This window comes from Ceratotherium simum, chromosome 6 (assembly GCF_057802395.1).
Source record: "Ceratotherium simum simum isolate JZ-2026a chromosome 6, ASM5780239v1, whole genome shotgun sequence".
Lineage (NCBI taxonomy): Eukaryota > Metazoa > Chordata > Mammalia > Perissodactyla > Rhinocerotidae > Ceratotherium > Ceratotherium simum.
In genome coordinates, this window is record NC_141905.1 from 4,275,215 (window position 1) to 4,419,393 (window position 144,179).

Genomic DNA, 144,179 nt, shown 5'->3' on the forward strand with positions numbered 1-144,179 from the left:
ATGTTCTCTGAATGAGTCTATTTTAGCTATCAATAGATCATATCAACTATAAGTTTGTGCAATGAATAATCTAAGCAACTGGAAAAATAACCCCCAACAAAATAGACATTTTGAAAAATGATATTATTAATAAATTTTAAAGATCAGAGTATTATAACAAAATCTCAGAACAAGAAAAAAATATCCCATAGATTAAAAAAAAAAGATCATTAAACAAAAATTTCAGGAGAGGTAGGGAGAATTGCATAACAAAACACAATAAGCAAAGAAACAAAAACATAAATTAGAGAGCTGCAAGTCTAATGTGATATCTTATTGCTATTCTGTCAAATATTCCCATTCCCCTCTCTGTGGGGCCTCCTCTAGATTATGTTTCCTGCAACTAGATTATACTTCACTCCTCTGTCTTCAGGCTTGGACTTTTGATTGACTTTGGGTAGTGAAATGTTAGTGGATTTGTCACATCTGAACCAGAGCTTTAAAAGCCTAGTACGGCCCACCATCCTCTCTTCCCCTCTGCCTCAAGGTGGAGATGTCTTAGGCGGGGGCTGCTCCTTCAGCCCCGGTCCTTTTCTAAAAATAATGTGGAGCAGAGTCTCAGCCTAACAGTGATGCCCTCGTAACATGAGAAGAAATAATCCTTCTTTGTTACAAGCACTGAAATGTTGGGATTGTTATCTTGAAATAATGGAGCCTAACCAGACTGATTGATCAAGCTTGATAATTATTCTAGAATTCAGAGAAAAAGGTAGAAATTTAAAGATAAAGGATGTAAGATGTCAAATAGATCTAGGAAATCCAAAATACGTATGAAAGGAATTCAGATCTATATTTTGATTGGATTGGAAATACAGAAAAGGTACAGATTAATCAGGAGGGAATTGCATTCTTTACAATAGTAAATGTTTCCACTGAGGAATGTGTCACTATTTATTTGTCCTCTGACTTTTCCTTCAGTGCAGTTTTGCAGATTTCTTCCTACAGTTTCTGAACACTTTTCCTTTATTAAAACTGAAAGTGATATTAATTTTAAACATTTATGTGTTTAAAATTCACCTAAGTCAGTCTGCAATTTGTAAATTAAGGTTTAACCTACTTTCAGTGCAATGTGCCTTCCAAGTTTCACATTTGAAAATTCTCAAACTTTAGTGTGATGATATACTCATTGATGAGCTTGTTAAGAGTGGAAATTCCTGGCCTCTACCTCCCTGAGATTCTAATTTAGTTGACCTGGATGGGACCTAGAAATCTACAATTTTAAAAAAATTTCAGAAAATTTTGATTAAAAATAGATGATTGTCCACATTAGAAAAATTCTGCTTTTAAGTGGTTTCCAAAGGTTTTAGCTGGTGATTTCTTTGTTTATGCTTTCAAATGGAAAAAAGTTCCTCAACAACATTAGAATCAGAAATTCCTTCTCCTTCTAATCCTTCTTAAAGGCAACCACCTTTTAAATCACAAAAATTTAAGCTTTACAAGGGCAGGAACCCTATTTCTTGTTTACCTCTGGTCTTCCCTGTTTAGAACAATGTGTGGTACAACCCAATTCCTGCTGAATGAATGCATATATGCCTTAATAAATGAAAATTATTATTTTCCAGGATAATTTTGGAAAGTTGTGGCTTGAGATAATGCATTTCCTTTCTCCCTTAATGGTCCCCTGCTCCTCGATATTCAGAAAACACAGCCCCTCCTTTTCTCAATTTGAAAAATGCATGGCATGACAGCTTCAGAGCCTTGACCTTCTCCATAGAGATAAGTGAGAGTTTTTCACTCCTTGCTTCTAAGTAAGAAAAGCAAAAACTCATATAATTAATCATGATTGAAAATTCAGCTCTTTTAGGTTCTGTAGGTGCATTATAATAAATGTTAAAAAAATTGGTTATTCAAAGATGAAAGCCAATTCATACCGCAATTTGTGAGGACAATATCTCTATCGCTCTTATTTCTATTATTTGAAAATTTATTACACCTCATCATCTTTCAGCTGAGAAGGAAAAAAATGAAACACTTGATTTTTAAAAATAAAAACACCATGTTCCCAACTAGCTAGCATATTGCAGAAAAAGAAATTAAAAACTTAACCTCATGTATCCATTCAAAATTAATATCTACCACAGGCACATACCTTTCAGAATAATCTTTATCATAACTTTGCAATTTGATCCATTGTTCAATTTCTTAAATGAACTTCTAGGTTCTTTTCCCAAAGAACAAAAATCCTTATCATGTATTTTAGCAACATCACTAACAAAATATAGAATAATATATAGTAAATAGCTAAATTCTATAATGTAGATCATATTTAATGAACAACAAAGTACTCAGATAATAGACTTGACACCAAATAATTCACTAGTATTTTTTCTACAGACTTTTTACATAGTTGAGATCATACTGTGTGTATAATTTCACATCTTGCTGTTTGCTTGATAGCTTAATTTAAGAATAACTCATATTAATAAATAACTTGATAAACATAATTTAAGGAATAATAATTATACTGATTAAAATTAAAGTGAGTGGTTTTGATGTTATATTTTTCATCCATTTATTAATTAAAAATCAAATATTAGGCTCAATTGCTTTTTGAAGCTACTCTTGGTTTATAATAACTAAAAAATAATCAGTGGCCCTGTTTATTTACCATTGCTATAAAAAGCTGTGTAACCATATACTCAGTAGCTTGTAACAACAAGCATTTAAAAGCTTAAACTCAGAACTGATACACTGTCCCTTCTACCCATATCCACACTGGAAACAGACCACATGGTTAAGTTCAACATCAATGGGTATAAAGACTTTCTCCATAGAGGCTGGGCTGGGGAGAGTAAGAGAGAATGTTAATGTTATCTGAAGAATAATCTTGTCTCTACAGTGCTAAATGTGGCAATTGTATCCTTTTATTCATTATATCAGGAATATGCTCTGAGTTCATATAAAACTGGCTTAAAGTTGTTAAAGAATAAATTTAAAAGAAGTGGTGCTAAACACCCCAAGTTTATAATATTTGAAATTATTTGCCTGGCCAAGAGGACTTTGCTGTATTCCCAGAGTCCTTCAGAAAACATATAGCACAGATTTTGTAAAAATGGTAAAATGTAAGAAATTATGGTGTGTCTGCAGAATTGAAGGTTAATAATAGTTGTAAATATTCTTATAGTTCACATCTCTCTATGCACTGCTTGAAATCAGACTCTTCTTTGATAAGATGTTGAATAGAGGAACCTATGTCCGAGAAGAAAACTGAGTGTTTGAGAAAATATCTAGCAAACTAATACTTTTTCAAGGGAAAAGCTTTCCTTTGTGAAAATGAGGTGGACTGTCATTTGAGTAGATCCAGCATGGATGGTGTGGTAGGCTGAATAATATCCCCCAAACATATCCGGGTCCTAATCCCTGGAACCTGTGAATGTTATCTTATATGGCAAAAGGGAGTTCCCAGACAGGATTAAATTAAGGATTTTGAGATGGGAATGAGATAGGCAGGAAGCTAGACATGAGCTGGGGGCAAGGTCACTCCACCAGGTGCAGCATCCCAATTATCCAGCAGCAGCTCTTCAGACATGCAGCGCTCCCTCAGACCCTGACCCAGAGTAGCCCCAAGTCTCCTTATACCCTCATTTGCACTGTGGTTTTGACTCCCCTTGAGGGGGATCACCGCAATGACAGTTCCGGAGATGCCTATGTAAGGAAAACATCTCTCCCCAATGCCCCGATTGGTCCACACTCCAAGACCCTCACCCACCTCCAGAAACCCACATTCCCAAGCCACTGACCACCACAACTTCGGTGCAGTTGCTCCCCTGGAGCCTGCCTGCCCCTCCCCTTGGGGGTGTACTTTCGCTTTGCTAATAAATCCTCCTCTGTTAAAACTTCTGCTGTGTGTCCGCTCTCAAATTCCTTTGTGTCTGTGGACCAAGAACCTGGGACCCCACTGCACCCATCTGACCAGTGCTGGTGACAGGAAGATTGTCCTGGATTATCTGGGTGTGCACTAAATGTAATCCCAAGTGCCCTCATAAAAGGGAGGCAGAAGTGGATACATATAATTACTTTCTGCAGAAGAGAAGAAGGCAATGTGATGATGGAAGCAGAGAATGGAGCAATACACTTTGAAGGGGGAAAGGGGTCAAAAGCCAAGGAATACTAGCAGCCACTAGAAGCTGTAAAAGGCAAGGAAACAGATTCTCCCCTAGAGCCTCTAGAGAGAATGTAACCCTGCCAGTACCCCAATTTCAGCCCAGTGAAACCCAGTTCAGATTTCTGGTCTCCAGGACTGTAAGAGAATACATTTATGTTGTTTTAAGCCACTAAGTTTGTGGCGATTTGTACAGCAGCCATAGGAAACAGATACAGACTATACCTGAGAAAGATTGTAAAGATTCTAAATTGATTGGAAGACTGCTCTGCAAAAAAATCGTCACAAAATTTTGTTCAATATGCAATATTTGATTAAATGAGTTCCTGTAGGAACTAAGTGTGTCTTAGCTCTACTCATTTGAGGAAGTTGTTTGTGTTGAAAACTAGGAATGGAAGCCTTCAGCTTATTATGGGTTGAATTGTGTCCACTAGAAAGATGTTGAAGTCCTAAACCCCAGTAACTATGAATGTGACCTCATTGGGAAATAGAATTGTTGCTGATGATCAAGTTAACATGAAGTCATTAAGATGGGTTCTAATCCAATATGAGTAGTGTCCTTATAAGAAGGGGAACTTGGGACACAGAAACAAGCACACAGGGAGAATGCAAGTGAAGTTGGAGGAAGAGCTTGGGGTGATGCCACAGAAACCAGGAAACACCAAAGACTGCCAGCAAACCACTAGAAGGTAGGCGAGAGGCATCGACAGATTCTCCCTCACAGCACTTGAAGGAATCAGCTCTGCTAATGTCACTGACTAGGCACCTCGAGAAACTCAAGGGTGGGTTTGGAAGCATTTAACTGTTTTTCCAAGCTGTTTTTTACCTTTCATATGTTAAGGAGATGTAACCACCAACCACCTTGAAACTGACCAAGCCTCACCACAAGAGCTACGCCCATGACCTTTGCCTTATTTTTAGTGCTAAGATCTCTCCAGGAGGAGCTTAGGCCTCATTGCCACAACCTGCTGTGTATGTGGAAGCATGTTCTCCAACTGAGCCTGTGCAAGTGAATACCCGCCTCTCCCTTTTGAATATTCATTCCCCAACAGAAATAAAAGTTCTCACTTCCCTTTGTTCTGGGACGCCATGACTTTGGAAATGATTCCTCATGGCCTCCTATTGGCTGCAAATACACTTTACTTTGTGAGACAGCTTCCTCTGGTGTAGAGTCTCATTTAACTCACCAGGAGGCGAGCCCACTTGGTTCAGTAACACTAACACTTTGGTCTTGGATTTCTAGCCTCCAGAACTTTGAGACAATACATTTATACTGTTTAGGCCACCCAGTGTGTGCTTTTGTTGCAGCAGCCCTAGGAAATAAAGGCACAGATATTGACGAGAATTTGTGCATCACGGCTTTTTCACTAACTGTGTCAGGGCAGCTGCCCTCTCAGGTCCTCCTCGTTATTAGTCCTAAAGGCTAATGCCAAGACTTCCCTCTGGAATTAGTTTTAATCAAGTTTTGTTTTGTCTTGATTTTTTGTTTATGTTCAAATTTTAAGTGCATGAATTCCTAAGTAGCTAATTCTATATTTAATTTGGCGAGCTGGCCAAATTAAGTTTCTCCGCCTCTCTGTCTCTCTCTATGGCTGTCTTTCTGTCTGTCTGTCTCTGTCTGTCTCTGTTTATCTTTATCTCCGACATTCTCTCTCTCTCCCACTCTTTCTCTCTCTAAGAGAGCTATAACAGTCAAGTCCAGATTTCATGGAACACGGCATAGACAGGATTGCTTTTTTTTTTTGTGAGGAAGACTAGTCCTGAGCTAACATCTGTTGCCAGTCCTCCTCTTTTTGCTGGGGAAGATTGGCCCTGGACTAACATCCGTGCCCATTTTCCTCTACTTTATATGTGGGATGCCTGCCACAGCATGGCTTGATAAGCAGTGCGTAAGTCCATGCCCGGGAATCGAACCTGTGAACCCTAGGCTGTGGAGCACGTGAACTTAACCACTATGCCACCTGGCCAGCCCCTACAGGATTGCTTTTAATAAAAAAAATCAATTAGATTGGGCTACCAGGGAAACTTCTCATGAGACCCAATTAGAGCAGAGCTCATCGGGCAATCAGTGGGTCACTAAAGGTTACTTATAGAGGTAGGAGGCTCTTATTCCATCTCTCATGGATTTCCCATCCATCTATATGTTTCCCAAAGCCAGAACTCAAGTATCTGTGTCCTCTACAAGTGGCTGGGCAGGCCCTTTTGATTTTGGTTGAGTCTGGTGGTCTGCTGAGTGTTATTTCTGTTTCCAGGAAAACAAGAGAACAGAAACTACAGGTACCACCCATGAGGGATCTTGAATACAGCTGCTTCCACAGGGGCTGAGGGACATGCACCCTCGAGCATTAATATTAGGCAGTTCTGGGGGCTGTGCGTCTTACCTGCATCTATCTGTTCACATCCCTCTTTCTTTTCAGAGGCCCACCCTTCCAGCCTAAGGTTTGGAGGCTGCCTTCTAAGGAGCTTCTGAGGCCTGAGGGATGCAGTCTGAGAGGACAGCGCTCAGAGCAGCTTTCTCGTGGTGCTACGTGGAATGGCATCCGGTCCCAAGCCCCCTCACTCCTTCGGTGGGACTGCAAAGGAGGCAGCCGCAAGGGCTGGCTTTTCTTTTTGTCTTACTCCTGGAGAGTTTATTTCTGAAACAGGAGCTGGTGAGGTGATGCTGGGTGGAGTGGAGGTGGGCTTGTGAGTGAGGGAGAGAGGTTTATTGGTTTGGTTTCTCTTATGTGGAGAATTGTAGACAGGAAATGTGTAAAGTTATTGTCACCGGTGTTAGTCGCACCTACTGCTGAGAAATGACGTTTTTTGGAGGATGTAAAAAAAATTTGATGGGATTGAGAGTGGAGAAAAGTTCATGTCATCTAGTTCACTCTACCGCTGTTCAAAAGTCGGGTAACCGCAACACCTAACGGTTTTAAGAGTTCCCATGTGCCAGACACGCTTCTCCCCATTTTTCCTGAAATAATTCACTTAATCCTCATAGTAACCTTAAGAGGTAGATGTTATTATTATGCTTGCTTTTATAGGTGAGGAAACAGAGTGTGAGAGGGTTTGAGCAACCACTAGGCCAGCAAATCAGAGGCAAATGTGGCTTAACAAGTTAGCAAAAAGGAAAATGGTTTTAACATGGTTTTTAGATGCTGGAAACTTGTTTACAACTGCTGACAATAAGCTGAAAAAGAAGGATGCAGAGCAGCAATATCCGTGTCAGACTGCAACCATCTTGCCTAAACCCTTCTTCAGTCTCTGGAATGTTGCTGTGTTTCCTGCACTGGGAACTGGTGCATGTGTGCCCGTGGCAGGGTGGGTTGTTGTTTGTTTAAATCTATTAATGATTAACCTTGTAAGAACTAGTTTGTTTTGCCATTATAAACATATATTTTTTTTTGTATTAAAACTGTGTATTTCCCTAGGACTTATTTATTTATTCATTTACTTATTCAGCACATATTGATTAAATGCCTGCTACATGCAGGCCTTGTGCTGGGCACTTGAGGACACATCAGAAACAAGACATGCACATTCCTGCCATCACAATCTTTGTAGTCTAGCTTTGTTCTGACTCTACCTGTTGTAGTATTAGGACATAATTCAGCATTGAAGCACCAGGGAAAGAATAAGAGAGAAAGGCAACGATGAAGGAGAAACGCAGTCCTGTGGGGAGCCACCCCCAGTGCCCCAGAAATCAGGACAGGGGCTGTGCTGAGGCCAATGCTTGTCTAAGCTGTTCTCTCTCCTATTTCCTTCTCTTTCTTGTTAAGCCGGCTGAACACACACAGCGAGCCCCCAATTAGCCCAGCCAAAGGGATTCCCTGAAAGCTGCGTGCTGTGGGGAGCGGAGGTCAGGCGTCTGCCGGGCTCTAAGGTCACTGGCTTGTCTCGGCAGCTAGTGGAGCGTCCCGCCCCTTTTCTGATCACAGACTTTGTCCCTAGCTGGAGCCGTTTGCTTGTACGAATGCAGATGTGAGTCTTTTTATTTTTTCTCTCCATCCTCCGCTGAAATACAATTAAAAGGTCAACCAAGGATCCTGAACAAATTGTGCTGGGGTTGAGGGCAGAGGAAGCAGAGGGAGCTCTTTGTCCGTGGATTAGCTTGTTTATGACAGAGCTAAAAAACATTTTGTTTCAAGCAGAGTTTTATGCATTTGTCAATAGGACCAGGCTTGGAAAGGGCAAAAACCAGCCTGTTTGTCACAGAGGCCCCACATACTTAAGGATCCAGACCCAGCAGAGGGGCTTGCAAATGTCGGTCCTCATCCTATCCACACTCATGCTCTGGCCGCTCCACAAGGGGGAGTGTGTGATGCTTTGTCTCGGGAGACCCTGGGACAAGGACTTGAGTGCTAGTAATTATTCCAGGATACACCAGTAAGGGAATGAGAAAATGAGATAAGAAAGGGAAGGAAGTCCTTGTAGGGTAGGTTACTACTGTGGGCAGTTGGGGCTCAGTCTGGCTGGAGATCTCTGAGAGATGGTATGGAACATGCCCCCGAGTTGTCCTACCCAAGAAGCGATGAAGCTGCAGTGTATATGCACCAACTCCCTTTGTCACTGGCGGAGTGCTGTTCTCAGGGGTTCAGATTCTGCAGCCTTCTAGCTGAGTACTCTTTTGCATGCTGAGGAATCTTTGCAACAAAAAAGTACAGTGCTTACAGTAAGAGGTGGTGTGTGCAAAGGGTATATAAGACTAGCAACCTTGTTGCTACAATCTCTCATCTTGATGGTATGGGAAGAGCAAAGATCTGGTGATCTCATCGGACCCTGGGCCATACCATCTCATCAGAGTTGTAAAGACCATGGCACAGGAATGGGCCAACAGTTTCTCCTCTGAAGGTGACTGATGGAAAAAGAAAGGCAAGGAAAAGCAGGATACCCTAAGGGGGACTGAGAAGACTGGCTTCAGGACTGGAAGTCAGAATCCGATCTCCTGGAAAGCAGGGAATGCACCGCATCTGTATCAGAGGTTGGAACTAGCAGCCCAAGGGCATCTTCTTCAAGTTGCATTTTGTTTTGCCCACAGTGTGTGTGTGTGTGTGTGTGTGTGTGTGTGTGTGTGGGTTTAATAAATTGCTTGCCAAATTATACAAATCTAGAGAGTTCGTGTAAAAATCCAGATTTCTAGCTTCCATTTTTTAAAAAAACCTAGAAGATCTGATGATGCTGGGACAGCTTTTGTACATGGCCACAATACCTGGGAAGTACATAGTGACTAACCCCATGGGTGGGGCATGGACTTCTTTGGTCATAGTCTCAATCACTGCCTGACCTGTTGCCTGGCCGTGGAGACCAAGAGTCAGTTGCATTTACCAGAGAAATTGTGCTTTCATTTTCTGATATCCTGCTTCACTCATTTATATTCCCTGCCTGGTTGCTGCAGGCTGTTGAGTGGGTAGCCTCTAATTTTTATAATCTGCTCCCTTCACAACCACACTCTAGGAGCCACTAGTGGACAACTGTTTTCTGAGAATTTTACTGGCTGTCTATGACACCATCCCTATAGTCAGAAAAGTATTTGAACTCTTGACTCTGTTATTTAAGATATTCAAGAAGATACCATTATCTTGACCCAAATTCCCTCAACTTACATCCCATCACTTTCATTCCTATAACACATTTTCCAGGCAAATTGACCAGACTGTGATATCCAGACTGCATCATAAGAGTTACGCTTTTCTGTCCTGAAACCAACTCCTCATCTTCTCACCAAATCTGATTGTCCCTTCTTATCAGTGGCAAATTAAGAAACAATAGATTCATTCTCCCTCCTCTCTTTATGTCACAGAGCACATCCAATCCATCAGCAAATTCTTTCAGTATTACCAGCACGGTTCACCTTAGTTCCAAGTTCAAATCACCTCCATAGCTACAGATAACACAGGCCACTGTCACTTCTCCTTTAGGTTAGCTAATGGTGTCCTTGTGGGGCTCTCTGCTAACACCATCGCTCCCCAATAGTCTGTGCTCAATACAGCAGCTGGTGTGATTCCTCTGAAACCTAGTCAGATATGCCGTCCTTTGCTCAAAGCACCTCTCTCTTCTCATCTTCTACTGCCCTCCGTCCCCTACCCCTGATCAACCTGCTCCAGTTACACCTGCTTCCTTGCTTCTCTCTGAACACCTAGACCTGCTCATTCCTTGGGGCCCGTGCACTGGCTGTTTCCTCCGCCTGGGATGCTATTTCCCTGTTTATCTGCAAAACTTACAATCTCATCTCCTTTAGGACACAGATCAAACCTCCTCTTCTGGATGATGCCTTCTCTGACCACCTTATTTAACACTGTAACCCACTCCTCAACCCCCAGAAATCCCACTCTTTACTTTTCTCCAGATCTTACCACCATCTGACAATATTTCACTTATTCACTCATTACCTGTCCCCTTGCAGGACTCCTGTCTGTTTTGTTCACGGATTTATCTACATTTCCTTGATTGGGGCCTGACCCTGAGTAGCTGTTCAATCATATTTGTTGGATGAATCAATCAGTGCCTTTCTCTGCCCGATTCCCCTCGCCTAGACAGGAAATTTCCTCTGAATATCTAACGAAGTCTAACCCATTTTCAGAACTTAGGTACTTTTCCACATCCTCCAAGAAGACTTTCTGATTATTCTTGTTCAGCCTGACATTATATTTCCTGAAGTTAAATTATAGATGAAAAAACCATTAGAAATGATCATGTTTATCCAAAAAATTGAGGAGGGGATTGTGTGGTCTTCATGACAACTTCAACAAGTATTTGGAGGCAGAGAGAGTGACCAAAAAAAAAAAAAAAAAAAATCTGTGTTATAGTACCATCTGTGCTGCAAAGCTGTTCTCTCTGACTTGCCGAGTGATTCTCTCAGACTCCACCAGGCTGGAGTTAACACACTCATGAATTCTCTGAATAATTGAGGCAGACAGAAATGCAGGAGGAAAGAAGAAATGAAATAACCATAGGTTTTGGTGTATTGGTTATCTGTTGCTGTATAACAAACCATCCTAGCACTTAATGGCTTAAAACAATGTGTTTATTATTGATCATAGATCTACACAAGCAGTTCTGTTAATCTGAGCTGGGCTGCCTTGATGTCTGCTGGGTTTTCTTAGGTGTCTTCATCAGCTGGTGGACCCGCAGAGCTTTGGCTGGTCTAGGGTGGCCTCACTCTCGTTTCTGTTGATTCCCTGGCTGTTGAATGGAGTGTGGGGATGATGGGGTCACATGTCTATTGTTTTCCAGCGTGCTGGCCTGGGATTGTCCACTTGGGGGTGCCAGAGTTCCCAGAGAGTGCATGGAAACACATACAGTTTGTTGGGGGTGGGGGAAGCTTACAATTGTGCAGGGTTATCATATATCCTGCCCTAGGGGTTTGCATTTTAATATTTTAATTCTCATAGAAAAGTTGGGGACAGAAGATAAATTGTAAGATCAGCCTTTGCATTTATACAGACGTATTAGGTGAAACCTTCAAATATAGAACACAAAATCATTAAAAAACAATACCCTGCTTTGCTTAGGAGCAGCTTGGAATGTCTTTAGCCTCATGCAGCATAAACACGGGCCTTCAAGCTTGAGGAGAGAAACCAAGAGCATCAAAAGCAGTGTGACTGACTTCAGCAGTCAGTACCAAACTGGGGTCTCCAGATTCTCTAAGCTCCAGGCTTGGGGTAAAGAAAAGGCTATGTCTTGTACCTTGTGTAATGAGGCAAAAGGAAAGGACTGGAATGAACACAGAAGAGACAGAGGACTGCTAATGGATGTAAGGACATTTTGGAAGGAAGATATTCAGTGTAGGTCAGCCGAGTGAGGGAAGAATTAGGGTTGACCCAGTATGTTCAGAGCCCTTTGGCTTCGGAGCTGCTTGGTCTTGCTACATGAAGACATTGATTAAACACTGCTTATTCTACGGGGTACAGTCTAGCACCCCAGATTGTCAAATGGAGACAAATTCTAGATGGTGGGGTAGAATCCCAACAGGATAAATTTGGGAAACTATTTTCCCTCTCTTTCCCACACTTTAATATATTACTAAATTGCTTACTGTTGGTCATGTCGTAATTTAATTTTCTTCAAAATTAGCATGTTTCACTTTGTTTTCTTAATCACTATTTTGAAGACAGCCTGGTTAAAACCTTCCCACTCACGAAATTGCTAGTCAAAATATTTTAGGAAGGAAGCTCAAACATTCATTGTTTGCCTTATTAAAAATTAACTCAGGCAGTTGGAGAAGAATACAATGCATGTTCTCCCTACCTTCACCTTCACTCCAGGTCTCACACAATCTCACCGGATGAGGGCCATGGGGCCAGGCACAGGAGCGCTCCTAGCTGCATTTCACAGGAATAAGGCTGAAGTCAAAATATCTTGCTCATGCTGACACAGTGTAGAGGAATGGAATCAGAGCCAGAACTGAGGTTATTTGGGCAAGCCAAGTGTGGCTCCCCAGGTACCACGGAAGGGCAAGGATAAGGCCTCAGCGTTTCCTTGTGCAGAAAACACTGAGAAAACTTGTCTGCTCTAAAGTCTAACCAGGTCCCTGGAAACTTGGAGGAAAGATATCAGAAACTGTAGCTTGCTTTTCTAGTTACTCTGACCTCCATCTGTTTCTGAGTCCCCAGCATGTGGACTCTGTCTCTTGGACCATGTGCTTTAACTCAGTCTTGCATTCATTTCTGCAAGGGTTCACTGAGCCCCTATGTCACGCCAGGCTTTCTCCTAAGAGGTGTGATAGGGAAAACAACATGCCCCGTGCCCTCATGGAGGTCACAGTCTTGCAGGGATGTGGATCATAAGAGTGTGTTGCAGCAAAACAAGTCCTGTGATGAGGAAAGTACAAGGTGTTGTGGGAGCAGATAGAAAGGCACCTGACAGCCAGATTAAGACACCTACGTTAGGAACATAGCTCCCATCCTTACCTTTAGCAATTTTTAACTCCAGAAATAGGTAGCACCTGGAAGGGTGAAAGACTGGAAAAGAGCCCATCACCCTTCAGCTAGAGTTGGGTGACCTTGCATGGGGCACCTTGGACAACACAGTCTCTAAAGTGGGTCACGGCCCAGAGTCTTGAAGCTGAGTATTTTGCAGGGAGATCAATCTTGAAAAGAGAAAAATAGCCCCCATATTTTCCACTCTCACCCACACGTTCTGATCCCCTCCCCCAGAAGTGCCATTCGCCATTCTATCCCTCATTATCGGAGGACAGCCAGTGTATGTCAGCCATTGTGTTCAACAGTTTCGTGGACTTGATATTATTTAATCCTCCCAATGGTGCTCTGAAGGAATTACAATTTATACCAACTTTACAAATAAAGAACCTGAGACAGAGAGCAGTTCGTTAACCTACCCAAGGTCACACTGCCTCCAAATGACTTTAACTCGTGTGGGGGAGCGGGACTCTGCAAGATCTAATGCAGCCAAGAGCCAAGATACTGAAACCCTAAGGTAGACCAAGACCCAATGGGAAAGACTATAGCCTCAAATACATTGTTTAAAAAAGCTTAGGAACCACTGGGCTAGCATGGTTGGTGTTGGTGAACAAGGGGTATGACCTAGTAGCTATGGGCAAAATCTCAGGATCCCTACAGTATGGAGGTAATAAGCAGGAAGGTGTAGTGACATGGCTGCACTAAATCTGCTTTTATCAGGGGCAAATGGACCCAGACCTGCCCTTCTCGTGGTTGGAGGGAAGTGGAGGGCAGTGAAAGCTAACACGACAAGGGGACTTGGGCAAATGTTCATGGCAAGAGACCACACTCAGCCAATATCTGGGCACAAACCAGGCTTGGACACACCTGGAGTGTTTGGTTTGAAGGCTGCCGTTCTATCTCTAGGGGACAACTGAAGACCCATTCCTGGCCTGTCTGCTAGTGGTGATGAGTCTCTGAACAGACAATCAGGCCTGCCTAGAAATTTATTAAAACCAGATAGATCTGAAAGTCAACTTGAACTTCTCATCCTGACATTGGAAAGTGCTGGGGTAGACTATAAGTGCCAGTACCGAGACCTTTGTGAAGCAGAGCCCAGTGTCTCCTTGCAGGTTATGCCCCTAGTTGGCCACTACCCCTATGGTTGGATTCCACTTCTGAAAAATACATCCCATGGTCAGAACTCTCTCTTTAGGATTCTGAGGAAGAGAAGAATCAGCCCCCTTTGCTTTGCCAGAGCCACTGCCTTTGGCACCCCCTGTTGGTTCCTCACCGTGACCCAGAAGACGTAGAGACTTCTTAGTACAAATGGATATTTTAAACTCTGACATATTCCCCAATAGTCTTGCCCTAAATGTTTAATCTGCGTGCTTAGCAAAAGCATCACCTTCCAACTGTGGATCACTGCTTGTAAAAAGCACACACTATGGCTTTGGCTCTGTGTCTCATATAGTGGCAGAAGGACACAGAGATCAGTGCAAGACAATGAGAAACAGACTCATCTTCTCACTCTTAAATAACTGAACACTACTGCCTGAACTCCCAGGCTCTGATTTTCCACCAGCTCTGTTCACCCTCTACATGGACACCAAGGAAGTTTCCTCAAGTTCCCTTTTCAGTAAACTTCTGGGACTCCCTATTATGAAAGAATATAGTCCTAAGGAAATAATTTACTCCGAGACTACTTGGACTGTAAGCCTCTCTATTATCAGCTAATATTGTTTTCAAATTCGGAGCTATTTTTCTAGCCTCAGCTCTTCTCCAATTTCCTTCTTTTTCCTCTGCTACAGTGACCCCAAAATACTTGCTTATACTTGAATATGTCCTTCAGGCTTCCAGCTCTTTGTCATTGTTCATACTGTTCTCACTGCTTGAAAGGTCCAACATATTGCCACTTTTTGAAACTGCCCTTCTTCAGAGACCAGCTTTCATGATAAAACTTTCTTTTATGCCTCCCAGGAGAATATAAACTTAATGTCTTTCACGCTCATAAATCTCTGCAATAAGCTTTTATTATACCCCTTCTCATGGTTTGCTTTTTACTCTAGTGAGTCTTCCCTACTAGATCAGGAGTTTCTGGAGGGCAGGGGCAATACTTAATTTTGTATCCTGAAAGGCAAATCACAATGTCAGCCCTGAACATAATGATTCCATTCATGTCTTGGTGTCGTAACGATAACCTACTGCCAGGTCCTTCTCAACTTCCTGGACTGAAGCCAAAAGCGTGGAGAGAAAGATAATGGATTTTAGATTCAGACACACTTGGTACAATCCTGGTGCAATCACTTACTGGTTTCATGTTACTGATCTCCCAGAACCCTCAATTTCGTCCTGTGTAAAGCAGGATTATAGATACGTGATGAGAGATAATGCCAGAATCTAGATGTCTGAATACTTGATGCCTGCCCTGACACTTTCCACCACTTGGAGGAAGGGTGTATGTATACAGCAATACCCTAGACATGGTCCTAATTACCAGCAGGAGCTCTAGTTCCAAATGCCCACATGGCTTCTACTCTTGTGACCTGATTGGCCCTCATGTGGACTAAGCAGGGTAGCTGTTCTTTCTGTTCAAGATCTACACCTGAAGGCATGCTTCAGAGACTTGCTGCATAGACATCCTTTCTCTCAAGCTCCTTCTTGACTCCCCTTTGACTACACTAAGACAAAGGCAGAAAGTAGTCATGAGTCGTATCTTACTTACTGGGTGCAGAAGACAAGACCCTCTGCCCACAAAAAAAAGTACAGTTTTCTGCAGTCTGGTTCTGTATAGGATCGATCTTTTTGTTTTTCCCACAAAACTTTCTACCTACTGGACCAGCCTGTTGGACAAACTCTGTGTTCCTGAGGATGCCATTTTGTCTTCTACCAATTTCGAAGCTCTCCCTTGGTAGTGACATAGCAGGCATGCATGTGTTTGGGAGACGTCTTCTTTTTATAAACCAGTTATTTGAACAATAACATGATGGCCTAGATTAGGCAGATGTAGAGTGAAAAAAAAGAATATAGTGATGCTGGTGTCAGGTTTTGCCTCTTACCAACTGTAACACATTGGGAAGGTTTCTTTACGCCTCAGAGCTTCACTTGTAAAATAGAGATGATCATATCTACCACCTCGAGCTGTTGTGAGCATCAAGTAAGGTAACATGTTGGAGAGCCTATCATAGTAATTGGCATGAAATAGGTGTTTGATACATGTTGGCACCTTTTTTTTTCCTCTCGAAAGTTAATCCAACAGTACTCTTCTCCCATTTGGCTACAAGTTGCCAGTTTCTTATAAGGGAAGTCTAGGAATTCCAGACCAGAGGCTAATGCTAATTTTATTATTTCATCACTTTCTGTAATGAAAAGGAAGAGCAGTACCAAAGGCTAATTCCAAACTTTCTGCAGAAGTGAATTTATCATAATTCCATGGTGCTCTTGGAGGCTTCCTTGCCTACTTAGTACCTGTCTATTTGGCAAGCTCAAGACTCTCAGATTAAACCTGGTCGTACCTGTTCCAAGTTGCTCAGATCATAACAGCTGATTTTTGCCCCATGGAAAGTCATGGACACTGTTGACCCAGAAGGAATGAGCTTCTGGGATTTTTTTGGTTAAAATGGAGTCATTGTCATTAATTGTCATGACCCATCCTAGCTACCAGGGGACTCAACACACTGTTATTTGGGGTCCTCGAGCCCAGAGGCCAGCTCCCAGTTGCTCTTTCCTGGACCCCTCCCAGACATTGCTCCTGGAGCAAAGTATCCTCCTCCTTCCCTGGCAGTGGGCTTGAAGCAGAATTGAGAGAACCATTCAGACTAAGGAGACTACCTCTCCTTACTTCCAGGTGTTTGTATTAGGTGGCCACAGTTTTTCTCAAAAAGCTTTTGGGAAACAGGAATGATGGTGTGTGGCCAGAAGACTTTTCACCAGCCCCAGGGAACCAAACTAAAGTCCTTCCCTGTCCACATTCTGACCCCAAGCAGACAGAGATGATAAAAAGGCAGCTTGGGCAGTCCTCTTCCTAAGAGAACCAGTGCAGTGCAGTTATTGAAAGCATGGGTTTTGGGGTCAATTCACTACATCTGTGATTCTGAAATCTGCACAGATGTGTGACCACAGCCCAGGATCTGAACTTCTCCATGTCCCACTTGCCTCCTCTGTGCAATGGGCATAATAATACTACCTAATTCAGCTGTTAAGAAGATTAAATAAGACAACGTATGTAAAATGCAAATGCAGTGTTTGATACTACTCAGTATGTGCTGCAGACTACTTAGAGTGAGGACCTCCAAGATGTGGTATAAATTCTGGCGTTTAAAAATTACTGAATGACAGGAATCCAAATGAGTTTGGATTGGATTGATTTATCAAAAAACAAAGAGTTTTCCTGGGGCAAATATTAATTAAGTAGTGAGAATATCGAGGAATTTTCTGTAAAATTATAAACCATAATTAAAGCTATAAAAAGTATAAACTATAAACAAAGCTTTATTTATTATGGTTCTCGACTTTCTATCTCAAATGAGACCTCGGGCCAGTTATAGCCAGGAATCCAGCATTTGATTGAATTTGCTGATGTGACTCCCTTTTTGATTCAGCTCCATTTGCTGTCTCCATGATCTTCCTTACCATGATGGAGGATGAATTCACCAAGACAGGAACCATTTCACTCGCCCCCCAGACAAAGGCAAAACTTCCCCTCAGTGGAGCCACTTAAGTTGTGTACTGACCTTGTGAAAGTGCTGTGCCATGATGGCGCCTTTCTCTTCCCTCTGGCTATGGTTTATTCCTGTCAGCTTGTATTGTGTCCTCCCGGTGCACAGAGAAGCACGGATCATTATTGGTCACATACTATCTCAGTCATATGTATGTACACACATATTTGCCTCCACACACAAAACTACATGAATATATAAAGAAAATACATATAAAGACATCCACACAAACATACATACACTAGGTCAGAAACACTTTGATAAACATAAATACATAAAGAGAGGCCACATTTAATCAATATGAAAAATAATACTTACAAACACATTTACCCGTGCCTCCTCTCACACAAGTAGACACAAAAGCATCACACACACACACTTTGATCATGTGACTAGTCTGTGAGAGTATGGAGCATATGGAGTGCAGTTCTTCTTGTTCTAATCACATTCTTTTTATGAAGAGCTTTCTATAGATCCCTAGATCAGCAGGACAATTCCATATCCTATTACAGTCTGCCAGGAAAAAATAGATAAATCTATTAGCCTGCTCTTTGCTTGTTTCATCATTGTGACAGCCTCTCATGGGTCTACATCCATCAGGCTCCCACACCACCTGACAGCCAAGTCTGCACCACCAAGCTGCACGTTAATAGCTCTTTAATCTCTATTTAATTGCTCATTAATAATTCCAATACTGCTTTCTTCCTTTAATTGATTAAAAAGCGGTTTCACTGGAAGTGAATAATGAAATTTGGTAGCAACAAACGATGGAATGAGTTTTCTTGTCATCAGGGTGATCAAGAAGAAACAGTGACCAAAACACTCCTTGCTCCATTTGCAGCTTTTTAAAAGAATGCGGGGACTTTGGAATTCAACTACGTCAGCATTTCCCAAACTGTGATCCACAAGTGATTAAACAGTTTCCTAGGGAAAACAATATTCCGTGATTATATAAGTCTGGCAGACACACATACAACTCTCTCTCTCATTTTGGAGTTTTTAATCAATGTTAGCATATTAAAAGCTCTGACATTACACAATTTAAGAAACCTATTTACATTGTTCAGCCGATTTTCACTCAAACTTATTTGATAATAAAATCACGTTTCTTATTGAAAACCATTTGAGTTATCTGTTTCTGCATAATGAATCACCTCCAAATTTAGTGGCTTAAAACAACAATGATGGATTATCTTTCACAATTCTGTGGATTTCTTGCGCTGGAAGGTGCAAGATGGTCCAGCAGTTGGTGCTATCTGAGGTGCCTCACTTTTTCTCCACATGGTTTCTCATCCTCCTAAAGGCATCATTGCGCTCAGGGCAATGTTTCAATAGGGTAAACAACGGAAACTATAGGGCTTCTAGAGGCCTAGCCTTGAATGTAAAACAGCACCATTTCTGCTGTATAATATTAGACAAAACAAGTCACAAGGCCAGGCTACATTCAAGCGGCATAGAAATTAACATCCACTGTCCAAGGAAGAACAGACAGTCACACTGAAAAGGGGCAAATGGAACGGAAGAAGGAATTATTGTGGCCACCTTTGAGTATAATCTACTACAAGCCAGGCAACAGTTTTTGGAACACTGTTTAGGAAATGCTAAGGTCGAACAAACTCCACATTTTCCAGATTAAGATGCTGAGACTCATGGACATGGAATGATTTGGCCAAGGGCACATACCTGGTAATCAACAGAGATGAGATTAGAATCTAGACCCTAGACTCCAAGTCTTTTGTCATCACCATTGTGCTTCCAGAAGATGCTCAACTGACCATGAATGACTTAAATGATATCCAAATGCTTACTCCTCGGATTTTGGGTTTCCTGAACTCTGATCTTAGTCTTCTAAGATAGTCCAACTGGGCATGCCAAATCAGGAATAACTCAATAAACCAGAGACTCAGCTTCATAACTTTTGATTCCATGAATGATAGGCTCTGGAAATACACAAACCTGGAGAATCTGAAGAGCATGAGCTAGTTGAGCTATGTCTCAAAAGTTTCTTGTGAGATAAAATAACCTGAGTTTTTTTCTGCCCAAATTTTCAGCCATATTGTCTGGATATCCATTGAGTCCTGCCCATTTATGATCCATAATCAGATCTTCACGTAATCCCCCATGTGTCTTAAGTCACAATTCAGCCCAACCCTTTGACATCTCATAAACAAATTTACGTAATGCTCTCTGACTTGGTGACTTATCCCAAACATGCTTTCCATGCTATTGCAATGCTTACCAGCAAGTCCTGAATAATAACTCTCACACATTTCTTGCTGAACTTGTCAAGATAAGCATGAAAACTTACCCCTGTTTTCATGTGTGCAAATTCAGCTCTAGCCCTCTCTACTTATTTATCAGTATAGCCCTTTACTTTGCATACTTTGCAAGATTTTGTTGAGTCTACTGACGATATATTTGTTACTTGACTGTATTCTACCCAAATACAGTTTATCTGTCTATCTATCTATCTATCTATCTATCTATCTATCTATCTATCTATCTATCTATCTATACATCTTATCTATCTATGTATCTATCTATCACTCCCTACCTTTTATTTATTTGTAACATGTTTGAATTTACTCTATTTTATTTTATTATAATTCCAGTACTGAAACTCATGGAAGGTATCCAATGGAAAGGGCCACATCTGAAGTGCTTTTTGCGGGTATCCAAGGTCAAATGTGCTGCCTTGGTGCCTGGCAGATACTTGGTGGTGATGACTTGATCAATATCTCCAGGACACTGGCTCCTAGCCACATTGCTTAAACACTTTGCATTAACTTGGCTTTAAGTGTTTCAGCTTTCTTTGCTCGGGAAAGGCTAATGAAAGAGAAACATTAAAATGAAGGCTAATGATTGTGGAGAAAAGTTATGAAGTACACTTCACAAACAACATGTGAGACTGTAGCTTCATCTTCTTTCTGTAACACATTTATTATGATCAGAATACAACCTTTTTCTGGAAGTCATTTTCAGCTGATGTGTCACAGCATGAAAGAGTCTGAAGATTACACCTACTTCCCATTCTTAGCTTGTTACAAGGCAGGAAGAACAGAATGACGAAGGATCTCATGGCTATGATTTATACATGAAGAACAGGAGTGGTGTTAAGTCCCTAGGCCAACACTTAAATCTAAGATTACCTGGAAACTAAACAAGAGAAGGAAAAAAAACAGGCTATATTATAAACAGCCAGTATCAAATAAACTCTGAAAGATTTCTCTGGAAATGCTGTTGAAATTCAGCTCAAACCTTTATTTATTTATCTGTTTGATTTCACAGAGGCTAAGGCTAGAAGAAGCAGAAAGGCAAATATCCCACCTGGTGTCTGCATTTGAGAACTATGGAGAGGCAGGTTAAGTGATGGCGTTCATCCATCGAGGAGAAAATCCCCTTTGAGACACTTCATATCTTGGGAGGTGCCAATCTTCTTGGGCCCTGATATTAAAGTCCTCTGAGTGTCATACTAGGTCCAGTTGGCAGGATAGAGCAGCAAATGACATTTTGGAGACTGGCCTAATCTGATGAACAATTAAATCATATTCCCCTGAAATTTGCCTTTCCAAATATTGTCTTTGCTCAAGTCAAGATGCAAAGTCAAATGGTGAAAATATACTAGTTTAGAAATGAAATGACCTCTAACATGAGTTGAAGCAATTCCTCTGTTCATTGAGTCACCTTTTTAGGATTCTCCACATGTCACCTGCAACCTTTCTTTTCCCATTAAACCGTCTGCCCTCACATTCACCCACTCCACTTCCTACCTCTCTTTCTATTTATTGACTAACTAGAATTAGTCACAGACTTTGGTGCTATTTATGCTCCAGGGTTACCCAGGTTAATATGTATGTAACTGTGGCTTACTTGTAGTTCTTTGGAGTTAGATAAGTCAGAGGCAAATGCAGAAGCAATGAGGTGAAGGGAATCCCAAGGAGACAGCAAGTTTACTGCAACCTCAATACAAGATTTTCATTTCACTGGGGATTGGGACAAGTTTCCTGTGAAAATATCAAGTTTTTCATGAATCAGATTCATGAAGGGACTAAGATAAAAATGCTTTAAATTGCACTTTAAAAAAAATAGAACACCAAGGGGAGAGATGTGTCCAATTCTGCGTAGGAAGTGTTGTTCAAGGATGTGTGTGAGGGAGTGAGTAGAAGGTCTATCACAGACTAGGTATAAACTCCAGTGACAAGATCTGTTGACCCAGCACAACAGAAGGCACCCCGGAAGAAGATTGGATGGTTAGAACTTGGGTTCAATAATCACTGATTCAAAGATGAAAAAAAATAGAACTAAAAAACAAAAATACCAGCTTTATCCCCTAAAAAAAGCTGAAATGGAGCAATACAACCTTCTCAGTAGGGTAGGTAGTCTCTTGAAGGCAAATTATCCTCAGAGGCTACGTACTGGGAAGTTGCTATAACTCTGTCTGTAGCTATAACATGCACATCTGCTCCTATCCAAGCAAAGTGGAGTGAACTTCCAAACAAGTAGTATAAATTTTATTGAAAATGACTTCTGATTCTGGAATATGGGATAGACATACTTTTCTCTGTTCCTCCCACCATGTACAACTGAAAAATTTGGACATTATATATAAAACAAACATAGCAGATTATGAAAGGTGAAGAGAAGAAGGAAGACCAACTAGGGACTTCAGGATCCAGAAAATGACATAGTGATGGATTCCTTGGTTTTCTTTTGGCCTTGTATATTCCAGACTTGGAGCTAAAGAAGCCAGAAACTCAGAAATGCCAACAAGTGCAGACAAAATAAGCCCCCCAAAAAGCCTGCTCTCTCTAGCCAAAAGATCAGGAAAGATATAGCCTAGCAAGACAGAAATCTTTTAGAAGATAACTGCTCTCTTCAAACCAAACATCACAGAAACAACTGTGGCCTCATGCTCACTCATACAAGCAAAGGCCAAGTGGGGAGCCTAGACTTCCATCCTCATGATACTGTAATATGGCACCACAGCACTTCTACCAGTGTAGTGTCAGAGAAGGCCAAGTAGGGAGCTGGGACTTACATCTCTACTAGACTCTAAAGGGCCCCCCCATGGTGTCCACATGAGGGCCACATAGGGTTCCTGAATGTCCACCTTCAACCATAGCAACTCATTGTGGTAATGAGACACCCTTGTCCCTATCTACTGGGGTACTGTCAGAAGAGACCTAGTAGAGCATCGGGACTTTCATTATTGCCCATTGATAACAAGGCCACCCTCCTCACAGTGTCAATGAATATCATGTGAGGAGCCGTACAAGCAGTATGAGAAGAACCCCCTACCTCTGAAGCCAAGTGAGGAACCTGAACATTTGCTCTCTCTTCCCTTGGAGGCTAAGACAGAAGGATAAAATAACATCAAGAATCTCAAAAGAAAAAAATGAAAATGTCCAAGTTTCAATGAAAAGTCAATTGTCATACCAAGAACCAGGTAGGTCTCAAACTGAATACAAAAATATAATCAATAGATGCCAACACTTAGATGACAGAGACATTAGAATTATCTGAAAAAGATTTTAAAGCAGCCAAAATAAAAATTCTCCTACTAGCAATTATGAACTTGCTTGAAAAAATTAAAAAAAAAGTTTCTCAAAGAAATAGAAGAACCAAATGAAAATTTTTAGAACTGAAAATTACAATAACTGAAAAAATAATTTGGTGGATGGGATCAACAGCGTAATGCAGAGGAGAGAAGACAGAATCAGTGGACTTGAAGATAGAGCAATAGAAAGTGCTAAATATGAAAGACAAAAAGAAAATAGACTGAAAAAGTAAATGAATAGAATGCATGGACCTGTGGGACTGTAACAAAATGTCTCTACTATTTGTGTCATTGAAGCCTCGGAAGGAGAGGAGTAAGAGGCAGGGTTGAAAAAAATACTAGAAGAAACAATGGCTGGAAACTTCCCAAATTTGGCAAGAAACACAAATCAACTGACATAAGGAGTTTTGCAAACCCCAAATAGGATTAACTCCCATAATCCATAACAAACACACCGTAGTCAAACTTTTTAAAACTAAAGACAAAGAAAAAATCTTGAAAGCAGTCAGAAAAAAACAAACCCTTACATACAGAGGGAAAAACACTTCAGATAACAGTGAATTTCTCATAAAAAACTATGGAGACCAGAGAGAAGTGGCAAGATATTTTTAATGTGCTAAGAGTAAAGAACCATCAACTCAGAATCTTATACCCAGCAAAAATATTCTTTAGGAATTAAGAACAAATAAAGACACTCTCAAATGAAAGAAAACTAAGAGAATCTGCCACTAGTAGACTTAATTTAAAAGAAAGGCTAAATGTTCTCCAACAAGAAAGCAAATATTAAAAAAAGAATCTTAGAACATAAGGGAGGAATAAAAAACACATCAAACAAAAACACTGGTAAATAAAATAGGCTTTCCTACTGCACTAGAGATTTCTTTTTTTATTTTTATATTTTTATTTCGGTAACATTGGTTTATAACATTATACGAATTTTAGGTGTACATAATTATATTTCAATTTCTGTGTAGATTACATCATGTTCACCACCCAAAGACTAATTACAATCCATCACCACCCACATGCCTAATCATCCTTTTCGCCCTCCTCCCTCCCCACTTCCCCTCTGGTAACCACCAATCCAATCTCTGTCTCCATGTGATTATTTGTTGTTGTTTTTATCTTCTACTTATGAGTGCGATCATATGGTGTTTGACTTCCTCTCTCTGACTTATTTTGCTTAGCATAATACTCTCGATGTCCATACATGTTGTCACAAATGGCTGGATTTCATCGTTTATTATGGCTGAGTAGTATTTCATTGTGTATATATACCACATCTTCTTCATCCATTCGTCCCTTGATGGGCACCTAGGTTGCTTCCAAGTCTTGGCTATTGTGAATAATGCTGCAATGAACATAAGGGTGCATGTATCTTTACGAATTTGTGTTTTCATGTTCTTTGGATAAATATCCAGCAGTGGAATAGCTGGATCGTATAGTAGTTCTATTCTTAATTTTTGGAGGAATCTTCATACTGTTTTCCATAGTGGCTGCACCAGTTTGCACTCCCACCAGCAGTGTATGAGAGTTCCCTTCTCTCCACACCCTCTCCAACACTTGTTGTTTCCTATCTTGTTAATTATAACCATTCAGATGGGCATGAAGTGATAGCTCATTGTTGGTTTGATTTGCAATTCCCTGATAGTTAATGATGTTGAACATCTTTTCATGTGCCTGTTGGCCATCTGTATATTTTCTTCGGATAAATGTCTGCTCAGGTCTTTTGCCCATTTATTAATTGGGTTGTTAGTTTTTTGTTGTTGAGATGTATAAGTTCTTTATCTATTTTGGAGATTAACTCCTTATCAGATATATGGTTTGTATATATCTTCTCCCAATTGTTAGGTTGTCTTGTTGTTTTGTTGATGATTTATTTTGCTGTGTAGTTTGATGTAGTCCCATTTGTTTATTTTTTCTGTTGCTTTCCTTGCCTGGTCAGACATGGTACTTGAAAATATGTTGCTAGGACCAATGTCAAAGAGCATACTGCCTATATTTTCTTGTAGAAGTTTCATGGTTTCAGGTCTTACATTCAAATTTTTAATCCATTTTGAGTTAATTTTTGTGTCTGGTGTAAGGTAATGGTCTACTTTCATTCTTTTGCATTTGGCTGTCCAGTTTTCCCAGCACAATTTATTGAAGAGACTTTCCTTTCGCCATTGTATGTTCTTGCTTCCTTTGTCGAAAATTAGCTGTCCATAGATGTACAAGGCTCTTGATTCTGTTCCATTGATCTATGTGTCTGTTTTTGTGCCAGTACCATGCTGTTTTGGTTACTATTTCTTTGTAGTATATTTTGAATTCAGGGAGTGTGTTACCTCCAGCTTTGTTCTTTTTTCTCAAGATTCCTTTGGATATTCAGGGTCTTTTGTTTGTTTCAGGTGTTTTGTTTGTTTGTATATATTTGAGGGGTCTTTGTTCTATTTCTGTGAAAAATGTTGTTGGGACTCTGGTAGGGGTTGCATTGAATCTATAGATTGCTTTAGCACATATGGACCTTTTAACTATGTTAATTCTTCCAATCCAAGAGCCCAGAATATCTTTCCATTTCTCTGTGTCTTCTTCAATTTCTTTCAAAAATGTTTTACTGTTTTCAGTGTACAGATCTTTCACCTCTTTTGTTAAGTTTGTTCCTAGGTATTTTATTCTTTTTAGTGCAATTGTAAATGAGATTGTGTTCTTAATTTCTCTTTCTGCTACTTTATTGTTAGTGTATGGAAACATGACTGATTTTTGTATGTTGATTTTCTATCCTGCAACCTTGCTGTATTCATTTATTTTTTCTAAAAGTCTTTTGGTGGATTCTTTAGGGTTTTCTACATATAAAGTCATGTCATCTGCAAATAGTGACAGTTTCACTTCTTTCTTTCCAATTTGGATCCCTTTTATTTCTTTTTCTTGCCGGATTGCTCTGGCTGGGACTTCCAATACTATGTTAAATAGGAGTGGCGAGAGTGGGCATCCTTGTCTGGTTCCTGTTCTTAGAGGGATAGCTTTCAGTTTTTCACCATTGAGAATGATATTAGCTGTGAGTTTGTCATATATGGCCTTTATTATGTTGAGGTACTTTCCTTGTATCCCCATTTTATTCAGAGTTTTTATCATAAATGGATGCTGTATCTTGTCAAATGTTTTCTCTACATCTATTGAGATAATCATGTGATTTTTATTCTTCATTTTATTAATGAGGTGTATTACATTCATTGATTTGTGGATGTTGAACCATCCCTGAATACTTGGAATAAATCCCACTTGATCATGGTGTATGATCTTTTTAATGTATTGTATTTAATTTGCTAGTATTTTGTTGAGGATTTTTGCATTGATGTTCATCAGTGATATTGGTCTATAATTTTCTTTTTTTGTGTTGTCCTTGTCTGGTTTTGGTATCAGAGTTGTGTTGGCTTCACAGAATGAGTTAGGAAGCTTCCCCTCCTCTTCAATTTTTTGGAAGAGTTTGAGAAGGATTGGCACTAAGTCTTCTTTGAATGTTCGGTAGAATTCACCAGAAAAGCCATCTGGTCCTGGACTTTTAATTTTTTGTGAGGCTTTTGATTACTGTTTTGATCTCCTTACTGATGATTGGTCTATTCAAATTCTTTATTTCTTCTTGATTCAGTTTTGGAATGTATGATTCTAAGAATTTACTCACTTCTTTTAGATTATCCAATAAGTTGGCATATAGTATTTTTGTAGTATTCTCTTATAATCTTTTGTATTTCTGAGGTGTCCATTTTAATTTCTCCTCTTTCAGTTCTGATTTTACTTATTTGAGCCTTCTCTCTTTCTTTGCTTGGTGAATCTAGCTAAGGTTTGTTAATTTTGTTTATTTTTTCAAAGAACCAGCTCTTGGTTTCATGATTTTTTTCTATTTTTTTTTTTAGTCTCTGTTTCATTTACTTCTGCTCTGATTTTTATTATTTCCCTTTTCTACTTATTTTGGGCTTCATTTGTTCTTCTTTTTCCGGTTCCTTTAGGTGGACTGTTAGATTATTTATTTGAGACTTTTCTTGTTTGTTTAGGTAGGCCTGTATTGCTATAAACTTCCATCTTAGAACCACTTCTGCTGTATCCCAGAAATTCTGGCATGTCATATTTTCATTTTCATCTGCCTCCAGGTATTTTTTGATTTCTTCTTTGACCCAATCATTGTTCAGTAACATTTTGTTTAATCTCCACATATTTGTGGCTTTTCTGATTTTCTTCATATAGTTGATTTCTCATTTCATACACGTGTGGTCAGAAAAGGTGCTTGGTATTATTTCAATCTTCTTAAATTGATGGAGACTTGTTTTATGGCCTAATACATGATCAATCCTGGAGAATGTTCCATGTGCATTTGAAAAGAATGTATAGTCTTTGGTTTTTGGATGGAATGTTCTGTTTATATCTACTAAGTCCATCTGGTCTAGTGTGTTGTTTAAGGCCACTGTTTCCTTCTTGATCTTCTGTTTGGATGATCTATCCATTGGCGTAATTAGAGTGTTAAATTTCCCTACTACTATTATGTTACTGTCTATTTCTCCTTTTATGTCTGTCAATAATTGCTTTTTATATTTAGATGCTCCTATGTTTTTGCATAGATATTTACAAGTGTTATATCGTCTTGTTGGATTGTTCCCTTGATCATTATGTAATGCCCTTCTTTGTCTCTTGTTACAGTTTTTGTTTTAAAGTCTATTTTTCTGATATAAGTATTGCTACCCCAGCTTTCTTTTCATTGCCACCTGCATGGAGTATTTTTTCCATCTCTTCACTTTCAGTTTATGAGTGTCTTTAAGTCTGAAGTGTGTCTCTTGTATGCAGCATATATATGGGTCTTGCCCATATATCCCATCAGCCACCCTATGCCTTTTGATTGGAGCATTTAGTCCATTGACATTTAAAGTAGCTATTGGTAGGAATGTACTTACTGCCATTTTTTTTTTTTTTTAATTTTTTTCTCGGTGTTTTAGTAGTCCTTCTCTGTTCTTTTCTTCTTCTCTTGCTCTCTTCCCTTGTGGTTTGATGGCTTTCTTTAGTGTTATGTTTGGGTTCCTTTCTCTTAGTTTTTTTGTGTATTTATTATAGGTTTCTGGTTCTCATGAGGTTCATATATAACAATGTATATAGTAATCTATATTAAGTTGATGGTCTCTTTAGTTTGACCTCTTTCTAAAAGCTCTACTCTTTTACTCCCCTCCTCCCACATTTAATGTTTTTGATATCATTTCTAACCTCTTGTTTGTGCATTTGTGTCCATTACCCTTTATCATGGAAATATATAACTTTTTCCTATTTGTGGTCTTCTCTTTCCCCCTTAAATAAATCCCTTTATCATTTCTTGTAGGTCTGGTTTCTTTGTGATAAACTCTTTTACTTTTTGCTTGTCTGGGAAATTCTCTATCTCTCTTTCCATTCTGAATGATAACCTTGTCAGGTAGAGTAGTCTTGACTGTGGTTTTTTCCTTTAGCACTTTAAATATATTGTGCCAATCTCTTCTAGCCTGTAAATTTTCTGCTGAGAAGTCAGTTGACAGAGTTATGGGGTTTCCATTGTATGTAACTTTTTGCCTTTCTCTTGCAACTTTTAGGATTCTCTCTTTATCTTTAATTCTGGACATTTTAATTATGATGTGTCTTGGTGTGGGCCTCTCTGGGTTTATCCTTTTTGGTGCTCTCTGTGCTTCCTGTACCTGGATGTCTCTTCCCATCCTTAGGTTAGGAAAGTTCTCAGCTATTTTTTCTTAAAATGGATTCTCTGCCCCTTTCTCTCTCTTTTTCCTACTGGGACACCTATAACACATATGTTAGTGCACTTGATGTTGTCCCAGAGGTCCCTGAGACTGTCTTCATTCTTTTTTGTTTTATCTGTTCAGCTTGGGTGATTTCCTCTAGTCTTTTGTCCAGCTCTCTGATCTGTTCTTCTGTATCATCTAATCTGCTATTGAGTCCCTCTAGTGAATTTTTCATTTCCATTATTTTATTCTTCATTTCTGATTGGTTCTTTTTTATATTTTCCAATTCTTTGTTGACATTCTCACTGAGGTCATCCATTCTCCCAAGATCAGTGAGTATCCTTATGACTCTTTGTTTGAACTTTTTTTCAGGTAGATTGTTTATTTCTGTTTCATTTAGTTCTCTTTCTGGGGTTTTCTCCTGTTCTCTTACTTGGAACGTATTCCTTTGCCTCCTCATTTTGCCTCTTTCTCTGTGCTTGTATCTATATATTAGGTAGGCCAGCTACGTCTCCTGATCTTGGAGAGGTGGCCTTATGTAAGATATGCCTTATGAGGCCCAGCAGTGTGCTTCTGTCTCATTACCAGTTCCAAATGTTGCAGGAGTGACCCCCATGTGGGCTACATGTGTCCTTTGGTTGTGGCAGGGTTGCTCTTGCTATAGGTGCCCAGGGAGGCTGAGCTGTCCCCCTTGCAAACTGGTTGTAATGATCAGCTGCTTGTGTCTGCTATGGACCCTTCAGCCTCTTTACCATGTGTGGGGAGCCCCAGCACAGTTGGCTGCAAGGTCTAATAGCATATTCCTGTTGCAGTTTTTCTGTTAAATGAGTAGGGCCCCAGCATGGCTGGTTGTTAGCCTTAGGGGCTTACAATTGCTGGAGGCCTCTGGCCTACAAGGCTCTTGTCAGCTCTCTCAGGATTTCAGCTGGAAGGGGCTGGCCCCAGGCATGGGAGCACCCAATTGTTTCAGGCTTTGGAAGACAGGGCCAAAACCTATGTGGCTGTTGGAGAAGCTTTCCTGCAGATGACAAGCCCCACTGCCCACAGGGCCACACACCGTCAGCATGGTGTTGCCCCGTGCATGCACCCTGACCCCCCAAGGCAGACCCAGTCTCACCTTTGCAGAGGCCCCACACACTCCATCAATACCGCACACACTCCACCCACTCCTCATTCATGCCCTGGCCCACAGACATGGACCCATTCACACAGCTGCAGAGAATCCAGTCACCCAGCCTATGCAGGCCCACAAGTTTCCTGAGGGCTTGCTGTTGGATGGGGCCAGTCCCTAGTGTATGCTACCTGTCCTGGCCTAGCTGCATTAAATCAGTGCTCTAGTGAGTGGGGCAGACCCTGGGCTGAAAGGCAAGGGGGAGAACTCCAATGGGGTCTGCCAGCATCTATGTCAGCATGCCCACACCAGGTCACAACAGTGGCTGCCGCCCATATCTCAGTCCCAGGAGAGGTCTCACCTCTCACGGAGATGCACCCAGAGCCATTAAGGTGAGTCTCTTTTCACCAAATTACTGTGCACCTTTCTTTCTGGTGATTTTAGGTTGCTTTCCAAAAATGGGTGAATTTGTGCATGGGCCCTTTATGAGTTTGCTTTTTTCCCCCTCCCTTATGTCCCAGCTTTTCTGGGGGTATTCCCTGTTGTTCTTAGTAGCCAGCAAGGCCAGATATTACGACACTTGTCTTGGTCTTGGTTGTGCTGGGTCCAAAAAACGCTTATAGTTTCAACAGTCCCCCTGTTGAGGTCCTCCACTCCTCCAGGGAAGGCTACATACCTTCGGATTGCTCCCGTGAAGCACTGTGGCTTGTGAAGGTGGCTTTTTTCTCTCCATAAGGGAATTTCTGCCTTTTCCACCTCAGTCAGGACTGTTGCTTGTTGTACGGGTTCCTCTTATCCAGTTTTGAGTTCTCTCTCAGGAGCAGTTGTTCCAAGAGTAGTTGTAAATCTGTTGTGTCCATGGGAGGAGGTGAGTTCAGAGTCTGCCTACACCACCATCTTGACACCAACCTCAAGTTTTCTAAATAAGTTTGAGAGATGAAGCAAAGATTATAACACTGTATGATGTGGCTTTAAATGTATTTAGAGAAAATATGTAAGACAATTATATTAAAAACAGTGGAGATTAAAGGGACATAAAGTGAGGTATGGTTTCTATTCTTCACTTAAACTAATAAAGTTATGCCATCAGTAGACTGTGATAATTTATCTTGTTTAGAGTTTTAGTGATACTCTAGGTAACTGTTGTTGTTAGTGCCATCAAGTCGATTCTGACTCCTAGTGACCCTGTGTACAGCAGAGCAGAACCCTGCTGTCTTTTGCGCCATCCACTCACCTTCCAGTGCTATATCAGACAATGCCCCACTGCTATTCATAAGGCTTTCATGGCCAATATTTTTTTGGGAGTGGGTGGCCAGGTCCTTCTTCCTATTCTGACTAGTCTGGAAGCTCCATTGAAACCTGTCCACTATGGGTGACCCTGCTGGTATTTGAAATACTGGTGGCATAGCTTACAACGTCACAGCAACATGCAGCTGCCACAGTATGACAACCGACAGATGGGTGTGGTATGGTTCTGACTGGGAAATGAACCTGAGAGCACTGAATCTTAACCACTAGACCACCAGGGATGACTACTTCAGGTAATTATATATATATATATATATATATATAATTATATAAATAATATGTTTTATATATAGCATAATACAAAACATATATAATACAAAGTATATTATATATAGTATATATACTATATATATGGTATTACCTAGATAATCACTGAAAAATCTAAACAAGATATGTACTCAAATACACTACAGATAAATAAAAATAGAATTCTAAAAATGTCCAAGTGATCCACAGAAAGCTGTGAAAAAGAAAACAGAGAAACAAAAAGCAGAGAGAACAAACAAAAAATAAAATGGCAGACTTAAATCTCAGCATATCAATAATTACATTAAATGCAAATGAGTTAAATTCACCAATTAAAACACAAAATTTGGCACAGTGGGTTAAAAACATGACCTAACTATATACTGTCTACAAGAAACTCATTTCATATATAATGATTTAAGCAGGATGAAGATTGGAGGATGGAAAAGGATATATCATGTAAACATAAATCTAAAGAAAGCAGGAGTGACTATATCAGATAAGGTAGACTTCAAAGCAAAGAAAATTGCCAGAGACAGTGAGGGACAATATAAAATGATGTGTCGATACACCAAGAGACATAGCAGTCCTAATATGCATGCACCAAGTAACAGAGCTGCAAATTCTGTGAAACAAAATTGATAGAACTGAAAGGAGAAACAGACAAATCCACAATTATAGTTGGAGACTTCAATACTCCTCTCTCAACAATTGATAAAATAACTAGACAGAAAATCAACAAGGGCTTAGAACTCAACAACACTATTAATAATAGGATTGAATTGAGATTCATTGAACAATACACCCAATAACAAAAGAATACACATTCTTTTCAAGTGTTCTCAGAACACATACCAAGGTAAAACATATCATGAGCCATAAAACCAACCTCAACAAATTGGAAAGAATTGAAATAATGCAGCATGTGTTCCCTAACCACAATAGAATCAAACTAGAAATCAATAACAAAAATATCAAAGGAATATCTCCAAGTACTTGGAAAGTAAACAACATACTTCTAAATAATCTGTGATCAAAGAGGAAGTCTCAAGGAATATCAAAAAGTATATTGAACTATGAAAACAAAAATACAATATGACAAAATTTGTGGGATACAAATAAAGCAGTCATGAGAGGGAAATTTATAACACCAAATGCATGCATTAGAAAATAGTAAATTTCTCAAATCAGTAATTGAAGCTCCCATCTCAAGAACCTAGAAAAAGAAGAGCTAAACAAACCTAAAGCAAGCATTTGGAAGGAAAAAATAATAATAAGAGGATAAATCAATATAATTGGAAACAATTGAGAAAATCAATGAAAGAAAGAGCTGGCTCTTTGAAAAGACAAATACAACTGACAAACATCTACAAGACTGACAAAAAAGAGAGAGACTACAAATTACCAACATCAGGGATAAAACAAGGAGTATTATTACAGGTCTTGCAGACACCAAAGAATAATAGGTGCAGTGGGCTGAATGGTGGCTTCAAAGTTATCATATTCTAATTCCTAGGACCTGTACATGTTACTTTGTTTGGAAAAAGGTCTTTGCAGATGTGATTAAATTAATGATCTTGAGATAGAAAGATTATCCTGGATCATCCAGATGGGCCCTAAATGCCATCACACGTACATTTTGGGGGAAGCAGAAGGAGATTGGATACCCAGATGAGGAGTAGACAATGTGACCCTAGAGGCAGAGAGTGGAGTGTTTTGGCCACAAATCAAGGAATGTCACCAGAAGCTGGAAGAAGACAAGAAATGGATTCTTCCCTAGAGTTGCCAGAGACAGCATGGCCCTGCTGACAGCTTGTTTTAGCCACGTAAAACTGATGATAAACTAATATCCTCTAGAAATTTGTAACATAAATTTCTGTTGTTTTAAGCCACCAAGTTTGAGGTAACTTGTCACAGCAGCCATTAAATGCTGACACATAAGGGCATACTCTGAACAACTCTACACACACAAATGTGACAACTTAAGTGAAATGGACCAATTCCTAGGGAAACTTCCGCACCACACCCAATATGAAATAGATAATTTGAATAAACCTATAACTACTAAGGAAATTGAATCCCTAACTCTAAAGTTTCCCAAATAGAAATCTTTAGGGCCAGATGGTTTCACTGGAGAATTCTACCAAATATTTAAAAGATAATGAACACCAATTCTACATAATCTCTTCCATAAAATAGAAAAAGAGAGAACACTTTCCAATACATTTTATGAAGCTAATGTTACCCTGATACCAAAGTAAGGACAGTACAAAAGAAGAAAAGTGAAAACCAATATCCCTCATTTATATAGATGTAAACATCATAGCAACATATTAGCAGATAGAATTCAGCAATATATAAAAAAGAATCACATATGACCAAATGAGATTTATTTGTGGAGGCAAAGGTTTTCAACATTAAAAAAAAAAAATCAAACAATGTAATCTACCATTTCAATAAGCTAAAGAAGAATAGTTATATGATCCCATCAATTGATGCATATAAAAGCATTTTACAAAATTCAACACTTATTCATCATAAAAAAAAATCAGCAAGTTAAGAATAGGGTGGAATTAACAAAAATCTACAAAACTCTATAGCAAACATTATATTAAATGTTTTCCCTCTAATCTTTGGAGCAAGGCAGGGATACCACTCTCACCATTCTCATTCATCACAATGCTGGAAGTACTAGATTGTGCAATAAAGTAAGAAAAGGAAACAAAGGTGTATGGAAAGAAAAGAAGGAAATAAAACTGTCTCTATTTAAAGATGACATGATTGTTTACATAGGAAATCCCAAGGAACATACAAAAAAATTTCTAGAACTAATAAGTGAGTTCAGTAAGGTCACAGAATACAAGAAAAACTCACAAATGTCAATTATATTTTTATATGCTAACCATGGACACATGGACATCAAAATTAAAAATTAGATACTGTTTACTATTACTCCATAAAATCAAATACTTAGGTATAAGCCTAACAAAACATGTTCATGACTTATATACTAAAAACTACACAAGGTTGATGGAAGTAATGAAATAAGATCTAAATTAATGAACAGACACACCATGCTCATGGATTGGAAGACTCAACATAATAAAGATGTCAATTTCCCCAAGTTGATATACAAGTTTAACATAATTTCTATTAAAATCCCACCAAGGTTTTTGTAGATATACACAAGATTATTCTAAAATTTATATGGAATGGCAAAGGAACTAGAGTAGCTAAAACAATTTTGAAAAAGAAGGCATAGTGGGAGGAATCAGTCTATCCAATTTCAAGTCTTATTATATAACTACAACAACGAAGACAAAGTGGTATTAGAAGAGAGATGGACATGTAGATCAATGGAACAGAATAAGAACCAAGAAATAGATCCACACAAATATGCCCAACTGATTTTTGATGAGGATACAAAATCAATTCAGTAGATTAAGGGAACTTTTTCTTTTCTTTTCTTTTCTTTTTTGCTGAGGAAGATTGGCCCTGAGCTAACATCTGTGCCAATCTTCCTGTACTTTGTATGTGGGTTGCTGCCACAGCATGGCTGCCAAAGAGTGGTATAGGTCTGCACCCAGGAACTGAACCCAGGCTGCCAAAGAGAAGCACACTGAACTTAACCACTAGGCCACCGGGCTGGCACCAAGAGAGCTTTTTCAACAAATGATGCTGGAGTAATTGGTCATCCATAGACAAAGTAAAAAAGAAACTCAATCTACGTCTCACAGCACATACGAAAATTAATTCAAGAAGATTATAGACTTCACAGTCTTAAATATAAAATAAAGCTATAAAAGTTAAAAAAAAAATACCAATGTTATCAGGATCCAGGGCTGGTCAAGGAATTCTTACAGTTGATACCAAAAGCACAATCAATAAATGGAAAAGTTGATAAATTGGATTTCATCAAAATCAAAGACTTTTATCCTGCAAAAGACCCTGTGAAGAGGATGGAAAGGCAAAGTACACTCTGGGAGAAAATATTTGGAAACCACATATCCATCCAAGGACTAGTATCTATAATATATAAAGAACACTCAAATTTCAACAGTAAAAATAACTAACCATCCAATTAGAATATAGGCAAAAGATATGAAGAAATATTTCATTGAAGAGGAGGTACAAGTGGCAAATAAGCATATGAAAGATGTTCAATATCATTAATCATTAGGAAAATAAAAATTAAAACCACAAGGAGATGTCACTATGTACCTATTAGAATATCTAAAATAATTTTAAAAAAATGACAACATCAAACACTGATGAGGATGAAAAGAAACTGGGTCACTCATACATTGCACACAGAAATGCAAAATGGTACAGATACTCTGGGACAGAATTTGGAAGTTTTATAAGAAACTAAACTAAACATAAACTATTGTATGTCCAGCAATCACACACCTAGGCATTTCTTCCAGAGAAATAAAAACTTTTGTTTACATAAAACGTATACACAGATGTTTACAGTAACTTTATTTGTAGTAGCTAAAAACTGGAAATATCCAGATGTCTTTCAGTGGGTGAATGGTTCAACAAAGTGTGGTGCATTCGTACCAAGGGAAATTCTCAGTAATAGAAAGCAGTGAACTAGTGATACACATAGCAACCTAAATGAATCTCCAGGGAACCATGCTGAGTGCAAAAGGCCAACTGCCAAAGGTTACATATGGCATGAATCAATTTATATACCATACCCGAGAGGAAAAAATTATAGAAATGCAAACAGATTAGTGGTTTCCAGGGTTAATGAGGGGCTTAGGGCAGGAGGAAAGTGAATGTGGTTATTAAAGGACAATATGGAGGAATCCTTGTGGTGATGGGAATGTTCGTATCTTGAGCGGATCAATGTCAACATGCTGGTCATGTATCATACTCTAGCTTCGCAAGATGCTATCACTGGAGGAAACTGGGTAGAGGGTACAGAGGATTAGTCTGTATTATTCTTATAATCGCATGTGAATCTACAATCATCTCAAAATAAAAATGTTTAAAAAAATTCATGAAGAAAAAGGGAACTTTTTACATAAAGCACTTTACATTTAGAAGATAATAGAAACATTAAAAAGTAAGAATAAATCTAAAATAAAAATTCTACACGGTTATACTTCAATGTATAACTTTCCAGACTTTTTTTTATACATATATAAATACAAATACATGCATTTTCTTTGAAATGAGATCATGCCATGTATAGTATTTTATAAACTGCTTTTCCCAATTAAATGTATGTGATAAATATATATCTCATGCTTCTAAATATTCTTCTATAATGTTTATTTTTATGATGGAATAGTTTCATAAGATGGATATAACATAAATTATCTAACACATGCCCCTTTGCTGGACATTTGGGTTATGTTCAACTTTTGTATGTAATCCTACAGCAAATACTCTTGTTCACAAATGATTGTTCAACCTTTCCAGTGTCAATATTTATAAAAATATTTTTAAGCTGTTTAAGAAACTATGTTCCGTTTTGTATCTCTGATGCCTTAGGTCAGTCTTGAGTCTTAATAATTACAAGTTTAATAAATAAATGAACAAGATATTGCCAAATGGTTCTCCAAAATGGTCATATCAATTTAAAATCCCTATTTTCCTGATTTTGGGCATTATCATTTTAAGAATCCTAGCTTATTTAAGCAAAATATCTTATTGTTAAAATCAGTATATCTTTTTTTTACTGATTAAATGGAGTACTATTTCAAATGTTTAATGTCCATTTGTGTTTCCTATTTTATGAGTGTAGATTTTGTGGAGTTTGCCATTGTTTCTATTGGGTAATTTGTGTCTTATATTCAAGAAGTCTTTATGTAATAATGCCATTATACTTTTTTTGTAAATATTGTAAATATTTTACCAGGTTATATTTTGCCCTTTAATATGTTATATGTACATGTATTTTATGTGTTCAACAATACTTATGTAGTGGCATATTTGAGAAATCATACCTGTAAGCATGGTCTTACCTCATTTTCAATGCTTATTTGTGTGTATTGCTTGAATCCAAGAGCTTTATGACGCATCCCCCACAATGATTAATATTCCTCTCTTGGAATGCACCTATATAAAGTATTTAACACAAAGTTTCTTTTTTTATTTTTTATTTATTTATTTTTTTTGTGTGTTTCAGCCCTGTGCTAACATGTGCCAATCCTCCTCGTTTTTTTGTTTTTTTTTTTTTTTTGCTCAGGAAGACTGGCCCTGGGCTAACCTTCATCTTCCTCCACTTTATATGGGACACCGCCACAGCATGGCCTGCCAAACAGTGCTTCTGTGTGCGCCGGGGATCCGAACCAGCAAACCCCGGGCCGCCACTGCGGAGCTTGCACACTTAACTGCTTGCGTCACTGGGCAGCCCCCAAAGTTTCTTTTTGTAAGTTGTAGTATTACTGCATTTTTAAACCAGAGTGTAGGATTATAGACAACAAAGTTCTTAAATGTGACTAGTAGCAGAAAAATCAGGGTATCAACTGAGATTTTGTTTAAACTCAGAGGCACTGTCATCAAATTCAATTGCCAACTGAAATCTGAATCTTTATAGAAAGGGATACAGATTTCCTTCAGAAGTATATTCATAGCATTCAAGGCACAAACAAGCATATATATTTCTCTATTCTCTTTAATTTTGTTCAATGAAATATCCATACCATAGAACCACAGAAGATATGGATTTAAGAGTAATGATCTCAGTTAAAGAGGAAATTATGAAGTCAAACTCTTCTCTTTTTTTTAAAATTTTTTGTTTATTGTAGTAACATTGGTTTATAACATTGTAAAAATTTCAGATGTACATCATTATACTTCTATTTCTGCATAGATTACATCATGTTCACCACCCAAAATACTAATTACAACCCATCACCACACACATGTACTGAATTATCCCTTTCAGTCTCCTCTCTCACCCCTTCCCCTCTGGTAACCACCAATCCAATCTCTGTCTCTATGTGTTTGTTTATTGTTGTTATTATCTACTACTTAATGAAGGAAATCATACGGTATTTGACCTTCTCCCTCTGAGTTATTTCACTTTACATAATACCGTCAATGTCCATCCATGTTGTCACAAATGGCTGGATTTCATCGTTTCTTATGGCTGAGTAGTATTCCATTGTGTATATATACCACAGCATCTTTATCCCATCGTCCCTTGATGGGCACTTAGGTTGCTTCCAAGTCTTGGCTATTGTGAATAATGGTGCAATGAACACAGGGGTGCATGTACCTTTACAAATTGGTGTTTTCAAGTTCTTTGGATAAATACCCAACAGTGGAATAGCTGGATCATGTGGCAGTTCTATCCTTGAATTTTTGAGGAATCTCCATACTGTTTTCCATAGTGGCTGCACCAGTTTGCACTCCCACCAGCAGTGTATGAGAGTTCCCTTCTCTCCACATCCTCTCCAACACATGTTGTTTCCTGTCTTGTTAATTATAGCCATTCTGATGGGCGTGAGGTGATATCTCATTGTAGTTTTGATTTGCATTTCCCTGATAGTTAGTGATTTTGAACATCTTTTCATGTGTCTGTTGGCCATCTGTATATCTTCTTTGGAGAAATGTCTGTTCAGGTCTTTTGCCCATTTTTTAATTGGGTTGGTAGTTTTTTTGTTGTTGAGATGCATGAGTTCTTTATATATTTTGGAGATTAAGCCCTTATCAGATGTATGGTTTGCAATTATCTTCTCCCAATTGTTAGGTTGTCTTTTCGTTTTGTTGATGGTTTCCTTTGCTGTGCAGAAGCTTTTTAGTTTGATGTAGTCTGATTTGTTTATTTTTTCTATTGTTTCTCTTGCCCGGTCAGACATGGTGTTTGAAAAGATGTTGCTAAGACCGATGTCGAAGAGCATACTGCCTATGTTTTCCTCTAGAATTTTCATAGTTTCAGGTCTTACATTCAAGTCTTTAATCCATTCGGAGTTAATTTTTGTGTATCGTGTAAGGTAAGGCTCTACTTTCATTTTTTTGCATGTGGCTATCCAGTTTTCCCAACACCATTTGTTGAAGAGACTTTCTTTTCCCCATTGTATGTTCTTGGCTCCTTTGTCAAATATTAGCTGTCCATAGATGTGTGGGTTTATTTCTGGGCTTTTGATTCTATTCCATTGATCTGTGTGTCTATTTTTGTGCCAGTACCATGCTGTTTTGGTTACTATAGCTTTGTAGTATATTTTGAAATCAGGGAGTGTGATACCTCCAGCTTTGTTCTTTTTTCTCAGGATTCCTATAGCTATTTGGGGTCTTTTGTTGTTCCATATAAATTTTAGTATTCTTTGTTCTATTTCTGTGAAAACTGTTGTTGGAACTTTGATAGGGATTGCATTGAATCTATAGATGGCTTTAGGAAGTATGGACATCTTAACTATGTTAATTCTTCCAATCCAAGAGCACGGAATATCTTTCCATTTCTTTGTGTCTTCTTCAATTTCTTTCAGCAATGTTTTATAGTTTTCGGTGTACAGATCTTTCACCTCTTTGCTTAAGTTTATTCCTAGGTATTTTATTCTTTTTGTTGCAATTGTAAATGGGGTTGTATTCTTAATTTCTCTTTCTGCTACTTTATTGTTAGTGTACAGAAATGCAACTGATTTTTGTATGTTGATTTTGTATCCTGCAACTTTATCATATTCGTTTATTAGTTCTAAAAGTTTTCTGGTGGATTCTTTAGGTTTTTCTATATATAAAATCATGTCATCTGCAAATAGTGACAGTTTCACTTCTTCCTTTCCAATTTGGATCCCTTTTATTTCTTTCTCTTGCCTGATTGCTCTGGCTAGGACTTCCAGTACTATGTTAAATAGGAGTGGTGACAGTGGGCATCCTTGTCTGGTTCCTGTTGTTAGAGGGATAGCTTTCAGTTTTTCACCATTGAGGATGATATTAGCTGTGGGTCTGTCATATATGGACTTTATTATGTTGAGGTACTTTCCTTCTATACCCATTTTATTTGGAGTTTTTATCAAAAATGGGTGCTGTATCTTGTCAAATGCTTTCTCTGCATCTATTGAGATGATCATGTGATTTTTATTCTTCATTTTATTAATGTGGTGTATTACGTTGATTGATTTGCGAACGTTAAACCATCCCTGCATCCCTGGAATAAATCCCACTTGATCATGGTGTATAATCTTTTTAACGTATTGTTGTATGGGATTTGCTAGTATTTTGTTTAGGATTTTTGCATCGATGTTCATCAGTGATATTGGCCTGTAATTTTCTTTTTTTGTGTTGTCCTTGTCTGGTTTTGGTATCAGGGTAATGTCGGCTTCGTAGAATGAGTTAAGGAGCTTCCCCCCCTCCTCAATTTTTTGGAAGAGTTTGAGAAGGATAGGTATTAAGTCTTCTTTGAATGTTTGGTAGAATTCAGCAGGGAAGCCGTCTGGTCCTGGACTTTTATTTTTGGGGAGGTTTGTGATTACTATTTTGATCTCCCTACCCGTGATTGGTCTATTCAAATTCTCTACTTCTTCTTGATCCAGTTTTGGAAGGTTGTATGATTCTAAGAATTGATCCATTTCTTCCAGATTGTCGAATTGGTTGGCATATAGCTTTTCATAGTATTCTCTTAGAATCTTTTGTATTTCTGAGGTGTGTGTTGTAACCTCTCCTCTTTCATTTCTGATTTCACTTATTTGTGCCTTCTCTCTTTTTTTCTCGGTGAGTCTAGCTAAAGATTTGTCAATTTTGTTTATCTTTTCAAAGAACCAGCTCTTGGTTTTATTAGTTTTTTCTATTGTTTTTTTGGTCTCTATTTCATTTAATTCTGCTCTGATTTTTATTATTTCCCTTCTTCTACTGATTTTGGGCTTTGTTTGTTCTTCTTTTTCCAGTTCCTTTAGGTGCATTGTTAGATTGTTTATTTGAGATTTTTCTTGTTTGTTGAGATAGGCCTGTATCACTATAAACTTCCCTCTTAGAACTGCTTTTGCTGTATCCCATAAATTCTGGCATGTCATATTTTCATTTTCATTTGCCTCCAGGTATTTTTTGATTTCTTCTTTGATTTCTTCGTTGACCCAGTCATTGTTCAGTAGCATTTTGTTTAATCTCCACGTATTTGTGGCTTTTCTGATTTTCCTCCTATAGTTGATTTCTAGTTTCATACCGTTGTGGTCAGAAATGATGCTTGGTATTATTTCAATCTTCTTAAATTTATGGAGACTTGTTTTGTGGCCTAATATGTGATCAATCCTGGAGAATGTTCCATGTGCATTTGAAAAGAACGTGTATTCTTCAGTTTTTGGATGGAATTATCTGTACATATCTACTAGGTCCATCTGTTTTAGTGTGTCATTTAAGGCCAATGTTTCCTTATTCATCTTCTGCTTGGATGATCTATCTGTTGGTGTAAGTGGAGTGTTAAAGTCCCCTACTATTATTGTGTTACTGTCTATTTCTCTTTTAATGTCTGTTAATAATTGCTTTATACATTTAGGTGCACCTACACTGGGTGCGTAGATATTTACAAGTGTTATATCCTCTTGTTGGATTGTTCCCTTGACCATTATGTAATGCCCTTCTTTGTCTCTTTTACAGTTTTTGTTTTAAAGTCTATTTTGTCTGATATGAGTACTGCTACCCCAGCTTTCTTTTCATTGCCATTTGCGTGGAGTATCTTTTTCCATCCCTTCACTTTCAGTTTGTGAGTGTCTTTAGGTCTGAAGTGTGTCTCTTGTATGCAGCATATATATGGGTCTTGGTGTTTTATCCATTCAGCCACCGTATGCCTTTTAATTGGAGCATTTAGTCCTTTGACGTTTAAAGTAGCTATTGATAAGTATGTATTTACTGCCATATTTTAACTTTTTTTTTTTCTCAGTGTTTTAGTAGTGCTTCTCTGTTCCTTTCTTCTTCTATACAGAATTTATGGTCACTTTAGTTTGACCTCTGTCTGAAAGCTGTACTCTTTAACTCTCCTCCTCCCTATTTTTATGTTTTTGATATCATATCTAAACTCTTTTTTGTGCATTTGTCTCCATTATGTTCTTATCATGGAAATATATAATTTTTCCTATTTGTGGTCTTCTCTTTTCTCCTTAAATCAGTCCCTTTAACATTTCTTGTAACACTGGTTTCTTGGTGACAAACTCCTTTAATTTTTGCTTGTCTGGGAAATTTTTGATCCCTCCTTCCATTTTGAAGGATAACCTTGCTGGGTAGAGTATTCTTGGCTGTAAGTTTTTTCCTTTTTGCACTTTAAATATTTCATGCCATTCTCTTATAGCCTGTAAGGTTTCTGCTGAGAAGTCAGCTGATAGCCTTATGGGGTTTCCTTTGTATGTAACTTGACATTCTCTTGCGGCTTTTAGGGTTCTCTCTTTATCTTTAATTCTGGACATTTTGATTATGATGTGTCTTGGTGTGGGCCTCTTTGGGTTTATCTTATTTGGGGCTCTCTGTGCTTCCTGTACCTGGATGTCTGTTTCCTTCCTTAGGTTAGGGAAGTTTTCATCTATTATTTCTTGAAATAGATTCTCTTCCCCCTTGTCTCGCTCTACTCCTTCCGGGACACCTATAACACAGATGTTAGTGTGCTTGATGTTGTCCCAGAGGTCCCTTAGACTGTCCTCACTCTTTTTAATTCTTTTCTCTTTTACCTGTTCAGCTTGGGTAATTTCTTCTAGTCTTTCGTCCAGCTCACAGATCTGTTCTTCTGTATCCTCTACTCTGCTTTTGAGTCCCTCTAATGAATTTTTCATTTCCAGTATTGTATTCTTTATTTCTGATTGGTTCTTTTTTATATCTTCCATTTCTTTGTTGACATTCTCACTGAGTTCATCTATTCTTCTCCCCACATCAGTGAGCATCCTTAACACTCTTAGTTTGAACTCTCTGTCAGGTAGGTTGCTCATTTCTGTTTCACTTAGTTCCTTTTCTGGGGTTTTGTCCTGTTCCCTTACTTGGAATGTATTCTTTTGCCTCTTCATTTTGCCTCTTTCCCTGTGCTTGTGTCTATGTATTAGGTAGGTCAGCTACGTCTCCTGCTCTTGTTTAGGTGACCTTATGTGAGTGATGCCTTAGGACGCTTCCAGTGTGCTTACCTCAGTTCTCAATATTCCAGGGGTGACCCCTATGTGGGCTACGTGTGTCCTTCTGTTGTGGCCTGTTGGATCTCCCTGTAGGCACCCGGGGAGGCCGAGTTATGCTCCTGGCCAGCTGTTGTAACGCTCAGCTGCTTGTAGTTGTTGTGGGCCCTTCAGTCTCTTTATCAGGTGTGGGGAGCCCCAGCACAGTTGGCTGCAAGTTCTAATATCACATTTGTGTTGCAGTATTTCTTTTAAGTGAGTAGGCCCCCAACATGGCAGGTTGTTAGGCTCAGGGCCTTACAATTGCTGTAAGCCTCTAGCCTATTAGGTCTCTTGTCAGCTCTCTGAGGACTGTAGCTGGGTGGGGTTGGCCTCAGGCACGGAAGCCCCCAGTTGTTTCAGGCTTTGGAAGGTGGGGCAAACCCCTTATGTGGGTCTTTGAGAAGCACAAGTCTTCTGCAGCTGACAAGCCCTGCCGCCCACAGGTCCACACACACAGTCAACACATTTCTGCCCTTGTGCATGCCCCAACCTCCCCAAGCGGACCCAGTCTCTCCACGGCGGGAGCCCCACGCACTCTGCCACTGCCCCACACTCTCCACCGGCTCCTTGTGCACACCCTGCCCTGCTAAAGTCGGCTCAGTTGCCAGGCTGCAGAGAGTCCAGTCACCAATCTATGCAGGCCCACAAGTTGCCTGAGGGCTTGTTGTTGGGTTGGGCCAGTCTCTAGGGTGGGCTGCCTGCCCTGGCTGAGCTGGATTAAATCAGTGCTCTAGCGGGTGGGCAGACCCTGGGCTAGCAGGCCTCAGGGAGAACTCCAATGGCGTCTGTGTCAGCAAACCCACACCAGGCCACAACAATGGCTGCCGCCAATGTCCCAGTCCCTGGAGAGGTCTCACCCCTCACCGAGATGCACACAGGGCCTATTAAGTGAGTCTCTTTTCACCACAGCACTGCGCACCTTTCTTTCTGGTGATTTTAGGCTGCTTTCTGAAAAGGGTGAGTTTGCATGTGGGCCCTTTAAGAGCCGGTTTTAGTTTCTTTGTGAACGGGGTTTTCTGGGGGTACTCCCCAATGTTTTAGTAGCAGGCAAAGTCAGATATTATGTCGCTGGTCTCGATTGTGCTGGGTCCACAAAATGCCCACAGGGAGGCGCTCCCCGGCTCAGGGCCCCGCACCTCCAGGGAGGGCTGCGTACCTGTGCGCTGCTCCCAGCGGCCGTGATGCTGGCGGCTTGTGAAGGTGGCGTTTTTTCCCTCCAGAAGGGAGTCTCTGCCTCTTCTACCTCAGTTAGGATTGTCCGTTGTTGCAGGAGTTCCTCTTATCCAGTTTTCAGTTCTGTCTCAGGGGTAATTTTTCCACGAGTAGTTGTAAATTGGCTGTGTCTGCGAGAGGAGGTGAGTTCCGAGTCTGCTTACGCCATCATCTTGACTTCCCTCTCAGTCAAACTCTTCTCTTAACCATAAACCAGTATTTTGCAAAATATGGTCTACAGGCCACCTCCATCAGAAACTCCTGGTCTACCCATATTTGGAGGACCACTCAAGGCTTCAGAGACTCTGAGGGTGAGACTAGGATTCCTCTTTTGTAACAAACTCTCCAGATAATTCTTATGTAAACTAAAAGTTGAAGTATTGTTGCCATAAATTATTAGTATTGCTGAATGACAGTCTATTGTCTGTCTAAGTAAAACTTTGCTCTTTGTCAATAGGGTCTTATACCTGGCTAGATAATAATTAGCTTATCCTTTTGTCCCCAACTACATCTGGAAGAAGAGCATAAAGTGGGTTAAAAGTGGTCATTTCTTTCCTAAACACTCTCTCCTTGTCAATATTACAGCCATTAAGAACACTAGCATGAGGAGGTCAAGGAACCAAAAAGGCTGAGATGTAATGAGAACCTACACTGTTATTGGTTCCCAGGAAAGATTGGCACATCCAGTATGTGCTGTTGACGTCACTGTAGGCCTGGGGTAGCGGGAGGAAGCTGCAGATCTGGGGGTGGAGGAGTAGCTAGAAGGAGTGGAGGGGTGAGTGTGCAGTGCTTAAACGTGGGAAGAAGCTAATAATTGTAAACCATGGTCAAGCAGTAGCCCTGCGAATTCAGGCCATTTCTCAGTAGATTTTTGAAAAACGAGTGAAGTCTTGTCAGGAAAATAGGTGTGTGTGTTGGAAGTGTGGAGCAAGATGATGAGGATATTGGGCAAAACAAGATAATATCTGAATAATTCTACCTTGGCTCGACTTGCCATCACCAGCTGAGATGAACACAGCTATCCAACCAGCTACGATGGCTTGGGAGGTGAGCCTATTACCAGTAACACTGCTCACAGACCACCACGCCTTACATGGAGTGTTCCAAAGCAATCTGAATTGTCTCAGTTTTAAATTGTAACTCCCCTCTGGGGAGAAATGATCATCGATCCTCTCCTTTGCGATAGTGTGAGGCTGAGGGTGAGGTGAAGTAGAGGTGTATAGGCAATATTAGTAGCAAATTTTAAGGGAAACTCAAAATCCCATCATTACCAGACTTTTTTTTAATTGAGAAATAATTGACATATAACCTTGTAATAGTTTTAAGTGTACAACATAATGACTCGATATATGTATATGTTGTGAAATGATTACCTCAAGAAGTTTAGTTAACATCCATCACTGTGCATAATTACAAATTCCTTTTTCTTGTGATGAGACTTTTTAAGATCTACTTCTTAGCAACTTTCAAATATACAATAGAGTATCGTTAACCATGCTGTACGTTACATCCCCAGGACTTATTTATCTTATAACTGGAAGTTTGTACCTTTTGACCCCCTTCCCTTATTTTGCCCTTCATTCTTCATTTCATCCTTCACTTATCCTTCATTCCTAAGAAGAGACTTCTGGCACATTCGCAGGAGCAGAATGGAGTTCCTGAGCCTGCAGAGGGGCTTTGTTGGAAGATGGCTGGGGGAACTGGGCTAGGGAGACCCCACTATTCCTCTTTTAATTTTTAGATCTACTTATTGTGCAAATGTTTTTCTATTTGCTCTTTTTCAGGAACGTTGCTGTCCTAAGAAATGATCTTCTCAAGAGCAACCCACAACTCAACATCAAGAAGTAACCAGAGTAGAGTTTAGGGGGAGGGAGCAATAGGCAAGCTGCTTGGACAGCTTCCTGGCCATGACATGAACTAGAGAGGCCATGAAGGTCATATGGCTCTATAACCATGACAGGAGAACAGACTGGCACGTGGAAACAGAGCCCTGGTCAATGGCTAAAGAGGGCATTGTCCAGTGTATATTCTGGGTAGTAAGTGTAGATTACCTCATGGTGACCATTTGAGGATTGGGGGGATTAGGGTTCTAGGCATCCCATTTCCACCTTGAGCTGAAACTAATGTGGTCTATGAGGGGGTGTGGCAAGCCTTATGGAGTATACTATGTAAGCCCTATGTTTATTTTACTTAATGTTTCTGTAGTTTTCATATAAACTGGGTCAGATGTCTCAAAGCAGCAGTGATAACAACACATTGGAGGCTGATGAAGAGGGGGGATGTTACCCAGCTGTTGTTTCTCAAACTCCTCAGGAGCTTCCCAGGTATTATCTGAAACCAGCCCCACACATGGAGAGTACAGAGAGACCAAAGAAAGAGGCTAACTACTCCAGCTTGGTAGGCGGCAGGTTTAATAAATAAGGGAATTTCTTATGAGGCTTCTCTTGAGCGGCCTCAAGATGAGTAGATTTCCACACTGCCTGCCAAATCTTAGAAGTTTTTATATACAGGCCTTAACTGGATTTAGTCACATACACCATCCAGATAGTCTTAACACCACATTTCTATCTCAAGGCTGCATCCTTGGGGTAGCTTCTGGGAACAAGGAAGGCAAACAAAATGCACATTTGAAGGACAGGGGAGGAGATGAGGAGCCTCCAATTGCCCAGGTCCAGAGCACAGGTCAACTGACCATCACATCTTCTTGATGGCCTCCTCCAGCATCAGCAAAACACCAGCATAGGAGAAAGTGCATCCCTGTAAGTGTGCTCGAATTTTCTCCAAGACTGTAAATAGAGAGAAAGTGATGGGTTGGTCTGAGAGACTTCTGTTGATTGACAGTGCCTTCTCCTGGAGTCTGTGCTTCAGGCACATTTCCTGACGTCTCAATATCAACTGAACACTTTGCAGAAGATCGTGCCCTAGAGAACTGGGTACTGTCATTACTCTCTCTAGTGTCCAGTTGACTTTTGTGTTTGGTTCATGGGTAAGTGGCAATGTGGAGATGACACTTATTTTTGTTAGCTGGATGCTATGAGGACTTGCCTTTTGCTACAGTAGATAAATGAGTGTTTATGGAGGAGAATGTCCTTCTCTTAAGAGTCTCTTCTCTTTCTCTCTCTTTCCGTATGTATATATAACGTTTTTCTAAATGCCTCAAATTATGATGCCATTCTCCATGAACTTCTATCAATAAGTTGAGATGGGTGATTATTATATGGGTTAATTATGTAGCTATATATTATATAGATATATTATCAAATAGATGACTGTTATGTAGATTAGAAGATTAGAAGCCAGGGTCCTCACAAAGTTAAGCAATTTTTATTGGGTTGCACAGCTTAGTAAAGTAGAAACATGCAACAGACCCCAGACCCTCTGGCTCCAAGGGATCATGTCCAACAGACATGACAATTTTATTTGCACAATGTTTGGTACATTGTAGGTGCTCAAAATATATTGTTGAGTAAATGAATAAATGTCTGGAAGTCTTTGGGTCATGACTTGATTATCTCCTTTTTTCTTTGTTTTGATCTGTCAGCCTAAGTAGGTACTCAATTTTTCTCATGACAAAGCCCTTTAGTCACCTTTTGCCCCCTTGGGGACTTTCTATAGTTTCTCCATCAAGCTCTTTACTAGCCCTGCCAAGGAGCAAATGTTTTTATTGTAACAGTATGAAATGTGACATTACTCATGGATTCTGGCAGAAAATTAGTGGTAGTGAAAACTAGCTCAGCACAGCTGGGCAAGATTGCACCTCCTTCCAGGAAGCGGTAAGCTGAGGGACTGGAGGGACTGCAGGGAGTCATAATGGTCTAATGATGGCTAATGGTGAGGAAACGATGGACCCAAGGCATAAATCAGTCTGAACACAGGGATGGCTAATGAAATGCTCAGGAGATGCTTAAGCTCATCTGAGTACTGTTCATGGGTGTGTGTCTCTTACCGAACAATTATTTTTTGTTACATAGGGGGGAAGTATAACAATTTACTTATAGAAAGCTCAGAAGGCTAAGATATTTGCAGGTTGGCAAATAGGTGGGGGAATATGAGGCCTGTTTTCAGGTTCCAGAGCTCTAAGCTCATGATTCTTTCATGGTCTGGAGTTTAATCCTTGTTTTAGGTATTTACCAAAATTAGGGATGGCTCCAGTTTTTAGCTGTGATCTAAGTTTTCTTCATATGCCATGAACAACGAGGCAGAAGACTTAAGATAGCAAGAGACCAGAGTTTAGTCCAAGACATATAATTGCCTTTGCATTCCCCAGTCCAATCATATTACTAACAGTTCTGATTTCACAACATTGGTTTCAGTTCTTCCTATACTTGTAAGGTTCTTTTGTTTCAAATATTTACCTTTTAGGAAGAGTCAAAAAAGCAAGTTTGATTAGAACCATAGAAAGTTTCAAAGGTGGGATTTTTCCAACTCTTTTAATAGCTTCCTCTTGAGCAAAAATGACTGGCAGCAATCATGTGCAATCAAATTTCCATGACTCACTTGAGGCAGATTCAAGGTGCAGCCACTTCTTTCTGTTCTTTCATAGAAATATTAAACAAGGAGTTGGTACAGCTTGTAAGCAGACATTTTTAATGTGAACTTTGCAAGCAAGCATGACATGTTGTTTTTGTAGAAATAATATAAAATATCTTCTGGAAAAAAAAGCATACATATCTTGAGGTAATTTACTTGAGATTTGAGAATGATAGTTAACAGTCACAACTTATTTACATTTTTTTCCAAAATATAATTTTTCCTTTTTTTTTTTTGAAATATATGGTGAGAGTGAGAAGGCTTCAGGACTATGACAGGGCGTTTGCTCAAGGGACCCTGGAAGATTCCACATATGAAATTATCACAACAACCTTTTCACGATTGAAGATGATGCCAAGATGTGTATGAGAGACTCTATTAAATCCTTCCTTGTGATCTTTTTGTAGGTAAAAGTTTTTTTTTCAGGTGTGGATCCCTGTGTTCCTAGAGGAAGGTGCCAGCTATACAGGCTGTCACAGAGATTGGAACAGGAAGTGGGAACTTTCTGGCACAATTATATGGTTCTTACAGTTGCTAGAGTAACCTACTGGTTTTCAGACAAGCATATTTGACATTATTTCTCTGTCCTCAACACACTAGAAACATCCATTCTCTGTGACAATTTACTTTGAGGGAGTATGGAAATGACTTGCAGCCATGGATGTTGAGACTAGAGGGAGAACAGGATCATGACTTAGAGAAAGGGCTCATGGCTTACTGGAGAAACAAAGCAGAGAAGAAGAGCAAAACTATACCAGAAAGAAAAATAAGGCAGCAGTTTCTGCAAAATCCCATTCTCACAGCAATAATAATTAGGAGAACTGCCCCTGACACTTCTGGCAAAGTCTGCTCCAGAGATGGCCTTTTCATTTTTGCCAGCCCTGACATCTGCACATCAACTCAGAATAATTCTGCTCAGTCAACTGGTTTTGTCTTGTCCCTTTTTCATGCCCAATCATTTAGCCTAAGCCCTACCAAGGTTATCAACCAGTCTGAGTGACCATTCATCTTCCTTTAAACTAGATGAAGCAATAGTCTCAGGCTTTTCTCTTTTCTGTCTTATTATTTACAAATCATCCACCTCATTATTACCAGCCAAAAAAGAAGAAGAAAATTCAAAGGAGTGTAGTAGAGATTTTTTCCTTCTAGGGCTCTAACTTTTTGCTCTACAGTGCTCCAGGAAGAGAGCCTCTGATCTTGCTATTCTGGAAACATACTGCAAATGCTTTTACCCAGATCTGGACAAAGGACTTCTTAGGGCAAATGACCTCCAGGGTGGGGAAAGCTGAAACGAGTGCTTCCTGTCTCCTTCTCCAGTCAGTGTCTACTTGGAAAGTTCAACAGATATTTGGCTCCCTTGATTGTCATTCACTCATTGCAGGGTCAGAGTTAGGAAAAATATTGTGATCTGCACCATGACACAAAGAAGGGTACTGGTTACTTAATATATTTGAGTATAACTTATGTGTGGAATGATTGGCCTACTGTTCTGAGATTGAAAATGGAATGTGGATCTCAGAGGTGCTTCCTGGATCTAATGATGAGTACACCTCCTCTCACACAGGGATGGGGTTTTGTTAGAAGGGACTATTACTCAAAGTCTTCTCTGAAACTTGGATGAAATCAAAGAGCAAGGCCTGAATAAGCACATTTTCAAATGAAGAAGCCTTATTTTAGGTAAACAAGGGTTTCTGGTTATTTACCCATTATTCCAATAACCAGATAGAAGGTATCAAGAATAATACACTTGCCCTCTTCTTCCAGCTAAAAAACAAAGGACTCTTTTGTGTTATTTACTTAGCACAATAACTAGGTAATATTTCTATCAAAGTGAAGTTTTCATGTTCTAACAAATGCCAGGATCTTAAGCCAAATATAGTCAGAATATTTTATCCTGGCATAAAGTCTCACTCCTGGGTGACCTGGGCCGTGCTCTGAGAAATGTCTGGCAAAACAAACTAATCACTGGAGGTCACAAATAAGACATTGTCACTTGCTAAGACACATAGCTACTTCCTGGAGTAGCTGGGAATTGGTGATAACAAACCACAATAAACCTGAGCTTAGAAATGGATTTGAATTTTGTTATTATACATTTTGCAATTTTGGCAGTTTTGAAGGTAAAAATGTATCAAAGGGTAATATGTCTCAAGGACAGTCACTGTTAAATCAATATTAATTAAACAGCCTTCTTCTTATTTAACAAAGCACTGAAGTGTGGAAGAAGGGATCTGCTGTGACCATTTTCTTTAATTTTCTTTTGCCATTTGTCAGATAAGGTAAGACCTCCAAATCCCATACATTAGAATTTTTAAAACATAGCCAATTTTCAGCTCAGGTTGCTTACCTAATGATGTATTTACTATGCCTCAGTTATGATTTACCAGAAATAAAGCTGCTTTACTAAACAGAAAGGAACGAGGAGGAGCACCTATGAAGAGAAATTTTTAAAGCAGTTTCAAAGCAAGAAAAATAGTGGTGTTAGTTCTTTTAATCAAATCAGAAACCCTGAAGGGTGTAAGAGCACATAGGAATGAGATAACAAGTACTGTCTTTGCCATGAAGCATAAAAGAAGGAATTGTTTGTCGGCCAGCTGAGTTATGGAAATAGAGCCAAATAGTCTTTGTCTATCCTTTTCATATCTGTTAAGGGTCAGGGTCCCTACTCTTAACTTAACAACATATAAAGCACATAAAGGAGAAAAAAATCCCTTGATGAAAAGTAAAAGACCATCCTGTCAATTAGTTATATCCTTTCAAGGGTGTAGATATCTTAATGGCGTGGTCAGTAAAACCTGAACTTCACTTCTGATGAAGACGTTACTAAGAGCTGATTGTGTCGGCTGGGGGAAGACTGGTGAGAACAGATGCCAAGATCCTCATGAACAAAGCTCATTATAAACATATGAAGTCCTTTTACCAAGAATGGAACTTCAGAACATCATTCCGAGCTTTTTAAAACATATCCTTAGAACCACCTCGTGGCACTATCCAAGGTGCTGAATTAGCTAGTGTGAAATCTTTGTCTCAGTTGAGAAGTCAGAGTCCCTTATCTCAGGGCCAGATTTTCTACCCTACCTCTGTCCCCTTTGACTTTGTGCTCCTGGCATCAAATGCATGCCAATTTTCAACTCCACTATATAACTTCAGAAAATTTCATATGTTGGGACTAATCCAGCAACTGTTTTTATATCCTGACTCCTATCATCATATCAAAGAGTAATAAAATTTGGTCCTTATCATCAATAGCATTATTATCTTACAAAACATATCTGGCAGTTAAAGAAAGAAATGTAAGCAATTTGGTGGGGGCATGGATGGAATGTTTTGTGACCTTAGAAGGAAGATTTTCTGCCTAGGTATGGAAAGAAGGAAACCCAAACTTAAACATTTTTTACAAATATAGGGTTTAAGTCATTTTTGAGTTAGACTTGGAATTGAGGATAAGGGTGAAGTTATCCCTGTCAAGGCATTAGTTTTCCCACCTGAAAAATGGTTCCATGCGGATATCAACTGTTGACATGAACCCCATCTATGACTTCCTGAGAATGAGTTGTTTAGCAACAAAAGAATAGTACATTTCTTTGAGTAAGCCCAGAATATGTACCTTTAAACCACTGCCACTCCATCCTTACCCTATGTTACAGAGAGTTTCTAGTACATGGTTTGAATTCTTCAGATTCTGATGAATGAATTATTTCAATTATAGTACTTATTTTCTCATATTTATACCTAAAATAACCCACTTTAGTGATCAAGTGTTGTTACCTATTTTGGAGAGTCGCAACACTCCATGCTTGAATTTATCAGTCCTTTATTCAGGTTTACAAATCTTATTGAATGCAATGCAAGTGATAAGAGAACATTATAATTTCTAGTACATGCATGTGCAGCTATAATAACACTTTTGAAGGAGTTCTAGTTTCATCAAAGTTTTGCTTCGGGACTGATGAGTGAGCCACAATGATAAAATCATATGGGACTTCCCACCCAAAATTTTTGGAAAATTTAAACCCTCCCTTGCCTCCTTTTGAAGATAAACCAGGAAAAATAGTTTTAAAATACTGGTAGAAACTAATCTTGTTCTTATGCCACCCTCAACATTAAACACTTTACGGTTAGAAACAGATAAGAGAACTAAGCAGCTAATGATTTTCTGAATATGTGAATATCTCATTTGTATTTTTACTGCCACTCAAAAGCAATTACAGATTTATTAAGAATACAGAGAAATGCATTTACTTGTATTAAGGAATGGTATCATCATAGAGAAACTATATACAGTGGTCAATTGTCAAATTAAGCACCACTTATTGGATAACATCCATATCTATTGTGCTCGTTAAGGGGCCTGGAGCTACTGAATAATCACAGATTCTCAAACCACGATGGGAATCCCTTTCATTATATTAATTTGTGCTATGGTTTAATTGTGTTCCCCCAAAATTCATATGTTGAAGCCCTAACCTCCAATGTGACTATATTTGGAGATAAGGCTTTTAGGAAGTAGTTACAGTTAAATGGGGTCATAAGGATGGGATCCTAGTTCAATAGGATTGGTGGCCTTATAAGAAAAGAAAGAGAAAAATCTCTCTCTCTCTCTTCATGTTCACACACCGAGAAAAAGCCACATGAGCATAGAGCAAGAAGGTGGCCGTCTGCAAGCCAGGAAGGGAACTCTCACCAGAACCCAACCATGCTGACACCCTGATCTTGGACTTCCAGTCTCTCGCATTGTGATAAAATAAACTTCTGTTATTTAAGCCACCGAGTCTATTGTATTTTGTTATGGAAGCTTGAGTTGACTAATGTACCTTGTCCTGAGAAACACAAATCCCTTCTGAGGAAATACGCTCATACCTTTTTGATAATTTGAGCAATTGCTAATCCAATTTCATGGTGTAAACTGGCTTTCTGAAAGGAGAACATCCCTGAAACCCTACTGTAGCCCTGGATGACTTTTATTCATCCTTCATTGACCTGACAACAGCTCAAGTGTCTTGAACTTATGATTTTTTGTCCCTGATTACTCCCTGTCCATGAACAACCATTGAGAGGTCAACAAAAGCTTCGGATGGTCTTACATACTCCTTAGAAATGTCAGGTAATCAAAAAATGGTGTAAAAGTGAGCAATAGCAAAGTATGTTTGGTTGATACTTGGCAGTTTAACATGTAAAATACTGAATGGAGAAACCTTACTTTCTGAAAAAGTAGTTGGAATCAGGTTGTGAGAACATATCGCACAACTTGACAAATATGTGGTTTGAGAGAGTAGAAGGCTCCCTGTGGAAAAACATGATATCACTTTGAATCTTTTTAGAATTTAGCATATATTAAAATAGTAATAGTAATAGTAAATACTTTTGCAACGATTAAAGCAACTTAAATCACGAATGATTTTTAAATGACAGTGGAGGTTAACCCCTTATCAGGTATACGATTTGCAAATATTTTCTCCAATTTCACAGATCCTTTTTCATTTTGTTGATGGTTCCCTTTGCTGTTCAGAAGCTTTTTAGTTTGATGTAGTCCCACTTGTATTTGCTTATTTTTAGTGTGAAATCCAAAAAATCATCGCCAAGACAAATGTCAAGGAGGTTACCCCCTATGATTTCTTCTAGGAGTTTTGTGGTTTCAGGTCTTTTTTTTTTTTTTTTTTATTGCAGTAACATTGGTTTATAACATTGCAAAAATTTCAGGTGTACATCATTGTACTTCTATTTCTGCATGGACTACATCATGTTCACCACCAAAATACTAATTACAACCCATCACCACACACATGTACCGAATTATCCCTTTCACCCTCCACCCTCCCCCCTTCCCCTCTGGTAACCACCAATCCAATCTCTGTCTCTATGTGTTTGTTTATTGTTGTTATTATCTACTACTTAATGAAGGAAATCATACGGTATTTGACCTTCTCCCTCTGACTTATTTCACTTTGCATTATACCCTCAATGTCCATCCATGTTGTCACAAATGGCTGGATTTCGTCGTTTCTTATGGCTGAGTAGTATTCCATTGTGTATATATACCACAGCTTCTTTATCCATTCGTCCCTTGATGGGCACTTAGGTTGCTTCCAAGTCTTGGCTATTGTGAATAAGGCTGCAATGAACACAGGGGTGCATGTACCTTTGCAAATTGGTGTTTTCAAGTTCTTTGGATAAATACCCAACAGTGGAATAGCTGGATCATATGGTATCAGGTCTTATGTTCAATTCCTTAATCCATTTTGAGTTGATTTTTGTGTAAGGTATAAGATAGGGGTCCAATTTCAGTCTTTTGCATATGCCTGTCCAGTTTTCCCAATAACATTTATTGAAGAGACTGTCCTTTTCCCATTGTATAATCTTGGCAACTTTGCCATCAATTAATTGATCATATAGGCATGGATTTATTTCTGGGCTCTCAGTTCTGTTCCATTGATCTATGTGTCTGTTTTTATGCCAATACCATACTATTTTGATATATATAATAAAAGGTTAATATCCAAAGTATATAAAGAACTCATACAACTCAATAACAAAAAACCCCCAAACAATCCGCTTAATAAATAGACAGAGGAATTGAATAGCCACTTTCCTAAAAAGACCTACCAATGGCCAACAGGCACATGAAAAGGTGATCAATATCACTAATCATCAGGGAACTGCAAATCAAAACCACAACGAGATATCTCACACCTGTTAGAATGGCTATCATCAAAAAGACAAGAGATGAGTGTTGGCAAGGATGTGGAGAAAAGAGAACTCTTATGCCAATTGGTGAGAATGTATTGATTCAGTCTCAATGGAAAACAGTATGGAGGTTCCTCAAAAAATTAAAACTAGAGCTACAACATGATACAACATCCCATTTCTGGACATATTCCCAAAGGAAATGAAAGCAGGATATCAAAGAGATACCTGTACTTCCATGTTTATTGTGGCATTATTCACAATAGCCAAAATGTGGAAACAAACTAAGTATCCATCAATGGATGAATGGATAGACAAGATGTGACATCTATCTATCTATCTATCTATCTATCCATCTATCTATCTATCTATCCAATTTAATATTATTCAGCCATGAGAAAGAAGGAAATCTTGCCACTTGCAACAACATGGATGAACCTTGAGGGCATTATGCTAAGCGAGATAAGTCAGACAGAGAAGGAAAAATACTGCATGGTATCGCTTATATGTGGAATCTAAAAAAAAACCAAAATGTCAAACTCATAGAAACAGAGATTAGAAAAGTCATTTCAGGGAGCCAGCCTGGTGGCGTAGTGGTTAAACTCGTGTGCTCTTCTTCGGTGGCCTGGGGTTTGCAGGTTCGGATCCTAGGTGTGTACCTATGCACCACTTATCAAGCCTTGCTGTGGCAGGCATCCCCCGTAAAATAGAGGAAGATGGGCACAGATGTTAGCTCAGGGCCAATCTTCCTCAGCAAAAAAAAAGAGAAACGTCATTTCTAGGGCTAGGGATGGGTGTAATAGAGAGAAGTGGGTAAAAGGGTACAAACTTTCAACTATAAGATGAATAAGGTCGAGGATTTAATGTAGTGCATGGTAATTATAGTTGATAACGCTATATTGCTCAACTGAAATTTGCTAAGAGAGTAGAACTTAAATGCCCTCACCAAAAAAAAAAAGATAAATATGTGAGGTGATAGATGTGTAAATTAACCAGATGGAGGCAATCATTTCACAACATACACATGCATCACGTTACCACAAGGTACACTTTAAATATCTCACTTTTGTATTTATCAATCATACCTCAATAAAGTTGAAATTGAAATAAACAAATAAATAAATAAAATGGTAATGAAGGAAAAATATGATCCAAAGCTTTATTTGATTTAAATTGTTTGATCTGATCATATATGTTTGAAGAGGTTACTGATTTATAAGCTAAGGGTACTATTTTTCCTGGGACTATAACTCTGAGATAAACATACCTCTCTAGGACTACTAAGAATCTTTAACTTAAGCCATACTAATTGTCTTTAAATTTACTTTTTTAGTTTTAACTATATCCAGGAGATCCCCTGGAAAATGAAGTCAATTAAAGAGAGGTCAACTGGAAAGATTCAGATGATGGTGAAAGATTCAGATAATTCCAAGGGTCTACCAGATGACGTGAGTGAGGCATTTAGATAAGGAGGTCACCGTTGATCTGTGGTTAACTAGCATGAAGGTTTATAACTGAACAGGTGATTTTCTCCCCGGTGCTGGTTTTCCTTCATCTGAGTTTCCATTCTCAATGAATTATTTACCTAATTGTTCCTCTAGTTTATCTAGTGATTCAAACAAGAAACTTGTCAGTCCTAAAATCTCAATCCCCGCAGAAATCAGTTCCCAAATCTTTCTGATCCCATACCTCAAACAGTTCTCAAACCACTCTGCTGCTCTTCTTCTATCCCTTACAACCGAACTCCAGGCTACCATTGTCTCTTATCTTGCATCTGTCCCCTTACTACAGTTTTCCTGTCTGCTCTTGCCCCTCCACTCCAGTCTCTAAATCTGAGCCAGAATGGGACAGTTTTACTGATCAGATCACTCCCATGCTTAAGGCCTTTCAATGTCTTCCTGGTAGTCTCAGGATACAATGCAAAAGTTTTGACATACAGTAGGCCCAGAGGATCTGACTAATTTATATCACTAGCATCATCCTAAATTACTTTGTTTATTTTTTCATTGTAATCCAGTCAAACTGGCCTTGACAATCAAGTACTTGAGAAGGCTACAGTTCTTTGTGATTTGGGCCTCACATGTAAGTTTTTCTCTCTGTGCGTCTACACCATCTTCTGTACCCTTTGCTAACAATGCCTTAATTTTTCTTCAGATTTCAAATCAATGCTGTCTAAGTGAAGCATTCTCTGATCCCCAGATTAATACCAACCAGTTAATTTTTAGTATCCTGAATCTGCTCCAGCAGGATGTTTTGGTTTAGGGAGCAAAATTATGCTCAGATACTGAGACCATCTTTGCCAATAGTTTATTTAACACAGGTTTGCTGTGGGATTTATAATAGTCTCACAAGCCAATAGCATGCAGGATAATTTCTCTTAATAAGCCTATAAAGAAATAACATGACATACTCCAAACCAATGATAGATTAATCATACTATTGTTCTAGGCAAGGGGAGATGAAAGGAATAAAGTGCAAATTAAATCAAGGTGTACCTTTTCATACGAGTAGGTACTCCAGAGACATGGCTTGACTAACTGAGAGCTGATGTCCAGCTGCCAGCACAAAACAAGTGAGAAGTCCCTTGTCGCTAGGGCATGTTGCCAGGGAACGAGGGCGCCGGTGTTGGCAGGCAGAAACGTCTTTGCGGAGCTGCTGTGTGGCTTTTGCCACTACTACTAAGGGACTCCCTCTTACCATGGTAGCAGCTAATGCCCCGAGGTCTTCAGAGAGTATATTTAGGTCAGCAAAGTGTTGCTTTTCCCAGATTAAAACTCTTCAAGAATTCTCACAAGCTCTCAGTATTTATAGTCTAAATGTCCCCTTGTCATACTTGCTTCTCCACTTGTTCTTACTGATAAGTCCCCAGCGGGGCCCCTCAGCAGCTGGGCTACTGAGTTCTTCTCAATGACAACAGATGAGATGATGACATCCTGACTCAATTTACTTCATTCTTGTATCAAAACAACAACTATTTTTATTTTTGTCATAAACAAGTGGACTAAAACAACCTTACTTAAGTCATAAACAAGTGGATTTGAAATAGTATTAAACCAATACACAACACAACATATATAATTATAAGAAAATAATTTTATAATTTAGTAATTATGATTAACATTCAAGTATACAGTGTAATATCTTACATGTAGTGAGAACTAATTAAATCCAACATTGATCAAACGAGATTTTGTTCGTTTTATTTTTTTGCTGTCAAACTTATTTTAAAGAACTCCAATGTGACCCCAAATGGAATCAAATTCTCCCGTTGGAATGTGGGCAAGTGGGACCCAAGAATCTGTCATAAAAACAATCTGTCATTCTTGGAAATAGATGATGCTTAGAGTGACATTGAGACTCAGAGTCAGGGATGAAGTTGGTGTCCAATTCTTAGGGCTGTATGGTATTCTAAGCAAGTGGGTTTTGCCTAAGGAGAGTTCTACTTTTGTCCATGAGAGTGGTCTTCCTAAATGGTAACTTTCTTCATTCTGAATGTCCTTTGCAGGATGACTCAAGGCCTAGCCAGTTCTCCATGGCTCTTACAACTAAAGAGAGGAATTGAAGAGAGGCATACATGAGAGAAGATTTTGGGAAATTATGTTAACACTCTAGTAGTTGATTCAATCCATGAGATGTGGTTGTCCAGGGGAAAATTTTACTTCCACAATTATGTTTTGCCTCACGGGGTCATCCAGTCCTTTATTGTCACATACTGTGGGAATATGGCAATGTGGTAAGATCCATCACTGGCAGGAAAGCATTGTGCCAGCTTTTCTAAGAGCATGGAACAAACATTCTTATATCTGTTCCCGTCTTCCATCAACTCTGGCAACGTGTTATTTAGCCAGCTAAGAAATTAAAGACAAGTAAAAAAAAACTTTTCTTAAAAAAGTCAAATAGAGATAATTTTTAAAAGAAAGAAATCAAGACAAAAGCTTGAGTCCCTATCAATTCATAGACGAATCAAAATGAAGAAACTGAGGAAATGTGGCAGAAAACACCGTGCAGAGGTTGACTCAAACACAATAAGAGTCAGAGCCAGCTACCTGTGAGGAACAGCTTTAGGGAGAAGTTCGCAGAGCGCAGTTTAGAGTATTCTCACCATACACACGAGCAGAAGTTAACTGTGAGGCGGTTGATGGAAACATCAATTAGCTTGATTGTGATATTTCACAATGTATACATGTATCAAAACAGTACCTTGTACACCTTAAATATATACAATTTTTATTTGTCAATTATACCTCAATAAAGCTGGAATACACAAGAGAAGTAAGTGTTATAAACTGTTGCCAAATAAGGCTAATAATGCAATGAACAGAACTTGGGAGGAGCTTGGGAAAAACTTTGTTGTTAGTGCTGTCAAGGCTATTTTGACTCCCAGCGACACTGCGTACGGCAGAGCAGAACCTGCCTGGTCTTTTTGAGCGATCCTCTTACTTCCAGCGCTGTATCGACAATGCTCCACTGCTGTTCGTAGGGCTTTCACGGCCTTGGGAAAAAGTACCAGGGACCTAATTTCTTTATTTTTCATAGTAAGAAGACAAATGCTGCTGTCTCAAATTTAGATATGATATCAACAAATAAGTAAGGGCTTTAGCTTCTTCATTTTTTTCATAATATTATTTCTTAAACCAAAAAGGAAGCTGTTATAAAATAATATCCTTTTAGTGAAGAAATACTTATTTGAAGTTTGGCAAGCCCTTTGATTTCACATTAGCATATTTTTTCCTATTAAATTAAAGTAAAACAGAAATTCTTTCTTGGTCTTTACATCTACATTTGTGCAAAAAAACATTTGGAGTGATATGAAACTAATATTAATGACAGTTTTAGGGGATTTAGGAGTGGTGAGCTCTTGCAAGACGGATGGAAATGGACAGAAGACAGCTTTTATTTTTCATTTTCTAGTTTTCTATACTATTTGAATGTTCTAATATTCATCCTGCATGAAAATTTGTCAACAGGGGTTATCTGAGCAGAGAGCTCATTGTCCACTGTTTATTCTTACCTTTATAATTTGTCATATTTGCATGTACCAATAAGTCATATTTGGGTTTGGATACTTTTAAAAAGAAACATATGGAAGTATAGAATACAATTTAAAAAAATAATAAAACTGAAATTAAATAATAAGGTAAATATCCAAAGGTTTAAAATAAAAAGTAAACATAGTAACATAGATCCTATATGATTAGAGACAGTGAATGAAGAACTAATATTTCTGAGCATTCAATATATTTTACTTATGTGGGAATTTTAAATAATCTCTTTTAGGTTGCTGATCTACAAATGAATAAAATGACTTAAGTGCATAAATATATAACGAAAAATAACATCTAAAGGCAGATGTATAATTAAAATATACTAAAATTCAAAATAGGATAAAAGAAAATAAGACAAAAACTCTAAAGATTGGGGCTGGCCTCGTGGCGTGGTGGTTAAGTGCGTGCGCTCTGCTGCTGGGGGCCCGGGTTCGGATCCGGGGCGCGCACCGACGCACTGCTTGTCAGGCTGTGCTGTGGCGGCGTCCCATATAAAGTGGAGGAAGATGGGCACAGATGTTAGCTCAGGGCCAGTCTTCCTCAGCAAAAAGAGGAGGATTGGCATGGATGTTAGCTCAGGGCTGATCTTCCTCACAAAAAAAAAAGAATAAAGAGTTAAGTGAAGCTAAAATAAATAAAAGGAGAAATATTTACATAAAGAGTACTTTACATGTTTATACAAAAAGAAAAGTAAATTTACCTAAAATAGAAAAGTTTTTAAAAATGAAAAATTGCTAATAAATGTAAAGAAAAAACTAGATTAGTATAGAATATACTAAAGAAAAATATGATGAAAAGTACTAAAATTGTGAAATGGCATAAAAGGAAAATATAAAAGAATAATAGTCCAAGATTACATTTTGTGTGTATGCCTGAGGAAGATTGGCCCTGAGCTAACATCTGTGCCAGTCTTCCTCTATTTTATACGTGGAATGCCACGACAGTGTGGCTTGATGAGCGGTGTGTAGGTCCGCGCTTGGGATCCAAACCTGGAAACCCCAGACCGCCGAAGAGGATTGCGCGAAATTAATCACTATGCTACTGGACTGGCACCAAAGATTATATTTTTAATTTATTGTTAAAGTCAACCAGAAGGGATCAGGATCTCAAAATGCCCAGAGTGTGCAGGTTTGGATAATATGGTTGCTGGCTGTTTGCTTTTCATACTGATAATGAATGAGGACAAATTCAGTCTGGACACATTCTTCTGTGTCACAGTTATTGCAAAAGACAAACAAAAAATAGGAAATGTATATAAGAGAGAAAAATTTTAAAGCAAAAACTGAAACAACAAAAATCAGTGATTTCTGCTATGTTAATTCTGGAAGTCCTGATTCAGGTTATAATCAATACTTTCACCAGAGGAGAAAAAAGGAAACATGTAGAAGAAACACAAAACAATATTTTAAATAGTACGGTGAAGTATTGTGAAAAGCAAAAATATTAAATCATAAAGGAAATGAGAAAATGACAATAACATGAAAAAATAAACTAAATCACTAAAAATCAAATAATGGTAAACAATAAGTGCTTAAAAATAATTAGGCGACAGGTGGTTGACAGCAAAACATTAAATGAGGTATCTGGACAATGTCCAAATTCTAACAACTTCCTAGTATGAAAAAAAAACATGACAAAGAATGTGTTACTTTAATTTTCCTTTATTTGTGGAGGTTAATGGAAGCCATGAGCATGGACTCTAGAGATTGGAGGAGCTAGTGCAGAGTTTAATTTCTCGAAATAAGAAAGGGGTGAGGAAGAACAGTGAAGATCACAGTATGAGAGTCCAAAGTTGCACGAGAATTAGAGTTTCAAGGGCGGGAGTTCCAGTAGTTGAAGTTCCACATGCCAGTGGCCAGAGAAGGATTTGAAGAAGAACAGATATATCTGTTGTTAGGTGTTACTAAATTGTTTGATTTGTGATTTGTGAACCCACTCGCCCTCATTGCGAACACACATCTATCCAGACACACACACAACACTAATGGTTTGGATACTGGTTTTGCTTGCAGATGCTGGTCAATCACACAGCACTCATTTCACCTTCATTTCAGTCCAAAGGAGGCAGAAACTTTCCCTGTTTCACAGATAAGGAAACCAGGTCACAGGGAGGTTAAGTGATGTGTCCAGGATTATAGAATTGGAGAATGCCTGAGCCGTGCTGCAAACCCATGCAGTTTGTGCCTAACTTTCTACTCTAATGTGTCAAAGTGGTCTATGATTGGTGAGGTTCAAAACCAGAGGCTTCCAGTCATATCAAGCTTATAGTTAAGAATTTGAAGATCCCTCTACTCTATCTTCCCTCAGACCACAAAGGAACAGGAGTCCTATTCCTGTTTTAAAGCAAAGATGAGATGAGAAGGTATTCAAGAGGTCCTTGAGAATATTTACACTAAGACTTTGGTCAAAATACTTAGAGGACTCAGTTTTTGTGTTTTCTTTTCCTCTTGGGCTCCTCCATTACCCTGGGGAAGAAAGTGTACCATCTTTATAGGATACTCTGGCCTGGCTTGGCACAGCAGGGACCAACTCACACAGCTGGAAGGTGCTTGCTTCTTTGAAAGCAAGAGAAAGCGGAAGACTAGTTTGCTTTTTCACTTAGCATCTTCCAAAGCCTTTAAAGAGAGTTTAGCCAATTAGCCTGGATTGTAAAACCTCCCATGATTTGGTGGCTCATTTATTTTCAGATCAACACCCCCCCATGGTTGGAAGTCATTTGTCCAAAGCTTATTCAATTCATTGGCTGAAGAGATGGATGTCTCCCTCTGAAGGGAAGTGAGTTTGTTTTCCATCCAGACAGCTAGTTCCTTGACCTGCTCAATGGGTGTTGAGTAACTGCTGTCTCTGCAAATTCCTAGGCCCTCCTCGCTTGCTCCATGCTTATGTTTAATGAAGTGTGTAAAGGCAAAGTAAGGAGAAATGAATTGCATAGGAAAATACAGCAAAAGATGGAGCATAGGAAGTTCTTTCTAAGTTCTGGCTCATCATATTGCCTTTTAATCACAGCTCAGTACCCTACACCTATCACTATCCGTAAGTCAAACTTAGATTCCTTATCTTGGCCTTCCATGGCCATCCATGGCCTTCCATGATCTGCTGTCACCATTTCCACATGTACTTCTTGTGATTGCACTTTTCTCTACAAGTGTTTCACCAACCAGATGGGTGTCTTTTACTCTACGTATTTCGCCACCATACCCCACCTCACTGCCTTCACCCTATTTCCCTGACATGATCCTCTGTGCATTTTCTTCTTTCAGCTTTTGCTTGATTGTAGTTGTAGTAGTTCCTCTCTGGGTGAGGACCTCACACTTGGCAGAAGAGCAGCTTATTTAAGACAAGAGAGTCCTGTCCTGGGGCCACACGAACCTGTGTGTCAGGGCCACTGATGCCCCAGAAATGCAATTAACAGTTCTCTTTACCAAGGGTGATGGTGCAGAAATACGAACTTCTAAGTTGTTAATTTGGAAACTGGTGCCACAGTCCCTCCTACTCTCTGATCCCCTAACGTGGAGAGTAGGGTCCATCAGACAAGAGGATCCAGCTGTTTCTAGGTGCAGTTTCCTTGTTGGAGCCTAGGTGGTGCTTTGAACTCAAACATCTGCACAGATAACTTGTTTCTACGCCAGAATGAATTCTCCTTTAATGGTGAGTGCAACTTATCTTTCAGAAACGGCATTAAACCACACTCTGACTGTCCTGTCTTCTTTTCCTTTTATTCTAATGACCTTCTCATTCCGTTAAGAGGCATTGCTGACTTTCTATTTTGCTGACCAATGGAACACATCCATTTTAACTATTAGACCTAATCACCTGGCTTCCAAGGGCAGTGACCACTCCAATCCCCCTCCCACTAGTGGCAGGGCCACCATCCCAAGTTCCTGAACCCAACTGAATCACAGGAGTAAAGCTGCTGTTAATATAGTAAGGTCCAACATAGAGTCAAGGCACCGGGATTTTTAAAATAATAAATCATGAATGATTTTATACATATATATCTACAAGGAAAAATATAATAAACATCTAAGCCCAGCACAACCAGCTTAAGAAGTAGAAAATTAGTTGAGACCCCTGTGTACCCCTCATCAATTGCATTATTTGGAGGTCCTCCCTCCGAAATGTGGCTGGTATACTAATTTGCTGTTGTCACACCCATACATTTCTTTATGCTGTTACTACCCATGTAAGTATCCCTAAAGAATATATGGTATTTATTTGGATATTTCTCAACTTTGTGTAAATTATTAAATTATACTGAAAATATTCTTTTGCAATTTCCTTTGTCTTTTGCTCAACATCCTGTTTATAAGACTTATTTATTTATTCATGTTTATGTTTTCCAGCTCTCTGTATTTATTTTCAGTATTATATGGTAATTCATTATGTGAATATATTGTAATTTACTTATCTATTATGTTGTTTCACATTTGGGTAGTTTCCAAGGGTTTTTTTTTTTCCCTATTACAATGAGTGCTGCTATGAACATTTTTATTATATACAGCTCTTTATAACACAGTTTTAAGTTGGTCTAAAGAACTCTCTGCTGGCTTGGAGTTATCAGGTGGTAGGGTATCTAAATTTTCAACTTTGCTGGATATTTCCAATTGTTTCTAAAGTGTTTGTACAAATTTATATTCCCATCAGTAGTGTAATACATGGCTCCACATTTCTACACCTTCATCATTGCTTGGAATTGTCATACTTTCAAAGTTTTGCCAATTTACTAGTGTAGAATAATATTGTATGAGGTTCAAATTTTAATTTCTCTAATTACCGGTGAGATTGGGTATCTTTTGTATATTTCTTGGCCATTTCAATTTTCTTTTCTGCAAATTCCTAAGAATAGTAGTTCTTTGTCCCTCTCTCTGCTCTCAAGTCCCTCTCTCCACTGCGTCTGCACAGGAGCCTAACCCCTAGCTCCTCCCTCTGGGGCGAGTCTTGGAGGTTCCTTTCTGGTTTTCCTATTAAGATCCAAGCACCGAGAAATCTTTCTCCATGTGTCTTTTTTTTTGTTTCTTTCTGAAGAAGTCTTGTCCTGAGCTAACATCTGTTGCCAATCTTCCTCTTTTTGTATGTGAGCTGCCGCCACAGCATGGCCGCTGACTGAAGAGTGGTGTAGGTCTGTGCCCAGGAACCGAACCCAGGCCACCGAGGTGGAACATGCCGAACTTAACCACCAGGCCACCAGGGCTGGCCTCCATGTGTCTTAACATCAGTTCATTTTCTCCTTCCCATTTCTTGATCAAGGTCAAGAATGAACCTACCAATACCCAGCAATTGCCTCATTTTGATCTCTCTGAAAGGGCAGTAGGGTCTTTGCCTCAGCAGCTGAAGATTCTCATATAATCATTAGCAGAGGAATGGAAAGGTGGGAAGGATTGGGGAACCGAGGTCCCTGGTGTGCTAAGGATTGAATAGTGCTGCTGTTTTTATTAGAATAGAGAAGGGACAAGGACCCATGAAACATGAAATGATTAATCAGGAAATGACTATATTTCCTTAAACAATTCTTTCCCACCACAATCTAAACAGAGTTGTCTGAATCAGCTGATTTGATTTTGTGATAGAAAACTGAGTCGTATTAGGGGCTAAGTAGAGGGAGAAGTGGAATGTTGTAATCAATGTGCAAAGATACTTTTCCCCCTTGTTTTAGTGTTCCTGCGATGTAACTGTATCTGCAGCACAAGTGCACGGGCCACCAGAAAGGATATGCAATTCTCTTGTCCATTTTTCTCATTCTTTTTATTTCTGTGTTACCTCTGGGTTGATATTTGGGAGAGAAGGCAGAAGTACTTAGCCAGGAAATCTATGCTGATAAAGACATGAAGAAGCTGGCATGTGGGTGTCTAAAGGAGGAGAGTGAAGAGGGATAAGCGGCCGCCTGGTGAGTTCAGGGAGGGGAATCGGGAGCAGGACACGGACGCTGCTCTGGAGCAGCTGTGGGCTCTGGGGCTGCGGGGGCAGAGCGTCCCTGGGCTCCGCAGGGGCACTGCTGCGAAGTATTATTAAGTATTACTCCCTCTTTGTGTTCTTTTGAGAGATGCAAAGGAGAATATGGACTCACTTCTGTAATTACTTTGATTATTCATGACTTCAGAAAAGGGCAGATTTTATAGAGGTCTAACGTTTGTTAGGATTACATAACTATCCTAAAGTTATACCACCTAGGACCCTTGAAAATTCTACCTTCTTGTCTTTGAAATGTGAGACTCACTTGAGACTTCTCATCAATGTGTGATTGTAGGTCCATTAATGTTGAATTTGTGTACTCTCAAATTCTAGACACAGTCTAATATCATGGGATAAGCACTGGAATTTGATTTATAATTAAAAAAAAAATCTTCAGGATCCGATCTTTCTTGCTATCAGTATACGGGATGACTTCAACCTCTGAAGTTGTCTTTGTCTGTGTAACATGATACTAATTACCCCTTCCCTGCCAACCTCTTAGAGCTGTTGTGAAGATCAACAACTGAAAATATTTATGAAAATTTGAAAACTATACAGCAACATCACGGTGTTGGGCTAGTTATTTTATACCTAATTAACCACGTTGGAGAGGTGACTGACTGTGCCTTACGACTTGTGGGTTTTGCTGCACTAATGGGGAAAGGTATACTATGGTTGCCCACAGCTGCTATATCCTCCAACAGACACTGCACAAAAATTTAGAATACAGGAAAAATTGAAAAAGGAATACTACCTATATATACTACTATTTTGTGCCCTGGATTTGGAAGTTTATTACCGGAGAGTATTCTGTGCACATTTATAAGGAGACTTGGTAAAGGCTTTGCTCTCCCCTTTAGACACTTATTGGACTCAGAGAACTGCTGTAAATTACTAAGGGTGAGAAAGGGACTAGTGTGAAGCGTGGACTCAAGTGGCTGCCCCATTTTCTCCCTAGCAGCAAATGTCTTCCAGAGGATGAGGGGCACGCAAACTAGGGAAGACAAACGGTTCCGTCAAGGAGGAATATGACAAGTGGGAGATTGCTTTATTTAAAAAGAAAATCTGCCTTGTTGGAGGCGCCTCATGTTCTTGGGACACAGATGAGATAAGCACACAGACTCTATTGCCATTAATACTCCCGGAATGAGAAGTGAAACATTTCTTTTGAGTGATAATTTGGGCCAGCAGGTGTGTTTGCCCACAGGTAAATGGAAAGCCTGGAGAGGGACACAGGAAGTGGGGAAAGAGAAAGTCAAGTGGAGCAAAAGAGACAAAAAAAAAATTCCCTGTGCTCCTTAACCCTTGAAGACAGAGATAACTGGTAAACCATGTAAACTACCAAATAATGATGAGCTGAAATATCCAAATGTGATATGAGAGGTGAACTACCTTTTGACTCCTGGTTGCTAACAATTTTGTGTTTCAAAATCCTTTGAGAAATTAATAAAAATTATGGAGATTTTTCTCCATGAAATAAATGGAGATATCCATACAGGCAAAACATTTTGCATAATATCCATTGGATTTGAGGATTCCTGCGATTCGTCCATGTACCTCACTCAGGACTCCCTGCTGACATTTTTCTTCATCTATATGATGTGACATGATATGATATGATGTGACATGATATAATACTATATGATATGATAATAAGGGATGTCTGGAAACATAAGTCTTGTTTGAAGACATAACTCTAAAGTGCACAAGTAGGGGAAGGTGAGACCTTTTTGTAGGAGACCTTGCTTTGGGGTAGTTGTCTTTACTGAGTCTTGGTTCCTGATTCTTATTCCCAATTAAAGGAAGATATATCTAAGAGGGCACAGGGATGTCTATTGCTCTGTGGTATCCAAATATCAGGTATCACCGTACGCCCTGGGCCCCTAATATAGAGCTTTCATTGTCCTGCAGATGCTGAGTGTCACTATTTCGGGGACACCATTCAAATAGGCTTTAATGTGAATGGTGGCCCTTGGGGTAGTTCGGGGTGGTGCCTGCACAAATAGCAACTCTAGGATTACCTTCTCACCATTGCAGGCAGACAGCAGAGCTACAAAGAACTAGGAGTGACCACAGAGGTCTCTTGCCCAGTCCTAGGCTGTAGGCTGGCGCAGGTTATCATGCCATCACATGGAGATGTTCGAATCTCTCTCTGACAAGATTTTCTTCTGTCTACAGAATTATCCATGGTGGAACCAGCCAGAAACCATAAGGTGAATGACATTGACTTCTCATTTCTTTTAACAGTTGGATAACTTTGGGCAAATTTCATGACTCCAAAGTGAAACACTCCTCTCTGGAGAGGGCACTGCAGGTATCTGGAGATCCCGAGATTCCATCATCTGCTTTTTGCTGCCACCAAAGGTAACTGCACTGACACCTCTTAGAACAACTAAGTTTGGGCTCTACCGTCTAAAAACTCTTGGGGACAAGAGAAGATACAAATAAGCACTTACTGACCACCTGCTGTGTACAGTTTGCACTGTCTCACCCTGATTTCCCATATTGATAGAAGGTCATTTGTCAAAAGGGGAATTCTCCATTTCTTCTTAAACTGGATGCTCTAAACCTCACCTGCTTCTCTCTGTTCATGAGAATTTATTGGAATTTAAGCCTACATGTCAGCTTAATTGTGGAGAACAATTTAGAATAGAAACTGAGTTTCAAAGAGAATTGGGCAGTTTCGGTGTTTGTGACAGTGACAGAGTTGTGTAAAATGTCAGATTTACGTCAAGGGTCTGAGGTAACAGAGCCTCAAGGTACCTATGGCTGTTTGCTGTTCCACAAAATGGATTTTATGTCTATTTTCCATTGCTACCCAGGGGATAATAACAGAGAGCTAGAAGTTGCCCTAGCAACAACCAGGTCACCAAATGCAAGCCTTCCTCTGAGAGTGTTCAAAGGCACTGGACTCGGGGCTGCTGTTTCACCTACGCTGCACCATACTTTCTGCCGAGTTACCAACGACCCTTTTCACTCATCCATTCGCTCGGACATTGAGACAGAATTTATTGAGTACTGTAAACCCAAGGTTTGGAGACAACTATGATGAGCACGCTGTCCTCTAGTTTGGGCATGGGCATAGATAGCCACTGTACAAAGTGACAAAAATGCAGCGGAAGAACAAGACCTGAGTACTGTGTGACTACCCTTGGGGCTAAGGGAGGGCTTCCAGAGGAGGTTTCATCTGAACTGTCATGATGGCAGAGAGAGAGTTTTCCTTGTGGAAACAGTGAGGTAAGAGGTCTCAGCCAGCAGGAGCATCACGAGAAGAGGCTGGAGACACAAGGGCTGTCAGGGAGCTCAGTGCAGTTGGAAGGCAGGGTTTGTGCATAGGGAGAGGAGGCGGTCGTGCCTGAATAGTGTGCGGGTGGCATATCAGACAGCCCCTGTGTCTTACTCTTCAGCTTTGGTTACTTCGCTGTTCCTCTTCGGATTGCAACACACCATCTTACCATGAAGGAAAGGTAGACAATCCCGGGAGACTGAGAGAAGGCTGTATTCCCCGAGAGCCTGGGGTAGCTGGAGAGACTGCTTGAGTGAGGAGTCGTGCTTTGTTTGAGAGAAGGTGGCTGGGAGTTGCAGCTTTCTGAACACCAACATTTAACGGATCAAGATATATTTTGTGGTAGACCATGGAAAGAACTTGTAAATAGAAGTAGTGTATCATCTGAACTATTATAAGGCAAGGAGAGAGTTTTTCTATGAAGACAGAAAAGGGAAAATGGAATTTTACCTTTCTAGATTATTTTAAATTGAGACCTATACTAGGGCATAATTCCAACAGAACCTGTCCTGATTCTTCATTTTTGATGAATATGATCACATTTATCTAAAATTGGTAAGGTATGAATATCGACTTCACTGAGCTATTGTAGGGGAATAAATAAATTACATATGAGAAAGTGCTCATCACAAGGTCTGGCATATAATATAGAATCAGGACATATGCTTCCCTTTTTCCCCTTCCCTTCCTCCTTTCTTCCTTTCTGATTCTTCTTTCCTTGATTATTTTGATGGCTAAGGGAGATATCAACCTAGCTAGGGTTTTTCACAAGCGAGCTGTTGAATTTATATCTACCAAAACCCATGCATTGAAATAACAGTGACAGACTGTTTCAAATTTTTCAGCTCATTTTCACCCTTGTGATTGTTGACGGTAAACCCCTGGAACTGAAATATGTTTCCTGAGCACACTTGCCCTCCTCGTCACACATGGAGACGCTTATTTGCTGTGAGAACCTATTCCTAAGTCTATTACTGAAAGAGTGATGCCAATGTCGTAGGAAAACAAGCACAGTCTCTTTCCTTTGGGAATAAAAGGAGGCATGTGGTAAGCACAGTCTCCAAACCTGGGAACTCAGTGTGTAGTCACAGTCTTGACTTGAGCTTTTATTTTTCTTTCCCTCTGTGTGGCCCCACGGTATAGGACTGCATGATTCTCCCAGCCCAGAGATGGGCAACAGACAGACCCAGATGCTATACAGAGAACTGAAATTGCTGACCAAGGCACTTGCACTTTTAAAGGGGCACTTAATTAAACACAGGGATGCAAGAAACTAAGAGAATATGGGTGTTTCAAGAGAATGAACTCTAACTACTTGGCATTCTCCCAAGAAAGCCACTGCCACAGTTGTTTTTAAAACATAGTTCTGATTATGTCATGCTCATGTGCACAAAACTTCTTTAACTGCCCATTGATTTCAACATAAAGTTTTAAATCTCTTTTCATGGATTCATAACACTCATGCATTTGGAGTTAATTCTGAGCACCTAAGACACATGAGTTAAGTAAGAATTTTGACTTCACCTTAACCTTCTCTGGTTCTCTAACATCTCTGTGTAAAGGTGAAGCTAGAAACAGAACCACTGGTGACTCTATGAGAAAGATTTCTGAAGAGGAGTGTTACTCATATGTCATCATGAGTGCTGTTCCTGGGGTTGGCTCATGAGAGTGACCTGTGAGGAATTTCAGGTACTCTGCATCAGTTGGTGTGAGGTTCTTAGTCCCCCAGAGAACTGGGACTCGGGCTTGTGCATTCCATCACTCAGGCCCTGCTCTCAGAACAAGGCTGGCAAGCCAGCTTGTGTCCAGGTCCCTGTTTTCTAACTGCTGGTCTGCTGACCCCACAAGTACATGATTTCTCTTTCTCATATCCCGCTCAACTGTAGGGTAATACATTGTGAGTAGAGAAGTCAAAACAGTCCTTTGGATCCTAGTTTTCCAAGGATACTACCTAGAAGAAAAGACAAATTTTCCAGACAGAATTCAGGGTCATAGGTGCATTACAAACATATTTTTCAGCCCTGAACACATTTCACAATTAATATCATGGAGGAATGGAGGAAGCACAGCCATTGTTTAAAACCCAGAAGGGGGCAATGGACTAAGTCAGCAACTGGGGGAAGATAAAACAGTATTGTCCTCTGGGTCCATAAACCACCTGGTGGGAAGCAGTGTTCTTGACCAGTGGTTCCCAAAATGGGTTGTACACACCCAGAGGGTGCCAAGATCATCCATTGCAATACGGGTAGAAAATATTAGGGCTCTAATTCTATATTTTATATAAAAAGACAAGAATGAAGTTTCACTAATTTTTAATGTATGGATTGACATTGGTGTCTTTATGTGGTCCATATGTCAGATGCTCCCACCTAAAGTTTAGCTGATGAAATATGAGAGTTCCAAAATAGGGAGGCGTAGACAGCAATGACTTACACTTCATTCACTTTTGGTTTATGGTGATGTTTTACAGTTTCTGTGCGCCTGGTTAAGTGGATTTATCACGTAACTAGTTTTAACTAAACTACCTTTCTATAAAGGACAAATGGCTTTAAAAATTCATACAAAGAAACTGCATAGTTAGTACAGATGAAAGTACTACTTAGAATGCAAACTAAAGAGGATGGTGATAAAATGACAGCGTGGACATTCCCACTCATAGAATGAGCTCTTCGTCATCAACGTTAAGAGGTTAAAGCAGTGGTGATACAATAAAATCTGAAAAGAATCAGCCAAGGAAAAAGTCAAAATTTTCCAGGTTGTTTGAAATATCTTTAAAAACAATATGATCTGGGGAAGCTTTGCTCTAAGCCTATATTTTGCCTTTAAGTATTAGCTAATGACAGCACAAATCCATATAATTAGTAAAATGTTTAAAAATATAGTTTATTTTATCTTAACTCCATCTTTTAAAATTTACATTTTGTGTATATTTTATAATGGTTATACTATACATTATATACATATACATTAAGTTAAAATACACACATACGCATGTTGGAAAAAATTGTCAAATAATTTTACTAATGACAAGAATCATCAATATACTGCTCTAGGAAATTATGATAATCAGAATCAGAGAAAAAATCTAGAAGTCAATGAATTTTAATTCTTGTTAGTCCATCACTCTATCCACTTGTCATTGTATCATGAAATGGTGAGGGAGAGTATTTTAATCATTTCCCTCATAAAATATCACAAATTGAAGTTTCTTAATTGAGTAATTTCATCATCTCTGAATGGAAAATATGGACTTGTTATGATATTTTGTTACATTGGATTTGTTTGGCACAGGATTTTGTTCACCACTTGCTGATGGCAGATCTGTTCTCCCGTCATGCTAAGAGAAGCGGGTATATCTCACAGTGAGGCAGAGAGAGGCCTCAGTGAAGTCCTGAAAGTTTCAGGACATGTTAACTTCTCTGGAGACTGTTCTGGTTGAGAGAAGAGGGAATAATGAGCTTCACTGTGGATGAGTGGAAGGTGTTGTGTCTAATGACAATCCAGATTAAACTGCATTAAACAGTGAGCTCAGAGCTATTATTTTTAATCAGGAGTGAGACATGGAACTCAGACTTATAGACTGTTTTGTGGCAACATTAGTTTGATGTGCCGGTTTAGCCATAAAGGCCAGTAAAATGTGAGATGTTGTCAAGCAGGGAATAGAAAACAACAACTTCTGCCATTAAATCCAGATTCAGCAAATCGTTGATTGAATACCTGCTATGTGTCTATACGTTGCGATGATACGGGTCAGCTCACTACAATTTAAAATAGATTCAGAGAGTTGGAAAACATTAGGAAAAAATAACTACTATAGGGAGAGGGGGAATTGGGAGAACGTGGTCAAAAGACACAAACTTCCAGTTTTAAGATAAATAAATCCCAGGGATGCAATGTACAACATGATGACTGCTGTGTGATACATAGGAAAGTTGTTAAGAGAGTAGATCCTAAGAGTTCTCATCACAGGGAGAAATGTTTTTTTCTTTCTTTGGTTGTTTCCAATGATTATACTGGTTACTTTTTTATGGTTTGATTCGCATATATCGTGAAATGACTATCACAACATCCATCATCTCATATAAGTACAATAAAAAGAAAAGAAAAAACAAAGAATATAAATAATTATAATTTCTTAGAAAAGTGAAAGTGGAAGGAGGGGTAGGAACTAGCTTATTAGATAATAAAGAACAATGGTCCTTTGTTAGAACCATTTTTTGTTAGATTATTTTCTTTGTTAATAAGAACAAACAACAAGGTAAGGGGAAGGAGGAGGAGAGATGTAAACCAGTTGAACCATTTTGTGTGCATGAGTACAATGATAGTTTCCCCAGACAAACAGCCCAGAGTCATATTGTTGAACAGGTAGGATATCAACAGCAAGACTCCAACTCTATGTCCCCAGAACAGTTCATGAAATCCTCACATGTGTCTTCTCTTCTTGCCAACAGCTTCTTCCTAAACCATTCCCCTCCACCCTCATTCCAGTAGCATCCTTTTTCTAGGTGGGATTTGGTCAAGAAAACAGAAAGCACTGTAAGATTTCAAGCAGGGAGACATTTCATATGGAAAACTACAATTCCATTAGATGGACTGGGAGAGTCATAGGGAAAGGTTCTAATGTCTTCTAGGAAATCAATACATGAAAGAATAATCAGAAACTACCATCAATTACCTCAGCCACATGCAGCACCAAAGTGAGTGATTTACTAAAATATGCTCCGAACCCCTGGCACAGCTCTATCATCTGCTGAAACCCAAGCCTCTGCTCATATCTGCCACAAAAACAATATGACTTCAGTTTCTCTTCTCCTCCCAGCTTTCATACGAGGGACTCTCACTGGCAGAATCTAAACCAGAGCCCAGCTGGATGGGAAATGCAGCTCCTAAGCTTGTAGCCATTGTGATGCAGGAGAGAGCAGAGGAGGCAAATGGCGCTGAGTTTCCAACAGATGATCTAGCACAGTCATGCTTTCTCATTGGGAGTAATGAACATCTTTCTGCTTCACTGGTATTCCTGAGGGTGTTTTAGTACAAGGTCACTTAATATACAGAATTATTTCATATGGACGTTTGATAGATACTATATAATAAACTAATGTGCATTGATACCACATTTTTAATTGAGTTGAAGTTTAAGAAGAAAACGCTCCCTCTCTTGCTCTAGGTGGGGCTTCCACATACTCTGTGATGATGTTATCCCATTATCCCACAGAGATTTTTACTGCTGCTCTCCTGCAATCTACTCTCTGCAAGTCCCTTGCTCTCCCTCTCAGAATTGTCTTGCTCTCGATTACCAAGGGTAATTCTGCTGTCCTTCTGAGATAGCAAGTAGTGCTCTCTTCCACCAGGAATACCTTTCTGTCTCTCGGCCACTTGATAGGCTTTGTACTCAGATTGTTAGAGTGAAAAACCAGGAATTACACTATTGCATTTGATTCAGTCTTTCAGTTTATCCCTGGGAACTTGGAACACTTTCCTTTAGGACTGAAAACACTATGACGGAAAATGCTTTGGGTAATGCCCCAAAGTACTGATCATGGACAAAACTGGTTTTCCAAGACTTACTCCCCAGGTGGGGGTGGGAAGTGTGTGGGGGGCAGTTTTCTCTTGTTTACTTGAGTGTCTGGAATTAAGAGAAAGGTATTTATTCTCATCCCCTTTGTTAAAGAGTCTTAGACTCAGGGAAGGTCCTCAGCTTCAATTGCTTTTTTATCTCTTCCTCACAGGACGGTAAATACAGTGACATGAACCAACCCTGGCAAGTAGAACATGAGTAGAACATGACATGACATGTGAGGTATCCCTGCATTTGAGCAGTGGGCATGCAGATTTGCTCCCTTTCTGTGACATCTACTGCATCTCAACAAGGAGATCGGCAATGCTTTGAAGAAGGAAATTAAAAACATAAAGACATTTGTTTAAGCTTCAAGGTTAAAGAAACTATGCTTTAAGACCTCTCAGTCAAGCCTGAAATTATAACTCAAGGCATAGAACAGTGGTGATCAACTGTGCCTGCTTTGTCCCCATTCCCTGGTAGTCCTGAAGGCTGGAAAGACCCTGGTAACCAGGTAGAGTACTCTCTTTGTGGCAACATCATAAACTTTTCCTCATTGGCTGTTGCAGATCATCGGTACCAGAGACCCATGGCAGGAATAAGGAGATGCCATAGATTATCACAAATTTCTTCATAAAGCACTGAAGTGTAATATTGATCTAGGAGGCACTGGTCACAACTGACATTTTCTTCCACTAAATTAAAAGAATAAGAGACAATTTTGATGAATTGAACAAAGTCTAGATGCTTTATATTGTGCTGATGTTTTGAATTTTCAGGAAATGCATTTCCTAACTGTATCCTGCAGATAGATAACTCCATTATTCCACTCATTTGTTGGAATTGTAGAAAAAATAATCAAACTTGCCAGCATGCTCAAGTCTCAGATTTTGCAGCTTGTCATAATTAACACAGGATCTGCCACAAAGTCTGCTGGAATGACAAGAAGAGGAGCACACAAAAAGGAAAGCAAGCCAGAAATAGGCAAAGTTAAACCCCGGATAGTCATCTGTTTATTAGGAGTAATTCCCAGGGACAGCGGCCAATAGACTGAATTGAAATGTCTAAGTTGGTGACCAGAAAACCATAACATAATATCCTAAGACATTGACGTAGAGGCCGCATTAAAATGTCCAAGGAGGATGGTCACAAGGCCATATTATCACATCCGAAGTGGCAGTCAGAAGGCCAATTTCCAGTTTATAATGTCATGGTGGGGTAAGGAAAGCAGATAATGAGACTACATTATAAAGTCCGAAGTTATGATCATAATGACATTACCATCTATATGAGTATGTTCACAGAGTCAAACAATAATTTCAAAGGGCAGAAGCCAAAAGACCATATTATGATGATCAAGAAGATACCCAGAGGCTGCACATTATAATGTCTTGGATTGTGACCAACAAAATCCTTTTCTCTCATGGCTAACTGATTGATTAGCTGGTTACCTTATAGTGGTCAAGGACTGGGAGGTATTGCCCTCTAGGTTTTCTGGTTTGTGGTCAAAGATAGAGAAACAAGGATCTGTGAGTGTTGGGGATGAAATCACTTGCTAGTACAAGGAAGGACTTGTTTGGCTTAAAACATCACCTTTGTAATGCATGTGCAGGATCTTACAGGCTGGGCTGGTGGGACAGGCAAGGGCTGACAGAAAGTGTGGAGACACATCTTAGAAGCCATGTGTATCAGTCTTCTTGGGCTGCCATAAAAAAGTACCGCAGGCCGGGTGGCTTAAACAACAGACTTTCATTTTCTTACAGTTCTGGAGGCTGGAGGTCCAAGACCAAGGTGTTGTAGGTTTGGTTTCTGGTGAGGCTTCTCTTCCTGACTTGTAGTTGGTCACTTTCTTGCTGTGTCCTCTCATGGTCTTTCTTCCGTGCTGTCATGGAGAGAGAGAGATCTTTGGCGTCCCCTCCTCTTCTTATAAGGGCACCAGTCTTATGAGATCAGGGTCCCACCCTTATGACCTCACTTAACCAGAATTACCTCCTAAAGGCCCTATCTTCAACCATAGTCATGTTGGACTTGAGACTTCAACGTATGAATTTGGCGAGGGGACACAATTCAGTCCATAACACTATGTATCACTGACCCTCCATAGATCACTCAGTCTTTGGTTGGCCATGTTGAAAACTGGTCTTACTAACCCTCCTGCACTGCAGGAGAACCAATTCTCTCTGAAAAAGATATTCTAAGAAAGATTTGAATAAAGCGACAACATGCTTCTGCTCTAATTCATAACATTTTATTCAAACCTCTTATAGCATTTCTTATAAGTCTTAGTAAGCTAGGCAGTTGTGATATATAATTATATTCATAATTGTTTCTAATGTGTGACTTTCTGGTTGATACCCGTTATTTTCCAGATCTGCTCTTCTCTCTTTTCCATCCTATTTTCTGCCTTGGAAAGTTATCGTGTACAATCCTTTCGCTCCCCTCTGGGTTTGAGAGCCTTAGATGGCAGTAAGATGGTTGAAGAAGGATAAGGCCAGGATATTAATCCTTGTAGCTCCCTCCCTGCAAGGTTTATTAAGGCCACCTGTATTCTTCAACTGAATGCTCTGCTGCTCTCAAGGAGGCTTTCTCTACATGATTCTTTTCACCTTGGGCCTGGTAAATACCTTCTTCCCTCAACCTTTTGGGCCTAGGAGTGGTAACTAAGTCCCTGCTTCTAACCCAGGTCACTGCACTATCTCTTGTAGTTCCTTTAAATCCAGCTAACACATTTGTGAATAGTCTATTTGTTAATAAGCATCCAAAGTACCCTAGGTGTGCTCTTTGTTTCGTATAGAGGCACTGACTGATACAAAAAACATCACTAAGCCAACGTTTCCATTTTTGCTTATTATCCTCAAGTCAATTTACATGCACATAGCTTCCCAGGAAAATCACTTGTATTGGCTGGGGTAATGTCAAAATTTAGAGATGCTTAGCCACAAAGCATTCTGGAAGCTCAGGGTACGTAGGGAAATGGAGGGGGAGCTGGGATGACTGAGGGGACTGGTCTCCACTGGAGTGCGGTGGGAAAAGTCCAAATCACAGTATTCAGAACTGTGTGGTGAACCTGAGTGTCATTCAGGTTGGGACCAAGATCCAAGGGAGTAAGAACTGCTTCTGGAGTCCATCCAATTTCAGGACAACAGATTAGAAATAAGCCTCGACTACTCATATACATTAAGGTGAAAATGTTTCAGTGGTGCTAAATAAATATATTTTCCCCATGGTATTCAATGAAGTTTTTTTATTTCGAATTACTAAGAAATGCTGTCCACAACCGCTGTTTTTCTCCCTGAATGGCCCTTGTGCCCAAAAGTTGCCCACCCTGATTCTAAGCAGTTAGGTTAATCAAGAACTGTCACCACACTGTGATCTAAAGCTTGGACCTTAGAGCCAGAAAGGGCTATGCTCAAATATAGTCTTTGTCATGTAGTAGCTGTGCAACTGTAGTCAAGTTACTTTGCCTCTCTGAACCTCAATTTTCTCATCTATAACTGGGGATACTCTTAGTATTTATCTTGACGGTTTGTTGAGACATGAATAATATTCCTTCTCTAGAATACTTAGCTCAGTTCCTTGCATAGAGTGAGCATTGGGATAGATGCTGCCACACTCCTCCTCCCACCCTGTTGCTCAGCATCAGGTAAGGGGCGCTTTGTGTCCTGGGTAGCCAACCTGCCTTGGGAGCCTTCTCAGCTCATATTGGCTAGCATAAAGGTTGGATTTCAACCTACACAGAAAGGAGATGGAAAAAACTGTGCAGAGTAGCAGGGTCATCAATGGGGCTAGAACCTAGACATAGCCCAGTTCCAAAAAGCTACCTGGATAGAGAAGCTGAGGACAGGCCACCTCAGCAGGGCCCGGGGGTAATGGTCTTTAACAACATGCTTAACGCGTGGCCTCCCACCCTGGCCAGGATTTGTTCTGGAGCTAAGGGCAGGGGCATCATGTAGCCCTGGGAGCTGGAGTAGGGGAACATAGAGTTGACAACCAAGAAATTTGGGTTGCTTCTCCCAGTTCTAATGTCCTTTGTCACTGAGGAGTGGTAGGGCGAGTGTAGTGAGAAGGCATGGTCCCAGAGCCTTCAGGAGAAGACAAACATTTTGATCAAATAGGGAAGATGCTGATCTGTGATTAGGTGTTTCCTATTTGATATTAGATGTTAAAATGTGTTGGAAATAATTTTCTTCTCTTAGTCGCAATGGATCCTACTAACAATAATAGCTGAAATTTGTTGAGTGCGTACCACATGCTAGTCATTGTGCTACTTTGTTTTTTGCAACTTAATTACAAGATAAATATGGCTATTATTTCAGTTTCGAGATAAAGAAACAGGCACAAAGAAGATAAATAAATTGGTAAAGTTCTTCTAGCCAGTAAATATCAGGGCCAGCATTAAATCTGAGTCAGCTCTTAATAATTACAAGGCTTCACCATTTAGACATAGAGAATGACTTAGTAGGCAGCATAGTGACAGACAACTAGACTGACTCCTTCTCTATTGCTTCTATCTCAAAGGTAAATATCTTGGGAAGGCCAGTGGAGCTGGATTTCTACTCCTGGTTTATCACTTTCTGGCTGTGTCACCTTAGGCAAGCGACTTCATTTCTCTGGGCCTCAGTGTCCTCATCTATAAACTGGGAAAATAATACTCACCTTACTGATGCAGGCGTTAAATGATACAAGATAAGAATGAATAAGAAATTATATAAGACATGAAAGGCATAGAGTAGATGCTAATTTATCACCATCCCTAGTTTTCTTTCCTTTTATCACATTCCATTCCAAAAGGTCATCCTTCGTCTTGGATATCTCCAGTGACAGGGACTTCACCATTTCCCTGGGACTCTTATTCTGGTCCATTACAGAACAACTCTGATTATTAAAGGGTTGTAATGAGATACTTGTAATGAGATGCTTGCCTGAGGTCAGTTCTCTGAGTCGACATAGACTAAGTGTAATCTCCACTTCACATCACTGGCCTTTTCATATTATAGAGATCATTCTCATGGCCTCCTAATATTTTTCTTCTCCAAAGTAAACACCTATAGTTATGTCATCTCTTTCTCAAGTGAGAAGCCTGTGAATTCTATCACCAGACTTATCATCTCTTTGATAGTGACATTCGTCGATTTCTCTTTTCAATTTTTTTTTTTTAATTTCCCAGGAAGCAAATGTTCACTATATAAAAAAGGAAAAAATATACAGACTTAATAAAATAAAAATTACAATTTCTGATGCAATATTTGCTTTTTTACAATCCACCCTGGGGATCTTCACTCATTTGCTATCATGAGTCTGACATGCCACTGGCACTATCTTGATAGAATAGCTCTCCTGACCTGATGTTAGGTGACAAAGTATAAATCTTCCTAACTTGCTCATTAGAGATAATTGAGAAATGATGAAGAAAGCAGTGCTGAACCCTCTAGAAGATGCAGATACTTCATTAATCTGTCTCATTTGGTACTACCATTATCTCAAATTACAAATTCACTGTGCTTTCATCATATTTGTACAAAGGGAAATTGCCTTATGAGGTTGTGAACTGAATATTGACTTGGCTCATGAAAACTGCAGATGTCGCGGAAGCTCCCACTTCAGGAACAAGGACAGATACTGGACCTGGTCACCCAGACTCTGTCTGAGATCCCAAATGTTCACTCTTAGACCTCAAATACTCTTCTTTCCTCTCGACACAGAACATCGTCTGAAGGATGTTGTTTGCTGAAGGACTGAGCAGGCAGAGCAAGAATCAACTTGCCAAGGGTTTCCTCCACCGCTGCCATCTAATCACATTGTTTTTCAATCCTTCATCCATCCCTGACCCCACATCATGCCGTATGCTCTCATTGTTCTGATGGATTCCATACTTGTGTCCATGGAGAAGATCGTAGTGTTGTCCAATGGCAGAGATGAAAATTACCTTGAACAGCCTTTCCTTGCCAGGCAGGAGACTTTGTGGTCATGGTTTATATCTTTGAAAGAGTTTCCCACTTTTCTAGGGACAAATACATTGACTCTCTCTCTCTCTGGTTAGAAGAGTAGCTGGTGTGCCCTTCCTAACTGTGCCCAGCTCTCCCCCCGCGACCCACGCATGCTGCTTCTTATAAGAAGGGGAGAGGTCACGCTAATGGTGCCAAAGCTCTGCAGGGCTAGAGAAAGACTCTCCCAGGGAGCCAAACATCTCCCTTTCTAAAGTTTGTTAAGGGAGAGCAAAGGAAAGAGCACAATCAGAATTAAAATGAGTTGTCTCGGATAGCTAGAGTGAAAGGTAAAGAGTTTTTGAAAGATTTCTTGGTCTTTCTTTTTTGAAAAAGATAACAGCCTTTAAAATAAGTAAGACTTTCTTCAAGGTCCAAGAGACCCCATGCTCTCACTTTGAGCTTTGAGTGACAACACCCCTGTTGCTTATTTCAATAGAAGCCTTCAGAACTCATTAACTTAAGGGAGGAACATCGCACGGGGAAACAGGAAAGGAAAGAAGAGGAACATGATTCCCCCAAAAATATCCCAATATAATTTCTTTATTCTGATGTCCAAGAGGTAAAAATTGTAACTGCTTGATATATAATAGTTCATGAAATCAGTTTTTGAATCATGAAACAAGTCACTGTTATATCGCTCAATTTAGTGAGACAATTTTTTTTAAATATAATCATTGCTGAAATAGAAACTGAATTGAAGAAACTGAAATATTGAGTGCTATCACATGGAGAGGTCTATTACTATCACATCAGACCAGATCCTTCCCCGGCGCCACATCACATTTTAGCTTTGCTCTCTCTCTGCTTAGAGGGTCTTTGCAGTGCAACTATGCTGGTCTTTGGGGATATAGGACACATTTTGCAGTGTTAGGAAACCTCCAGAGGCACCTGGGCCGTTCACAGCCTGATTGGTGGTGCAGTGAGCAGATGACGCAACAGGGGAGCTGATTGCTTATCATGAGATACGAGTTGTTATACAGTGATGGCAGGGGAGAGAGAGTTGGGAGGAGAATGGAGATTTTATTGCAATTTGACAAAGAGCCTAATTCCTATAGTCTCATCTAAGATTGGCACACCATGGAGCTTGCTCCTTGATGTTGTTAGGCTTAAGCTAGGTGACAAGATACCCTAGTTTCTGATAGCCAAAATGCCCTATTTCTTTACTTCATTACCCCAATGCTTCAGATGACCACGGCAACTGGAGTAAGTACTGGTGCTGGCAAAGAGTTCTTAAGGTAAAGTGATTCCAGAAATTTTGTCAGCGACAAATGTGGCTACCCCACAAGCTTCATAGAACACTTCGCGGGTTGGCAGATGGGAATAGTTTTCAGTTTCAAAAGCTTTACCTTCCATTACCTTCTATCCTATTTTCCTCATTATTTTTCTTATATCACAAGTCTCACAGCACAGAGAGGAAAAAAAATCAAATGCTAAAATGAAGCTGTTCTTGAGTAGGTGTGAGAGAGAGAGGAGTTTCTGATCTTAATTGGGGTTAACAGGCACCAGTGTTTTGGCTTCAGACTTAAAATCACATAGTGAGGTAATTATCAGCCACTCAAATGTGGGCCCCTCAACTGCACAGACCAGGCTGCCTACTTCACATGATGTGTGCATCTGTGGGTGGAGGGTGGGGAAAATAGGTGTGTAAAATTTCAGGCATAGGACTGTGGGTGTTTGCACCTGTGCTCAGGGCCTCCTCCAGCTGCCCTTCAGTGTTCACATTGTGTGCACCTGGGATGGGACACCTCTTTGGATCTGCTGTATAAGATCCACAGGCATCCTACAGGGGATGGAAGAACGTTCCAAGAGAAATCATTCCTCCCTGGGTGGAGTGGGGACTTGCTTAGAAGAGGTTGAAAGACACAGCTAACTTAGCAAAGGTTTTTAGCCATTTCTCTTTGAGATGGGGGCTTCCTCTCATGAAACATCAATGAGAGGTTCCCTCAGCAATGGGAAAAGCCTGGCAGGCATGCAGAGAAACATCTTTCTAAATTTCAGGTAAGGAAGGATTTCTGAACTGGGGCACAACAAACACAAATCATAAAAATAAAGCGGTAATTTTTATAACGGTATAATTCAATTTTCTGTTTATTAAGAAATACATATACAATCACAATTCAAAACCTAAAAAAAGAATATTTGCAATTCTATAAACCCCTCTCCTCCCAAAAAGAAATAATATACAGAATAATGCAAAATTCTACAAAACACTAAGAAATCAAATAAGCTGAGTTGGGGGGAGACCAGCAAAAATACTAACAGAAAATTCACAGAAGAAACCGGAATAGCAAGTACAGATATGAAAAAATGCTCTACGTCATTAATAATCATGAACATTCAAATTAAAACCACAAATTTCAAACTAATCAGGCCGGCAAAGTTAAAAAGTCTGATAATATCCTGGTGGTGAAGATGCAGAGCCACAGGGATCCTTACACTGTGCTGGTGAATATGTATATTGGTACAATTTCTTTGAAAAATAATTTGACAATAACTGGTAAAGTTGAAGTTGAGCTGGCAATTCCACTTCTTGGCGTATACCACCAAGGTATTCTTGAACACCTATGCCAGCAAACATGTAGAAAAGCACTCATAACCTTGTTCATAATAGCAAGATCTGGAAGCAACACAAATGTCCATCAACTGGAGAATGGATAATTCAATCATGATGTATTCAAACCTCAAAAAAATGGAATGGAAAACCATAGTAAAATGAAAACACTAGAGCTACAATATCAAACAATTGAGAAAAAAACTGTAATAAACATATGACTAACATATATATGAAAAACATGCAAAACAATACTACATATTGCTTCAAGATTCATAAAAGTTTTAGTTGAAGTATGAATAAAGGCATGGGAATAAAAACCACTAAATTCAGGGTAGTGTTTTTCTGGGAAGGGAAGGAAAAGAATTGGGGAGAGGTCCAAAGGGGTATTTAGTTCTGCTGACAATGTTTCATTCCTTATTAGGGATGTGAATGCACAAATATTCAATGTACTGTTTTAATATCTATTTGAATGCCTTAAATACAGCAAATTAACTTTTTAAAAAAGAAGTCATGGTAGCTGGTGACATGTGGTAAAGCTCTCATTCTCTTTCTCCCAGAGCAAAAAGATTGCTCTCAGGAACATTCTCCACACTTTTCCCAAAGCTATATAATCCATTCAAAGATGCAGAGAGAAAAGAGAACTGGCAAAAGAAACAAATAACAAACAAAAAACTCATTTCACATCAAGAAGATATTATGTCATGGCTAAGTGGACCTGACCACCATATAAAAAGGACAATCATTTTTGTCATGTGTGTGTTTAACCACCTTGCATTCCTTCTTCCCTTTTGGTTAAATGCCTTTATTTCCCTCCGAAGGACTCTCCCTTCTCCATTCACAATCCACATGTTTGCATAGACTTCTGTGGAGGACGTGACCCTAATCAAAGCTAGTCACCAGGTTACAGTGATTGATTCAAGAATAAATCATCCAATCAAAATCAATGAGAGCTCAAAGATTTTGCAAAGAGTCATTGGAAAGGGACTCTTGCTCTTTTCTCCTCCATTAGCTGAAACAAAGAGAGAACGTGAGCTCCAAAGCTGCTTCAGGCTCTTTGTGACTAGAAGGCTCTCCAGTGAGTCTGAGCATGAAGGCTGTGTGAGGAAGAAATCCAAGTGAATAAACAGAGTGGGAGAAACTAGGGCCCGGTGGATTTGTCTAACCTTCCAATCAAGCTGTGTTTGACACCAGCCCCACCTCTGATCTCTTCAGAACTGAAGGTCAATACACCTTCTTTATGAGCACGATTTGACTTTTCCATTTCTTGCAACCAAAATGATCCTGATACATCTTTCCTTAGAGTGAAAATACCAAAATGAACCCTCCGGTTAGTAATACAAGCAATCACAATTTTGGCTGAAAGGAGAGCACTCGGCCCTCCACGCCCACCCAGCTCCCACCTGCCAGGTCACCAGTTCCCCTGAAACCCTTTTCTAACCATCTCAGCAGCTAATAAAGGAAACACAGCTGGCTCCACTCAGATCCAATACCTAGTCCTTCTGTCACAGAATTGCCTAATAAAAATAACTAAAATTGCCATCTCAGAAATTAAACCCTCCTTTTGACTAGAGATACTTATCCCAGCCAAAAACACTTAATGAAGACCCAGTGAGGGGGTCATTGTTATCTTCACTTTGAATATTAGAGAAAAATGAAGGAAAAGGAGATGAGTTGGTGAGGAGGTAATTTGCTTCTTCTGTCAGATGTTGCACAACACGAATGATGGTCTAAATTTAAAGATTCTTTAAACAGCATGTACCCAGACTAATGAAAATCAAAGTTCAAGGGCTTATTTCAATTCTGATGAACAATCCACCCATTCGTAAGGATTTATTGACTAGCAGGGGAATATTTAAAATTTGCATTTCACTTGCCACTTTAGAATTTTTTTCCAAGAGCATTTAATCTTCTTTCCTCCTTCTCTATTCTTTAAAAGGTCTTGACTTGCTATTCTTAAATGAAATTATCCCTGTCTGCTCCCTCTTCAGTGAAATGAAACCAACTTTAAATAACTCCCCTAGACGACTGAGTTCTAAAACTTTTTGAACGAATACTTTCTCTCAAGGTCCCTATATGTTGTGATGTTGTATTCTATCCTATTCTATTCCACTTTATTTTAAAATATCTTGGTCAAGACTCACTAAATTGGCTACTGCTGAAATGATTTCTCTCTTCCGGAGTTGTTTGATATCTGTTTAGGAAAACCTTTGAATCAGCAAAGTGATTTTTTTCTTTAACTTCCTTCATCTTACATCTAATCTAAGAATATTTTCCATCAATGAATGAAGGTAGTGGGACATGGGAGTTTTGTCAGTTCTATTGGTTTCCCTGCACCTAGTTTCAAAGGGACTTTTCCCATCATTTTTGCACTTAGATGCATTTGAATGCATTTCTGAGATGTCCTCTACTCCACACAAAAAAGATTGATCCTTTATTTCTCAGGATCTTTTTCCAAGTGGCAGTTAGGTTTATCCAAAAGGATACATTGGCAAATGAGTGGCAGGCAGGGGGAGGGGAGAATCACATTTCTTCCTCTCTTCTTGGTGATGACCATGTCTCCCATGTGATCCCACTCTTGTTGGAAGCCTCTGTTCTGATTCTGGTGTGTACCTGGTAGATTTGGCTCCTGGTCTCTGTAAACATCATGCTCTTTCCCTAGGAGGAGAAGCAGCTTTCTGTTGCTCACCTCTGAATTGCTTTCCCATCCCCTATTTGGCTTTGTGATGCTTCCAATAGCTTCGTTAACTCGTTCTCATACTAAATTCCTCCCATGGAACTACGTGGCATTCACTCTTTCTTTAGACTGATACATTAGATTGACGTATGTTAGGATTGGTTACATTTGTTATTAATTTGACCCACATCTTGAACTTTAGTTCTGGGAATGGGTGTATTTGAGGGTCCAAGATTCTGGAGAAAAGGATATCCTAGAAAGGCAAGCCCAATATTCTGCCTGAGGTTTTCTCTTGAGGCATTTGCCAATTCCTAAGAGGCCGAGAAGCCAAACGGATATTTAAGACATTAAGGAGCTAAGAAACTTATGTAATCTCAGGGTGCTTGAGAGAGAGAGAGAAAAATAAGAATTTTAAGGCCTGCCATAGAGGAGGGACCTTGGAAACAACACACACATTTAGTTGAGACCGTTGAATGGCTTCTCTTAGGAACAAGAGCAAACTGGAAGAAGGCCAGTTCTCACAAAGCCTGAACACCTTAAGCTATCTTAATTCCTGATTAAATCAAAGCAGTCTTCCCAAGGTGGTCTGTCAGAAGAAAATTAAATTCTATCTGGAGGAATATAAATCATTCAAAGCCTCTTTATTTTAAAAATATACAATAAAACTAACTAAACATAACAGAAAAAAATGACCATATGCCTGAAAATAAAGAGGAAAAAAAGAGAAAATGAACACAACTGTAATGTAATAAAACTCCAGATATACAATGTAACTCCAGAATTTGGAGTTATCAGATGAGTACTTTTAAGAAACTATAGTTCACGTGTTCAAGAAAATAGATAAAAAATTTCAGTGGAGAACTAGAATCTATAAAAAGAGTAAAACGGAAATTCTAGAACTGAAATAATTTCTATTGAAGGATTCAATAGAAGTTTGGTTGAAATAGAACTGAGTAATAGTGAACTAAAATAATGAGCTAAAATATGCAGTAGAAAATATGTAGATTGAATCACAAAGAAAAATATATACAGGAAAAAAATGGAGCATACCAAAATGTCTAAATATATGTAATTCAAGTCTCACAAGGATAGGAGAGAAAGAGAAAATAGAAGGCAGAAGAAATAATTGAGGAGTTACAAGCTAAGAATTTCACAAAATCTAACAAAAGACCTCAAGACTAAATTCAAGAGGTTCTACAAACCATACAAAGAATAAATATGAAGAAATCTACACTTGAGTAATTACAGTCATGTGTCACTTAACGACAGGGATACATTCTGAGAAATATGTCATCAGACAATTTCATCATTGTACGAACATCATAGAATGTATTTACACAAACCTAGATGGTAGAGCCTGCTACACACATAGGCTATGTGGTACTGATCTTATGAGTCGACTGTCTTACACGCGGTCTGTCGTTGACTGAAACGTCGTTATGCGGTGTGTGACTGTGGAGTAAAACTGCTGTAACCAAAGTCAAAGTGAAAATCTTAAAAGCAGCTAGAGGAAAAGAAGGTTCATTGGCTTCACAGGAGCAACAATAAAACTGACACAAACAACAAAAGATAAAACAAGACCAAGTTCTGAAAGAAAATATTTGCTAACCTGGAGTTCTATATTTCAAAAGTGATGGTAGAATACTTTTCAAACAAACAAGGAGAGAAGTTATTGCCAGTAGTCCCACACTAAAATAAAGAAGAAAAATATAAAGAAAGACACGTTATAATGATTTAAGGCTTTACTCAACTGGAAATTATAAAGATATAAACTTGTCTGCACTTAAGATTAATAATACAGGAGAGAAGTCAAGAAGGTGGCGTAGGCAGACTCTGAACTCACCACCTCTTGCAGACACAGCCAACTTACAACTACTCTTGGAAAAACTACCCCTGAGAGAGAACTGAAAACTGGATAAGCGAAGCCCCTGCAACAAACGACAATCCTAATTGAGATGGAAGAGGCAGAAACTCCCTTCTGAAGAGAAAAAACGCCACCCTCACAAGCTGCAGCACTTCAAGGTCACCCGGGAGCAGTCCAAAGGTACGCAGCCCTCCCTGGAGGCGTGGGGCCCTGAGCTGGGGAGTGTGCCCACTACAGGCATTTTTTGGACCCAGCACAACCCAGCTGAGTGGCATAATATCAGACTTTGCTCTCTACTAACAACATTGGGGAATACCGGCAGGAAAGCTGGTTCACAAAGAAATTAAAGCTGGCTCTTAAAGGGCCCACACACAAATTCACCTATCTGGGAAAGCAACCTAAAATCACCAGAAAAAAAGATGCACAGTCTTTTGGTGAAAAAAGACTCACCTGGTACTCTCTGAGTGCATCTCGGTGAGAGGTGACACCTCTCCAGGGACTGGGACATGGGCAGTGGCCATTGTTGTGGCTTGGTGTGGGCGTGCTGACACAGACACTGGCAGACGCCATTGGAGTTCTCCCTGGGGCCTGCTAGCCCAGGGTCTGCCCCACCCACTAGAGCACCGATTTAATCCAGCTTAGCCAGGACAGGCAGCCCACCCTAGAGACTGGCCCCACCCAACAACAAGCTGTCAGGAAACTTGTGGGCCTGCATAGATTGGTGACTGGATTCTCCACAGCCTGGCGAGTGGATCCACCTCTGTGGGGCAGGGCGTGCACAAGGAGCGGGTGGAGAGTGTGGAGTATTGGTGGAGTGTGTGGGGCTCCTGCCTTGGAGAGACTGGGTCCACTTCAGGAGGTCAGGGCACGCACGTGGGGCAGGATTGTGTTGACAGTGTGTGTGGCCCTGTGTGCAGTGGGGCTTGTCAGCTGCAGAAGACTTGTGCTTCTCAAAGACCCACATAGGGGATTGGCCCTACCTTCCAAAGCCTGAAACAATTGGGTGCTCCTGTGCCTGAGGCCAGCGCCACCCAGCTGCAATCCTCAGACATCTGAGAAGACCCTTATGCTGGAGGCTTATGGCAATTGTAAGCCCCTCAACCAGCCACATGGGGGACCTACTCACTTAATGGAAAAACTGCAACAGGAATGTGCTATTAGACCTTGTAGCCAACTGTGCTGGGGCTCCCCACACCTGATGAAGAAAGTGAAGGGCCCACAACAACTACATACAGCTGAGCATTACAACCAGCTGGACAGGGGGACAGCTCAGCCTCCCTGGGCACCTACGGGAAGAGTAACCCCAGCCCAACAGAAGGACACATGTAGCCCACACAGGGGTCACTCCTGGAACATTTGGAACTGGTGATGAGAGGGAAGCACACTGCTGGGCCTCATACGGCCTCACTTATGTCAGGTCACCTCTCCAAGATCAGGAGTTTTAGCTGACCTACCTAATACTTGGACACAAACACAGGGAAAGAGGCAAAATGAGGAGGCAAAAGAATACGTTCCAAATAAGGGAACAGGACAAAACACCAGAAAAGGAACTAAATGAAACAGAAATGAGCAATATACCTGACAGAGAGTTCAAACAAAGAGTGTTAAGGATGCTCACTGATCTTGGGAGAAGAATGGATGAACTCAGTGAGAACGTCAACAAAGAAATGGAAGAATACAATATTGGAAATGAAAAATTCACTAGAAGGACTCAAAAGTAGAGTAGAGGATACAGAAGAACAGATCAGCAAGCTGGATGAAAGACTAGAAGAAATCACACAAGCTGAGCAGATAAAAGAAAAAAGAATTAAAGAGAACGAGGACAGTCTAAGGGATCTCTGGAAGAACATCAAGCACACTAACATCCGTGTTATAGGTGTCCCAGAAGGAGAAGAATGAGACAAAGGGGCAGAGAATCTATTTGAAGAAATAATAGATGAAAACTTCCCTAAGCTAAGGAAGGAAACAGACATCCAGGTACAGGAAGCACAGAGAGCACCAAACAAGATATACCCAAAGAGGCCAACACCAAGACACAAGACACATCATAATTAAAATGTCCAGAATTAAAGATAAAGAGAGAATCCTAAAAGCCACAAGAGAAAGACAAGTTACATACAAAGGAAACCTCATAAGCCTATCAACTGACTTCTCAGCAGAAACCTTACAGGCTAGAAGAGAGTGGCATGGTATATGTAAAGTGCTAAAAGGAAAAAACCTAAGCCAAGAATATTCTACCTGACAAGGCTATCATTCAAAATGGAAGGAGAGATAAAAAGTTTCTCAGATAAGCAAAAATTAAAGGAATTTGTCACCAAGAAACCAGTTCTACAAGAAATAATAAGGGACTTATCTAAGGGTGAAAGGGAAGACCACAAATAGGAAAAATTATCTATTTCCATGATAAGATGGTAACAGACACATATACACAAAAAGGAGGTTAGATATGATATCCAAAACATAAAATGTGAGAGGAGAGGAGTTAAAGAGTAGAGCTTTCAGATAGAGGTCAAACTAAAGAGATTATCAACTTAATATAGATTATTCTATACATAGGTTACTGTATATGAACCCCATGGTAATCACAAACCAGAAACCTATAATAAATACACAAAATCTAAGGGAAAGGAACCCAAACATAATACTAAAGAAAGCTGTCAAACCACTAGGGAAGAGAGCAAATGAAGAAGAAAGGAACAGAGAAGAACTACTAAGACACCGAGGAAAAAAAAAAGTTAAAAAATAGCAGTAAGTACATACTTAGCAATAGCTACTTTAAATGTCGATGGACTAAATGCTCCAATCAAAAGGCATAGGGTGGCTGATTGGATAAAAAACAAGACCCATATATATGCTGCATACAAGAGACATACTTTAGACCTATAGACACTCACAACTGAAAGTGAAGGGATGGAAAAAGATACTCCACGCAAATGGAAAGAAGAGAAACCTGGGGTAGCAATACTCATAACAGAAAAAATAGACTTTGAAACAAAAACTGTAACAAGAGACAAAGAAGGGCACTACATAATGATCAAGGAAACAATCCAACAAGACGATATAACACTTATAAATATCTGTGCACCCAACGTTGGAGCACCTAAATCTATAAAGCAATTATTAATAGACATAAAAGGAAAAATAGACAGTAACACAATAATAGTAGGGGACTTTAACACTCTACTTACATTAATAGATAGATCATCCCAACAGAAGATCAATAAGGAAACATTGGCCTTAAATGACAAACTAGAACAGATGGACCTAGTACATGTATACAGAACATTCCATCCAAAAACTTAAGAATACACATTCTTTTCAAATGCACATGGAACATTCTCCAGGATTGATCACATATTAGTCCATGAAACAAGTCTCCATAAATTTAAGAAGATTGAAATAATACCAAGCATCTTTTCTGACCACAAGAGTATGAAACTAGAAATCAACTATAGGAAGAAAAACAGAAAGGCCACAAATATGTGGAGATTAAACAAAATGCTACTGAACAACAATTGGATCCATGAAGAAATAAAAGGAGAATCAAAAAATACCTAGAGACAAATGAAAATGAAAATATGACATCCCAGAATTTATGGGATACAGCAAAAGCTGTTCTAAGAGGGAAGTTTATAGCAATGCAAGCCTATCTCAACAAACAAGAAAAATCTCAAATAAACAATCTAACAGCACACCTAAAGGAACTGGAAAAAGAAGAACAAACAAAAAGCCTCAAATCAGTAGAAGAAGGTAAATAATAAAAATCAGAGCAGAAATAAATGAAATAGAGACCAAAAAAACAATAGAAAAAAATCAATGAATCCAAGAGCTGTTTCTTTGAAAGGATCAACAGAATTGACAAACCTTTAGCTAGACCCACTAAGAAAAAAAGAGAGAAGGCTCAAATAAATAAAATCAGAAATGCAAGAGGAGAAATTACACAGGACACCTCAGAAATACAAAAGATTATAAGAGAAGACTATGAAAAGCTATATGCAAACAAATTGGATAATCTAGAAGAAATGGACAAATTCTTAGAATCATACAACATTATGAAACCAAATCAAGAAGATATAGAGAATTTGAATAGACTGATCACCACTAAGGAGATCAAAACAATAATCAAAAACCTCCCCAAAAATAACAGTCCAGGACCAGACAGCTTCCCTGGTGAATTCTACCAAACATTAAAAGAAGACTTAATACCAATCCTTCTCAAACTCTTCCAAAAAATTGAAGAGGAGGGGAAGCTCCCTAACTCATTCTATGAAGCCAACACTACTCTGGTACCAAAACCAGACAAGGACAACACAAAAAAACAAAAGTACAGACCAATATCGCTGATGAACATTGATGCAAAAATCCTCAACAAAATACTAGCAAATCATATACAACAATTCATTAAAAAGATTATACACCATGATCAGGTGGAATTTATTCCAAGGATGAAGGGATGGTTCAACATCCACAAATCAATCAATGTGATACACCACATTAACAAAATGAAGAATAAAAATCACATGATCTTCTCAATAGATGCAGAGAAAGCATTTGACAGGATACAGCATCCATTTATGATAAAAACTCTGAATAAAATGGGTGTAGAAGGAAAGTACCTCAACATAATAAAGGCCATATATGACAAACCCATAGCTAATATCATCCTCAATTGTGAAAAACTGAAAGCTATCCCTCTAAGAACAGGAACCAGACAAGTATGCCCATTCTCACCACTCCTGTTTAACACAGTATTGGAAGTCCTAGCCAGAGCAATCAGGCAAGAGAAGAAAATAAATGGGATCCAAAATAGAAAGGAAGAAGTGAAGCTGTCACTATTTGCAGATGACATATATATTTTATATATAGAAAACCTTAAAGAATCCACCAAAAAACTTTTAAAATTAATAAATAATATGGTAAAGTTGCAGGATACAAAATCAACACACAAAAATCAGTTGCACTTCTACACAGTAACTACGAAGCAGCAGAAAGAGAACTTAAGAATACAATCTCATTTACAATTGCAAAGAAAAGAATAAAATACCTAGGAAGAAAGTTAACCAAAGAGGTGAAAGATCTGAACACTGAAAACTGTAAAACATTGCTGAAAGAAATTGAAGAAGACACAAAGAAATGGAAAGATATTCTGTGCTCTTGGATTGGAAGAATTAACATAGTTAAGATGTCCATACTTCGTAAAGCAATCTATAGATTCAATGGAATCTCTATCGAAGTTTACATTTGATATTTTTCACAGAAATAAAACAAAGAATCCTAAAATTTATATGGAACAACAAAAGACCCTGAATAGCCAAAGGAAACCTGAGAAAAAAGAACAAAGCTGGAGGTATCACTCTCCGTGATTTCAAAATATATTACAAAGCTATAGTAACCAAAACAGCATGGTACTGGCACAAAAACAGACACACAGATCAATGGAACAGAATTGAGAGCCCAGAAATAAGCCCACACATCTATGGACAGCTAATTTTTGACAAAGGAGCCAAGAACATACAAAGGAGAAAGGAAAATCTCTTCAAAAAATGGTGTTGGGAAAATTGGACAGCCACATGCAAAAAAAAATGAAAGTAGACAGTTATCTTACACCATACACAAAAATTAACTCAAAGTGGATTAAAGACTTGAATGTAAGACCTGAAACCATGAAACTTCTAGAAGAAAACATAGGAAGTACACTCTTTGACACTGGTGTCAGCAACATATTTTCAAGGACCACGTCAGACCAGGCAAGAGAAACAATAGAAAAAATAAACAAATGGGACTACATCAAACTGAAAAGCTTCTGCACAGCAAAGGAAACCATCAACAAAATGAAAAGACAACCTAACAATTGGGAGAAGATATTTGTAAACCATATATCTGATAAGGGGTTAATCTTCAAAATATATAAAGAACTCATACATCTCAACAACAACAAAAAATAACAACCCGATGAAAAAATGGGCAAAAGGCCTGAACAGACATTTCTCCAAAGAAGATATACAGATGGCCAACAAGCACATAAAAAGATGTTCAACGTCATTAACTATCAGGGAAATGCAAATCAAAACTACAATGAGGTATCACCTCACGCCTGCCAGAATATCTATAATTAACAAGGCAGGAAACAACAAGTGTTGGAGAGGATGTGGAGAGAAGGGAACTCTCATACCCTGCTGGTGGGAGTTCAAACTGGTGCAGCCACTATGGAAAACAGTATGGAGATTCCTCAAAAAATTAAGGATAGAACTCCCATACGATCCAGCTATCCCACTGCTGGGTATTTATCCAAAGAACATTAAAACACCAATGTGTAAAGATACATGCACCCCTGTGTTTATTGCAGTGTTATTCGCAATAGCCAAGACTTGGGAGCAACCTAGGTGCCCATCAAGGGACGAAAGGATAAAGAAGATGTGGTATATATACACAATGGAATACTACTCAGCCATAAGAAATGATGAAATCCAGCCATTTGTGACAACACAGATGGACATTGAGGGTATAATGCAAAGTGAAATAAGTTAGAGGGAGAAGGTCAAATATCATATGATCTCACTCATGAGTAGAAGATAAAAACAACAACAAACAGACACAGAGAGATAAAGACTGGATTGGCGGTTACCAGAGGGGAGGAGGGGAGAGTGGAGGGCAAAAGGGATGATTATGCACATGTGTGTGGTGATAGATTGTAATTAGTATTTGGGTGGTGAAAATGAGGTAATCAATGCAGAAATAGAAGTATAATGATGTATGCCTGAAATTTATACAATGTTACAAACCAATGTTACTGCAAAAGAAAAATAATTAATTAAAAAATTTAAAAAAAAGATAAATAATACAAGCATGAACATATACATAAGGCAAAATGATATGTGTAAAAGGATATCAACAAATCCAAAACCATAATTGGAGATTTTTGCATCTCTTTCATAGTAACTGATAAGAAAAGAGGATACTAAATTGGTGGTGCTATAGAAGACTTTCATAATATAATAAACAAATGTCATTTGATATATCTATATATCACTACACCCAAAACCTCCAGAATATATTATCTTTTAAAGTGCACACAGAATTTTTACCAAAATGGAACATATGATAGGCTTTAAAGCCAACTATGCAAATTTAAAAGATTTGAAATCACACAGAGTATATTCTCCAACCATAGCAGAATCCGTGTAGAAGTAAAATCCCCAAATATTTGAATATTAAGCAAAATATATGTATATAAACTATAGCCCAAAGAACAAATCACAATGGAAATCAGAAAATATTATTGTTCAAATAATGATGAAAAGAAAGCATGTCAAATGTAGTGGGGTGCAACTAAAGCTATGCATAGAGGAAAACTAATAGCTTAACATATAAAATAAGAAGACTGAAAATAGATGTTCTAAGCATGTATCATAAAAAGTCAGGAAGAGAGACACAAAATAAATGAGTATTTTATTTACAATATTTGAATAAAAGTGAATGAAGCCAAGTATTATTTCTTTGAAAACATCATTTAAATTGATATTCCTCTAGCAAGACTGAACATGAAAGTAAAGAGACAAGGGTTATATTACCAATATCTGGAAAGAAAAAGGGAGCATTACTGAAGATTCTACAGATATTAAAATGTTCATTAGAAATACAATGTAAAATTTACGCCCAGGACGTCTGCTCTCTCCATGTGTATTCACTATCATATTAGAGGTCCTAGCCAGTGCAATAAGATAACAAAAGAACCAAAATGAATAAGAATTGAAAAGGAAAAAATGCATTTGTCTTTACTTCTGTGCATGTGGAAGATCCAAAGTAATCTATAGATAAATTATTAAAACTTATAAATTGATCAGCCAGGTTGCTGGACAAAAAGGGAATGTACAAAATGTCAGTTGAATTTCTATACAATAACAAAAATTATTAGAAAATAAAAATTTAAAAGATACCATTTACAATAGCATCAAAAATATCGAATATCTTAAGTACTTGCAAAATCACTATACAAAAAAAACCCCTATAAAATGCGAAGACAAATTAAAATAAAAGCAGTAATATATCTTCTTATGAACTGGAAGAATTAATATTAAGATGTAATTTTTCCCAAAATATATCTATAGATTCTACCGCTAGAAAATCGATCAAAATCATCATGTTTTAGTGGAAATTGACAAATTGATTCTGAAACTTACGTGGAAATACAAAGGAATAAGAATAGTAAAAACCTTTTTGAAGAAGCAGTGTAAAGTTGGAGCACTTGTATTACCAGGAACCAAGTATCTGTACAGCACTTTGCCTCACTGTTATTGCCAATACATTTGTACTCTTTATACTATTTGTACAATAATTAAAAACTGTGGTGTTGAATAAGGATAGAGAAATGTGGCTAGAGAATTCAGAAAAAAGCTCACACACCTGACATCTTTATCACTGTAATACAATAGGATAAGAGAGCTCTATTCTCTAAATGGCGATGAAACAAATCAAGATCTAAATGAAAAAACAAATCACCCTAACCTTTACTGCACCCATAAAAAAATAGTTACAAATGGATTATAGACTAAATATGAAAGGTAAAACAATAAAGCCTTTGGAAGACAACATAGAGAATGGCTTCAGGACCATTGAGAAGGTCAGGATTTCTTATTTGTTTTTTATTTATTTTTTTTCCAGTTTTATTGATAGATAATCTACATACACCATTTTATAAGTTTAAGGTGTACAGCATGATGGTTTATTTACATATGTAGTGAAATGGTTATCACAATATGTTAACATTGATCATCTCATATAGATATAGTAAGAAGAAAAGAAAAAAATTTCTTCTTGTGGTGAGAATTCTTAAGCTCTACTCCCTTAACCACTCTCCTATATGTCATACAGCGGTGTTAATGGTAGTTATCATATTGTACATTACATTCCTAGGACTTATCTATCTTATAACTGAAGTGTGAACCCAAGTTTGTTCCTTTTGACCACCTTTCTCCAATTCACCCTCCCCTCGCCCTCTGTCTCTGGTAACCACAAATCTGATCTCTTTTTCTAAGAGTATGGTGAGTTTTTTTATTATTATTAGATTCCACATATAAGTGAGATAATATAGTATTTGTCTTTCTCTGACTTATTTCACTTAGCGTAATGCCCTCAAGTTCTATCCATGTTGTCGCAAATGGTAGAATTTTCTCCTTTTTTATGGCTGAATAATATTCTTTTGTATATATACACACCACAACTTCTTTGCTCATCCATTGATGGACGCTTAAGTTGTTTTCATGTCTTGTCTATTGTAAATAATGCTGCTATGAACATGGGGGTACAGATACCTTTTCAAGTTAGTCTTTTCATTTCTTTTGGATATATTCCCAGAAGTGGAATTGCTAGATCACGTGGTAGTTCTATTTTTAAGTTTTTGAGGAACCTCCATAGTGTTTTCGTTAGTGGCTGACCAATTTACTATCTCACCAACAGTGCACAAAGGTAACCTTGTTTACACACCCACATCAGCATTTGTTGTCTCTTGCCATTTTGGTGATGGCCATTCTAATAAGTGTGAGGTGATGTCTCATTGTGGTTTTAATTTGCATTTCGCTAATGACTAGTGATGTTGACTGTCTTTTTATGTACCTGTTGGCCATTCATGTCTTCTTTCAAAAAATGCCTAGTCAGGTCCTTTGCCCATTTTTTAATTGGATTATTTCTGGTTTTTTGCTATTGACTTGTATGAGTTCTCTATATATTGTGGATATTAACTCCGTATCAGATATACAGTGCGCAAATATTTTTTTCAATTCTGTAGCTTGTCTTTTCATTTTGTTGATGGTTTCTTTTGCTGTGAGAAGCTTTTTAATTTGATGTAGTCTCGCTTGTTTGTTTTTTATTTTGTTGCTTGTGCTTTAGGTGTGATTTCCAAGACCCATGTCAAGGAGCTTTTTTCTTGTTTTCTTCTAGAAGTTTCATGATTTCAGGTCTTACATTAAAGTCTTTAATCAATTTCGAGTTAATTGTGTGGTGTAAGATAGGGGTCAAATTTCCTTCTTTGACATGTGAATATCCAGTTTCCCCAGCATCATTTATTGAAGAGACTGTCTTCTCTTCATTGAGTATTCCTGGCTCCTTTGTCAAATATTAGTTGACTGTATATACTTGGGTTTATTTCTGAGCTCTCAATTCTGTTCCATTGGTCTATTTGTTTGTTTTCATGCCAGTACCATACTGTTTTAATTACTATAGCTTTATAGTATAGCTTGAAATCAGGAAGTGTGGTGTCTCCTGCTTCGTTCTTCTTTCCTAGGGTTTCTTTTTCTATTTGGGGTCTTTTGTGGTTCCATATAAATTTTAGGGGTGTTTTCTCTATTTCTGTAAAAAATGCCATTGGAATCTTCTTTTTTTTTGCTGAGGAAGATTCGCCCTGAGCTAACATCTGTGCCCATCTTCCTCTATTTTGTATATGGGATGCCACTACAGCATGGTTTAATGAGCGGTGTGTAGGTCTGCGCCCAGGATCCGAACCAGCGAACCCCAGGCCGCCAAAGCAGAGCACGCAAACTTAACCACTACACCACTGGGCTGGCCCTGCCATTGGAATCTTGATATGGATTGCATTACATCTATAGGTGGCTTTTGGTAGTATTGACATTTTAACAGCATTAATTCTTCCAATCCATGAACGCGGGCTACCTTTCCATTTATTTGTGTCTTATTCAATTTATTTCATCAATGTCTTGTAGTTTTCAGAGTAGAGATATTTTACCTCCTTGATTATTTATTCCTTGGATTTCTTAAGCAGGACACAGAAAGCACTAATCATGAAGGAAAAGATTGGTGGGGACTTTATTTAACTATGGATTTTGGTTTTCAAAATATACTATGAAGAAGAGAGTGAAAAAACACAGTGTAGTATAAGATATTTCTCCCACTCATTTAAAATAAATATATATATTCAAATATATATATAAAAAGATACATATATTTAAAGAGAGGTTGAGTGCTGTAAGGTTTAAAATAGCATGTTGGAACAGAAAGTTTCCAAATGTTCAATAAGCACAGGAAAAAGTGATCAGTTTCATTAGTCATCAAGGAAATATAATTTAAGACTCCAACCTAAATAGACCAGTTTATATATTATATGTGGTATCTGTGTCTAAAACAGGAAAACAAACTCATAGTACAAGTGTTAGTAAAATATGAAGTAACTGGCACATGAATACAGCACTGGTTGAAATAGAAATTTATAAAATACTTTAGAAAACTCTTTGATCAAACCTACCAAGGCTAAAGTTTTGTATACTCTATGACCCAGTTATTGCACATCCAACAGAAATGTGTACGTATTGGCGTGCACGTGGACGATGAATAAGACATGAACAAAAGTGTTCCTAGCAACACGAATCACAACAGCCCCAAACTGACATCAACAGTGGAGTGGATGAAGAGTGTAGCATATATTTAAAAGATAGAATATATATGTATGAATAAATTACTGCTACATAAAAAATTATGGGTGTATCTGACAGACAAACTGTTGAGTGAAAGAAGCCAGACATAGCAGTATATATTATATGCTCCTATTACTATAAAGTGCAAAAAACCCTCAAAAACAATCTATGGTGATAAAAGTCAGAATAGTCATTATGTTAGGAGGTGTAATGATGTGAGTGCACATGAGGGAGGCTTTCGAGGTACTAATAATATTCTATAACAGTGGTTGGCAACTTTTTTGTAAAGGACCAGATAATAAATATTTTAGGCTTTGTGGGTCATATGATCTCTGTTGCAACAACTCAACTCAACTCCGTCCTCAAGGTGTAGAAGCAGCCATGGACAATATATTAAAACATTCAGTGACAATATTTATGAACACTAGAATTTGAACTTCATATAATTTTCTGTGAATTTCCTGAAACATAATTTTGTTTTTGATGTTCTCAACCAGTTAAAAAGGTAAAAAACATTCTTAAGTTGCAAGCTGTATAATAGCAGGTGGCAGGCCAGATTTGACCCCAGATTGTAGTCTGTTTTTTATCTAGTTTGTAGTTAAGTGAATATGTTCACTCTGCACTAATTCATTAAGCTGTAAACTTAAAGTTGGTGTACCTTAATGCTGTATGTTGTATTTCAATGAAACTCTTTATTAGAAAATGCTGAATAAATCTAGGTGACCTTGGGTTTGCAGATTAGTTTTTAGATACAACTCCAAAAGCACTATCCTTGAAATAAAATTATTAAGTTGGGCATTATTAAAATTCAAAACTTCTGCTCTGTAAAAATCTCTGGTAAGAGAATGAAAAGAAACACTACAGACTGGAAGAAAATATTTGTAAAACATATTCGGTAAAGAACTTGTGTCCAAAATGTACAAAGAACTCTTAAATTCAATAATATGTAAACAAACAACCTAAAAAATAGGTAAAAGATCTGAACAGACATTTAATCAAAGAAGATATACAGATGGTAAGTTTTAGCACATAAAAATATTCTCAAAGTTATAGCATTAGGGAATTGCAAATTAAAAGAACAATGAGGTACCACTATACACTTATTAGAATGGTTAATATTAAAAAAGCTGACTCGGGGCCAACCTGGTAGTTTAGTGGTTAAGTTCGTGCGCTCCACTTCGGCGGCCCGGGTTTGCAGGTTTGGATCCCTGGCACAGACCTACACACCACTCATCAAGCCATGCTGTGGCAGTATCCCACGTACATAATAGAGGAAGATTGGCACAGATGTTAGCTCAGGGACAATCTTCCTCACAAAACAAAACTTGACAAAACCAAATCCTGAGGAGGACGTGGAGCAACAGGAACTGTTCCTCACTCATGGTGGGAATGCAAAATGATACAACCACTTTGGAAGACAGTTTGGCAGTTTCTTGTAAAGCTAAATATAGTTTTACCATACAATCCAGTAATCATGTTCCTAGATATTCACTCAAATGAGTTGAAAACATGTCCACACAAAAAGCCTGTGTACAAATGTTTATAACATCTTTATTCATAATCACCAAAACTGGAAGCAGCCAAGATGTCTTTTAATAGGTGAATGGATAAATAGACTGTGGAACATACATACAATGGAATACTATCCAGTGATAAAAATTAATGAACTGTCAAGGTATACAAAAATGTGGATGAGTCTTAAATTCCTAATACTGAGTGAAAGAAGGAAGTTTGAAAGGTATATACTGTATGATTCCATTTATATGACATTCTAGCAAAAGCAAAACTCAAGAGATAGCAGACAGATCAGTGGTTGGTCATGTTTCTGGGGTGAAGCACAGGGGAATTTATAAGATGGTGAAACTATTCTATATGGTCCTGTGACAGTGGATGCATGACACTATGCATTTGTCAAAACTCACAGATCTTTACAGAAAAAAGAAGGAATTTTGATGTACACACACTTAAAATGTTATTTAGAAGTTCGTGGGATCCCAGAGTGGAATTCAGACTCGGACAAAAGAATCTAACTGTAGTACAAATGTATGTAACAACCTCACTGTAGGGATGGGGGGAAAAGTTCCTGGCATAAGTAACTTTGGAAATAAGTATAACCTGCAAGACTAAAGGTAAAAAGAGTACAGTAAAAGGAGTATGCAAGTGCTGTACTCTAGCTGATAAATTTTTTTTTCCCACAGAACTATAGCTTAACTAATATGGAAGTGTTCCACATGTCCACTGGAATAGAACAATTAGGTAGATGAACGGCAGATGTCGGGAACCAGGCTCCTCACTGTCGGAGTGGGAGGTTACAGGTACATAAGGGGAAGACGTCACGACACGTCCTCAACCATCCTCCTTTGTTTCACGTCTGGGTGAATCCAGCACGGGGGGGTGATGGGAGTATTCCTGGACGTCATTCCAACACGTGGTGGTAAGCAGTAACAATTTTATAAAGAAGCGACTGGGAGCAACATAAATATTTCTGACTGAGCTCAAATTAAATTTATCTCTAATTCAACGTTTTTTAGGGGGAACCTCAAAGACATATAGGACATCTCCAAGGTCACCTGATCTAAGGACAAGTGCAACCAAGATCAAGATGATCTCTAACCAATAGCAATTAAAAAAAAAAAAAGTGCCTTAGTCTTATGAATTTTAGGGCTGGTCTGGTGACATAGTGGTTAAGTTCGTGAGCTCCACTTTGGCAGGGGTTTGCGGGTTCTGATCCCAAGCGCAGACCTGCGCACAGTTTATCAAGCTGTGCTGTGGCGGAGTCCCATATAAGGTAGAGGAAGATGGGCACAGATGTTAGCCCAGGGCCAGTCTCCCTCAGCAAAAAAGAGGAGGATTGGCATGGATGTTAGCTCAGAGCTAATCTTCCTCACACACACGCAAAAAAAGCAACTTGGTCTTATGAATTTTACAAAAGCATTTTTCCACGCAAACACTTTGCAAGGGCTTTTCCCAAAGCCTTGGGAAGGCTCATGAAAGTGTAATCAAGCTTTATTAGTTGCCGCCTTTTTTTACTCTCTGGATTGCCTTTTGACTCTTATAATGATGGCTTTGAATGAATAGATTCTTTTTTTTTTTTTTTGGTGAGGAAGATGAGCCCTGAGCTAACATCCATGCCAATCCTCCTCTTTTTTTTGCTGAGGAAGACTGGCCTTGAGCTAACATCCTTGCGGACCTTCCTCCACTTTATGGGGGACGCCACCACAGCATGGCCTGATAAGCAGTGCGACGGTACCTGCCCGGGATCCGAACCCAGGCCACCAGCAGTGGAGCACGTGCACTTAACTGCTATGCCACGGCCGGCCCCAAATAGATTCTTAATTTTTATGTCACTCAAATCATCAATAATGTCCTCGTTTTTTAATGCTTTTTGTATCCTGTTTAAGAAATATTTACCACTCCAAAGTTATGAAAATATTCTGTTATCTTAGAGAGGATTTATTTCTTTTAAATTTTACAGATTTGTTGCTTTTGTATTTTTATCTACGATCTATCTGAAATTGATTATTGTAAAATATATGAAATAGGGGTCAAGATTCTTTTTTGTGTGTGTGAGGAAGATCAGCCCTGAGCTAACATCTGCCAATCCTCCTCTTTTTGCTGAGGAAGAATGGCCCTGGGCTAACATCCGTGCCCATCTTCCTCCACTCTATATGGGACGCCACCACAGCATGGCCTGACAAGCGGTGCATCAGTGTGCTCCCAGGATCTGAACCCAGGCCGCCAGCAGCGGAGCACAGGGCACTTAACTGCTATGCCACTGGGCTGGCCCCAAGATTCATTTTTAATACATACTTTGAAAATTGTAGGTATCATTCATTGAATTGCTTATGTTAAAAATATAAAATACGTAACCACAGTAAAATACACATACTCATCAAATATGTATTAGAATATATTAAAAGCATTTATTACATGTATTTATGGCTAAAGACTCTCCTGTCACCATGGCTTTTTTAAATCATGAATCTTAATGTGACTATTTTTATCATTCAGTTTAAAATATTTTTTCTTTAATTTCCCCTCTGATTTATTCTTTTCCTTTGTGATATTTGGAAGAGTATGACTATGTATTTGAAGTCAGCAGTCATTCTTATTGTCATTCTCTTGAAAGTAGGGAGTCTTTTTTATCTGGCTGATTTTAATTATTCTGTTTTCCTTTGTTTTCAGCAGCGTTACTATCATGTATCCTGGTATGGTTTTGTTTATGCTTATTTTAGTTAGATTTGTAACATTTTTTAAATTTATTGCTTGATGACTTTCATATATTTTAGAAAATTCTCAGCAATCAACACTTCATATATGGCTTCTGCCTCATTTTCTCTCATCTATTTCTAGGATTACAATTACACATATGTTAAACCTTTTCACCTTTACCTTATATTTCTTGTTCTCTTTGTTTTCCATCCTTTTGAATATTAAAGCACTAATTGTTATATTTTCTTTTGACCTATTTTCCTTTTCCCTAATCCTGTCTTTAACAATGTCTAATCTGATGGTACTCCTATTTGTTGTGTTCATAATTTTAGTTCGTATATTTTAATTCTGATTTTTATTTGATTTTTTTTACATGATCAGTTATCTGTCAATATTCTCTATCTTGTCCTTTATTTTCTAGAATCTGTTAATCACAATTATTGTAAAACATTTGCCTTATAACACTCATTAGAATATCCTACACGTCTATTTATTCTCTTGGTTTTTGACATCCATTTTATTTGGATGTCAAATTATTTTTTATATAAAATCAGTTCAGTCATTATATATAAAAACTTGGAAAGATAATGTGAGGATCCAGATGATATGTTTTTCTTTCCTTTATGTCCTTCTCTATTCTCTGGATTACTTTTTCTTTTTTGAGGTAGATTGGCCATGAGCTAATATCTGTTGCCAATCTTCCTCCTTTTTTTTTCCTTTTTTCTCCCCAAAGCCCCAGTAGATAGTTGTATGTCACAGTTGTACATCCTTCTAGTTGCTCTATGTGGGACACTGCCTCAGCATGGCTTGATGAGCAGTGTGTAGGTCTGCACCCAGGATCCAAACCGGTGAACCCCAGGCCACTGAAGCGGAGCATGCAAACATAAATGCTATCCCACAAGGCCAGCCCCTATTCTCTGGATTATTGAACTAACAAAACATAACTGTCTTGCTTATTGTCTCATTCTATCAAGCAGATTCTTAAATATTTTGTGAAGATTTTCTAGCTGTTCTGAATGGGAGGGCTGATCCAAATCCAGCTAATTCCCCATTGCTTGTAAGTAGTAAGTTGATCTATTATTATTATTTAGAAGCAAGTTGATCTATTTTTCAAAATTGGATCTAGTTCTGGATCCTGTGTTATTCTTTAGTGATTTAGGTTTTGTTATTTATACAGAAAACTATTATTTTAATTGCTGTTGGTTTATAATACACTTATGTGTCAGATGGCAAAAATGACCACAAATTTTCTTATCTTTGTAAACATGATTTTTTAGCATGACTTTAAAGCTCTTCTCATCCAGAGATTAAATCTCTTTCTGCCTCCTTGAATCTTGGCTTGGCCATGTGAGTTTCTTTGGCTAATGGAACATTAGGAAATATGCAAACAGAGATTTGAAGAGCATTTGTGCACTGGAACTTCCTCTCTTTTGTAACCACCACCATTCACTGTGTGATTAAACCTAGAATATTTTGCTGAGTGATGAGAGACATGACAATTATCACTCTAGATGACATTGAGCCAGCCACCAGATATTTGAGTGAGACTGTTATTGTCCATGCAGTTCCAACTACATAACTAAGAGAATCATGACCAAAAAATGGTTATTTTTTGTTTTCAGCCATTAAATTTTGGAGTGGTTTATCATGCAACAAAAGCTAACTTTTACAAAAATAAGTACCTAGAAGTGCATGGATACCACGATATAAATATAAAACATTTAACATTGCTTTGGGGACTGGATGATAGGTAGAAGTTAAACAAAGAGTCATGAAACCAAGTAGGGAAGGCTGGAAAAGTTGTGAACAAACTGCTAGAGGAGGCTGGAAAAAATAATGAGGGATGGCTATAACAAGATGAAGTAAGGTTATATGTGTTAAGTAGCAGCATAAAAATAGGCAAAACTGTTTTTTTCAGTAGTTAGAAGTTAGAAAATATACCTAATGAAATTTAGGTGTATACTCTTGGTAAAGCAGAGGGTAAAAAGTATCAATTAGCTTATTTTAGCTGCATAAGTCATGGGAAGAGATAAGAAGCCAACTAGTCTGTTTGTAAGAATTTAGAAGAAATTGAGAGCTCTTGCTAGGGTTGAAAATAAAACTGTTTCTGATTTCTAGTTTACTTAAGCAGCAAAATTTTGTCAAGATGAGAAAAGATCTCAATGTAAATATCAAATAAATGATAAGACCCTATGTTAAGATGTTAGATAGATAAGGTGGTGCCTGGTGATCCTCTCAGCTATACCAAAGATCTTCCAAGATTAGTTACAGGGTTCTTGTATAGTACTCTGACATATCAAAGAAGAGAGATGCCCATCTCAAAAAGAATTCTGGGTGTAGTTTTATTGAATGTAGTGGATTCGAGTCAGATACGTAGGAAACCCACAGAGTTGTTAAAATAGTTATAATAAAGTGCATTTATTTGTGTCAGTGCATAAAGCACTGACTGTTTGAACTAAAAGGCATTGTGATTGTTCAAACTGCAAAAAGATCTCTGGCCAACTTTCTACAGGTAGCCAGATGGTTAAAAACCTATTCAACTGCAAATAGAGGCTATTATATATGAAAAGGAATACTCTTCATATCAGAGCCAAGAGCCTAGGGAACAATGGAATTCCTGGGTAAAATAGAGAATAATAGAATAGGGAACTGCTCCTGGGCCCTTTTGGTTATTATTTCTCCTTCTGATATCCACTAACTCCTCTGCTCTCATCATATCCCTTCCATCCCTCTTCAACTCCTAACCACAGTTTGGTCCGTGAGTCTTTTGGTAGGAGACCACTATCTCCAATTACATTTCTTCCATATGTGATGCTTATACACAGACACCACTCCACTACCTAAGGACTAGTGCTATTGCAAACCAAAGCCAAGATTTTGACCCTAACTCACTCCCACTTTATTATCTCATCATATTCCTTTCCCAAGGCAATGAACACACAGTTTATGTGCTTGAATGAATGGGGGAGGAAAAAGGAAATTATCTGGAGGAAAAAAAAATGATTAACATCTCCAAAATATTTTTTAGTCAAAAATGGCTTGTCACTGCCTATTTTCAATTCTTGTTTTATATCTTCCAAAATATTCTTACAGATAATATATAGATTTCATCAAATTTTTTATACTCTTAAATAGAGTTCCAGCTGCTTAGTTGATAGTAGAGTGTCCTTAATATGATTGTGACTCAAGAACTTCTCAGATGAAGATGCCATCTGAAAACCACTTGCCAGCAACATGAATAGTTTTAGAGAGTCCTATTTAAATACGAGTCAGGCCAGATACTTTGTTAATCATCCTTGCAGATTCAGGAAGATTTAGGTTTTTTGCTTCAGATGATTTTATCCATATTTCAATGGGATTTAAGGGAAAGATATTCACAGCATGTATTACATTCATGATTTATGGTTGCTTTCCTAAATGATATTGCCCCACTTCTCCACAATTAAGAAGTCTCTGTGGTACTAAACTTTCCTACTAGGAAACATTTTTCAAGTGCTTTGAATTTAAAACATAAATCCACTTACACTGGCCTATCTCTGTTTATTTTTATAAAATTATTCTTTTTTTGTGGGTTAATTAGAAATGTAATTTGAGTTTGCTTTTGCAATCCATGTAAGCTCTAGGCAATATTCTCACTGATTTCATTGAGTGTTTAATTTTAATAAGAGCAATAGAGCACAATTCTTATTTCCTACCTCAGAGTCTAGTCTCTTTACTTTGGTCCTTAGAGTTAAGATGATATGGTGATTGCAGTACTCAGATGGGCATTAAGTGTGTGGAATCTTTTATTCTCCATGTCTCTTACTTTTAATCTTTCCCAGATGTCAGACAGTAGTCTGCACTTAGATGTGTGAAAGGCTCATGGAATCTTCCTCTCCTGGCTCACAGACATAAAGAAACCAAGAGCTGGGTTTCCTCCTTTTTCATCATGGAAGCCTCTCTTTGGCAACCTTTTACATAGGTAAATAAGCTCCTGCTAATCTCTTGTTGCTGAGACTCGGCAATGCCTAGAGATATTTGGATCTTTAAACCACCCTACTCAACCTTCAAGGACTATGGCCCAAAACCTTCTGAGGTGAGGAAGCCAAATAGTCTTCCCAATAAAGGAAAAATGATTTGCTATAAAAAATGGACACTAATGTTACTGAATAGCTTGTCTAATCTACAGTCCAACAAATGCAATTTTACCATGGCCATACATGCTTCATATCTCCAATGGCAGCTCAAATATGAAAGTTTAATTCCAGGCATACAAGATGGAAGTTTCAAATGAGAATTATATTTAAGTCTAATTCTCCCTGGAGCATAAGACAAAAGAAATAGAGGTAATCCAGGTAAAGAGATGTGCTAGGGAAATCTGCTTACTCTGGCCCATCTAGGATTATTCTTATTACTTTGCATAACAAATTACCCTAAAACTTAGTAACTTAAAACTACTTCTTTATTTTGCTTACAATTTTGTGGGTCAGATATGTGGATAGGGCTCTTACTACTTGGGTTCTTCCCTGTTAAGTGCAATCAAACGTTGGCTTGTGCTGCAGAATTGTGAAAGCTTGACACGCTGGACATGCAAAATAGCTCACTCACAAGGCTAGTAGCTATTGTTGGTTTTCAGCTGGGAGATGATCTACACTGATGAACTGGAGTACCTATATGTGGCCTTTCCATTATGTTGATCTCAGGGTAGTTGGACTTTCTATACAGAGACTCGGGGCCTCAAAAGTGAGTGTCCCAGCTTGTGAGATGAAGGCTGCATTATCTTTTATGACTTAGCATTAGAAGTCACACAGCATCACTTCTGCCACATTCTATTGTTTCCTTGTGAGCTGTATTCCTGCCCAGATTCAAGGGAAGGAGAACTGAACTCTACCTCTTGACGGTGGAGAGGCAAGGCTGGGGATGTGGGATGAAAGTATTCAAACCAATTTTGGGAAATGTAATCCGCCTCAAGTATGACACAAGATTGGAATCTTCAGGTGGGCCAAGAGGTGCCAGAAAAGCCATTGCTGAATGTATAACCGAAGAAGGGAGCTGAGACTTGAAGAACAATGCACAGAGGTAAAGTGGAAGCTGAACATGGAGCCAGGAGGATGGATGAGGCTTCCATGTAGGTATTTTATCTTTCAGAAAGTACCTGAACACCAACTCAAAGAAATCCTCTTTGTCTTCTACTTCCAGTCACCCTTGAGGATCTGACCAAGAGGGCTTTACATCAAGTATTCAGACAAAGGAGAAAAAGTTTTTTATTTTTTTTTTTTGTCACCAGTAGATTAATAGAAAACATTGATTAAGGCTAGTACCTACAAATTAAAGCAAAGATTATGTCTCCCTGAATACTCTGGAAATTAATAAGGAGAATTGGGTAGATCCTTCATCAAGTGACCAGTGACATATGACTCTGAGTAGAAGGAGGGAAGATAAGGCTTGTGACAAAGCTGCCCAATCATGGTGATATGGTTTCATTTGTGTTTTATTTTCAGAGGCTGTCCTACTAGGTAGTATTTCAACACTCTCTGAAGACTCTCAGTTTCTCCACTATGGGAGCGGGTATTTTTGGTAATGCTTTAGAGACCCTCTACTGGGTTCCTACACAGGCCAGAATAGAAATTTCCTGAGGAGACCTTTACTCCTTCTACAACTGGAGATGAAAAGTGAGCTTTAAAGATGGTAAAAGCAGTGGAATTAATGTCTGTTTGGGTGAGACACTGTTTTGGCCATCATACTATCTCTTTTTATCTTCAAAACAATCCTGAAATGTTAATAGTATTATTCTCCCTTGACAGATGAGTATATGCTCATCTTTTAAGCATAAATTCTGAGGAAAGTTCTTACAGTTAGTGCACTATAAGTCATAATTTTAAAAAGATGCATCAAATGCCAAAGTTCTGCCTCCATACTTCTCTTGGATGCTTTTAGGATCCCAGCGAAGTTCAGAGGAAATTATTCACCACGAATATTTTTGTTCTTCTTGGTCTTCTCTAAAGTGCTATTTTGATTTTCTTCAAATCAAAGAAGAAATCTCAACATAAAGAAAAACAAAGCCTGTGGCGGAAGAGAAGCTGGAGACATCTCTCCCTTGTAATCATGCTGAGATCCAAAGCTGGGCAGTCAATCCCTGTAGTCAGAGGTGGGCAGTCTTAAGACAGTTTGAATGAGATAGGGCTATAGCTGCACTTCTAAGACTCCAGTTGAGAGACAAAAGAAGGGCCTCAGGCCCTTTTACCGATATTACTCTTGTGTAGATGAAGCAAGTGACGGCACATGACAAATGGGACTAACCCAAAGCTCAGTGGATAAAATAATTTCAGGCCTAAATGACAGAGAAAAGAAAGAGAGCATTCCAGGATTCTCTGCATCTCCATTCATATATAGATTTATGGTAACTATGGAATTAAATTTCAGACAATGAGATTTGATTTAGTACTACCAATTATTTTATTCATTCACGAATCGGTTCATATATTCAAACATGCGTACTGAGCTTCTACTATGTGCCAAGCAATGAGGATGTATTGGTACACAAAGAAGCCTTGATCTTCATGGATAGTCTAGTTGGGAAAGTGTACAATACATAATTGAAAAACAATTACTCTGAAATTACCAATTCTGGTAAGTACTATGAGAGAAACTCATAGAGTGCGATGATGGGGATTAGTGTGCAATGACCTATGCCAGAAGGGTCAGCAGAAAACATCTTGCTGAGGCTGAGAACTGAGTGATATGAGGAGCCATGGGAACAGTGATCTAGGCAGAGGTATAAGGTGTACGGGGATAAGAGTCTAGAAGAAGGAATGTGTGTACTATTGCCTTTCAAGAACTAAAAAATGGTGATTATGCTGGATTATGGAGCGCAAGGAGGAATGTCGAGAGTAGGTTGGGGGAGATAAATCAGAACCAGGGCACGCAGTGCTTGTGGACCACGTGCAAAGTTTTGACTTTATTCTCAGTGCAGCAGGTAGCTGTTGGAGGCTCCTTGAGAAAAGAGTGACATGATCTGATTTACATTTTAATAGTCGTTTGTGGATAAGATGGGTGTTTGATCCTCAGCACTTTTCTGAAGGCTTAAATACTAATGAAATGTGCTGGGCTCTTTCCCAGAGAGCCAATAATGGAATATCATCTATTTTCTTTTGTTTCTTCTGAATTCCTGATGAGCAAGGTAACAGGAAAAGGAATTCTTGAGAACCAATCAACTCAAGTTCTGATGCATGGTCCTACTATAACCAGAACTAGCCCATCCAGCTGGCATGATGGAGTCTCCTCAAAACAGAAGGCAGTGAGCTGAGCTCAGAGAGGTGGAGACTGAAGAAAGAAACAGATCAGGAGCTGGAGAGAAGGGAACATCCAAATCTTATCTCAAGTTCAGTGAAATTGGCGTTAATATATGAGAAGTATGAGCTATCGCGGTAGTCACTTGTTCAATGTGGGAGCAGATCTCAGTGTTGGGTGGACTCCTGAGTCCATAGGGAGCTGTCTACAGTGATGCATTTGGTATCAGGTGTGAAACCCACTCCTGGGTGGCAGTAGCTGGTAAGGCCAAGGCTGCCACTGGCTGCATGAGTGTTCAGGTCAAGACTTTCAGCCCTGTGAGTGCTGCAGTGAACACAGGAGCAAGCCAGAGGGACATTCTGAGAGATGAATCCCTCCTGTCATGGTTTTGGTTTTGAGGTAGCAAAAACATCAAGTCCAAGGAGACATTTGGCTCCTTGTTGGATGGCATCCGTCTAACACTCGTGGATGCGTAGGCTGAAGACTACTTTCTACCCAACTGACTGGTGGGGAGGAAGCTCTCCATTTACTTCTAGGCCATGGTCAGCTTGGCTCAAGATTGGGTCCAGACCGAGCCTGCAGGTGGTGAGGTCAGTCTTTCTGGCAGCTGGGTGGGGCTGGCAGCAGTTGGATGTTGTTCTCTACCTTTGTCTTCCTGGAATAGTCTCCCTTAGGAGATAATAATTCCAATTCTTCTCCTTCTCCTTCTGTTCCTCCTCTCCCCCTCCATCTTCACCTCCCCTCCCCCTCTGTCTTCCTCTCTCTCTCCCACTCCTGCTTTCCCTCCCCTTCCCTTCCTATTTCTCCTCCTCTTCCCCTCTTTCCTCCCCTCCTCTTCCTTCTTTGGTAGTATGTTCCCTGCCCCAAAAAAATGAGGGTTACAAAGATGATGCATTGATTCTTCATATAGTTAGAGTCATGCTCTAGTTTCAGTCAACCATGGACCACATATACGACAGTGATCCCATAAGATTAGTACCGTACAACCTAGCTATGTAGTAGGCCATACCATCTAGGTTTGTGTAAGTGCACTCTATGATGTTCGCACAGCAATGAAATGGCCTAACAGCGTATTTCTCAGAACGTCATATCCCCATATGCAAGACCACATATATGCTCTTTATTTAGATAATTTATGCTGTTAAATATTTTAATCAATTTCAAAAATGGACATTTTGAGAGGAGATATTAGGCTAAAGTTGGCTCCTGGGAGCAGAGTTTACCATTGGCTCAGAGAGTCACCTTGTGCCTACCAGCTAGATAAAGTCCCAGGATCTGCAGGAGGTCTGTGGGTGAGCACATTCACCACTTGTGAGCCCCAGGCTGCATGGGATATCCTTCCTCAAGCCACCTTGCTCCAGGGAGATCAACATTGAGACTCAGAAGAATGTCTTCTTAGCGTATGTACTTATGAAATCCAAGATCAATCTTGGTGAGAGGGACCTATGTGAAATTGGGATTAGAGTTTATTCTAGGTTGAAGTTCACTTAGATTTTGGGTTAGGAACCAATTAGGGTCTGAGTTAGTGATCAAGTTATGGGCAGAGTTAGAGAGTACTCTAGATCCAGGGCTTAGCTGTTCTGTGGTTTGCTGAGGATTCATTTTCTCTGGACATGTCCTCAATCTGTTGCAAAGGTGAGAGGTCAGCCTGGGCTGGAACCTTCAAGGCGGTGGGACCCAGTGACTTCTGTCAGTAGGACAGCACTGATGTTCCCCACTCTGGTCTTGAGAGGACATCCAATGCTTGCTTTTACTTACTTCATTTGTTTCAAAGTGACAGGTCAAGATGTCTCAGAGGGCAAGAGATTGACAACAGCCTTTTTTTTCCTGTAGTGGTAGAGGAAAAAAGGTGACACTCTTGGGTGTGTTCAGTGAGATGAGGAGACATGGGATATTTCTAGCTGGTGCTTTTTTGCCATAAGGTGCGGTAGATCCCACTGCTCAATATGTCTATAGTAAACCCTGGAATGGGAAACAGGATGGTGCTAACATGTCACTGTGAAACCCCAAGTCTCCAGCAGGGAACTTCCTTCTCAGGAGGAGGCAGCAAGTCATTCACAGGCAGGATATGCTGCTACATGGGACAACCAATGAAACAATCAACCAGACTGCTGCATTTCCTTCTCAAAATGCCCCATCCAGGACGGGGAACTGCTCACGAAGCAAGAGGATGAGACTGAAGTCCAGAGAAGCCCTCTATAATCATAAACGCCACAGAGAAGAGATCCCTAACAATCAAAGTCTTCACTAGGGTAATAAAAAGAGAATCTGATCTGCAGTGCCTACCAGGAGGCAATGATGGCAGAGCACAGAGGGGCAGGATGGAGACTACATCCTGACCAAGACCCAACATGCTTTTCATCCCACATGATGAGAAGCTAAAACATTAAATAGAGCATATTTCTGAGTATCTTTGGCTAGCCATTGTGTCAGTAAATGACAGTTTGTAAGGTTACAGACTCAAATGACCACAAGAAATAGGATGAGAATAAGACAATAGGGAGTGGTGGGGACTTTGGTCAATTAGAGAGCACATGTTAGTGTGAAGTACAACAATTAGCTATTCAGTTCTGGCAAACTGTCACTATGCTAAAATCTGAGGCCAATGTTACCAGATCTTTCAAGTTTTAAGAAAAGCCATGTATCCAGAATTTAAATGGCATATGCTGTTTTTAAAAATTATTGTGTAATATTCTTGAAACCGTTGTGTAAATAGAACCTAACACATCTGGGGTGCTGGACCTGTCCTGGGGGTTATCATTTGTTTGCTGGAGCTTTGCAAAGATAACGGTTATGTATGGTGGTTCTCCTGTTCACTCTAACCCAATCTAATTCTCTGTGAGACTTTAGGTCTGCTGGTAAGAATAGCAACAAAGTGAGTTTTATGCACAACAAATGAGACTGTGAATAGATAGCCTGGCTGTAAACTCCTTAGATACTAGAATAATGTGACAGATTCTCATCCCTGGAGATAGCTTTATGAGACTATGGTGTTTCATTCCCGGGGCTTCAGCAACCAACCCATCTTGCAAGATCTGAGCACACACAGAATCTTTGCTTCAGAATTTACAAACAGTCATGTATGATGAACACAATCTAGCATGTAGTCTGTATTCTCGGCCTAATCTGTTCAAGTCCCCTGTGTCCATCCCAGGGCTGTAATTGCAACTGACAGATGATCCAGCTTTAAAGACAGGAGCTTTCAGAGCCTGGAAAGGACCAAGCAGAAGCTCCATGCAGGGACAGCGGCACAGGAGGCAAAGTTTAGAAATCACACCTGGGCCCCAGCTGTGGGTTTCATTCTCTCTGGGCCCTGGAAAACAGCTCGGGATTTTACCAATTCATCACAGCCCACTACTTTGGAAAAATGCCTCTAAATATTTCATGGGCAGCTCAGCCCTTCTCAGAGCCTCCACAGGAAACTCAAGGCCTTTCTGCTTGTCTCATTAATTCACAAAATGTACTTTGTTTCACTTGATGGAAAATTCCTCTGTTGGAAAAGGAGAAGAAGCATTGTTGTGTCCAGAACAGAATGCAAAGCACTGCCCCAGCATCTGTCTGAGGCCAGCCAGACCTCAGAGGGCCAGAGTGCGGGGGCTGCAGCGGTCCAGCCCCGCCCTGCTGCTCAGTCCTCTGTAGTCCAAAGGAAGCTGGGGGCAGGAATGGGTGGACATCCTCCTAGGACACAGGCCCCTGAAATCCCAAGGGGTGTCATTGGAGCTATGGAAATCTCAAGTTGGAATCCTAAAAGTCCCCTTTGTAAGGAGGCCCAGGAAAGAGGGACACACACACACACACACACTCACACATGCACACAGCTGGAGCCCACGCTTTGGAATGCTGCCTGAGGGAAGCTGTGCTCAGTTCAGTGTTTGGTGAATATATCCTTTAGTCGTGAAATAGCAGACACAGATGAGGTCCACGGCTGGCGTCGCCAGCCGGCATCAACTCCAGTTATCGCTCTTCTCTTGTGCAGCTCAGAGGTTGCTGGAAGCATTTCCCACTCCACTCTGAATCCCTGACAGAGCACCCGGGTTCAGGCTGAGGGCACAAAGCTTGTCAGCTGGCTCTTTCCTTTCTTCCGTCTTTCTCAGAATGAGCAAGGGCTAGCAGCAGGTTTGGAAATTATAGCCAAGGCATTTTGATTGTGTGTCAGCATTGCTGGCTCTGATTCACATTATGGAAAGGTAAAGTGGCCATATTATACCTGTACAGGATTGCTAAGGTCCTAGAGTAGCCCCTCTACCTGTCCTTTCAGACTGGAGAGGTGGAGGATCATCCCTGAAGAATTCCTAACCGTAAGAGCACACTCATTCCTGACAGCACACACTCACCACGGTGGGAACACAACATCACAGAGACACTCATGCGCCAGGGAACATTCCCCCTCTTCCACCTTTATCAGCCAGTGTAGGCTACCTTAGGCTGCATGATACACGGCCCGACATCTCAGTGGCTTACAACACAAAACGTTTTTGTCTCACTCATATCCTGTGTCTTTAATGGATGGAATGTGACTATGTCCCATATCTTTATTCCAGGACCAAAAATGAAGGATCAGGCCCCACCTGGTGAGAGAGTAATGGGGATCCACACTATGGCTTCTAAAGCTTCGGCTTACCACTGGCATCAGTCACATGAACTCATATTGAGTTAGCCAAAGCAAGTCACCAGGCCAAGTTGGAATCATTGGGAAAGGGCAACATAATCTTCCTGCATGAAGAAATAATGACTACTGGGAAGGATGATATATTATTTCACACCCTTATTCCTTGCAGGGTATATCCTGCCTTGAGAAAAGGAAGCCTAAAGCTCAGAAAAATACGCTGTTTATTAATTTAATATTAATTGAATACCTACCATATGTCAGATACTTCTAGGCATAAAGGATAAGAAAAATCAGGACAATTTCCCACTCCTATGGAGCTTATATTCTAGGGAGGAGACAGAAAACAAAGTGACATGTAAATATATAGTGTATTTGTGATTAGTGCTATGGAAAATAATACAACAAAGTACGAGAGAAAGAAAGTTCCAGAATATGTGTATGTGCATATGTGATCTTTTATTTAGAGCTGGGAAGCTGTTGGCTGGTTTAAGTGGAGGCATGGCATGATCCTACTGATGCCACTGACATCCAGTTACTCTGGCTGCTGTCTGGCAGAGGCAGAAGCAGACGGACGAGGTGGTGGCTTTTGTGGTAATTCAGGCCAGAGTTGGTGGTGGTTTGGACCAGGATGGTGGTGGTGGTGAGAGGGTGTGAGAAGTGGTCATTCTGAGTTTCTGAGTATATTTTGAATATAGACAATCGGTTTGTTGGTGGAGTGGATTTGGGGAGGATGAGAAAAAGAGAATTTGAAGATGACTTAAGTATTTTGTCTCGAGCCGCTAGAACAGATGAAGTGCTGTTATTGAGATGGTGAGCTGCAAGGGGAGAGGCTTAGGGGTGAGGGGGAGGGGGAGTCTGGAGGTCGGCTTGGCCTGTGACCTTGAGGCTCCTGTGACGTCTGAGGCTCCTGTTAGACGTCCAAGTGGAGCTGTCACAGAGGCAGTTGTCGATGTGGTCTTGAAGATCAGGGAGATGTTTAGGCCAAAGATTTAAAGTTTGGAGTCATCATTTGCTTGATGTTTAAAGCCCTGGGGCCAGATGAGATGACTCAGGGGTGGTATGGGCAGAGAAATGGCCTGAAGTCGGAACCTTGGAGGAGAAACTAGTGAAGGAAGCTGGGAAGGAGTGCCCAGCGAGGCAGGAGTGAAAGCAGAGAGTGGTGTTACAGAAGCCAGACAAAGAGGATGTTCCGAAGAAGAGGAAATGGCCAACAGTGTCCGACACAGCCAGAGGGCACCGAGCATGGCCACTGCATTTAGCCAAAGGGGTAGAGAAAATCTGCCGTGCAGAGAGGATTTCTAGGGGAAAAGTGGCACAAGGTCCCCGCCTTTCTGAACCCTCTCAGCTACAGTCACCGAGGAATCTCAGCTTTCAGACTGAGCACACCCAAGCTGCTGCTGGCCCGGACCTGCAGGCTACCAGCTGGCTCAGACTCCAGCCTTTGGAGTCTGGAGGCCCCTTTGGACTGCTGGGTCTCAGGCTCTCGCTAATCCACTGAACGATGTTTGTTCACACATGTAACCCACATAAAAGTGGCAAATCCAGGGAGTTGCATCCAGAAGTAAAACTGATATGAGATCCAAAGAGCATTGAGGAGCAACTGATTCTTTCTCGAGCTCTCTTTAAGGAGCACTAAGTGGGGATTACTTGCTAACTCAAGTCCAAATTCTGGAATCCCTTTCCTGAGTCTGTCTCCTACCCTTTCATTTATATGGTGCAGAAGATGCCTCTCCATCTCTCGTCTCGTATCTAAAGACTTCCATAGCTCTTGGAAACAGGACCTAGGATGCTTGTTTCCCTCTGCCCTTCCCCTCCTGTCTCTTTGGGTCTACTGTCTATTTTATTTATTTACTTTCTCATCATGCGTAGATTTCCGTCCTTTCTAATGTAGATTAACTTGGCCTTTCTGGTGGTCTTTCAATTTTCTTCTCCCATTACCAAGATCAATAAAGCAAAGGCCAGAAAGCTGGCCAGACAAACAGAAATCTCAAAAGGAAGGCAAAGCAGGAAAATGATGCGCAGTTATCCATTACATACGCCTGTTGTTCTGCCTGAATTTGCATGTGTCAGCCACTCTCTTCTTGAGCCAGGAGCCACACAGGGGCCCACACACCTCTCACTGGGTCCTCATGTCTTTAGGTCCATAGAGGAGTCCCTAGTCAAAAGCGTAACCTTCCTCCTAAGCCCTGCCCACTGCTAAAGAATTAGACTTTGCTTCTCTTTTGACATAGTTCTCCTCCTTTCTGGGATGTGTGGGTTGATTTTCCCCTTTGAGGATTTGCCAAAAGCAAAAGTAACAATTCCAACTGCTTATCACTTAAACAAGAGGAGATTTATTGGATTTATCAGAAAGCATATAGTGCAAGAGCGAGAAAAACACAAGGTTAACTTCAGGTCAAGCGGTCCAACTCCTGTCCAGCCAGGCCATCCCAAGCAATCATTTTTGGGGTCCTGCAGCAGTCTCGCTGGGCCCAGTGTCTGACCTCCAGAGAACATCCAGGAAGAGGAATCAGAGGCTCCTGAGGAATCAGAGCTGCAGCCCTGGGAGGCTTCCCCAGTTCTGTGTGTGAGTCAGCTTTAGAGCTTTAGTGAGATGAGGGACTGTGACCCAGAACGTCTTCTACCTTCTCCCACCTGTGCTATGTGTGCTCCGTTCAGGAGTGGGGGTGAGGGGACTGGTTACCTCCACTCCAGCTATTAACTACAAGGGCAGGGCAGGGGTGGAATCAGCTGTCAACTGGACTTAGGGATGTGAGGGGTAAGGTCTGCGGCTGGAGAGTCCTGTTGTCACTTTAGTCCCCTCTGGGAGCATTGAGAGTAGTGAAGAGTTGAAATTGAAGTTCGTACAAGTAGTGATCAAAGCTTATGTAGTATCTCCTTAAATACACTATCCTATATCCCCTTGGACTGAAAACAACAGCCATTTCCATGGTTACAGAGACCCATTTTCTAGGAAATAAATAGAAGATGTTTGAAACTGAGTAGTCAGAAAAGGAAGTGTGTGCACGTGTGTATGGGGTGTGTGTGTGTGTGTGTTTATTCTGCGCCTATATGCCCTGACCCTTTCCAGTATCCTATTCCAAAGCAGAATTGTGCATTGCCCTCATAAGACAGTAGGCCCTGTGACAGTGGGCATCGTGTTTGTTGTGCCCACTTCTGTGCCCTCAGAGGGGATCCTGACCAGAGTTAGGTGTGTTGAATTGCTGACAGCAGAGAAATCGTCAGTGCCACTGCATTTCCTTGTGTTTGAATGAACACATCCACAGTCCTGGTTGTGCTTTCCCCGCCATGTTAGATGCCCACAGATAATCTAATGCCAGAACTGAATATGAGCTTGCCATGCCTTCTGGAATGCTTGGATTTGGAGCACCCCCATGACCCCACAAAGGATAGGCTGAAAGCAACCCTTAGCTCATGACCCACATATATCCACCTTCATTCCTCTTCTCCCCCAGCAACAGTTTGAGCAAGAAGCATAAAAATGGTAAGTGTCAATTAAAGTGTCAATTTAAAAAAGCATCTTAAAGATCTCAGTCTTCAAGGTAAAGAATTGCTCTACTGGATCTTGGGCCTCCACTTGCTATGCTAGCCAATCACCAGACCCCCAAAGCTGGTCCTCTCTTTCTTTCTTGGTATAATACAGACTGGGATGGGGCTGTAGCCAGGGCATAAGAGTTCAAGACATTTTCCAGGAGCAGGTAACGTGGCTGCTTCCTTGTCTGGGAGGCAATGCTGGTACTGGGATGGGTGGTAAGAAGGGTTCACCAAGAGGCATGGAGAAGCTTTACCAGGACTTTCAAAGCATGTCCTTGATGGATGCAACCAAGTACCAGATAACTGTACAGTAAAGTGTCAGAAATACAGAGGTAAAGACCAAGCTGTTCAACAAGGAATTCTGCTGGTCACTCTGGTCTGTTTTTATGGAGCATCATTTACATACTTTGCCCTAATACTGATCTCATCATTTTAAACAGATATATAGTAGTCCATTGTGTGATTATACTTTGATTCATTTAGCTCATTCCTTAATAATGGACGTTTAGACTATTATTCCTTGTTGTTGTTGTTGTTGATACACAGAGTGCCATAATATGCATGCAGAATGACCACTTGTGCTACACTGTTTCTTAGAATAGATTCCTAATATTTGAATTATCAGGCCATAGGAGGAGACATTTTTAATTTTGGTAGATATTGCAAAGTTATAATCTGGAAACACTGTAGCAATTTAAATTCTCATCAACCAGTAAATGAAAGATGCCCATCATACATAACAACAGTAGGCATTATAATTCTTTCATAGTTTTACTTATCTGATATGTGACAATCAATACCTAATTACTTTGTGTTTATTTATTTACAAATAAAGAATACTCCTTGCTTACAATTTATGAATTATTGGTATGTCTTTTTGTGGAACTTTTAACAAAATTTTTGAGCTTTCTTTCTTATTGAATTGGTATTGGTATTTTTTTTTATTTGCAAAAATATTTCATGTATTATGGATAAGGAATTTACATCTGTTATTTATGTTGCAAAGTTTTTCTAGGATGGAAACCATGTCTGTTTTGCACATGATAGTTTTTCCATCAATTCACACAGTGCCTGGCCCAGAATGGGCACTCAATAAACATGTGTTAAAGAAATGGATGGATGCACAATACTACAGAGACTATGAGTGCAACGACCCTGGCTTGACTTGTAGCCTTTTCGGCATTGACTTATTGATTAATATCAACCTCCTGGTCCACCTGAGCCCCAATAGTATGTCTTGTTCCATCCTTAGACAAAGGCAATTCTCCTTGGTAAAATTCCAACCTTTTCCTGGAGTGTGCCTCTCAGACCATCTATGGACTTCCTGCTGATATAAGCACAACTCCTCCTCTGCAAGCTATTAGCAGGAGATGATGACTGTCCAAGGAATGATCTTCAGTGGTGAAATGCAGCGCTGCTTGCATATGTCAGCTTTATTCTGTTAGTAATGATTTGATCATTAAATAAGATATTCAGTGTTATTTCTTTGGGGCTTCGCTTCTCATCTGTAGCCTCATCCAATTATTTGCATGTTGGCTCATTCAAGTGAGACATCCCCTTCATATAGAGGGAAGATTTTTCGAAAGTTGATTTAATCTGAACAAAATAGAATAATTACAACCTATATATGATAATTTTATTATCTTAACCACTCAAACCACTAAGAAAGATCACAATGTAAACAAGTATCAAACTATATCATCTTCAGTGGAAGAACTCAAGCAGTCTTTAAAGGGAATCAGCCTCTTCTTAATATTCCTAGAAAAAGCCTGGATTATCATCTTCTCTCCAAAGACATGGAACATCTTGGTACTGATAGAAACAGAGCTATGGCTTCTACCTCATACCTGGAATGTAACAGCATATCTATGCTGTAGTTTGTCAAGCATTGAGCTGGGCACTGATTCTCCTAGTGCTGGTTCCTACTTCAGAGAACTCACAGTGGATGAGTGCAAGCATTACCTCCCCCCACCACAAATAATTTGCAGAATACCTGACCTACATGGGCACCGTGAGACAAGAGGCAAGGGAAAAATCAATTCCTAGGGACACACACCTTTACAGAAAGAGGTCTGCTAAAGGGGAAAAGATTCTCATTCTTTTCTTTTTCTCTTTTTGCTGAGGAAGACTGGCCCTGGGCTAACATCCATTCCCATCTTCCTCCACTTTATATGGGAGGCTGCCACAGCATGGCTTGACAAGCGGTGCCTTGGTGTGTGCCTGGGATCCGAACCATCGAACCCCAGGTCACCGCAGCGGAGCGTGCGCACTTAACCGCTTGCGCCACCAGGCCAGCCCCCTGATTCATTTCTTCACATCACATATATTACACACAGCTTCAAGGGGTTGAGGGTAGACAGTCCTCAGTGGACCAGGGAAGTAAAAATTGTAGGAACACCAGGAAACATTGTCTTCCTGTTAAAACCAAAAAGAAAAAATTCTGTAGAAGACGTCAAATCTATTCCATTTATTTCAATTCACCCAGAAATTCTTATATACCCAGTATGTGCCTGGACCTGCACAGCATTAAGGAAAAGATAGATTTTCTGTTTGGGGAAAACTGGGATCTGATTGATGAGTGGAGGCTCACACATTAAAATTAAAACATTACATAAAAAAAAGTGGAATGTGGTGCTAGGCTCAATACAATTGAACTTGAGAATCAAGTTTTAGCACATAATGCCTGCAAAGCACTGTAGAATATAAGATAAAGAAAACAAGTCCCTGTGCCCTAGAAGTTTATCATTAAATTGCTAAGTGTGTACACAGCCAATAAATGCCTAGGAATTTCAGGAATCATGAAGCCCCTTCAGCAGGGAGGACACATGATCTTATGACAGCATGGGACTCTCTCCAAGGGGGTTAATGAGGGCAAGCTTTCCAAAACACATTTTTAAATTCTGCAAGCCTCGATTTCCTTGGCTGGAATGATCTCTCCCATTGACACAGTGAAGCACCAAGTCACTGCCAAGAGCCAGCTGTTGGGGTACTACAGAGGTCCTTGTGATGTTAATTTCTTGGTAACAGTGAAGATGAGCAGAAGGGGATACGGTGTCTGGATACTATCTTTACTACTCTTAGATTAAGCACAATAGCTCCTTATTCTACCTTACCATGTGGTTTCCCAAGGATTATCCTGGGGATGTCTACCTACCATTTGGCCTTATTTTTGGAACTAGATCTCTTTGTGACCTGAACCAGAAAAAAACAGAGAACCAGGGACCCCAGAATTACAGCCTGACTTGTCAACAAGGATAGGAGATATGCAACACGTGAAATGAGAAAACCCATGATGAGAGGCTCACCCAGCCTCAGTGCATTGAGCAGAAGTGGATGTCAGGACCTTTGGGGGAAACTGCCTGGCTGAAGGAGATCAGAACTGAGGTTATATTTCCCAGCTATTACCATAAGCTCTATATTTTTTCTAAATCTATCCCTACTTTATTTTATTTTGACCTAACAACAGAAGGCAAAGAGTATTAAAAATGTTTGTTTGTTTTCTATTTGAACCCAGATATGATCTGATACCATGAAATCTTTTACTTCAAACAAACAAACACACCAATCAAACAGCCATTTAAAAAGCTGGCTTCCAGGAGAGTAAGCCACTGAAGTCAAATAAGAATCCTTTCTTAACATCCCAACAGGTTAAGTGCATGGCTCAGGATTCAGGTTGGGCAGGGGCCTGGGAGACAGGGCACACAATAGAACAAACCTGAGATGATTCCAGCTCTCAGGAAGGAGGAGGACTCCATTGAGGAATGAAATGAAACAAAAGAATAGACCCATCTGATCTGTGGAAGAATCTAGTCCGGTAGAGTGTTGTCATGCATCTTGGAAACTGTCCAAGACACATGGTTACTTCCTGGCTCTGACTTCCAGTCTTGCCACATCTAATTTGCCTTTCATCTTCCTGCCTCTGGGAAGACAATTTTTAAGCTGATATTAAGGTATAGACAGAGGCAGTGGGAAAATCTGCAGTCACAGCATATTTATAATTTAGGGGAGACCCATGTATTATGCAAAATGGTTCCATTATTTCTAAACCAAAGATGATGAGTGACAACGAAGGCTTCCCTGTGGTTCTGCTGGGAAACAGAAAAGAGAATAATATAGGACAGCTGACAGAGAGGGATACAAACTCCATCCCCAAGCTTCTGCCACTTATTTTCTTGTCTGTCCACTCTCTTCTTGATGGGAAGCCAGGTAAGAGGTGGGCTTGGCCAGTTGGACCCTGGAGTCAAATGGAAAATGGCATATCTTTTATGTTCAGTTATCTTTCAAGGTCCAGAAAGCAAATTTTAAATTTATGTTGTTTGAAGATTGTGGAGTTTAATCCAGATAGGCAATTAGAAACACGGCTGTTGGCCAAGGGGGGGTGGGGATAGCATAAAAGTGGTATTCTTGGAAAAATATTAGTAGTCTAGTAGGGAAAAAAGGGATATTAGAGAACCAAGAATGTCAATAGTAAGGACAAAGGGTTTAGGGTAGACAAATAAAAAGTGGTCACAGAACTCCATTACCTAAGGTCCCATGTACCTGGTTGATTTGTGATTTCATGAGTTTGTAAGAGCTGAGTAGGTTGATTCCAAGGGCTGGATCTTCCTTCCTTCCCACTATTCAAGGCCCATGTCTTCCTTGCCCTGTGGTGCCAAAAGGAGGTTTTGGCCGTCATTTTCTAGGAGGAAGTCCTGGGGAGTGGGGGAAACTCCATCAATTACACACAAGACCCAAGTTTGCTGAAAAGAGAGGAAAGGTTCTGCCAGTCTCTGACAAGCTCTGACCTTCCAGTAATTTCTGTTTAGAAATATGAGTTGTGTGTTCGTCTCTCTGCATGTCCATCTGGCTTTGCCGCTGCCCCTGCCATACTGGACCCTGAGGACCCATAACCTCCAGTGTTCTCTCATGGCCCAGCACAGACAGATCCTTTAGATGTTAACTCAGTGAGTGGAAAACAAACATGAAAATTCCAAAGCCTGGAATAATATGAAGGACATGTTATTCTTCTTAAGAAAAGTGTTCTATCTTAAAGGATACTAGTACATCCCGCAATCACGTGGAACTCAGTCCATTCCTCAGCCTGGCTTCTCAGACCCCAGCATTTAGGCAACTTTCGGTGAGCGCTGCCTCAAGGTCTCTGGAGGTCTCTGTTCATTCTAGATGCTGACATCCACACCTCCTCCTGGCTGTGATGCTCAAAACCTTCACTCTGGCAGGATTGTCTTAGAAGGAGCCTTTGGGCTTCCTTCAGCCTTTTGGAATTCCTATTCCTGACTGGGACCCCAAGCACTAGTCCTTTCTCTTTGACCTATTGTGTTCACCTAAAGTGTATTCAGACACGCTTGGTGGTAAGGCTGTGATTTTCTTTGCAGACTTCAGCTTTTTCATCTGAGCCTAGACAGACATCTGGGACAGACAACCCCTGCTTTTGAAAATGCCATGTCTCTCCTCTATCCTGTTACCAATCAAGTTGTTGCCTTCCTTCTCTCCTTTCTAGAAGAGTCATCTGCTCTGACTGCTCTTGTCCCTTCACTCTCATTCCCTCCATAGCCCACTACGGTCTAGCCTCTTTCCCATCAGAAAACTGCTTGCTTTCTGGCCTTGTCCTCATGCATAGGCATCCGAGACTTCTCTATGATGTTTCACACAGTGGGCTTCTCCTGGCTTGAAACCCTCTCATCTTTTGTTTTTCTTGACATCACACTCTCCTGGGTTTTCCTCTGTGGCCTCCACTGGTCTGGTCTCTCTTCCTCCATTTACCCCACAAATGCTGGGGTCCCCAGGTTTCCTTCTTGTCAGTCACTGGCTGAGGATAAGTATAAGGTGTTGGCTAAGTATCTGTGCTGTGACACCAAACTACTTGGGTGTGAATCCCAGCTTGTCCACTTCCCTTCTTGGACAATTTTTTAACCTCTTTGTGAATCAGTTTCCTGTGTATAGGGAAAACAACTATAGTGCTTAACTTACAGCATTGCTGTAAGAATTAAATAAACAAATATTTGTAAAGTGGTCACACAGTGAGCCCCCAATACATGTCTCTTGTTTTGATTATTAGTCTCTCATCCTCTCTAAGAGCTTTTACTACCAGCTCTATACTCCTGAGTCTCAAATCCATTTCAGTAACTCAAAACTTACCTTTAAGTTCCAGACCTATATATTTCCATTTTCTACATTCCTGGATATATCAGGGAAACATACAAATCAGCATGTTCAAAGCTAAACTCATTATCTACTTGCTAAAACCAGCTCTTTTTCCTGCTTTCCATATCTGGGTTAATGATACTGCCGTCCACTGGGTTGTTATAATTAGAATTCTCTGAGTCCTTATCTATTACTCACCTTCCACAGTCAATTTTGAACCAAGCCCTGACTGTTCATCTTTCAAAATATTTCTTAAATCTTTTTATAATCCTTCCTTAGTGTTAAAGTTTCAGTTCAGTCCTTTATCATCTCTCACTTGGACTCTTAGAATAATTTTCTTCCTTCATTTTTACTCCTGTTTTCAACTTTTCTTTTTAAAACAATGATCATATTTCATTCCTGTTCTTAAAACATAACCAAAGAAAACAACAGTACTAACAAGAGTGCCTTCACGGAGCCTCCAATACCTGAAGAAAGCAGATGCAGCCACACATCCTCCTAGCTCTGAAAACTGCCCCTAACTGCTTTGAATTCACATTTACCACTTTTAACCTGAAGTATCTAAATCTCTGGTACTGAAAAAGGATTTGGGATTTTACAAACCAGTCACATCTTTTCACTTCTCTTTATCATTATTTTTCTCTTTTTCTCTATTTGACAAAAATCTGACTCAGGTTTAAGGTCCAGAACAAATATGTCTTTTTCAGGGCAACTCCCCTGCCATGTCTATCCCCCAAGACCCAAGGCAGATACACCTCCCCCTCTCCTAAGCTCTGTCTGCTCTTTGAATAGACCTGGCTACTGAATTTGTAATACTACAATGATATTACTTATTTCTATTTCTCTCCTAGCTGTGGGTTCTTGTTGGTCTCTTATCCCCTGTATCTGACACGGCCCCTGGCACATATTAGCACTAAGTGAACGTCTATTGATTGCACTTTTTCTGAGAATCTTTCTTTCTCTTGGCAATTTCCTTACCAGGGCAGCCAAACTTGATGCCTCTTCTTTTTCCATTCAGGCATTTGTTTGGTTTCTGCCAAGTGTCTGTGTGCTGGCAGTGGGTCCTCTCAGCCCATGGTATTGTCACTATGATGGGCACTTGTGTGGGAGCAGGCGAGTTTGCCCACAACTGATTTGAGTCAAACTAATTTGATTAATGGAAACTTTCCTAATGACACTCACTTAAAATCCGTATTTACACAATGCAAAGAATTTTATGGAATATACACAAAGTGACACTTGTTAGAGAAGGAGTGCTTGTATCCTTTTAGGAATATTTTGATCCATTTTGTCTACTTTTGAGTATTTCAAGTATTTTTAGATTTAGAAATCTTCCATTTATGAATTTTACATTATGTCATACGCCATTCATCAAATGCATTCCTTTTGGTGTTCTGGCCTGCATTTTGCTGTCTGGGGACTATTTTAGGTGACTGTGTGCGCTATGTGAATCTATGAAGCAAATCAGCTGATATCCAATTGGCCATTTTAGTGCAGCATTATATTTTGACTCTAAGAATGAAAATCATTTAGCTCCATTTCTCTATTTTATTCAACAGTCTACTTCATATAGTAATGCTCTATCAAAACAGTCACATACTACAACAATTTAACCTAACACTTTGAAATTTGTAGGTTATTGCTTTCACTATCGACATAGTATACACTCATTAAATAAAAGTCAGAAAGCATGAAAGAAAAGAGTAAGAAAAATAGTCTTCTTGGTTATCATAATATCAAGATCCATAATATTAAGATGCATTTCCTTTCAATCTTTTTATGATCATTTTTGCAATTTTATTTGATATTTTATCCTTTAATATTTATTATATTAGTTAACATTATTTATATTTTATATGGAAATTTTATGTATTTAACATTATATTGATACGTTTATAAAGTGAGTGATATGTATATATCCCCCTGAGGTTCACCATGTAGTTGTAGTTCATTCACGCTCACAGCTGAATTGTATTAAATTTTGTAAATATACTGGAATTTGGTTATTTATTCTACTATCGACCAATATTATTTTTTGCTAAGAGAAAGATTTATTCTAGGAATATTAATGTTTATGTAATATATGGATATTATTTAATTATATTTTATTACATATATATAAATACCTAATATATAGATATCTGATATATAATCAATAATTATAATCATATATGTAATCAATTGCTAATATATATTATGTATCTTTCTATCTATCTATTTACCTATCTATCTATCTATCCAATGAGAAGGATCAGAGTGTAGACTTATCCCCGAATGCATGGGTCAGAGGGTGTGGTTTTTTCCAACTTTGTTGGTTGGTATAAGTTTATTTTCTAAATAACATAACATTCCACAAGTATATAAATATACTGGTTGCTCTGCAACTTTTTCAACACTTGTATTTTGGGTTAAATCCAATTTAATTATGATTTTGTATAATCGACATATTTTGTATAATTGACATATGAGAAACTGCACATAAAGTGCATAATTTTATCACACATTTTGTATATTATATTTCTTCATAATTGACATAATAATTGCACACGGAGTATATAATTTGATGTTTCACAAGTGTATACACTAATGAAATTATCAAAACTATGAAGATAATAAATATTCATCATCCACCCCCCCCCAAAATTTTCTCATTCTTCTTGGTAATTCCTCTCTGATACCCCCCCAACCCTTCCTCCCGATCCCCAAGCAACCACTGATGGAGTTCTGTCATTGTAGATTATTGTGCATTTTCTAGAACTCTATATAAATGGAGTCATATAATATATATAATTTTTACATCAAGCTTTTTTCACTCAGCATAATTATTTAAAAACTGTTATTGTGTGTAGAAATAATCCATTTCTTTTTATTACTGAGTAGTATACCATTGTTTGGATATATAACAATATGTTTATCCGTCGATCTGTTGATGTACATTTAGGTTGTTTCCACTTTTTGACTATTTCAAATAAAGTTGTATGAACATTCAGAAATAAGTTCTTGTATGTTTGTATGCTTTTAATTCTCTTGAGTAAATATCTAGGGATGGGATGACTGAATTATAAATTTGTGTATATTAACTTTTTAGGACACTGCAAAAATATTTTCCACAGTGCGCCATTTTATATCGCCATCAGCTGTGTACAGAAGTTCCAGATGCTCCACATCCTTGCCAGCACTTGGTCTGATCAGTCTTTTTAATTTTACCCATTTTAATAGGTGTGAAGTGGTGGCTCATTATAGTTTTAAATTGCAATTCCTAGAGACTAATGGTGTTGAGCATCTTTTCATGTGCTTACTTGCCATTGTGCATCTCCTTTTTTCCTGAAATTTTGAGCTCATTTTTTTATTGGGCTGTTTGTTTTCTTGTTATTGAATTTTGAGACTTCTTTATATATTCAAGATATAAGTCACTTATCAGATATATAATTTGCAAATATTTTCTCCCAGTCTGTGCTTATCATTTCATTCTGTTTTTTGAAGAGCAGCAGTTCTTAATTTTAATGACATCCAATTTAATCTAGATTTTAAAAAATCATGATCATATTTATGGTGTTTGTATTAGTTTCCTAGGGCTGTGGTAACAAAGTACCACAAACTGGGTGGCTTAAAATGACAGAAATTTGAGCCAGCCCTGATGGCCTAGCGGTTAAAGTTCAGTGGGCTCCACTTCAGTGACCCAGGCCCGGTTTCCGGGAATGGAACCACACCACTTTCTGTCAGTAGCCATGCTGTGGCGGAACAGAAATTTATTTTCTGATAGTTTTGGAGACTTGAAGTCTAGAGTTGGAGTGTCCCCAAGTTGCTTCCTCTGGAGAGCTATGAGGCAGAATCTAGTCCATGCCTCTCTCCCAGCCTCTGGTGGTGTGCTGGCAATCTTGGGCATTCCTTGGCTTGTAGCTACGTGACCCCAATCCCCTGCTTTCACAGGGCCTTCTCCCTGTGCCTCTTCTCAAAGTCTTCCCTCTGTGCATGTCCATCTCTGCGTCCACACTTTTCCTTTTTATGACAACGCCAGTCATATTGTATTAGGGCCCACCCTAATGATCTCATTTTAACTTAACTACCTCTGTAAAGACCCTATTTCCAAACAGATTACTGGGGATTAGGACTTCAACACATCTTTTTTGAGGCGACACAATTAAACCCATAACAGTGTTGTATGTAAGATACTTTCCCCTAACCTAAGCTCACAAAGATTTGTTCTGTTGTTTTCTTTATAAAAGTTTTAGTTTTATGTTTTAAATTTTAGGTTTATGATCCATTTGATTTTTGTATATGGTAGGAGGTATGGACTAAAAAGTTCTTTCACTTTTTTTTTCTTTTGCATATGGTTATCCAGTTGTTCCACCATTGTTGTTTGAAAAGAGCACCATTTCTCCATTGAATTGCCTTTGCATCTTTGTGAAAAACTAGTTGTCCATAATCGTGTAGGTCTATTTTGTCCTCTTTATTTTGTCTATCTTTACACCAATATCACATTGTATTGACTACTGTAGCTCTCCTTTCAAATAGATTCTCTCTCATTTCTTCTGAAACGCCAAGGGATCTTATGTTAGACCTTTAGTCCTGTATGTTTGTTAAATTTTTCTCTCCAATTTCCTGTATCTTTTTTACTGTTCTTCATTCTTTATAATTTCATTTGCCCTATCTTTTACTTATTTGACTCTTTCTTCAACTTTGTTGAATTAGTTGTTGAACTCGGATATTGCATTTTCTAATTTTAATTACTAATTTTATTCCACTTCTAGAATTTCAATTTCGTAATCTGAAAAATCTATTTTGGTTATTTTATATATTTTCTTGTTCCTCTAATCATAGTTTCATTTTTTTTTTCGAGATATGTTTTTAAGTGATGATTCCAATATTGGACATTTTGCAGATCTGATTTGGCTATGCTGTCTCTTCTGCTCTTCACAACATGGCACCTTTTTTTCCCACCATATACCTTTTGTTTTCATCTTTACCCAAGATATCTCATTCCTTGAAACTTTGTATATTGAAATTCTTTGACATCTATTTTAAATTTTCTTTGCTCTGGAGAGGATTTGCCATTTTTCTACCCAAATTGAGGTTTTTTTGTTTGTTTGTTCAACCTGTTTTTTTCAATCAATATCATTGATAAAGGTAAAAAGAATTTTTGCTTTATTCACCAAAAACTTTTAATAATTTATAATAATTAGTTTCATCAGGCCATGTAGTTTCTAGACCACCCAAAATATAAGCATCTGGGCTTTTGTTTTTATGCAGCAATTTGCCTGACGACTCATGTGCCCAGAATGCAATTATGCAGTTACCACCTTACTGAAAAAGCACACCTTTAAGCCTCTCTTTTCACGTAATGTTATCTTGTGCTCATCACTGTTATTACTAGATACCCTGTAAATACCAACTTTGAGGTTTGTATATGATAAAGATATCAAAAAATTAATATTTTTCAAATTATTATTGGCCCCTTAATTTTAAGTTTTTGTTTTATCTGTGATATTTAACTTGGGGTAGTCAAACTTGTCTTTTTCTCCCTGTTCTCATTTGTTCTATTCAATCTCAGCTTCAAAGATCCTCCCTACAGAAGTAGAATAAAAATACAGTTCTATTTTTTAGAGATCTGTTGCTTTACTTTTAAAATATTTAACTGCTCAGCCATCGGGAATTTATCTTTTTGCGTCTGGAGTCTCTAAGCAGATGCCTGTTTACAACCTCCCAGAGGAAGGAGCCGTGGTGGTCCAGCCCTCTTCTCTCCTCTCTACCTCTGATTATTCATGCTCCTCAAGGCTCAACAAAAAATATGTGCTCTGTGATGATTGTTGTTCTACTCATTATAAGGAAGACATTTCCACTTCTTGTACATTTACCTTACTTCCTCGAAATAGCCATGCTTTTGACTATTATATTGAAAATTGCTTTTTGCTTGAAATGCTTAAAAATAGGCTAAATGGAAAAAAATGTCCTAAAGGAATATTAAAAAAAAAGGATTCTTAATGCTACTTTAAAATCAACCTATTGTATAAGAAATAAGTTCAATGCACAGGCATTTCAAATGAATGTCACAGTTAACAAATTATTGTTAGAATTTAGTAGATTTGGCATAGACAAATTGACCTGGAACCAAATTCTCAGCTACTTTCAGGGTCCACAAATATTCTCTGATTTTTCCCTCAGGAAATGGTTTTTCCAAGTCCGATCTCCACAGGTTCCACTTAAAAATCCCTGTGGCCTGCAGGGTCTTTGTCCTCTGTAGCAGGAGGCTGGTCATCTCACAGTCTTGCATACAACCTTGATGCTGCACCTGTCGGGAGAGGCTGGTGGCTGTCTCCAAGAATACCACCTATTTCAATATTTGATGCATAAAGCATTTTAGAAAGTAACTTTCCTAACAGATTCTTATTAATAATAATGAAAACTATCCATATGTTGACAATAGTTATACGGAAGGTTTCCAGGTCCTCTAAATCAAGCGGGCTAAATTATTTCATGAGAAGTTGCTAGTGCTAATCATTTTGAATGATGCCTAATTATATTATGTGATTTTCTTTATTCACTAAAATAAAACTTAGAAATTTCTCATTTGGTTCAATTCACCCCATGCCTCTCCAGCAACATAGGCCAATGTAAAGCCTCTGGGTTATTACCTGTGAGGCCCATGGCTCCAGCCTGAGAACTGTGTGGACAGGGCCACTGGTAGAGGGACAGCCTTACTGATACGTGCTGAAACGATTCTGCTGCCACCATTGGGGACATCTCTCCCTGTCCTGCCTCTTGTGACCTGGCCCTATTGGTGGCTGGGCCCTTGTGTGGGGCTCTGCCAATTATGGGGCTCTAGGAAACTCCTCCCTTACCTATACAGAGATTTTGTTTTCTAACTTATCTCTATGCAAACTTGAAGAAGTTTCCACCCCCTAAATATCTCTCTTATCTGTCCTCAGTTGTCCATGTCCATTGCTTCTGTCTTGGTTGGGCCTAGTTTACCAATCTCACCCAACAACCTGTTTACCACACTAGGGCTTGGATGAGACCCACTAAGACGCAAGTGCACCCGTGGCCTTCTGCTACTGCCTTCTGGAAAACGTCAGATGCTTACTCAGTGTCCATAATCCGGGCTGTGCCCACCTCACCAGCTGCGCTTCTTTTCTGCTGGCCTTCACAATCCATGCTCCAGCTACAGAGCCACACTGCCTCTGTTCCTCTGATGTTTTGTGCTTTTGTGAAAGGAGACCCATTAGAGCCCCTCCCCAGGAGGCCTCGTTTATTGAGCCTCAAGCAAACATTGCATCTTTGGGGAAACCTCCTCTTTCACTTGAGGTCCCCGTTGTCTCTGTTTAGTGACCTGTGTGTGCCTTAATCATGCATCCCCTACACTGCAGTTGTCTTCCATCTCCTTGTGCCCATCGCCTGGCCTGGTGTGGGGAAGTGGGTAGCAAAGGCAGACTTTGGAGCCAGGCAGTCTGAACTCTCCTTCTTCCTGTGCTACTTACTAGCCACGCCCTGTTGAGCAAATTATATACTCTCAGCCTCTGCCTCACATTCCTTCTTCTGTACAACAGGGATCCTCATGGTATGCAACTCACAGGGGTGACATGCTGATTAATTAGAAAACAGATAAAGTAGTGGGAGAGTCTTGAAACAAAGTAAACACCCAATAATTGCTCTCTTTTGTTAATATCAAGAACTTTGCTCAATGAATTGAGCACACATTCCATATGAGACAATATCAATGACTAACATGTGACTGCACAACCCCAATGTGGCAGAGAATATAACAATTTATCAAGTTAATTTTCATAGCAGAATTGTGAGGTAGGTGCTATTATTATTCCCATCTATACATGAAGAGATGAGACCTAGAGGGAGGTTAATAAAATTGCTCCAGTCATAAAACAAATACGTGGTGAAGTGGGATTTGATTGTAAGCAATATGATTCCAGAATTTTCACTTTTAACCACTGTTCCAAACCCTCCCCCAAAACACTATGTTCTTTCCCCAGCACATATTTCTTGAATGAATGAATTTAAAAAATATGTAGATTTCCTGTCTATAGATCTAGATATACAGAGTGTGAGAAATAATAGGAATGTCCTGACCCAAAAGATCTTTGGAATTTTGCAATTTCTGAAATGCATTGCATTGAGCATGAAAAAATTCATAGTCCTGGACACAGAGTGATAACTTGGGTGTAACACAGATAAAAAGACGTGTAGTAGAAAGCTCGTGGAGAAGGACAATGCGCCCTGGGACAGGAGGCAGAGAGGTGGTGAGGGGAGAGTCAGGAGGCAGCAGTGTGTAGGAAAGCCAGACCTGGGCATAAGGCATATCTTGCTTCTCATTCTGCTTCTGCCATGTGTTAGCTGGCTCATTCAGTCAGTAGTTTATTCACACCTAGTCAGTATTTGCTGCACTCCTGGTATGTTGCAGGAACTGCTACTTCTTTCTGAACCTTAACTTCCTTTTATGTAAAACACTCATGGTACTTCCACCTTGAAAGATGTTGGAGAAGATTCGGTGGGAATATGGAAAGGTGCAACCCAGGGACCTTCTAACGGGGCTTTCTTACCCTTTTACCAGGCTGTCCCTAGACAGGGACCAGAGGATGGGTTCGGTTATACATGAGGAGTCAGAAAGGTGATTGTAAACCCCAGAAGGAGAAAGGCGTAGGATCAGCAAGCTGAAGTCTAGGGTAAAGTTTGGGCAAGTCAGTGGAGCCCAGGCGAGAGATCTAAGTCAGGTCAGGAAGGTAAGGGTCTGAGGCTGGGCAACAAAGGGAAAGCATGTTGAGATCAAGTTAAAGAATGGGGCAGGATGTATTCCTCATGGTTACATTTATCACTTGCTAGTGTGTGAGGTTCATCCGTATGTCTGGCTGGTCTGAGAATGGATACTGTTAGAAGGGAGAGTCATTTCCTCACTCCCCGTGTCTTTGAGGGGCTCCTGACCTCCTGCCCTGTGCTTTACAACTACCTATTAAGACGGAATGAGTTACTTGGATAGAAGACAACAACCACCAGTCCACATTTCTCAATAGATAATCTATCAAAGATTCTGAGCACAGGTGTGGGTTCTGGTTATTCTTTCTTTCTCCCTAGGAGCAGTGGGAGGCAGTGACCTATGTAAGTGTGTCCACTTTACAGACTCATGTTTACCTCAGATGTGCAGCACAAAAGTGTAGACCAGCATTTTTCGACCTCAGCACCATTGACATTTTGGACCAGATGATTCTTTTTTGGAGTTGGAGTGCCGTGTTGGAGCATCTGGTGCATTGTAGGATATTAGCCACATACCTGGCCTCTACCCACTAGAAACCCATAACATCTCCACAGTTGTGCTAACCAGAAATGTCTCCAGACATTGCAAAATTGCATCTCCCCACCTCGAGAACCAATGCTCTAGACAGATGTAGGGAATTGGCAGACCGCTTGGACCTGATACCAAGTTGTGTCCTCCAATTTAGCTTCGTCAGTAATAAAGCTGATATTTTGGCCTCTATTTTTACTTTTCTTTTAACAATTTACAACTTATTCAGAACCCTGATGAGAGTCTCTTCAGAGAGTTCAGGGAATTGCTTAGGGTGGGTGTGCAGGTCCTAGCTGGAGTGGACCTCTGTCACGTGAGTGCTTCACCCCTAGGATAATTACTCCTCTCGTAGACAACCTTTAGACATTATAAAAGAGAAGGCCCCTGAGCCCTGCTACTGACCTGACGTTTGTGGCTGAAGTTCAAGAGGAGGCTGCCCTGGGTCTCCTGAATATCCAACTCTCAGATGAGTTATGTAGCTTCAAAAGCCAGGTCAAAGGCAGGCACTGACCCTTTAGCAGGTTGACAGTCTTATCTCAGTAGCCAGCTGGTAGGTAGACCAGTTGGCTCTGGTCCCAGCTACATTTTCTGGAAAGGCAAAGATAAGATCCTTTTTAAGGCTGGGGAAGTTCTCTGCAGGGCTTCTGTGGGCAGTCAAAAGCCAAGACTGAGCCTGTGATGTTTGGACTGGGCATACTAGAGGCTGTCTGCCTAACTTGGGCCATTTTCCTGGCTGAGCATCACCTATGGGCACTGTGCCTCAGACAGCCCCATTCCACAGACCAGAAAGGCTGAGTTTTCAGCTCTGCAGAGGCAGCAGCCTTTAGGCTAATTAATAAATCATCAACACATTTGTGGTGTGAAAAATGAAATATTTATGCTCGCCAGAGTAATATTTCTGTCTTGCAGCCCCATGCTCTGTTGATGCCTGATGGAGGATGAAGTAAATACCAGCTGGTGTAGAATGAGTGGAATATAATTACTCTCTACAAAGTTAAGTGAATATTAACACACAGAAGTCACGGGCACCACCACTCACCCTCCCCCGACTGCACTGCCCAGTCAATGGCATCCTGACCCCGTGTTTGGCTCCACCACAGCTTCCAGCAGGGGTCTCAGTAAAGGGCTTGGTTGTCGGCGCTGGGGAAGTGCTGGGGCACAGGCTGCTGAGAAAGGCAGCATGTCGACCACCTTGCAGGGGCACGGGGAGGAGATTTTCCTGATGCCTGAGAGACAGTGTGATACTGTGAAAGAAACGTGGCTTTCAAGCTAGAAAGACCCAGTTCTGTGTCCTACCTCTGAAATTTACAAGCCATGTGACCTTGGTCAAGGTCCTTCACATTTTTTTTTTTTTTTTGGTGAGGAAGATTAACCCTGAGCTACAACTGTTGCCAATCTTCCTCCTTTTGCTTGAGGAAGATTGTCCCTGAGCTAACATCTGTGCCAATCTTCCTCTATTTTGTATGTGGGACACCGCCACAGCATGGCTTGATGAGTGGTGTGTAGGTCCATGCCTGGGAACCAAAACTGCAAACCCCAAGCCCCCAAAGCGGACCACACGAACTTAACCACGACACCACCAGGCCGGCCCTGGTCCCTCACTTTTTTGTATCTCCATTTACTTACCTAGAAAATGAGGGTAATACTGCATTCTGTGATCAGAGATCTGTGCTTCAGAAATTAATAGACAAAGATTTGCATGGTGACGTGGAGGTAGAGATGAAATGTGAGGAGAGCTGGAAGGATATTGAGTAAATAAACCTCAAATGTTAAGGTGATGGCAACGGAAATGCAAAGGAATGAACACGTGTGAAAGGCAAGGTTGGCCAGTAATTTTAAGACTGGAGAGTCAAAGGGGACTCAGTTATGAACCCAAGCAGCAGGGAAAACAGAGATGCCATGGCAGAGACTAGGAAGTCCAGAAGGAGAGCATGCTCAATGAGAGGAGGCGGCGGAGAGGTGGGCTGTGTGTGGAGTGGAAACCAGGTGGACAGTCTAAGAGGAGTAAGTGATCAGTGAGATTTGTCCAGCCTTGGAAAAGTGTGTGTGTGTGTGCACGTGCAGGCGCTGGGTTTCTGGTCCCCTCCGTAAATCCCCATGCTGCGTAAATACAATCCCCACGTAGTAGAATTTCCACCAGGAAAAGACTATACGTGGCTCTGGATAGTCAGTTCTGAGCTCCTCTCTGCCTTCATTTCCCGTGTCGAGTGCCTCATACCTAATCCCGGGATTGCGGATCAGTCTGTTTATGTTGTGGGGGGCTCACCTTCACAGCAGTCATTCTTTCACTTCTGCTTGGACCTCACTTTGAAGGTCCGTCCTCAACCTGTGTAGAATCACTGTGTCATTATTAGCCTTGCCCAGTGTCAAGGGCAGCAGGTGCCTGGTGTCCAATGAGCATGGATGTGGTATAAAAGATATCCAAGTCTTTTATAGGATCCCAAGGGATCCCAAAGTCCCTGCCCTTAAAGAGCAGAAGCTCTCCTCAGGCTACAACGTGATACCCATGAGACGATTAAAGAACCAAAAGTGTACACCTGAGTGTTTTAATATTTCATAGGCTATAGGCCTTCTGGAAGAAAATCCACTTTCTTAGCACCTACTGTATGCAATCACTATTTTAAGAATATTACATAAATTATTTCATTTAATCCTTATAGCCATCTTGTAAGATAGGCATTTTACAATTGGGAAAGCAGCCTCAAAGGAACTAATTCGCCTTCCATCAAAAAGCACGGAAGTGACGAGAACAGGATTTAAACTCAAGTCTGTTGTCTTCAAGTTCTAGGTCCATTCCATCTTTCCTTCTACACTCATCTCCTTCTTCCCTCCCTTCTTTCCATTCCTCTGCTTTCTATGTTCCCTTTTTCTTCATTTTCAAAATGTTCTACAAGTGTCGCAATATTGTTAGCCGTGTACAATTGATTGTATTCAAGCTGGTAATATGTCAGCTTGAAAAAAAAGATTCCTTGTAGATGAGTGTGGCCATGTGACATAATTCTGGCCAATGACATATAAGTGGAGAGGATGAGCTCAGCCTACCTGGTGCTTGGCTGTCCTTCCCCCATCCTGGAAGGAAGACTTGATGCTCAAAGTAGAACAACTATCTTGTGAGCAGTAGGTGATGGGCACATAAGGCTACCTGAGATTAAACAGAGGATCTTGGTCTTGGAGGACATAGTGGACCTGCCATCTCAGCCCTGGACTGCCTGCCTCTGGACTTGCTCAAATCCCTATTTTTAAGGCTCTGTTGCTTGTCATGGAATGCAATTCCTAACTTTCTTTAGGGAATGATGCACTAAAACATTAACTTAAAAAAAGCTCCCAGGGCCGGCCCCGTGGCTTAGCGGTTAAGTGCGTGCGCTCTGCTGCTGGCAGCCCGGGTTCGGATCCCGGGCGCGCACAGACGCACCGCTTCTCCGGCCATGCTGAGGCCGCGTCCCACATACAGCAACTAGAAGGATGTGCAGCTATGACATACAACTATCTACTGGGGCTTTGGGGGAAAAAAATAAATAAATAAATAAAATCTTTAAAAAAAAATAAAAAAATAAAAGCTCCCAGACTCCCACTCTCCACTTAGAGGGAACCACTGGCAACAGGGGAATGGTGTACATGCTCCAATACTCATTCTGTGCTGGCTCCATTTACAAACAGACATATTTGCACACCTGTCTTTCTAGTACATTAGTGATGTGCTCTATTTTTCTGTAACATGCTCTTTCCACTTGTGTGAAAATATGGAACCCTACTATTTAAAACATTTAGATATTTACCAGGTACTCTCTATATGTTGCGAAACAGTGGTTTTTAAATGGGGATAATTTTGCTCCAGCCTCGGAAGCTGTCTTTTGTTGATGTCTAGAAGCATGTTGCCATTTGGCAACGTCTGGGAGCACGTTGGTTGTCACAATTGTGGGGAAGGGAGTGCCTGGAAGGATATAATTCAGAGACACTGCTGAGCATCCTCCACAGGACAGCCTCCCACAACAAAGAATTATCCTGCCCAAAATATCAAGGTTCAGACTTAAATGTCAACACCAAGGTCGAGAGACCTTGCTATGAAGTATTCCACAATATAGTTGTACCATAATTTATTTAAAAGAATCCTACTAATCAACACTAAGAACATTTCTAACAATGCTAAAAAGACCGTCATTGCCCATATATATTTGAGGTTATGTATAAAGTTTTTTAAGAATAAATTTTTATGCATGGAATAGCTCAGACAAAAAATATGCACAGTAAATATTTAGATGCTGCTGCCAAATCACCTACAAAGAAAAGGCTTCCTTAATTTACACACCCGTCAAGAGTGCAATAGACATTGCTTACTTCCCTGAATCCTCACCAGCATCAGATATCATCAATATTTTTAATCTTTGTAAACCAATGGAATTGTTATTGTTTAATTTGCATTCTCTGATATGAATGAGTTTAAGTCTCATTTTCTCTGTTAATTGGCCATTTTATTTCCTTTTCTGTGAAATGCTTCATCCGTATTCTTTACCTATTTTCTTTCTGATTATTGTTTTTTTTCTTATTGATTTGTAGAAGTTCCTCTTATATATTGAATATTATTGTTTTTTTTATTAAACATGTTAGAATTGTGTTCTGTCTACTTTTCCCTGCTGCCTAACCATTTAGGAAAGAGAGACTAAATGAAGGTTGTAGAAGTTGGGAAACATGTCATTCATCATTAATTAAACCTGGTTTATCTGGGTGCCTCCTACGGGTCATGTAGGCACTATGCGAAACACAGCAGGGGAGGGCCCATCCTGCCTTCAGGTAGCTCAGTCTAGATGTGGATGACAAAATGTGCACATATAGCCTTTACTTTGATCCTTATTAGGAATCAACTGCCTAATAAAAGAACTTGTCCTTCATGCACAGTGAGCTGAATCTATTGAACGTTAAGACAAAAAAATCAGCAGAAGAGATATCAAAATAGCTCTTCTTTTACCTAGGATAATGACTCTGGGGAGGGAGGCAGATCTTTGCAGATCACAGCCCTAATACTGATCCCCAGGATTAGACAGACAGACCTGCCCATTCGTTGTGAGGTTGGCCACAGGGCAGAGAGCAGTGAAGAGCATGCGCCCGTGCTGGCAGGGCCTGCTCCTAAGAGGAAGAGGGAGGCTCTGAGTCACACACACTGAGTTTATTCTCTCCGTCTTTACCAATAAGATAAATTGCTCCATACACCATGGGGGAAGAGTAAGTGAGGGGACAGATAGAGGCCAGGAGTGTTACGTTAATGATGACTTTCCACCTGGAAGGGAAAGAAGGGAGGAGAAATAAATGTCACCTACTTTCTGTTACAGAAAACTCCCATAAGACCTTTAAAACGTCCCCCTCCCCATTTACATCCTCCACCGGTTTGTTTTCAAACAATTCATCATTGTGTCTCTCTTTTCATATCCCCTCCCCTCTTCAGTGCATCACACATTCTTCCTTCCTTCCACCCTTTGCCCTGATCTTTGATATCGTGGTAGCAGCTTTCTTCATGTTCAAAGTTCTCACATTTCCATCTACGGCCTCCCCTGATTACCGCCTGTCTTCCTCCTTCAGGCTTTCAGGTGAGATCTTTTCACACCTACAAGTATTTAGGATAGCTTACTAAGAAAACCTTTGTGACTTTGTTTTGTTCATAATTTACTATACTTCCTTTAAGTCAATGTCCACTCTCCCCTCCACATTCTAAGAGACCTTTACGTTTATTTGCATTTATTCTAGATATTTTCTTTTTCTTTGGTAATTCTTCTTCCTTTACCCTCTCCCTTCTCCCTCTCACTATGTAAAATGTTGGTATTCTTCAAAGTACCATGCTCAGCTCTTTTCTCATTCACTATCCCCTGTAAATGCATGATTTTGCTGTCAACTATATAATAACAACTTCAAAATTTATGTCTTCTAACCTAACCTGCACACACACACATCCCTGTGTTTCCAATCCCTAGTGCATATTTATACCTGGCTGTCACACTGCTATTTCAAACTCAACATGACCAAATCCTATTTTTCTTTCTATATTTGACTCAGTTAATATCATTAACATCTGTTCAATTAATAATGTAGGCATTATCTGCAGTGCAACTCTATCCATATTATAAATCATAGATTTTATTGTTTGATTAAAACTTTTCAAGGGCTCTGTATTACCCAAAAGATAAAAAACAAAAAATCCTTGGAATTCTAAATATGTCTCTTTACTTTATGGATCTGTGATGGTTAATTTTATACGTCAACTTGGCTGGGCCACAATGCCCAGATATTCGGTGAAACATTATTGTAGATATTTCTGAGAGGTGTTTTTTAGATGAGATTAATATTTAAATTGATGGACTTTGAGTAAAGCAGATTATGCTCCATAATGTGGGGGAGTATCATCTAATAAGTTGAACTCCTGAATAGAACAAAGACTGACATCCCCTGAGCAAGAAGGAATTCTGCGAGCAGACAGCCTTCGAACTTGAACTGTAGCATCGACTCTTCCCTGGATCTCCAGCCTGCCCTGCCAGCCTACCCTGCCGATTTTGGATTTACCAAGCCTCCTCAACTGCATGAGCCAGTCCCCTAAATTAAATCTCTCTATATAGCTATGCACACACATCCTAGTGGTTATGCTTCTCTGGAGAACCCTGACTCATACAAGACCTGATCCTGTATCTTTAAATGAGATCATTCACTTTTTTGAATATTAAAAAAAAAAAAAAAGAAAAATCAACCAGATAAACAATCAAACAAAAATAACCAAATAAAAAACAAACAAGTAGGAAAACAATTCTAAACTACCACCAACACAAACCCGTGGTCCAACCGTGTCCAAGCTCTCGTCCCTCCGGGTACATGACACACTCTTTAAGGCCTTTGTGCTGTATCACATGCTGGTCTTTCATCTTGGGATACTCTTCCATATTTCTTTGCCTGAGTTTTCTCAGAGATTCCAGGTAGAGTCAGATGTGGCCTTCTCTGTGCTCCTGTAACACTTAGTCCCCATCTTTATTTGGGCAGGTCCCATATTGGATGACAATTATTTGCATCTGCCTTCCTCACTGGGGCTCACAGTCCCAGCACCCAGTGGGTCCTCAATCAATCTTTGTGGAATGGAATGTCTTTAATCTACAACGAACTTTTCCATTAAATCCTTCTTGTATGCAGTAATTCCTGCATACAATTCCTCCAGAGGCAGTCAACTCCTGAACCCTCCCCACCTAGTCCCTGACATTCAAGCGCTATCTGCCTCATAAATTCCTTCTGCATTTGGAGTGCTGTCCTGATCTCCAGCAGGAAGCCTCGGAGACTAAGATGGCTGCCCCCTGGGGATTCAAGATCTTGCAGCCCATTGACACCCCTCAAGGACTCATGACCTACAAGAGCAACAAGTGGAGTTGAGCACAGGTGGGAGGTGACTTCAGAGGAGGCTGATGCTTCTTGCTCTACTGAGTAGCAAGTGCAGAGATAATCACACTAAGTCCATCCTTGACTTTCTGCCCACTTGGGAGAAGTGGCCAAGTTCTTTAATTATAGACTGGGGGCTCCCTGAGGACAAGTGATCTGCTCTTCTCCCCTCATGATTCACTATTGTGTGCAAAAATAAATAAGTGTTTGTTTCTTAGTAGCTGTTGGTAAATACTGCCTTGATTGATTGGTATGGTAAGAAGTATCTCAGTCTGAGAGGCTGGCTTATTGAGGTAAAATAAACATAGGTAGCAAGTTTTGAGGGAAAGTAGGAAGGACCTTGCTCCTTCCTAAAAGCTGTATCTGTAACATAAGTTATTACCTCATCAGACATCGTAGGATTTAGCATGAGATATATGAACGTAAATTTTGATTTTAGCCTAACTATGCCATATTGGGCAATTATTTTACCTCTTTACTCTCAATTTCCTCATCTGTCCATTAGGCCTTATAAATTCCTCTTGTTGTGAAGAGGATTTGAATTAAAATATGTCAGAGTGCCCATCACCAGAAGTCCCTCAATAAAGTGGTTATTGAACCTGAGTCTTCAACACCTTCTTTATTATAGGCAATCACAGTTCTTTTTTCCCCCACGCACTGTGCTGTAAACCTTGCCAAAACACTCAGACTATATTAACCGTGCAGTAATAAAGAAAAACAGCAAGCTAATTTGGGGAACTTCCAATAACAAAAATGTCTATTAAAATTTGAAAATTGTATAAAAACTCTATGACTGCAATAGCCTCTTTCTGTTCTGCGGGGAAACCAGAGATGGAACATCATATTTCTAGTTCTTGGCTTTTGCTGTTTGCTTCCAGAAAAGACAATTTACATGCTGGTTATTAGAGCCTGTCAATAAATTTCAGAAGTGAAGCAAATCTCACTCAACTGACTGACAGCTACAAATTAATTTTGCTTTCTTTAAACAACTAACCAGCCTAATGTTTGTGCAGCTGACAAGCCTCACTGTGTCCTGTTCTCTTGGCCCAGTGCAGCGTGCACGGTCTGAACGTCATCATGTAGTGCAAATTACTTTGCTTTCACTCAGCTTCTTAATGGGGAAGACAGTGCAGTTTGTTAACAGACGCCTGGGTGAAAGAGGACTGCAGTTTAGAATTCTGTCTTTGGAGATATGC